Raw genomic sequence first — 143,743 nt, forward strand, 5'->3', positions numbered from 1 at the left:
AGGTTAAAGGACTGTAACTAAGACGTGTTGCACTGAACTGCAAAGTGCGATTCAGTGTGAAATATTCATATACACCTGAGACTCACAGGCACGTGCTTTGCATTTGTTTAATTTATGCTGCTAAGGTAAATAAGAAATTGGTGGATAACACTTTTTTCATCACGTCAGCCTTCTGGTTAAATCTAAGCTTATATAGTGTTAGATCAGTGTGACGAAAAGAGTGTGTGATCTGTGGCTTTACACTGTTGCTTCTGACGACCCTGAATGACTCGTTATTTAGAAGTGTTGACCACAAACTGCGTGCATGTACATGTTGCACAGGAAATGGGCAAATGTCGAGAAAGAACTCAACCACCTCTGTCCTATCTGAGAGGTTGTTGTTGTATGATCATTTTTGCACTGTTGGACAATGATATCAAAGCAATTATGTATTTATTTAGTATGTTATAGTTTGAGAGGTGAACACTCCCGATGCTCTCTCTCTCTCTCTCTGTTGGAGGAAATTGATCTCTTGAGTCTGTCAGGCAGCTATGAGAGGCTCTGGTTACCATTCACAGGTGCGACACGCTGACAAGCCCACGATGACAGCCGAGCCGAGGTGTGTGTATATGTCTGTGCGTCCAAAATGTGCACATGAGAGCGCGTATGTGTGTGTTTCCCCGGCCTGAAGACAGAAATGTGTCAATGGCTGCAGAGATTGTCAGCATGCCTCAGATTCCTCTACGTTTCAAACCACCAGGGACAAGACAGAGAGGCTTTCTGCCAGGGCTATCCACTCTGTAACGGCACAGGTGCAATATTCCACAAGATAAAGGCTCCTCTGTTTGGAAAACACGCTGCTTTACATCAATGGAGACGGTGGGGTGCCTAAACATAAAATGGGATGCAAAGCTATTACGTTTTTGATGAAATCTGGTCACATTGCCTTAAATAATGTCAAGATTTAAAGAAATTCCTTTGGTAAAGGGTAATTTATGCGGATTTAGTATCTAAAGAAATGTGGAGAATGGACATGTGAAATTGTTTAATACCCCATCCAATAATTTGTGAATCTGTACATTACACTGACTTTATAAATTACACTTTTTACCTTACTCAGTGACCCCATTTCTCCAAAAGAAATTCTCCAAGTAATTATTTTGCGTTACTTCATGTACGATAAACTCAGAATCTGTATGTTTCTCAAAAGATTGAGTTCATTTATCCATCTGAAAGAAGGATCTGCACTATCATTATAGTTGATATTTCCTAGCGAAAGTGAGAATTCAAAGTTCAGTTTGCCTTCAAGCCACTTCAAAAAGTGAACAAAATGTCTCATAATGAAGCTCAAGTGCATTTTGTTCTGATAAAGTGTGTGTTTACAGAACTCACCGTACGTTCCATCTCTGATTCGCTGTAGGCCACTAGACAGAGATTGCCTCATTGCAGGGACCCCAAAGTTAGAGAAAACATGCCGCACACTTAACATGTCATCTCACTGCGAGGCGTCTTATGAAGTAGCGCTGCAGCTGGCCCAGAGCCAAAAACAACAGAATTCCTTCAGCCTGGAATGCCTGCTTGATTAATATAGAAAACAGAGTCTTACTTGAGCTCATTTGGTGTAGAGTGTGGCACTTTCCTGCTAGTTAAGTTGCCTATCAAAATAACTATGCATGTCTGCCGTGACGGGGCACAGAGCACTCTTATACCTACTTACTATAATCAGCTTTTAGCTCAAATGTTAAATATTGGATTGTTTCAGGAGCTTTCAAAGAAGGTGGCGTAATTCTTTTGCACTGAAAAACAGGAATCCTCTTCCTGTGATGGCTCAACCACTCACTTTAAATCGACATTGTGTCATACACTATCAAAGCCGAAGTCAAAATCAATGCTGAAGTCTCCAAGGTCTCATGAACACACCGCCGTTAACATTGATTTTCCCCTGCACGCGCCGACACCACCGCCAGATGAAAAACACATGGGAGTGCTTGTCCTGTAGGAATTTTGAGTGTGCAGGTGAGTGTGTGTGCATGTATGTGTGTTTGCCCAAAGAGGAAGTTCCTGTGGTGAGACGGCCCTAAGCTGAACACACACACATGCACACACCACTGGAAAAGCTCTGGAAAACAACTTCCTGTGGTCACCTGCGCTCAATGACCCTGAAGAAAGAGACCCTTACAGACCAAAACTCACTGTCTCCCTCGCCCTCGCACACACACTGTGCTGCCCAGGCCTTGGCTGTGACACACAGGGGAAGGAGGATGAATGGGCCTTCAGAGAAACCTTCACTGTGACGGGCAAGAGAGGGAGGCTGCAAATTGATTCAACCTAGCAATCCTTTAATTAAATCTTGTTGACATCTTCAAATAAGCATTTAGTTTTCACCTTTCTTCTTCCTGAAACGGCCAAACTGAGTTGAGTTATTCCCTATGGATGTGATTCGTGAAACATTACAGTAACTGCGTTCCTTCGACTGAAATCTGCGTGAAATTACTACACACAGCCGAGTCAGATTCCCTCTTTTTGGCACAGACCACAGCCAATGAAATCATCATGCCTACTTGAGTTTTGCTTATTTAACGCTGTTGGGTGGACTATTAGGTGTCCACGCCTGTGGGCAGGTTCAGTGGCTGCATTCAACACAGAAACCGGAGCAGTTGTGTGATGAATTCTGTATTTTATAAGAGCAGGAGTCAGGGCATTTTCACATTCCTATAGAAAATAATACGCCCTTGTAAGCTTAGATATTTAGTTCGCTTTAATTCGTTCTAAATGTAGTTGAGGTAAGAATAAATTGCCTGCACTTGGAATCGGCATAGTCATTAATTTCACCGTGTTTTTTTGTCTTTTACAGGATAAGTTGCCAAAAGGCTTCAAAAGAGTCAGGATTCGCTTATGATGCAAAGAGAGACTGATCACAGGTTAGTAAAAAGAGTGGGAAACCAAGAGTTATACTATCAAGATTGGATCAAGCCTGAGCACTAGCTTATATGTATGTGTCACTGAACTATATGCAGTATTTTAGCCGGGCCGGCTCAGATGATTGGTCGTGCTTTTTACAGCGCCACGGCTTCCACAGATGACATTTGTTTATGTATTTTTGTCAAAGCATTTAATGTATTCATTGCTATCGGGATGTTAAGAGTGGAATATAACAAAAAGTGTTTCTGAAGAGAATGACCTACCCCACCTTTAACTGTTAGTTGGTACAGTCCCCCAACCTCTTCAAGAACAGTTTCTCAATAAGATAGTGGGTATCAGTCCTTTTTTGTCCTTTCTGGCAAGAACATGTTCACTTTGCATATCAAGATGAACATATGCATAACAGGCTTTTTGGAAAACTACAACCAGCATGTTGGCATGATCTTATTTCAATTCTAAAATATAATGTGTATAATGGCCTTCAGCCAAAGAACAATTTCATAGGCTATTCTTTATTGCCAGAGAAATTATGACCATGATCTTATTTCCGTAGGCCTCCGCATAATCCCCTCTGAGCAAAAGAGGAAGTTACTTATCAAGGATCTAGTCTACCTGTGCCAAGCTAAGCTTCATGTTACTGCCTCTTTAACCAACCCAATATCCTGAGTGTGTGTGTGTGTGTGTGTGTGTGTGTGTGTGTGTGTGTGTGTGTGTGTGTGTGTGTGTGTGTGTGTGTGTGTGTGTGTGTGTGTGTGTGTGTGTGTGTGTGTGTGTGTGTGTGTGTGTGTGTGTGTGTGTGTGTGTTTTCCATGAGGCGGACTACAGCTCCTTCATGTTTAGCCTCAAACAGACACACATGCCGCCGTAGACACACTCCGCCACACAACCGTGCACCCACACCCACACACACACACACACACACACACACACACACACACACACACACACATACACACAGACACACACACTCCCAGCACAAACAGACTGCTGCTCTTTGAGGCCGCAGAGCGAAAGCAGCAAATGATCGCCGTAAAGTTTGCTGTTGCTAACGACAAAGCAGCCTCTGTTCCTCATTTTGTGCCCCCCCCACCACAGACGCCTTCCCCCTCCTCCTCCTCCCACACATTTCATGCCTTCTCCCTCCTATATCCCTCTCTCGCCTCTCTTCTCCGTCTCCATGTCAACCCCCCTCCACCATGCTCCATCCTCTCTTTCTCCCTCCGCTCTCTTAATTCAGCGCCCCTCTCCTCCCGCTCCTTGCACTTCGGATGTAGGGCAGGAAAAAGGAAACAGCGCCAAGCTCTGTTTGTCAGGGGGAGAGCAGGGGCTGAGACTGCGGCAAGGGGACCATTTTGATGTGTGTGAGCAAAAGTGTGTGTAGCTGCATGGTGACTCGGGTGAGGTGTCAAGGGGGAGTGTGGGTACAGAGGAGAGGAGGGATAGGAAGGTATAATGTGCAGATCAGTGAGGGTATACGTCTGGAAAACCACCTGATTTGTACTTAATAGTCGAACAAAATGATAATGAACCCTCTGTCTATATTTGCCCCTAAATGACGGAGATAATGTCAGAGCAGCAGAAGTGTAGTACGAAGCAGGATTTATTATTAAGTGTAGCGTGAATAGTAAATGTAAATTTATTGTAGAAGAAAGAGGGATACAAACTCTAAATATCAGTAAAAATACTTCCTTCTGTAGCCACAACAGCCTGTCACCACCTACACTTATTATAAACAATTGAGTGAACCGTTAAACTCTCTGGGAGGATGTATGAGTAAATTCAACCTGTTGAACTAGAGGAGAACACAAGGCATGATGTTGGAAGTTAGGGTTCATCTCTTCAGCAAAAGACCCTCCAATGAACCCACTATACATGACCTGCAAAGTACCAATCATTATTTCAACAAAGTTTAGGATGTAGTGCCTTAAGAGCTATAAATATTTCTGTCAGCCAGGAGACCAATACAAGAGCTTAAAGTCATTGATAGCCTGTCATGACATTTGGCTGCCCGCAGAATTAAACTATAAAGAGTGAAGTGAAGGGGATGGAGACAGGGTGAAGTCATCTGGCCCGATGCATTAATTGATGGATCCGGGGGAAAACAGGGGATGAGCAGGGGGAGATTGTAGGTCAGAATGTAAAGTTGGAATTAATTAGGGCCCATCGCGAGGCAAATGAATGGCTCATTGTTATCAGGGACAGACAGCGAGGAGGAACAATCTGGGCTTTGTGCTCCGAGTTCACCTCTCCGTCCCCCCCCTTCCTCACTGAGTGCAAACATAGATGGTAATGTTTCAACATGCAACACAGAGAGGAAAATATATATATATATACATCATAATGATATTTCAATCAGACAGTAGACTATTGGTAGACTATTCCAATGCTGCGTCATAATAAATAAAAAACAAATAAGGCTTAAGATGGGCCAAAATAGCATTATATACAATAAAAGTAACATTTTCTAATGTGGCAATTATTATTTACACACGGATAATTTGTATACATGCTTTACATGAGTTGGAGTGAGACTGAGGGCTCTGTTTGAACTCAGCAGAGGGGAGAGTGGGACAGGCAGGTGGCTCTTATCTCTGGCAGAACACAGCATGGGGACACTCGCTGCATTGTATTCTCCCTCTCTCTCTCCTTCTCTCTCTCTCACACACACACACACACACACACACACACACACACACACACACACACACACACACACACACACACACACACACACACACACACACACACACACACACACACACACACACACACACACACACACACACACTCGAGTACAGGCCTGCTGGCTCGGTACCAGCATCTGCTGTGCAGGACAGGAGCCCTCCACTCTTCGGTGGTGATGTATGGTGTCTGGCTGCTACTTGCCACCTCACCCAGCAGTCACAAGTTCAACACTTCATCATATAGAGCCAGAAGTGGGTCAAACTCCAGCACTAATTGCTTTGAGTGTATGACTTTGACTGCCTATAAGACCTACTAGAGTTTGCCTTTCATGGTGGAATTTACCTTGGAAGTTAAATTCTGATTCTGAGTCTTATGGTGGTTTGTTAAATGTGTTTCTGATGATGATTGGGTTCTGATACCAGCTGCTATTAATGGAGTGTGTTGGCAATGTATGTCTTTTGGTCCAGCATGTTGGTCTTAACCAAGTCAAATCAGGGTCTGGAAAGGAAGTGAATGAAGCCAGCAGGGGCCAATCTGCTAGTTGGAAAATAAGTCAGATTGTATAGAAATAAGAAAATGATCCTACTTGATTTATGAACCCAGTCACGTTGTTTTGGGGCAGACATTATACCTGCTAAACAAAGCCCATTTATATTATTCCTACAGCTGTCAAGTGAAGAGGAAACCCTAATCTTAGCATTATCATTCATTAGAATTGGAAAGATTTACCACTTCCCTAACTCTAATGCAACCAGGTCCAGAGAATTGGTCCTATTGACTCCCATCCTGCATTCAATCTCAGCTGTCTGCAAGGGGATTGGTGAGCATTTGCCAGTAAGTGTTGTTTATTTCCTTCAACTAATGGGGACCCGAGCTGCGGAGAGACTGTAAGACAACTTCTCTTCCACATTGACATGTTGATAAGTGGAAAATTGGGCCTGGAAATGGAGCTGGAGAAGGTTTACAGAGTCTCTCCACCCTGCATAATTGCAGCCTCGAAGCTTGCCGTAATTAATCTTTGAGAAAACTTGTCAAATTATTAATAGGGCCCTTAAGTGATGGCCCTGAAAGGAGGCCACTGTTCGGAGACGGAGGAGAGGGAGCGAGAGCTTTTGGAGGGGCTGTTTACTGTGAAAATACGAAGAGGTCGCTCTCCAGGAGTTCCGCGACTCCACGTGTCAAGGCTCTCCACACATGAAGAAGTTAAAGGGAGTTGTAGGGCTCTCCGGAAACCAGAGAGCTCAGACCTGAAACTTGAAATGTCATCAGGTATAAAGTGAGCTGCTCTGTAGAGACTAAATGGACGAGTTTTGTCAACGCATCAAGCAGTGTATGGCCTTTTGCGAGAGATGCTCACGTTCAGATATACATCTCTGTTTTGCAGCACATGGGCTACACTCTCTACCCTCTGTGCCTCTCAGCCCCCCCCCCCCCCCCCCCCCCCCTGCTCCTGCTGCACACAACAACCATTGTGTTCACCAACTGGCCACCTCACACCATCCCATTCACACGTTTTCATCCTTACAAGCCTCTCTATGTAGCTACGTGTGAGAGGGGTAACCCTTCACACCTTTTTTATCAGTTGTCACTTGCATGTGCCACGCATACAGTATCATGTAAATGATATCCAGGAAATTACCCATCAACACCTATTTAGTTTTCACATGGAAATGAATCAGAATACAGTTAATATACTACCCTCTCTTTATAAGTAATTGTATTATGTTTGTGTAAAAATGATGAGGTCGCTCATAATTACTCTTTATTTAATAAGGACTGCTCACTGAACAAAAGTTATATGTGATGTAAATGCCATAATCCTTTCTGTCAGTATCTCAGGCATGATGAACTCTGAAGGAAGAAAATGGCATGTATTTTTTAATTTGTAAAGAATTTGTTTGTTTACTTCAACTACTATTATTGCCAAGGTAATCATTTATACATTTAAATGTCTTTCTCTACACTTAACATAGCACTTCTCTTTTTCTATTGAATCCTTTTGTGCCCCTTAGCTTATTATAAATACCTGATGATTTAAACATAATGTCTGAGGAACAACCTGGATCCTGAAACGTGCCTGTGTCACGTGACTTCTTAATGAGCGGTTGCACTGTTGGTATATTATTCCTCAACTGGCAGACCAGGTGGCATCCACAGGAGAATGTCAATATTGGCTGACGTTGAGCTCGTAGCAGTGTGTGCACGTGTGCATATTATAATTGTTGTTCCAGAAACACTCCTGCATGGGATAAATGGTGCAGAAGTCAAACAAAACATAAAAAACGAGGCAGGTTTTTATGTTTGTCGATCAGTCTGGGTCTATCTGCTGTCTTCCAGGTAATAGATCTGATGTTGGGTGTAGAGTTTAACCGGTTTTGTTAGTCAGTATATGCAGCAAAAAAGTTGTTTTAGCACACGTACTTTTACAATCTTTTAGAACATTACCTAATGTGATATTGCTCATCAGGTCAATTTGTTAACTTGAACAAAATGTTGCAAGATAAACCAGAGACATGCGTCGTAAGCTGCTTTTGGTCCCTCTTTGAGTCTATTTCGGTAACCAATGGGGGACATTTTCTTAACCAGCATCATACAAAATGTTAAACAATTCCTGGAAGAAGGGAAAGTAAACCCACCCAACACTTTCATTGTACAATATTTGGTTTAAAGGCTTTGTATCTTCACATCCCATTGATAAATTCCTTTTTCTTTTAGAAAGATAACCCACTGGCCACATTAAAGGTTTCACAGTTGTGGGAAGTGGCCTTAAAACCCCAATATATGTGCATATGTGTGTTTTGGAGGGGTGTGTTGTGTGTGCGTGCAGTCTTGTGAAATGTCACAGTCCCATGCTTGACATTCGACAACAGACAGGTATGTGTCCTGGAAGCCGTTCCAAACCCTTTCTTCCTGTGTGTATGAAAGATGCCCCGAGGCCCGGCTGTTTGTGGTGACTCCTGAATGAAGGAGGCGTGTGTGTACATGCGAAAGCCGAGAAAGCGGAACACACAGCCATTCTGATCTTCCGCAACACCGTGTTTTGTGCCCACTTGAAAGCAGCGCTGAGGCCTTGTGCCAAAGACATTACATACTTCCTCACCTGGTGCCACGGGGGGTTAAGAAGCTCTGCCTGTGTGTGGGTGACTGCTGCTGTTGTGAGTGAATGGAGTGTTTAGTTGTGGGAATTATTAAAGATTTTGAAACATATATTCACAAAAAAACGTAAAGAAATCTGAACCTAGTTTGACATTTTGTGACTGAAGACGCAAGCTGCATAGAGTCTGATACACTTTTGTGTTCGCATCACTTCAGTGGTTGTCTATATATAAATGTGGTTATTTTCCATCGTGGTCTTATCTTATGTGTGATATGTTAGCTCTCAGACCACATTTTCTTTCCAGGAAGTCATTCAATCTGGCTGCAAATCGCAAAGCAATTATTTCATCATGTAATTTCCCCTTAAAACCACAACTTCTCATTTAAACATCTTAATATGTGTACAGATCAAACAAACAAGATATGACATGTTCATGCCAACATTAATTACACTGTAATCTGAGTTTTTTTTATTTGAACTGTATTGTCATACTATATCTTAGATATTTTATTTAAGTGTATTTGAAGTGTACTAAGTATTATGTTCGTAACCTGTATTTAAATCAGGCTTTATAATTATTTGAGTGACCGAGATCATGTAAGTGTATTTCAAGTGTACTATGTATTAATGTATTGAGCTGTACTTAAATCAGGTTTTAAAATTGTTTGACTGATAGAGATCATGCAATGTTATTATTTGTTTATTGATTGTTATGAACCTGCCTGAGGACCACAGATGGAAATTAGAAAAAGATAGTGTTAGCATAGCATTGCCTTGTATGGTTTGACACAATTCACTTTTGGAAACGATCACTGCGTATTTTGTTCATACACTTTCAAATGTAGCACACATGCTTTTTTGGCCTAGGTAATTTGTTGGCAATCAATAGAAACACCCACACACCGGATAAGTTGTTGGGTGAGCACGGTGAGGTAGACACACACTTGACCAGTTGGCTTTGAGCACACACACCCTCACACACACACAGTGGGCAGTAGCCAGGCAGCCGAGGCCCTCAGATATGCTGTTGACAGAGATTATCAGCACCGTTCCCCGGCTGCCTTTCTCTCTCTGCATGTGACATAGTTTACTTTGGGCTCCACCTGGTCAGAACGTGGGCGAGAGACTTTCAGATAGAGAGAGGGAGAGCGAGAAAGGATGAGGAGAATGAGTTCGGAGACAGAGGAGGGCCTCATAAAGGGAAACATTTGCAAACCGGAAGGGAGTTATGTAAATGGGTCAGTCATTAAGGCCTTCTAAAAGAGAGGAGGCCAGATTGGGGCCAGGGGCAGGCGGGTAGGCAAGTAGGGAACATAAACCCATTATGTGAATAGGCTTCTCTGTTCAACGTAAGCTTCTCTTTCTTTTTTATAGTTTTACAATATTTACTTAAAGGCTAATATCAGCAAAAGGAGTACACACCCAGAATATCTTAAGGCAGTCATTACAGTATTTCCCCGACAATGAGGCTTTTACTTCACTCATCCTTCCCCCGTCAGACACTGATTGTTATTCAGTGTGCTCCTGGGTTACTATGGTTTTCGGATACATCAACACAGCAGGACTTCACGGTCAATTCAGAAAACCTACACAGCAGACATTTATGTAGGAGAGACACTACAGATGAACAGAGTAACAGTTTTAACTGCTAGATATCACCATGAAACGTTTCCTGTTGAAAACGTTATAGCAAGTTTAATTAATTCAATTCATTTCAATACGGTTTTTTTGTTTGACATAAAACAAGGTTTATCTTTTGGGTAGTATGAAAAACGTGTCTTTAAAGAATGTTTTCTCAAAATATGTTTAGCAAAACTCTTTACATTTTGAAAGACACTACATTTGAATAGGGTAAACATGACGTTTTCATGTTAGTGTAACATATGCAAATAATGTATTATCTTATGCTAACTTATGGTGAGATTAGGAGAAATCTACATCTACTGATGCAAATAGACGAAGTTAGAAAAGTAAACACATGAGTATATATTTTACATGTTTTATTTCCACTAGTTTGAAAGAAGCAAAGTAGCACAAACTCTCAAAACTGACCACTATATGAAAAAGAAACATCATTTTGCCTGTAGTGGAAAAAAGTAAATACGGGGATATTTTCCTCATATACAATTCAAGTCTCAACAATATACTTTATGTGCTGTTACAAGCTGCTGTCGTAGAGCCAGTTCTGACAGATCACATAGCTGTTGTCATTTACATGAAAAAGAAAAGAGGAAGGGAGAGAAAGACAGGGGGGGGGGGGGGGGGGGGGGGGGGGGGGGGGGGGGGGGGGGCAGCATCCTGTGTCTGGTGTGACACCTTTCAAAACCTGCCTTATAATTTACACAGGAAGAGAAGAGCAACACCTGAGCCGTGTCTGTCAGGAGTCCGGAGACAGCATGTAGCTTCAAGGGTTTCACAGTGAACACACACACATGGTCTGGCACATAGTGGCTCTCATCACAGTACGGGAAGCGCTCACATGTGGCCTTTAGTGAGGTGCAGATTGCATACTTTTTTCTGTTCACTGCTGAAAACATGATAAAATGTTATTGTCCTCCACTTTAATGCCAGATGATGTCATTGTCGTCCATTGGTGCAGAGGATCTGGATTCAAAATGTGTTCTATGAAGAATAGGAGCATGGATACCAGAGCAACCTCCTGCCACTCTTAATGCAAGGTACTTGACCTGTAACATCTCCACTGGAGCCAAACCTCAACATAAAGTCTGTGGTTTTCCTCAGCGGCCCACAGCAGAGTCTAACTGGTGCCCCCCTGTGGCAAAATAACATTATCCCCAGCCTGCAGGATTTGAACATTGTTATGTTCAAAATTATAATTGAAGGTAGGCACGCTGTGCCAGCTGTGCTTACGTTTTAGATAAGTCTGCCTGAGCAAAACACAAACTAAAAATATAAAGAAGAACTAAGTCCCTTCCATTATTTTCCGATTAGTTGTGCTTCTGCTGGGACAACATTTTAAGTGACAGGTTATTGAAATATTAATTTCAGTAGTTTATTTATTGAAATAATAGGATATGGTCAGTAACAGACTTCTGATTTAATACTCGCTGAGAATATCATTGCCTCTGGTGAGCATCTTTTCAGAATACTGTAGAATAGTTGCACTATGCTGCCATCTTGTGGGCGCGTTGGGTATTACATCTACCCTGCATCCTCAGCGTTTATGGTTAAAGTTCACTAGTTTGGCATTAAATGTCTAAAACACAGACAGATGTATCTATACTGATACAACATTTATGTGCCTTCCCACTGCAGTGCATTTTTTTTTTTTTTCTTCACAACAATATAATAACTTGGTGAAAAAATGTGATTTAAAAAAATGGTTTCAGAAATATGCCGTCATTAGTAATTCAAATATTGTCCTTGTCCTGGGAAAGCACCTATTTCCAAAGCTCCAACTTTTCAAGAAATACAGCCCAGTTTTCAGCTGACCCTGTTTATCTGTTTGTGTACAAAAATGCAAGATTTCCAAATGGATGTTTATTTACTGCGCATCAATATGAACATCATATATGAGGCTTTTTGAGAGGTGATTGACATTGACATCCTTTTCCATTTCTCCAGGTGTTTACCATGACCATGTGCAGGCGCTGTGCAGGAAATCCCTCCTGCTCACAGGATACCTGGAACATCTGAGCCAGCATTATTTCTCTGATGACACCAGCCAGCCTCACAAAGCTTCAACACAATTAAACATGTACAGTAGAATAGAATGTGGGTTTCACGCCACATTTTAACTCTATGTTTTGGTACAAAAACAGCTGACATGACTATAAAGGGATTTTTGGATGTTCATTTAAAAAAGCCCAACTATGGTATGCACGATTCCCTCTGTAAACCAATCAAACGTGATGATTGGACCCCAGGCATGACCCCCCAGGTTGGAACAGGGTTGGAAGGGACCCGGGCCCTTTCTCATTTCACTAATTTCCCGTCCTCGACTCCTCCGCTCGCATCTCCTGTGGGCGGGACTAAGACACGAGGATAGGAGTCGAGGAGGGGAGTCGAGGAGGGGAATTAGAGAAATGAGAAAGGGCCCCGGAGACGCTTTATCAATCAGGTCAGCTGACTGGTCCGTAACGCATGCGCGACAGGTAAACAACTTCGCCAGCTGACGAGGTGAACACAGAAGAGGGACACACGAGGTAATACATGGCAAGAACTGGGGTTTCCTGTGATTTAAACGGTCAGTCAGAGGCCGAACAGCCACACAAACAACAGAGGAAAACAAACAAAAAAGCACAAACAAACTCATAAGCAAACAAACAAACAAACACGATCACTGTGTCCCTGGCCTGTAGGCAACAGATGGCTTCCGGCTAAAATAAACAAACGACCCCATGGTGAAATGTACCCGAATAATGTGAGCCAATTCAAACGTAGAGATTGCTATTAGAATAACCATGGCGTCCGATTACTTTTATACTGATTGTGTAATATTTTTCCTTATGATAATTTCAGAGGTAATCAACGAGCACTTCCGGTGTACAGGCTCTGCTAATACACACACCTCATACATGATTCTCTTAATACATTTGCTGTAGCTTAAACTTTGTTTGTCATGGTATTTAATCCATGACAAACTAAGTAGCAGCAGTTAGACTATTTCTGCAGTGGTGTTTGTGTGCAGGTGCAGTTTTAATTCATAATGCGCCTATTTCCTGTTAACATTACATTAAAAGATGCTTACATATTGCCACGCTGCTCTTGTTAGGTGGGGGTAAAATGATTTGTTCATGTATTGATTGACCAACAACATGTTGGTGGACATACATAATAAATGAAGGTGCCCATGATGTGCCAGCTTTGCGCAATTACGCATGTTGAAGTGATTTGACTTGAGTGTGTGCCAATGGCAAATAATTAAATAAAACATATTATTCCAAAGTCATACACTCTTTTCTACTTCTGACACAGTTAAATGTGAAGACTTGAAATAATAGGGTCACATTGTCCCTTCTTTCTGCAACAATCTTTAAGTGGTGCATCTTATCTACTTCCACTGTGAGCCAATGCACAGATGCATTTTGCCAGGGGCTCCAGAGTGAGGAGCCCTACCCCTGAGTGAGTCTCTTAAAAAATGGTCCAGTCTGATATTATTCACTCCCCATACAACTCGTGGCACGATGCATGCCGCATACATGCCTTGCATCCACTCCTCAGCTGCTGACAGCCATATTGAACATCTCCCCGACTAGCTGCGTCAAGTATGCGCAGAACCTGAAAACAAGACCGGAAGTTATGGAGTTTTTGCCTTCAAAGTAAACTAAAACATGAGTGTAGGTTAAGAGAAACTCGGTTGTACAGAAAAATAATTATTGCATATTAGCTTGAAGCTCTTCATTGGATGGTTGATGTACAATATAAAACTATTGCTCCAAGGTTTATTTAGTAAATTATGAATTGTAATGTCTTTTAACATTGACAGCAATGCAATATGAATAAACTTTGATTTGAAACTTCAAAATAAACATCTTCAGAAATTATTTATTCTTCTCTTGCTTCTATGATGCTTTTATTTTGAAAGAGGAGACCGGATGTTGTGTTAGTTTGTTTCAGCTAGCTCGACACTAGCACCCCAAATCGCCTTATGGTTGTTAAGACTTCAACGGTTTTTCCATGTCTGCAGGAATTTGTTTCTCAAAGCAGCAGTAGTAGATAAGAACCGCGGACCAGACACGGGATATCATCGTGGATATTTTTGTACCATTTGAAGATACAAGGCTTTCCTGTTCATTTAAAGATATACTTCGTCCCCCCGGTGAGTTGCCTCTCCCTAAAAAGATGAGCCTCAAGTTTGATGCGAATATCCTCGTGTTCGAGCAAATCATATTTTAAAACGACACATTAATAAATGACGACTTTTTAATCGGCCCGTTAACGCACCGTAGCTTGCTGTACGTAGTCACAATTTTACACGTGTTTCTTTTAATTTCTTAGGAAAATGTGGTGAATTAATGATGGCCAAACATTTGTATGGCTTTAAAAACTTCACGTGTATGAGCGAGGATAACCGTGTGCACCGTTATCTACTTACACCCACTATCAAGCCTCCAAATGACGGCCACATTTTCACTTTATGAGGAGTATTTCTGTCGGCTAACGGAGCGAAACTCGGTAAAAGGGCTTATTTATAACTCATTTAATGCATTTTATTTTGTATCTTCGTGGCATGCCTTTGCATCTAACATAAGTTACAGTTGTTGTCCACCATTTGTGTAAATTTGGTCAAATTACAGTGTAACGGAAGCTAACTCGGCGGGTAAATACGCATGCTAATTGCTCGCAAGCTACAAGTGGGCATGTCTTCATGTGTAGTACATACACTAGCTAAAGCTTAAATACTCAGGGGGGCTTCCCTACACATTTCTTTTAACATAACCATTGTTTTTATCACACTGTTGTTGTGTAAGGCCTCTAATTATTCTTTGCTGAGGGAATTATACTGACTAGTACTGTGTGTGATAGTAATTATTGGTCTTTCTTTAGTTGGTCATGTTTATGGCTTTATTCTGGTTTCTTTATTAACCTTTGCATCCATTTTTTAATAATTTGGTTTGGTGAAGGTAATATTTGTCAACCTGCCTTTTTATATGGTAAAGGGCAAATGCTGCATGCAACTTTGAATACCTCAGGAATGCCTTGTGTTGTATTGAAACGTTTTCCCTAATTACAGGATATCAATCAGCTGTGTTGCATTAAAAGACAGCTTAGGGCGAAACTGCCATTCACACTGGTTTTAAGTCCCAGTGATTGAAAGCATCCCTTTGCAAGAATGTGCAAAAGTATCCTGTACAACACTTTGTAAGCTTTGAGATTGTGATGTTATCTGTGACTCAGCACAATACCTTTTAGAACATAAACTAGAGCATCCCAATTTAAATGATGTGACAAGCTCACATAAAAAAAACCTCTTGTTTTCCTGGATCATTTCAGTATCATATGGCAGTTCAACCTAGGTCATTATCTAACTTGCAGGCTTGTGTTTCAACTAGAGTGAACCTAGACTACGCATGTATACCGTGGGATGCAGGGTGACAAATTGCTGCAAATGTCCAGCAATTATGTGTCAGAAATATAGTTTATTTTGTTGAGATTGAATGCAAAACTATTGCATTGCTTCTGTCCATTTTGAAGTAAAATGTCTGCTAAATGTAAGGATTTATCCTGCAATATATTGTATTTTTTGTACAGAGAGAACAAGAGTAGTACAAGGAAATATTGCTGTACATATTGTTTCATCAATGTAGGAAAACATGTCTCTTTTTTTGTTTTGCTTTCAGGTCCTGTGATTAAGGAGTTGTTGCCGTCCTTTCAGCTGTCGGGTGTAAGAAGGAGGGGAAGCAAAGATGCCGAAACCGGTAAGATCCTAAAACATGAGAGTTGGCATAGAAATAAGAGCTGCAGCCCTAAGGGAAAAAGCAACCAAAAATAACCTTGAGTTAGGCATCTTCCTGCACATTTTAATTGTGTAATGTTAGAACTTAATAGGCAGTAGCTCAGGATATTTAATATGAATCTGAAACATGAGCGTTGCTTGTTGGTTCCTCTCTCGTCTGCTTGTATGAAGTAAATCTCCAGTTGTCATAAAAGTTGGCATGCGCTGCGGCAGAAAGCTGCATTTGTGCATTCTGGGAAGTAGCGGTTTCATTCCCAAAGCTGCTCCCACTCCCAATACTCCTCTTCCAAGTAAACAACAGCCAGAGTGTGAAATGAACTGCCCGGCCCACGAGCCTCGTAACTGTAACACTGCTGCCATTGTTGCTTAAAGGGTGGAGAGAATGCCCGGGACGTGATCAACACCAAAACACAACCAATTTGATGCAGTCCCTTTGCGGCTGTCCCGCTGTTCTCAGGCTGATTGTTCCTCATAAACACACCTGGGTAGACTAACTCTACAGTAGGAGATTCTCAAAGTATTAGGTTGTCTTGGTCTTTTGTTTCTGAGCAACTCTTACTGAGTATTGGACCTTTTTTCTAAAATCTTGAGGCATTTTAAGACAAAACCTACATTGGTTAGCCACTCCCCCCAATCAGGAAAGATGGCTGACACCTGATTTTGGTTGACTGCTCAGCTACAAGTATGGGTGTCTGAGCAGTCAGTCTCTGGCCGTTTCTCAATGTCCAGTATACCTGCTGCAGAGCCACTATTTCAAGTATACTATATATATATATATATATACTACTATGCTGGGCATTTAACATGCATTTAAACAGTCCTTCGGCGCCACTCGATGATAGTATACTTGAAATAGTGGCTCTGCAGCAGGTATACTCGACATTGAGAAACGGCCTCTCTCTCCTCTTGGGTTGCTTGGCTCTACTGGATCTTGATTTGTTTGTCTTTGCTTAATATACTGATGCATGTTCACAAACTACACGCATTCATTATGAACTGACGTCACAATTTACTTAGTTTCTTTAAATAAATGTACTTTAATTGGAAATGAATCATTTGTGGTGTTCTTCTTTTGTCCGTCCTTGAGCCAGGGCGTGACGTGTTTTGATTTAGAATGTTTTTAGTTGCTAAAAACGACATCAGTAGCTTTCCTAGGACAACAGGCTTCATGCTTTGCCACATTTCCAGCTAGCTCTTGATGTGGTGTTTGTTTGTGGATGTGTGTTTGAGAAGTTACAGAGAAAGGGACAGCCAGCCAGGCACTGATGTCATCCTCCACTTCCCTTTCTTGTCCCCTTAGTCACCAGGGCTCCGTCCCAAAACAGCTCCTCAGGGGGCTGAGTTCATAGCCACATCTCTGTCACAGACGATAACAAACTGACAGAGAAAGCACAGCTTGTCGCAGGGAGGCACCGACACAGTAAACAGAGGAAGTGAGAGCAGGGTCCAGCAGGCATGACCTTCTCTGGGATTGGAGCCACAGCCAGACATCAACACTTCTAGAAAGGGCCTCTTGTATCTCAGTGTCAGCATTCATCTGTGAGCAAAGAATACAAACAATTGTGAGGCTGAGCAACAGAAGGGTTTGTTGAGCTAGCAGGAATTGTTTTTCAGTTTTGCATCAAGAGTCACGTAGTAGAGGTTACTCTAAAAACACAAACATATGGTGCTTGCTCATGTCAGTCTTTAGCAGTGATTATCTTGTCCAGTTTGGAGGTAAAGTTGACACATTTGTACCCCTGCGTGGGTGTTTTCATACCTCTTGAAATCATATCACACCCCTTCTGCTCGCATTATGAAGTGATGGCACCCCACAGGAAGACAGACGGCCCTCGCTGGTTTCCTAGCTTGTGGCTGTTTTTCCATTTGCTGAAGAAGGGGCCCGCTGTGTACATCGGGGGCCCAGCCTATGTCAACATCCTGTCTCTGTGGGAGTACAGGAGTAATGGGAAGAGAGGGGATTATCACCAGACAGCTGAGGGACTGTCCGTGCAGCCACGAACGAGTCAGACAGTCTGACCATGAAATCTGTTGTAGTGCTCAGGAGATATAGGGATTTTTAGGAGGTAAAAAATGGTAAAGGTTATTGGAAGTTTGAACATCACAAGTGTGTGCAAACGTAGGTCTGTGTCAAGAAGTGTAAGGAAGACCCTCCTAGAAAAATCCCTGTAAGCTTTTCAGATTCTTTCTACAGCAGATGACTGGAGGAGGAGAAGTAAATGTTTTGTCCTCTTGTGAAAGGACACAGGATGAATGTTTGTGTTTGTAGGTAGCAGTGATTCCTCCTTCCTTTCCTGCTCCCTTCCAAATGCTTCCTCTCCTTGCAGGGGGGTTAATCAGACGGACAGACGGCTGCTCCGAGCCTCAAAGGCCAGATTAGCAACTCCGCTGATTGTAGTCTGTGTGTGTCTCTTTAGGCAAAGCTCCTCTAAACAGCTTACAGTAACTTAACAGCTGCACATTTAACAAGGGGTCGTCTGAGTGAGAAGTCGTCTTGGCAGTTGTAATGGAGAGGGGGATTTGGGAACATGCTTAAAAGACACATGGGGGGGAACAAATGTGAATTATACAGCAACTAGTTTGAGACTTGTGGCCTTATTTGTCCCATACTTGTCAAGTCCTTGTTCTTTGTGATCTTGAACTTTTCTCAAAACACCTTGAGGCCTGTTTAGTGATTCTGCACAAGGAGGAGTTAGAGCCAGTGTTTCCGCCAGACCAGGGCTGAGAGGGCGTCCACCCAGAGAGCCGGGGGGGTGGGTGTGACGTCACGTGACTTGAATTTTGAATTGAGCCGTCCCTTATAGATACTATCTCTTTACGTATTAGTGATGGGAATTACGGCTCTTTTTAGTGAGCCAGATCATTTGGCTTTGGATTCTCCGGTGCTCGCAGTTCACGCGCGTGCTCCTCTAGCACCCCCCGTCAAGGCTCGCCGGCAGTACACTTTCCGTCACAGGAACACGCTTTGCTGGCGGCTAAAAGAATCCCACCAGACTCCGTTGCCCCTCCAACAGAGGGATGTCCTTGTCCTTTTTCCTTTTCGTCATTTCAAGCGATAAAAACTCTCAATCTTCTCTCGAATTATTAATTTTTTTGGACGCACTCTGCTCGAGGTCAGGGCGTTCCGAGCTGAATAAGGGGGTCAAATGACGGCAAGACTTAGGCAACGGAAACGCTGGTTAGAGGGTGGCTGTGGCTCAGTGGGTAGTGCGCTGAACTTCGAATCAGGGGATAGCAAGTTCGAGTCCCACTGCAGTCAGCATGTCGTTGTATCCCTGGGCAAGACACTTCACCCCACATTGCTCCTGTGGGGATTGTCCACAGTACTGAATGTATGCAAGTCGCCTTGGATAAAAGCGTCTAACAAGTGAATCGGAGACCATTAGACAGAATGTGGTGTAAGGACAGTCTCGGAGACTCCTCAGTTGTCGCAGTGTGTGATTAGCTGTGTCACTGCCTCGGCCTGTCGTCCCTCTCCTCCTCCCCCCTTTCTGCAGGAGAGACGGGATTAGCTGACCGTCTGCTCCGTACAGGATTCCTCCTCCTCTCCCTGTCTGTGTTTTGGCAGTGACACACATGCAGCACAAAGGTTGCACAGCTGATTGCTGATGACACACACACACACACACACACACACACTCATGCATGCAGGGGAGAAGGGACATTCAAGGCCAGTCACTTGGAAACGCCAGCTCTGCACAACATTGTCTATGACTACTCCTCTCAGAAAGTCAATGAGGCGCATAGTATTGAAAGCAACTTGGTTTTTACACACCAGTCAGTCAACCATGAACTTGCAAGAATGGATTTACATTTTGCTCTAGTAGTATGTAGTACAACAGTTTTGTCTCGGTTAATTTCTTGTACTTTGATGGAATGTGTTCCCTAAAATGTACACTAAAGAGCAAAGCCCCTGAAGAGTCAATTTCCTAAAGTTAAATTAGGTCAGTTTAGACAAAAATGTATGAATTCCCATTCACATCTCAAATGCTTCTGGATGCAAATCTGAGAGAAATGACATTCATTACAGCCCTGTGAAGAGTTGTTAAATGCTGTTATCGCTCCATGAGGTGATCACTGTAACTCTTGTCCATAGCAATACTTTAAGCCTGTGATTTTCTTGTAGCAGCTGTAACTATCAATGACTCATCAGAGGTTAAAGAGAACACAGTCTGTTTACTCCCTGCCATAGATACACCCGCATGTAGTAAACAATATCTCAAGGGAAGACCCATTTTTGCAATCGCAGTGTGAAAAGAGGAGGGCGGAGGTGTCAACACTTACTAACCTGGCTTGCTGCTTTTCCAAGTAATAATTCCTCTTGGTTGAAAGACTCGTATTAAGTATTGTTCAGGTCATGTATGAAACTGGCAGCAGTGATCTTGTTACTTTATTGAACTTTGCAAAATGTAATTGTGTAGAATATTCCTTCACATGTACCGGTTTATAATGAATAATGATCCACAATCTGTGTTGATTTTTAGTGAAACTCACTATTGAGCTGATAGCAGTAGCTCATGTTCTATCATGTAACCATATCCTCAGCAACCTCATTGAAATGATGGTGACAGGGCTGTGTTGTAATAAGCAGCTTATGTTATTGGATGTCAGTGTCATTGGTGTAGAGTGCCTTTTCCTTCATAAACATCTCATAATCACGCCAAAAAAATGACATTTATACTCCAATCTCAGTGTGAGACTTGATTTAATTATGAAGGTTATCAAACACTTGACAGTATTTAGAAGTTTTCACATTGAAAAGCCATCATGTTTGTTTTTTATCACATAGATTTGGCATTTATCTTGATGTGGGCTAAAACTCCTAAGTGGAATCTTAAAAGCTAAAATAACAGCACTTCATTAATACAGAATTGAACCCGACTGAAGGCAGACTACAATGATTCAGTCAGTTACATCTCTTTTCCCGGGCAGCTGCCTATGAGCGTGTGGGATACAGTTTTAAAACAATGTTGTAAAATGTACGTTACAGTAATAGTTTAAGGCCAAACTCATGTTCATGTGAGATGTATATAGTGTAGAGAAAGTGCTGCAACTTTTTCATGGGTAATTAATGAGGGGGAGACAGAGGCAGATGCATTGTGGTCTGAGCTCCATGTGGCGCGGGGGAGTCCAGCTATGTGCGGTATAGACACAAGTTACATGGATTATTCATCGCAGGGATATTGAGAGAAAGAGAGGGATGACGGCGGGAGAGAAAGTAAATAAATACTTAGAGAAGGGGGGGAATAAAAAGCTTCCTGGGGTTTTGTGTATATTTATAAAAAAAAAAAAAAAAAAGGAAAGATTATTATCCTCAGTTTCTTATTTCTGTATGGTTGGCTCATCTGCAGAAACCTCACTGTAACTCAATCTCAAAGTGAGCGCACCCTAGATCATCTCTCTTGCTTCCTGTTGCAATCTGCCTGCTTTTTCTCTGCTAAAGGTGAAGCTCTAGCACTCTCATTTCTGCCACTTGCAGTTCCCTCTGTCTATCCTATTGAGTTGTTACCCATAGCTGAGGCAACACACAGCTCAGTGTACGTGTGGGAGGAAGGATGTGAGATACCTCGGAGATCAGCCTCGCTCTGTTCTGTGCCATCAGCTGCTGCTGGCCTACTGCCTCCGCTGTTCAGCCAATGACTGAGTTGTATCCCCTGCTCCACCCCAACAGAGTAGTGGGCTGCCATCAAAGGTGGGGCTTACTTCCACTGGCAGTGTAGGATGGAAAGTGATGCAATTTGACGGTCCCTTTGCTAAGTCTGTCTTTATATTGAGCACAAAACGCAAACTGTTCACTACCAGTCATCTGATTGATGAAGGAGATTAGTGGATGCTTAGTCGAGATTAGAAAAAAAGCACTAATAGTGATGAGCTCAAAGCTGAGGTGGGAATTATAATATTTGAGTATGGCAGTGATTATCCCTGGCGTATTCGGCTATTCGATTTACTAGTTTAAACAAAACGCTATAAAGCTTCTTCATCCCCACTTTAAACTAAACACTATCGTTCAAGAAAACTAATGATGACAACGCCAAGACTGCAGTGCTGTCACCCTCTTCAAAACCATTGCCTGTGCTATATCTCAACCAACATGGTAAACTATGTAGTTGTTGTTGGTTTTCCAGATCAATGTCCGTGTGACCACCATGGATGCAGAGCTGGAGTTTGCCATCCAACCAAATACTACAGGGAAACAGCTCTTTGACCAGGTGAGCATGACTGAAAAATGTCCACAGGTGACTGCTTTCCAAAATTCTTAAATTATGTACGTCTTGTCCTGATGGTTAACCGTGTCACCGTAATATCTCTTGTCAACCATTTCCTTTTATGAAAGTACCTGTTAGAATTCAGATTGAAATGTGTGTGTGATTGTCAGGTGGTGAAGACGGTGGGACTACGGGAGGTCTGGTTCTTCGGCCTGCAGTATGTGGACAGTAAAGGCTACAGCACTTGGCTCAAACTCAACAAGAAGGTCAGTCTTCCTCCGTTTTCATTTTACATTTGATTTGCTCTTTTAATGTCTTCTCTATCTGTCTGTCTCCCTTTTCAGGATGTTTTTCCTCACGTCATCTGTTTGTCTATCATCCAGTCATTGTCTGTTATTTATCTGGGATTTGCCCGGAAGCTGTTGTGGTCTGGAGCCTCAGGTGTGCTCTTTTAACAGGCTCTCTCACTCATCACCCTACACACCTCTCGCCTTAACACCCATGCTATTGCAGTGTGTTTCCGGGTATGCCTGACAGAAAATATGTGTGTGAGAGAGAGCAGCAGGTACAGACAGATGTAGTGAAAACGATTCTATAGAAGTGTGGGCAAAAACTGTCCACATACAGCCCCCAAAAAACACAATATTTTACCCATGTTACCAATGTTTTATGTGACAGATAACCAAATTCTGCACTCTAATAAAAGTCACAAGCATCATTTGAGATGAAGTATGATGTAGGGTTTATGTTAGAGATGGGCGAGTCCTGATTCATCCGGATCATTAACCCGGATCCTAGAAATGAGCTGGTCGTGACGAGTCTCCCCTCTCCATTAACCCGAGTCCTTGAGTCCCACACTTGGTGTGACGTACAAATTAAAACTATAAATTGCGTCACTCGCTACTCTCTTTATAACATGTAAAATCACATTACAACGTACCCCAGTCCATCTGCCTACCCTTTAGCAAGTAGGATAGCTGCCTGAAGTGATCGTTTGGCTCAGGGGAGGGGACGCGGATCAGTGAAACTTCCTGCAGACTCGTCGGGACTCAGAGGAGCCGACGGCTCCTAACCGTAATAGCATAGCAGATCCAGAGATCCATACTCGTCATGTGCACGAGCATAGCCCCTCCTCCAGCACCCGGCTCCCGCGGCTATATTATGCACGAGTCAACAGCAGACTCGCAGATTCGCAAATCCTGACTCACTGTGCAAAACAGAGCAGACTCGTGCGGACTCAGAGCCGTAACCATATAGCAGCAGATCCAGAGATCCAGCAGACTCGTCCTCATGCACGAGTCAACAGCAGACTCAGATTCGCTAAATCGCAAAATAACCCTTTTTTTTTTTGTGATCAACAATTTTTTATTAAAGCAAAATACACTGTGTAGCGGAGGTTAATATAACGTCAGTTTAATATGCTCGTGAAATGCAACAACTTTTCGGTTTCACCGATAGGATTTCTACGGTCTTAGTGATGCTGACTCATATGACTCATATGACTCATATGACTCAAATGACTCGTATGATCCGGATCTCTTCAATGACTGACTGAGTCTGACCCTGAGTCCGTAAAAGGATCCGGATTTGCCATCTCTAGTTTATGTTCCTGTGGTTAATAGGTGGTTTGATGACGACGCTGATGCTGTTTTTCTCCTGTAGGTGACTCAGCAGGATGTGAAGAAGGAGAACCCTCTGCAGTTTAAGTTCAGAGCCAAGTTTTTCCCTGAGGATGTCTCGGAGGAGCTAATCCAGGAGATCACACAGAGGTTATTCTTCCTGCAGGTACTGAGCCAATCCTTAGTCAGGTTTCCATCAAATTGATTGTTTTAAGTAAGTAAATTAACTGAACTTCTCCTCTTGTTCTGCCAGGTGAAGGAGGCTATTCTGAACGATGAGAACTACTGTCCTCCAGAGACTGCCGTGCTTCTGGCGTCGTACTCTGTCCAGGCCAAGTATGGAGACTACAACAAAGATGTCCACAAGGCTGGGTACCTAACCCACGACAGACTGTTGCCTCAGAGGTACTAACACACACAATATGTAACATCTTATACGCTTTAGCCAAAGATTTCCATGGAGCAGATTTGTTGAAACCTGGAATTTGTCTCGTTCCCTGTTGGAATTTTGAAATGGTTTCCTCGCAGGAAACAATTGTGTGCTGCTCAACATCCCCTCAGGTGAAGTCTTTGTGTTTGTGTTCAGAGTCCTGGAGCAGCACAAGCTTACCAAAGAGCAGTGGGAGGACAGAATACAGACCTGGCATGAAGAACACAGAGGAATGCTCAGGTGTGTGTCTCATCGTTTGGGAAGCAAACTATTCCCTATCTGAATGTACATGTTTAGGCTTGTTGTGTCATGTTAGGCCAAGGTATTGAATTCGGTGCTTTATTAACCAAAAATCGTTATGGATTAGATTGTTTCACTGATGTTAATATGGAAGTTTTCTTATAAAACATACCCTGTATTTCTTTCTCTCTAGAGAGGACTCTATGATGGAATATCTTAAAATCGCCCAGGACTTGGAGATGTACGGAGTCAACTACTTTGAGATCAAAAACAAAAAGGGCACACAGCTGTGGCTGGGCGTAGATGCCCTTGGCCTCAATATCTACGAACACGAAGACAAGTAAGGGACACACACACAGATTTCTCTAGTTTATTTACAAAATAAATGATGCTTTCTGGGGGAAATGCAGTCTTATCCTGAGCCTGACCTTTTGCGGTACCCCCCCACACCCACACTTTTTTTGCAAGTGAAACAAAGTGTTATAGATTTCTTAAGAACTAAAGTCACCTCCTGCAGACTCCTTCTTCGTGTTTGGCAGAACTTTTGGAAACAATTAGAATCAGGACAATCAATGGCCCTAAATCATGATAAGACCCAATTGCCAATGAATACCATGATGTCAACATGAGATGCATAATGTCCAACAAGAGGAAACAGAGATATTTTTAGCGTTAATAACGAGGAGAGGAAGCCTGTCTCTGTCCATTGTAGGAGAGTCTTTCCTGTCCTTTCTAAATGTTTTGTAGAGGAAAAGGCAGATTCGATCACAACTCCTGCAGCATTTCCTCTCACTGCCTTTCCCTTCCTGTTCGTTATCTGAGGTCCTCACAACTGCCTTCTTCTTGTCTTCTCCAGGTTACAAAGAAAGGAAGTAAAGGATAGTTTCTAACTGTCTCTTTAGACCGCAACATCCTCATCACTTAATGCATCTGTTTTCCTTTCTTTGTTTCGTTTCGATTTGAGACCCACAGTCCTTTAAATTCCTGGCAGGAAAAGATAACTTTTATCCACCTACTTCTCTTTCCTGTCACTATCCACGTGACTGAGAACATCTAACTGAAATTTGAAACGATTTCCTGTCTGTTCATATCAGGCCCCATCTGCTGGCTGGATATTATAATGGATGTAATACAGCCTATTATCCGTCACCCTGAACTGTATATCATTAGTTGAGATGTTAATGTGTACATTTGGACATTTATTTTTCAGGTTGACGCCAAAGATCGGCTTCCCTTGGAGTGAAATTCGAAACATCTCTTTCAATGACAAGAAGTTTGTCATCAAACCCATTGACAAGAAAGCTCCTGTGAGTGTCGTCCATTAAAAGTGTAACAATTGGACCTCCAGGGATTTAAAAAAAAAAAAGTCCTGCCTCCCATTAAAGGATATATTTTCTCTCCGCTCTCTTTCTTAAAACATGCAGGACTTTGTGTTTTATGCCCCACGACTGCGCATCAACAAGCGCATCTTGGCGTTGTGTATGGGTAACCACGAGCTGTACATGAGGAGGAGGAAGCCCGACACCATCGAGGTGCAGCAGATGAAGGCTCAGGCCCGGGAGGAGAAGCACCACAAACAGATGGAGAGGTACTGCTCAGGAATACTGTGTATACAACTCATTTGTTCCCAAGATCATATAGAGCACATGTGTCAAACTCAAGGCCCGGGGGCCAAATCAGGCCCTTGGTGGATTTAATTTCGGCCCGCAGGATCATTTGTAATTACTATTAGATCTGGGCCGCCGGTATATTGCACCTTCACTCAATCCTGAGGGTTTCCTCAGCTCAGAGCCTGAGCCCAAACATTGATGAACTTGCACCCAAGATGAGATGACAAGTATCTGGCTTGAACTAGCATCACAGAGCAGCAAGCTGAGTTTCCTTTTGTACTTTCTTTCTTGAGACAACAGGGCATGTTTCTTTCTTTGAGGGAAATAGTTTTTTTGAAGCTGGCCTGTGGAAAAATTTAATCATAAGAAATGACTCCGAAAAGCTGCAGATCGAGCCATAAGACATGAATGCAACTGATTATTTAATGTTTATGTTGTTTTTATAGGCAATCATTTAAGCTTTGTTAGTTCCAGGTTTAATATGTGCAATAAGTTCATTTCAATAAGTTTTGCAATAAACATTGAACGAGTCCGGCCCTCGACTAGCACCCATTTTTAAATTTTGGCCCCACTGTGTATTTGAGTTTGACACCCCTGATAGAAATGTAAAATAGTATGTGTTTTTTGCAGACCATAATACATTTTTATAGATGTTTTTTATGTATTGAAGTTTATTGTTTTTAGGCATGCTCAAATAAGTTTGAAATAATAAGTGCACTGGGCTTTCTTGCCTCCATCACGTCCATCATCTGCACCAGAAGAGCTCTCATTCAGGGCAGGAGAAGCGCGGTTGATTTGCTGTGTTTCTCTGTATTTTATTCGATGTTATAGTACAAATATATTGGTTTTCTCCCTTTTTTTTATATACTCAACAAATCTGAAACATGTGATTTCAAAACTTCTCAGGGCCCAGCTGGAGAATGAGAAGAAGAAGCGAGAGTACGCGGAGAAAGAGAAGGAGAGGATCGAGCATGAGAAAGAGGAACTGATGGACAGGCTGAGGCAGATTGAAGAGCAGACGATGAGAGCTCAGAAAGGTAACGTCCTCTTTGCTGCTACCTTACTTTCCCCTCCTTATGTCTTCCAAATTAGAGAGCCTATCAAGTCCATCCTCCAAGAGAATTCACTTTCATTTCTCTGGTTGTTTTTACTGTTTAACCTTGATCACCGCTACATTTAAATAAATTAAAAAAGAATCAAACCTTTTTTGTAAATGCCCCCTCACTTCAGATTGATGTACCCGACTCAACCTGTAACCTTTGAATTTTGAATTGTAGGAGATTAAAGTTAACTAGAAAAGATGTGACGTGTGTTTTTCCCTTTCTGCCCCGCCACAGAGCTCCAGGAGCAGACTCGCCGCGCCATGGAGCTGGAACAGGAGAGAATAAGGGCGAGGGAGGAGGCCGAGAGGCTGGAGAGAGACAGACATGCAGCGGAGGAGGCCAAAGCAGAGCTGGCCAAGCAGGCTGCAGACCAGCAGAAGACCCAGGAACAACTGGTGTGTGTTGGTTTTATTCACCCAGGGTGTCGATAACATCCTGGCTTATGTGGACATAGAGAATTGTGCAAGCAGAAATGTAACTGTTTCATTTCATTTCATTGTTTATTTGAATGGGGACAGTACACATTGATGAACACTTTAAAACTAAATAATGCTTACAAGTGTAAATGAGCCGGATTTCAGCTTTGAGCTAATTTCCATCCGTACATACATAATACATGATATGCCAAAAGAGCATGAGCAGCATATCAAGCATTTACCACATGGCAGTACAATGTAGCAGCTACGACGTATGAAGTCGTTGAAGTGTTTAAATGTACAGTTTGTTTAACATTGAGGGTCTTTTTTTATTGATCCCAGGCTGCTGAACTGGCTGAATTCACAGCCAAGATCGCTCTCCTGGAAGAAGCCAAGAAGAAGAAAGATGAAGAGGCCGTAGAGTGGCAGCACAAGGTACAAGACTTCCTCAATGCTACAAACATTAGCTTCCTTAAATGTCCCCAGACATTCAACCATGTCCTTTTGTTTCTGTGTCTTCCCCCTCAGGCTCTGTCCGCCCAGGAGGACCTGGACAAAACCAAGGAGGAGCTGAAGACAGCGATGACTGTAGTGCCGGCTCCTCTGGACAACAACGCCGAGAGCGACCAGGACGAGCACGATGAGATCAACGAGGAAGCCAGCGCCGACTTATTCACTGAGGGCGTCAGCCAGCTCGACCTCCGCAGTGAAGAGGCTCGCGTCACCGAAGCCCAGAAGAACGAGAGGGTCAAGAAACAGCTGCAGGTGAGAAGGGGGTGTAAATCCTTTAGGGGCATCCTGTGGGGGCTCAATCATTGCTTTTCAAAGGCTGCACACTTTTGTCATATTGCAAAATCCCTTCAAAAATATAAGATTCTAGATGCTACTGTTCCAAAGATTAACTTTCACTCTCAAAATTAAATCCGTAAAAATCACTAATACAATCTAGGAAATGTCATCCCCGTGTAGTGAGCAACATTTAATTAAACTATGTATAACTTCAAACAAACTCAAATGAAATTCATCCGGTTTATGACATCTGCGACACACATAACAACCAGATGATATTATTTTCTAACAGCAGTTTTGTTGCAAGGAAGAGACACCAGCCAAGCGATGGCAGATCAGGGTAAGACGAGGCATCCTTCTCTGTCCATCCTTTTAAACTCCTGCTTTAACAGGAGTCAACGTGCTGGCTTACACTGTAGCCTGGCTTTAAAGAAGATCTACTGACTGAGATCAACATGTTCTCAAACCTTTCTGAACTTGAAGTAACAGTCCCTGTAGATCTGAGCTAGGCTACAGCATAACCCAGGACTTGTACTGAAGCTATGGCAAGAAGAATTCAAACTACAACATTTGACCTATTTGTCTTAAAACGACCTCTTCTTCAGGGTTTAAAATATGTTCAAATAACTGCTGCACCTCATTCGAAGGATTTATTTATTCTTGTTAAACCCGTTTTGCCACACAACCAGAGGCTGTATATAAGTGGCTTTGCGTCAATCAGATGTTTTTTTACTTTTTAATAATTTAGACGTATTTTGCTCTTCTGCACCCGTTTCTTCGCTTTTCTCTTCTGCAACCTCCATGTCTCTACCTTGCCCTCTTTTGGTTTTTCTATTCTTTTGTTTCCTCATCCTCATTGCGCTGTCATCCTCCCCCCTCTTCTACTTCCAGACATTAAGCACAGAGCTGGCCGATGCCAGAGATGAAACCAAGAAGACGCCGAACGACGTGCTTCACGCCGAGAACGTGAAAGCAGGCCGAGACAAATACAAAACGCTCCGGCAGATCCGGTCGGGCAACACGAAGCAGCGCATCGATGAGTTTGAGTCCATGTGAGCACCGCACCTCTTGTCCCCTAAAGGGTTCATGCTCCCGAACTTTCCCCTTAGCAGCTACCCAGTTTTCATGGACAACAGATGCTGCCGTCCCACCAAGTCCACCTCAACACCCCTGGCAATCTTGAGAAATCATCTTGTCAAACTTTGCCAAAGTCCTGCCGCACACCTCCTCTCTGAATGTTCCGGATCTCCCTCTTGTACGGAGCTGACTGCAGATATCTGTAGTCCTTAAACACAGGAGAAAAGAGAAACTGTAAAACCAAAATGGAAGCAATTGGATTTTATTTTGAGCAAACATGGCCATAGAAAGCTGCTTTTGTTGTTGTTTTTGTTTTGACTCTTATGCAAAGGTTTCGTATGATTTCATGTCTTCAGTTTAATATTCCTCTTGTTTTTAAGTTGTTTTCCTCTGCTTTAGTTGGACTCGTTTTATTGATGATGCCCTCCTTTTTTTAGTTGCCTTCAGCTACAAGCTTTGAATAAGATAAAAAACTAGGTCAATATTTTCATTCAGCGTCCAAAGCACTTATGTTACATCATTTTGAAAACATATTACTGTGTATAACATGTTATGATAGAGACATGTTATCACCGTATTATAGAGTTACCTGCCCATCTGCTTGTAGGCCTCCTCAGCCACAGCGAAGATGTGGGGGTCCATGTCCCCCATGTTCTGGCCACTGTAGGCCCGGATCACTTCCTCTCCGTAGATATGGAGCTGGTCATACGGGTTGATGGCCACCAGCACTATGCCTGCAGACACACAGGGATATACATTCATATATAACCTATGATTCATTATTATAACATGTACATGTGTGTAGATGTGGTTGGGCTCTAGGAAGCGGACCCTCAGGTTGTGCAGCACTGCAGGTTCATGAAGGTAGCTCAGCACCGTCAGGTCGTTCTCCCCCACCAGGATGTCCGGGTTACGCAGGAAGGGGAGGGGCTTCCCCTTCTGACCCACCGGGTAGGCCAGCGTCTGAGCACACACACACACACACACTTCATACATCTGTACGAACACACATTCCATATATCTGTACAAACACACACATACACTCACTTAACATATCAGTACATACACACTCATTCACTATGATGTCATCAGTGGGTACAGCTAGCCGTGCTAATTCTCTTAGCACCTGTGAGTCGTTAGAGAGCTGAGCTAAGGTCGTTTGAATCAAACTCAATGTTACATTTATATGTTGATACGAAAAATCACACCGCAGTATTTTAATCGTTGTTTTTTTTTCCGGCAATAGAGCAGTAAGTTATTGACCCTCGTGGAGAAAAGGAGACGGGTTTCGGTGAAGAAATGTAGCAAAGGTAACAAAGGGAAAGTGTTTTTCACACGCAGAGGTGATAGGATAACATGTAATGAGCCTGTTTCGCCTTCAAGCTTTAAAAGTATGATAATGGCTAATGGTTGTACAAAACTTCCAGTTGCGTCTGAGTGTTTTATTCCCAGTCACCATAGATGGTTTTCTCGGCCCACCAGCTCACAAAGAAACCCAGGGTGTTAGACGGACAGACGGAGGATGCTGTTTGTCCGTCCGTCTGACTCTTTGAGTATCTGTTTGTCAATGTGTTCACAAGCTGAGACCTGGCTCATTTCTGACTGGAGAGCTTATGAAAACATCTGTTCTTCACCCAGGACACATCTCTACCTCAGAGAGCAGTGGGGGACTGACAGTCAAACACTCAATGCCTTAACTAAAACTAAAAGTATAGTCATGATTTCACTTGGTTGCTGAGTGGTGCTCCTGTGAAGGCTTGCTTTGTGGCTGTGCATTGGGGAAAGGATGTAACGCGTCTAAGAAAAAACACTTTCTGACCTAGAACTCAGCTAGGAAGTTTCATAATCTAGTGGTTCACTTGGTCTGGAATGAAAATCCCAAACAATGAGGAAATGAGTTAGAGATCAGACTTGAGATGTACTGAACAGAAGGTCTTTTTCCTGTGAAGCATTTGGTTCCTATTGTTGGTGGTGGTTCTCCTGTATAATAGTTTATAGTATATTACTTTAAGAAAGCAGTTTGCAGACCAATGGATTTATCGGAATGAATTGGTTATTATTAGTTCTTAATGTGATGGGACAAATCTCTGCAAAGTCAAATGGAGAGTAGGCTAATATATTCCCCTTGCATAGTCGATTCTCATCCTGACATTATTTGTGCTCGGACAACAAACTGACTCCATCTTTTGTGGGGTGGGAAATATTCTCCAGGGAGCGTTTTTGAAATGATTTTTATTTTATTAACGAAAAAAATGTTTAATTTGTTACGCTATACTTGACAGCTGGTTTAGGTTGTTCTTTTTTTTGTTGTATTGTCCGAGTTTTTAAGTTAAAGCACTTAGACACTGAAGCCTGCCTCTTGTGTTCCCATCACAGTGTCCTTTGCCATAGCAGGTGAACACAAATGATCCTGTGCTTCCAACTCATATTTTTGTATTGTGTTCAAAGACCCTAAACCAGCAGCGTCACTATTACAGACGGCTTCATTGGATGGAACATCTCTTGTTGACAGGTCTACATTGTCTTCACAGCAAAGTGTATTAACTCCAATGAAGCCAGTGTCTGTGATAATGCCTGCTCTGGCACCAGCTGTCATGTTCTGCCGTTTGTTTTTCTCTATGTTCATGTTAGTATTCTCTAAGATCGAAGGCAATGATGGATTGCAGTCCACTTCATTGGTTTGCGAATAAAAAGTTTTAAATGTTAATGTCTGTCGACTTGTTTGTATGGATCATCATTTTTAGTTTTATACACTGAATATAACATCCAGCTCCTCTGAGTGTGTCACCATTAATGTATTCATACATCTGATCCCTCGCCGATTCTGTAAGTTCACCCACTTACAAAGAAATTAACAGTCTTATCATTTGTATGGTTTATTTTAACAGTGAGTAAGAATATCAAAATGAAAATCCAGAAATTATATAAAAGATAAAAATGTATTGGCATTTAACTATAAGTATTTGACATTGTATCTCAAAACAATGTGATCCTTCCCCAGAGGATAATATCACAGCCTAAATGTCTTAAGATATATGTATAGATTTCACGGGAACGCCACACTTTATATCAAGCAAAGATCTCCTTTGCTGTTTGGTAAGTAGTTAAGCCTTAAAGAATGCATGTGGGTTTACTTTCATTTTTTATTTATACATCTGATCTTTGAATATGTCAGAGTGGGTGGAGTTTTATCAGCCATTTAAGGGAAAGGCTGTTCATTTGTTCTTGACTGAGATTTGCCTGCTATTCCCAAACAGTCCTGGGGGTGCCAGCAGAGGTTTGTAATAGTTTGAGCATTGGGTAAAGAATTGCTTTTTTGACACGTTTTTTTCCCTGACATTTTTCCACATACTAATATTTCAACATTACTATATTAGTTTTTTGGTCATACAATGTTATTAATTTCATCAATATATTTGAAATATAGAAAGGAAAAATAATGTTTTTGACATACTATTATATAAAAATAGTTTTTTTTTTAAAGATAATGGTTATATTAACACAATAGCTCAGAGAGATACAACACTGCTCAGTGTTATAATATAAAACAATACAAATAGAATGTCTCTTTTCTCATTTATATTTTTGAAAAAGTTAGATCTGTCCTGAACAAATGTCTTTACATAAGGGTACCCCCTTTATATGAAAAGAGGATTTTACTACTTAGCACTATGAAAAACCTTTCCATACCCCGTCAGGTCAGATGGCTCAGAGAGATGAGACACAGGTCTGAAGACTTCAGGTTGTGAGTTCAAGTCTTCTGAGGAGCAGTGACTTTTAAAGTCCAACAACCTAAAATGAAGAAGACAAATACACCAAGTTCACAGCTCCTCTTGTACTTGTGTGGTTGGCGCAAGGGTTCGTTCCTCGGCACTCAGGCGCCCGTGTCGGGGTTCGATTCCCACTGCCAAGCACTTGTACAGTGTGTGTGTGCAAAATAGGAAAATAAAATAGAGTTACAAAATAGGTCCAAAATAGAGAAATGAAATAAGTGCATATGCATGTAATTATTACAAAACTGGAACTGTAAGCTTAGTTATAGCCAGGGGATGATAGTTTAAACATATATCTTTTTGGATAAGGGTCCTCCCCCTCATATAAAAATGAGTTTCTTTAGAAAGAAAATATTTTACATGAAGGTGTTCGTGGCGCAATTGTAGGACATACTCTGAGCTATTGTTGGTGTTTGCACTATCACTTGTTTTTTTCACATTTTCTTTTTGTGACAAAATCTAGCAAACAGTCAGAGTGATACGACACTGCTCAGGTAAGCTGAAGTCTTGGGTTCGATCCTCATGAGGCGCAGGAGTTTTCAAAATCTCCAACCCAAAGTTGAGAATGAGTTTACCAAATGAAAGGTTTACCTCTCAGGTCAGATGGCTCAGAGGGATAGAAGACTGACTGTGAGACTGCAGGTTGTGGGTTGAAGGCTTTTCAGGTGCAGTCATCTTTAAGGTCCAAAAAAGCCAAATGAGCAGGTCATAAGCTCTACGAAACAATGATGACTCAGGACAGATGGCGCAGAGGGATATGTGACGGGTCAGAAGACCTGAGGTTGTGTGTTCGAATCCTCGTGATGCTCAGTGATTTTTAAAGAGCTTTACTCAAAATGAAGAGGATAAATGCGCCCAGAGAACAGGTCTTCATGTACATGAGTTGGTGGCTATTTGGGTTTGTTCTCGGCACTTAGGTGACTTAGTGCGCAATGAGGCGCCTAAGTGCTGGGAACAGATCCGCTGCAGCATGTGCGGGGTTCGAGTCTACTAGAGGCAAGGTAGCTAATAAAATAGGTCCAAAATAGAGAAATAAAATAGGCCAACAAAATAGGTGAAAAGTAGAATAAATAGAGTTCCAAGATAGGATAGGTGACCAACTAGAAAAGCATAGAGGAATATGGGTAATGTAAACATTGAGCTCAATTAGGGGATAAAATAAATTAGTCTTTTCTTTTCTAGATACTTAACTCTGACCGTTTGCACTATGACTATGTAATGAATTTACCAAATGAAAGGTTTACCTCTCAGGTCAGATGGCTCAGAGGGATAGAAGACTGACCGTGAGACTGCAGGTTGTGGGTGCAGTTGTCTTGGATGAGACTACAACTCATGATATCTGCCCATTATTTGTATCTGTCTACGAAAATACTCGCATCTCATACTTAAGTAAAAGTAATAATACAGCAGCGTATGGAAATAAGTCAGTTTAGTAAGGCACAAAATGTTTATTTAAAAAAGTCACACTTAACTATGTAATTATTAAAAAGTAATTAAATAGTCACACGTTTTTTTAAAGTTACAGTTGAAAAAAGTCAGTATAGTTTGTCTTGAAAATAAGTAAAGTATATAAAATACATTTCATAAAGAAGTACGTCAGATCAAATGTAATAAAGGTCGTATGTCATCTTTTTGAAATGTTATACTATGACTTTTTTATATTGCTCTACATGCTGTACTATGACTATTTACATCATATTTTAAACAAACTATACTACAGCTTTATTTCTAACAACTATACCATTACTTTTTATTCCAGAAATTCCATACTATGACTTTTAAAAGTTTTTCACAACATATTAGATAGTGTTTATGTATTATTTAATAATAAATAAACACAGGAATAAATAATGATATATAATAAATGTAATAATTGTATTGTAATTGTATGTATTTAATATGTTTATTACAGTGTTTATTTATTATTTGTATGTATTCCTGCATTTATTTATTCCTATATTATTTTGTCAATTTATTCCTATATTATTTTATTCCTGTATTATTTTGTTAATTTATTCCTATATTATTTTGTTAATTTATTCCTGTATTATTTTGTTAATTTATTCCTATATTATTTTGTTAATTTATTCCTGCATCTATTTGATCATGCCTGTGTGAGATTTGAACCCTATTTTGTTTGTTTAGTGGACCTACAGTCCTTGACTCTAACCTCTAAGCTATTTTGTCTCACAAACTTTCTCGGTGAATCCCAGACTGAAGTATGTATCATTCACTAGAAAGTGCTAGGGCTGTGTGTTTTGAGGCTCAAACATGAGATGGAGATGTCAAATATGCAAAGGAACATCCAACTCTCTCAGGTCAAATGGCTCAGGGTGATAAGAATGACGGTTGGTAGACCAGAGGTTGTTGGTTCCAGTCTTGTGCGTTCCAGATCGATTTTAAGGTGTCTTCACCTTAAGGAAGAAGTCAAATACAAGTAAAAGCCTGGACTTCTCATCTGCTCCAATGGCTCATAGAGATAGAACAATGGTTGGTAGACCAGAGGTTGTTGGTTCCAGTCTTCTGCGTACCAATAGGATACTAACTATTGGACAGTATCCAATAGGATACCAATAGGATACCAATAGGAAACTTCCTTAATTTCCAGATAGATTTTGTGCGTGTGCGTGTTTAAGACAGTTGATACCAATAGGATACTAACTATTGGACAGTATCCAATAGGAAACTTGGTTTAAGAAAGTTGGTATCCTATCCTATCCTATCCTATCCTATTCTATTCTATTCTATTCTATTCTATTCTAGTTAGTATCCTATTCACTCCCCCCCGAAGGGGGGGAGTGAATAGGATACTAACTAGAATAGGATACCAACTGATACTGATACTGATACTGTCCAATAGTTAGTATCCTATTTGTATCCAACTTTCTTAATTGGTATCTTATTCACTCCCCCCCGAAGGGGGGGAGTGAATAAGATACCAATTAATTAAGAACAGTAACTAATTAAGAATTAACTTTCTCAATTGGTATCCTATTCACTCCCCCCCGAAGGGGGGGAGTGAATAGGATACTAATTGTCTTAAACACGCACACGCACAAAATCTATCTGGAAATTATGGAAGTTTCCTATTGGTATCCTATCCAACAGTTAGTATCCTATTGGTACGCACAAGACTGGAACCAACAACCTCTGGTCTACCAACCATTGTTCTATCTCTGTGAGCCATTGGAGCAGATGAGAAGTCCCGGCTTTTACTTGTATTTGACTTCTTCGTTAAGGTGAAGACACCTTAAAATCTATCTGGAACGAACAACCTCTGGTCTACCAACCATTGTTCTATCTCTGTGAGCCATTGGAGCAGATGAGAAGTTCCGGCTTTTACTTGTATTTGACTTCTTCCTTAAGGTGAAGACACCTTAAAATCTATCTGGAAGGCACAAGACTGGAACCAACAACCTCTGGTCTACCAACCGTCATTCTTATCACCCTGAGCCATTTGACCTGAGAGAGTTGGATGTTCCTTTGCATATTTGACATCTCCATCTCATGTTTGAGCCTCAAAACACACAGCCCTAGCACTTTCTAGTGAATGATACATACTTCAGTCTGGGATTCACCGAGAAAGTTTGTGAGACAAAATAGCTTAGAGGTTAGAGTCAAGGACTGTAGGTCCACTAAACAAACAAAATAGGGTTCAAATCTCACATAGGCATGATCAAATAGATGCAGGAATAAATTAACAAAATAATACAGGAACAAAATAATATAGGAATAAATAAATGCAGGAATACATACAAATAATAAATAAACACTGTAATAAATATATTAAATACATTTTATTATAATTATTACATTTATTATTATTATATATATATATATCATTATTTATTCCTGTGTTTATTTATTATTCAATTATAAATAAACACTATCTAATATGTTGTGAAAAAATGTAAAAGTCATAGTATGGAATTTCTGTAATAAAAAGTAATGGTATAGTTGTTAGAAATAAAGCTGTAGTATAGTTTGTTTAAAATATGATGTAAATAGTCATAGTACAGCATGTAGAGCAATATAAAAAAGTCATAGTATAACATTTCAAAAAGATGACATACGACCTTTATTACATTTGATCTGACGTACTTCTTTATGAAATGTGTTTTATATACTTTACTTATTTTCAAGACAAACTATACTGACTTTTTTCAACTGTAACTTTAAAAAAAATGTGTGACTACTATTTAATTACTTTTTAATAATTACATAGTTAAGTGTGACTTTTTTAAATAAACATTTTGTGCCTTACTAAACTGACTTATTTCCATACGCTGCTGTATTATTACTTTTACTTAAGTATGAGATGCGAGTATTTTCGTAGACAGATACAAATAATGGGCAGATATCATGAGTTGTAGTCTCATCCAAGACAACTGCACCCACAACCTGCAGTCTCACGGTCAGTCTTCTATCCCTCTGAGCCATCTGACCTGAGAGGTAAACCTTTCATTTGGTAAACTCATTACATAGTCATAGTGCAAACGGTCAGAGTTAAGTATCTAGAAAAGAAAAGACTAATTTATTTTATCCCCTAATTGAGCTCAATGTTTACATTACCCATATTTCTCTATGCTTTTCTAGTTGGTCACCTATCCTATCTTGGATCTCTATTTATTCTACTTTTGACCTAATTTGTTGGCCTATTTTATTTCTCTATTTTGGACCTATTTTATTAGCTACCTTGCCTCTAGTAGACTCGAACCCCGCACATGCTGCAGCGGATCTGTTCCCAGCACTTCGGCGCCTCATTGCGCACTAAGTCACCTAAGTGCCGCGAACAAACCCAAATAGCCACCAACTCATGTACATGAAGACCTGTTCTCTGGGCGCATTTATCCTCTTCACTTTGAGTAAAGCTCTTTAAAAATCACTGAGCATCACGAGGATTCGAACACACAACCTCAGGTCTTCTGACCCGTCACATATCCCTCTGAGCCATCTGACCTGACAGGTAAACCTTTCATTTGGTAAACTCATTCTCAACTTTGGGTTGGAGATTTTGAAAACTCCTGCGCCTCATGAGGATCGAACCCAAGACTTCAGCTTACCTGAGCAGTGTTGTGTCCAGTGGCGTTTTTATATGTACAAAAGTGGTGGGGCACAAAAAACTTAGATGTCTATATATAAGCTTCTGCAGTGACGTGCAGTGAGGTTCATGGCTGGTGAGGCACTGGCACTGACTCTTCAGGTTTACAAATATTATATTTTGACCTAAACCAAAATATAATATTATTTTCAAAAGCTTTTTTTGTCTGATGCTTCGATTAATTTTAAACAGACAGTTCAACAAAAGGATACCCAAAAAATGTAATTTTATCATTTAAATATTGAATTGTTCTCTCTTAGTAAGATCCCATTTTCAATAAAATTGCGGTCTTACCTTGACTTGAAGATGAAGTCCATTTGCCTATCCTTCTGGACAAACATTTCTATTACTTTTTTGTAAAAGTCCTCTTTATCTTCTTGTAGTTTAAAAAGTCTATCATAAATCTAATCGATAGATTTATGATAAAAAAATTATAAAAGTAGGGTAGACATGTGGATGTTATCCGGCTGAACAAAACGTGCATTTATCTAACAGGTACGTTTCCCACAGATCTTATTTCGAGCTATTTTCTAAAATCCTCTGGAGAAATCTCATTGCTTTTTTGTGCTTACTTCCTGGTTTTAGGACGCGTCACTGCAGCTCTCTCGTCTCCTCTTCAAGCACCACACTTTTCGCGGCACACGTACTTACAGCCAATCAGCTCTGAATGATGTGAGATGACGTATGGTGGGGATGGCAGCTCCGTGCCCCTCTGGTCATTATTTTTTTGCCACACACATTAAATAGGAAAATACTCTGAGCATGCGCAGTGTAGTTTTTACAGTCACCGTTCACTTCACAGCGAGAGGAAGGGGCATGATCAGGTTTTGTCCCACATGGCTCTAAACAGCTCAATAGGCACACACTGTGACTGTAGACACACGAATTAGAAGAACACAGACTAAAACAGCAATGTACAGACGAATCAGATGATTAAACATGATCTTAAAATATATTTTATATATTTTTTTATTTTTCTTGTTGCATTTTTTGTAATCATTATTTGTAATACTTTCTGCTGACACTAGGTGGGGCTGTGCCCCACCTGCCCCTAATGACCATCACTCTGACTGTTTGCACTATCGCTTTTTTTTTTCACATTTTCTTTTTGTGACAAAATCTAGCAAACACCAACAATAGCTCAGAGTATGTCCTACAATTGCGCCACGAACACCTTCATGTAAAATCTTTTCTTTCTAAAAAAACTCATTTTTATATGAGGGGGAGGATCCTTATCCAAAAAGATATATGTTTAAACTATCCTCCCCTGGCTATAACTAAGCTTACAGTTCCAGTTTTGTAATAATTACATGCATATGCACTTATTTCATTTCTCTATTTTGTAACTCTATTTTGACCTATTTTATTTTCCTATTTTGCACACACACTGTACAAGTGCTTGGCAGTGGGAATCGAACCCCAACACGGGCGCCTGAGTGCCGAGGAACGAACCCTTTAGGTTGTTGGACTTTAAAAGTCACTGCTCCTCAGAAGACTTAAACTCACAACCTGAAGTCTTCAGACCTGTGTCTCATCTCTCTGAGCCATCTGACCTGACGGTGTATGGAAAGGTTTTTCATAGTGCTAAGTAGTAAAATCCTCTTTTCATATAAAGGGGGGACCCTTATGTAAAGACATTTGTTCAGGACATATCTAACAAGTCAACTTTTTCAAAATGCTATACATTTTTTAAATAGAGGTTGTGTACTCGAGTCTTGGCGTAGTTTTAATTTATTTCAAACAAGCTTTTCTTAACTATAACAAAACCAGTGGTTATCAAATGTTTTATAGCAGTATTCCGTTTATTATACAACCACAGTTACAGTTGAGAATGTTACAATAATCAATCAGTTACACTTACTACTAGCAAAATGCAAATATAAATGAGAAAAGAGACATTGTATTTGTATTGTTGGGTTATATTATTGGGGCCTGTATTGTAATATTTGCAACACTCATCACAATGTTTCCAATGATCACTATCTATTACAGTGTGCACCTCCAGAGAAAATGATGTTGGGGAAAAGTCGGATGTATTTAAAACATGCTTCCTAATTCTTTGGAGTAATGTCAAGCCTTATAACCAATAATATTTAAATTATTATTTACTATTTTTTATTTATACTATATGTCAAAGGGGTTGTTGTTCTGAATACTAACTAATATATGAGATAAAACATTTAAAAAGCAGAAAAAACAAGCCAGATTTTGAGTATAAGTTCATCTCAACAGCTACAATCACGTCACAATAACGGCAAGACAAAGCTTCCGGGACAGAAACACGACTATGTATATACACAAATTAAAAACACAAGAAAACATGCAGAAAAAAAGAAACCATGCATAACAGTTAGCTGAACATAGTTCAGAGAATTGGATGTGTCATTAGCACAATGCCACGAAGAGGCATTACTTTGGGCCCACTCTCAGGGGCCACACTGACACACAGTGCCAGGAGGCCAGAGAGAAGGCGCTTCTTCAATACACACAAAAGTTCTCTCAACAGCACATGTCGTTGTACAATTATTCATCATTTGCACAATCTGACACGTAAGACAGGAAAGAAACCAGTGGGCTTCATGTAGCTGGCTTTTGGTGAACTGTATGAGGAGCTCACTCGGTAGACTTCAATACCTTGGCGGCCATTATGAACTTGCGTCAAGTACAACTAAACTTGATAGGCTTATGCTTCATTCAGAATATAACGGCCGACTAGCAGGAGTGCAACCAACGTACATCCAAATGTGCCTTTTAGGACCTTTCAAGTCAGGTGTGTATTAAGTACATGTTAGCATCAGTTTAGTGCTCAGGTAACCTCCTGTGTGTGGAGAAGTTTTAGCATTTTTTTTTTTTTAATACTGCCATACTGTCAATATTTCTTTACTGACTTTTTTTTTAAGGAAGACCTCGTCCTTTTTGTCAAAGTAAAATTGGCTTTATAAATGTGCAAATACTCAAAGTAGAAGCAGAGTGTTACAGACTTTCAGAATGGCCGCCATGGGATCTGGGACTGACTACAATATAAAAAACGTTACTAATTAAACACGGTTGGGGTCTGTCCACTTAATGTTTGATTTAATAGATAAGTTACTGATAAAACATCAATGTTCTCCATTATTTCAAGCATACCATTTTACAGTTATTTAAAAGGATATCCACGTCCTGGCTTAATTAAGAGGCAAAAAAAAAAGCTTAAAATGAACTGACCCCAACCTCACTGTGACTAGTTGACTTGTTTTTTTTTTATTGGGCCAGTTAACCAAAGCATAATTCTCACATGTGATTTCATTGGAGCTCCTGTAGAAAATAAGCCAGCTTCAAACCCAAAAACTCGGATGAAGAAGAAGTTGTGAAACCTAAACATAGTAGGCAGACAACCCCTTTTGTTTCAAAACATAATTGAAATAATTGTCTCAAGGCAATTTCCACAAGATTATAAGTTGGATCTCGATTGGAACTGTTGTCAATGCATTTTATAATATAGCAATACATCAAGAGTGTTTGATAGATACAGATCAACAATTCCATGTACTGTATATATCAGCGACTTAGGTAATGATACAATTTGTATCAAACAAGGTTTTCTCCGTCTAGCATGGATTCAGCTGGGATCTGCTACAGACAACAGTAGACGCTCTTAGCCAAAAACACAGCAAGGGTAGTCTGTTAAATATATTTACATGTTGGATTTACTGATGTCCGGATGTTTTCGGTCTGTAGCAGATACCAGAGTTGACCCAAATGACAGGGCCAGAGAGACAGATAGAGAGAAAGAGAGATGTCCCTTACTAAAACTAAGGTACACACGACAGGGTCACCCATCTCTACAGCTACAACTCTGACCAAATACTGACGTTATCTCAAATAAGACAACCAGCATTCACCCATTTTTACCAACATGAAAAAAGCCCCTCAAGTGGCCGCACAACACACACACACACACACAAAGATATTGATATTATACACAAACCTTGGTCAGGTAGTTGTTTGAAACTCATGTGACCGTGGCGTACCAGATGTGGATTTGCCACATAACAAATCACATTAAAATAGTTATTTGTGACTTAACTCTTGAGGGTCTACAATGCACATTATGAAAATGTGTAGTCCATCTCAAAGAAAACCTGGTCGTAAAGGTGGTGGAAATGTTTAAATAATCCTTCATATTACTCAGATTTGATGTATGGGATGCCAACTAACAGAGTGCCTGTTGAATGTAATGCATAATAAGTTGTGCATGTGAAAGACTCATGATAAGCTAGTAAATAAATAAAATGTCTTACTGGGTCGGACAAAACTCTCCACGTCACACACTAATAGAATTCTCCCCACATTTGTGAAAGTTGAGTTAAATGATCAGAGCTTAATAGATTTAATCTCCACTTGCAGACAATTAAAAAACATATCAAATTCCACCATGCAAACCCAACGTGCTTTCAAGTGTTGCAAAGAAATACCACAGATTGCTCTGCTGATGCAAACCACCCACATAACTGCTATTTTATGTTAAAGAAAAAACACATTTTCCCTTGTTTTTCAGTAGCCAGTTTGGGCTTTCTCTGCAAGTATAGCGGCTGCCAGCTGCTGGGGGTCTGTGATGTGGGGGCTCCTGGCCATCACCCGGCTCACCAGCTCCGAGGGGAAGATGTTGCACAGGTTGACGTACACCTTCTCCCTCATGTCCCCGTAGCGGCTGTGTGCAGGGGATTCTGGGTGCTGCGGCATGTAGGAGGAAGTGGCGTGGGAGGGCATTGTTAGGTGAGGCGGGTACGGTGGGAGAGGAGCGCTGGATGGATGAGGAGGGTGAGGAGAGTGGGCTGGAGGCGGGGGGTGGTTCAAGTAATGTGTGGAGGATGGGTGGAGCGCTGGGTGGGAGGAGTGGTGCTGGGTGTAGCCTTCCTGGGCCCAGGGACGGGCGTGCCAGGATGATTGGCGGGTGTCCGGCAGGCTCTGATAGGCCGACGGCTCGTACCTGGACGGCGGCAATGGAGGCTGTCTGTAGTACGAGTCCCAGCCGGGCAGCGCTTTTGTCCGGGGGTGATGGTGTGATGTCGAGTGGTGTTCGTAAAGATGAGAGTCTGACACGCTTTCCCCTCGCGTCGGAGCCAGGCAGCGTCCGAGAGGAGAGCCGGGGGGGTGAGGGCTGGACTGGGGCAGAGAGTGGTAGTCGCCCGGGCAGCTGGAGCGAGCGGTCAGCTGCTGGTGCTGGAGGTGAGGAGGCAGCGGGTAGAGGGGGCGCTTTGGGGGAGCCTCGGGGGGGGGCTGGTCGTGAGCACAGCTCTGCCCGCGGGTCAGGTGGTAGCCGTGCTGGATGTTGGCGTAATCTGCAGGATGAAGGCCGCACAGCTCGTGGTTTGACGCGGCATGATGGGGATACAATCTGCTGTGAGGGTTAGCAAAATGGACGTTGTCTTCCATTAATGTGTCTGCGGGGCAGGCAGGACACGGCCTCTCGCTGTACGAGTCGCAGCTGCTGCCGCAACTCACGCTACTTTCACTGCCGCATTCAGAGCCAGCGGAGCCCATGGAGCCCAGACGCAGGTCTGAGTCGGCGGGGAAGCGACAGTCAGGGCTGCGTCTGGAGGAGAGGCTCAGGCCGGAGTAAGCGCGAGTCACAGAGTAGTAGCTCAAGTCTGGAGACTCACAGTGAGGGTAAAGGTCGTGGCTCGGGGCTGGGAGACTATGAGGAGTCACAGATCTGGACTGCTGCTCCTGGGGAAGGCTAAAACAGGACGGAGGGCCCCCGGGAGCCGTAGACATGGTTACACTCCCACTGCTACTGCCACACATACTGCTCTTCTGGCTTTCCGCCCTCCCTCTGGCCAACTTCTCCTCCGCGTCGCTGTACGACAGGGCTCGGATGCTAGGGTCTGACTGCCTTTTCTGGGCGCCTTTTTTAGCATCAAGGCTGCCAGCTGGCACACTGTGGCTCTTAACCAACCCAGTGTCCCCCTGGTTTTTTGTGGTGACACAAGATTTGGCAATGGCACGCAGCTCATCAGCTACGGCACGCTGAGGCTGAGCACCTCTCTCTGGGTGGTAGTACTTACATTTGTGGCCGTAAGTGCACTTCTTTCCTGGGGACAAAAGGAAAGATTATTTAAAAGGAAATATATACAAAATCACAATGAACATTACGCAAGATAAGTCTATATATGTGTTCTGAGTTAAGGTCACTCTTATGCTCTGTGTTCTCACCGTAGGGGCAAGGCTGTTTCTTCTGCTCAGGCATGACAGGTCTTTTTCGCAGGAAGTTGTCTAAACTGGGGCCGTGACGACCAAGAGGGTCATCTGGGGGCATGAATCTGAGAGGAGGGAGGGCAGGATTAGATACACTGGGTGCATCTCTCAGTGAAATAAGCAGTTAGCGCGCATCAAATAAGCTGTGATTCTCCTTTGAAAACGTCAGCTGTCTTGTCAAACTAAATGTCAAATGTGATCGAGTGATGAAAGGGAATGAGATATGAAAGTTTAAAAACTATAAATGCCTCAATTCTTATGACACCAATTAATTCATTTCTATCACAATCAGCCCCTCACTAATCCACCTCCACTTACTTGTCATTGACAAAGGAGTACATGAGCAGCCGCTCATCGATGAACTTCTTCCACTCCGGCTTCTCATTAGCCAGGTCTCGGTAGTTGTCATTGGAGACGATGATGCCGTCTGACTCATAGGCCAGCTTGACGATGAAGCGGTCGTCATAGCAAACCACGCGCCGACCTTGGACGCGCCGAGAAGGAGTGAAGACCAGGATCTTCTCCTTTTCCAGGCGACGCAGGGTCTCCTGATCTGTGGATGGAGGGAGTTATGAGACAAATACTCACACCGTATCGACTGCAGTGTGTGTGTGTGTGTCTATCGATCAGCCTCTTGCACCGACCTGTTATTGGGGCGTCGGGGCGGGACTGCTCTTTCCTCCACGCTGGCACAAACACTGTGATGTCATGATGGCCACGTTCGAGGAACCAATCAACCGCCAGCTGGATGCCTTGGCAGGAAAACACTTCCTTGTTGCCATGGCTGTAGGACATAATAAAGAGTGAGAATGCAGATGAATGCAATGGAGACGTAGGTAATGCTGTGATGTTGAAGTCGGCTGTGTTGGATCACTAAAGGATATTTTACAACGCTTGAATTAGGGGTCTAAGGAAGGTCCTTTTTTAATTAAATTACTTGAATGAATTTAAACCCAGTGAAGATGATGTTTTGAAAACCTGAACACCAACAAATATGGATTAAACCGGAATATTTTGTTAGATGTCTTTCAAATGTACGTTTAACATTTTTCAATAGATGTTTGGATCACATGACTCAGGAACAATACTATGCAACTGGAATCTAATTATACAAATATTTTAATTCTAATAGTTTTGTTGCAGTTATCTGTAACTGTGCAGGATTTAAACACACTGAACAGACATGCATTACAATGTTTCCATTGCCTGCTCACCTCATGGCTACATTACTGCCGTCCAGCACAACGGGCCGCAGGTTGTCCTGGTCGCCCAGAGAATCTGACGGACAGGGCGAGTCCGACCTCTGGCTCTCCAGCAGATCAGAACAGCCACAAGAGGAAGAGGAGGATGAGGAGGAGGTAGAGGCTAATGATCCGACCGGCTGCTCTGCCTCTGACTTGGTGCCCAGTTTGACCAGCTCTCCCAGGATGTCGTTGATGAGGGTGTCGGGGCCGAGCTTGGACAGCACCAGGCGCACCGTCTCCTCCGAGTATCCCAGCTTCAGGGCGAACTCCAGCTTGGCCTGGTACTCCTTTCCTCCGCCCTCGAGGGCCGGCTCTGATGAGGAGGCGGTGCACGGAGGCTCAGGTGGGGGGAGCGTACAGGGGGAGCTGGGTGAAGGCTGGGCTGGGGTGTCATCTTCAACTTCTGATGGGAGCTCAGGAGGGCCGTCGGTGCCCAAGTCCACACACTGGGTCCGACAGAGCGGCTGGTGCGTGTTCTTACCGAGAGTCAAGCCTCCGTCTGGGTCGCTGGGAGAAGGCGCCGGCTCGCACTCGGCATCCGACCCTCCATTTTCCTCCGGGTCGTTGGTGGGGCCACAGCTGCCGGGGCTCTCCCCCTGCTCCTCCATGGCAGGGGGCCCGTCAGAGCAGCCAGCCTGCCGCTCGGCCCCTGCTACGTGGAGGTACTCCAGATCCAGCCCCAGGTCCAGGATGAGTCCCGCTCCTGCCTCCTCATGGTCCTTCTGGCCCATGGAACCGTCACAGACATCCAGCACCGCGGGCCCACTGCTGCCCTCTCACAAAGATCGAGTCATTGGTGCCTGCAGAAAACACAGACAGGATGAGTGAGATATATTTAGGAAATGTTCTCCTAAATAACATGTTGTATTACTTTAGAATTACTTAGTGTTACATTATCTACACTGTTCTTAGCCCTAAAGTGATGCACAAACTGAGAGAGGTGGAAACCCACTACTGATAAACCTCAACTTAAAAAAGGAGAATCAAATACATATTTCTAAAAAGAAGAAGTCCCACCAGTGGACAAAATATATTTTCATAATGATAAAACCATGAAAGGCAGAGTCTGGATATTTGCTTTTTTAATTAAATGCACTGGAATTATAATGAGAATCAACACTGATGCTATTTTTTTAGCAAAATCTGACTTTTCATGTTTATTTCTCTGAAACATTTTGCCTAAACACCGTCTCTGAGCAGTTGGGGACTCAGCTGGCTGACACAATGGGGGGGCCCCCGCACCCTAAGGGACTCCCGCATTTGTAAAGTCTGGCCCCAGCGTGCTACAACAGAGCCACGCCACAGCACATTAATCGGGGGGGGGGGGGAACAGAGGGTGAACTGTTGCAAAAAAAGACGTTAGCGCTAGGGACGACAGACCCTCCCCTCCCCTCCCCCCACATTCTACCTGGTAATTAAGGTCCATATGCTTCTTCCCACTGGGGTGGTGGAGTCACTCATTAAAACACCGAGGGGCTCCGAGGCCACCGAGCCAATCAACACGCAGCATTCTAGCACCGCGGACATTACATGTGGTTAGGGTAATCTGATTGGTGTCACAGGTTTATCTGCAGACGAATTACAGGGAGCACTTTGGAAAGTTAATCTGAGATCAGGACACTGATATGTTACCTCCAGTATAGGAAAGTAACTATACATACTTTGAGGTATTTGTTATTTATTTGTACTTTAAGAGTATTTTCTATTTCTTGCTGCTGTATACTTCTGTTCCATTATCTCTCAGATAAATATAGTGGACTAGGAAGTACAGTACAGTCTTCCGACAGCTTTAGTTTCTTTAAAGATTCGGATTAATTATACAAAATACAATGAACACATACTCATGTATTACTTAAGGCTAAGGCACATTTTTTTAATCCCTTGGTGAAATTCAAAAAATATCTGCCAGTGTTTGTAGTAAAACATAAGCTTTATTTACCAGCTGAGACGTTTAAGAGATGAACACATTAATAACTGCAAATATTACTCTGAAGTGTGCAGTTGTATACTTGTTGTAAGCCTACTTTAAATACATCTTGAGGCTATTAAATACTTTTACTTATTGTACAGGGACGTGTTTTAACCCTACATCCACTCACAGTGTGATCACAGTGGATCAGGTAAGGGCCAATCACAAGAAAGGATGGTAATAACAAGTCCTATTTGCTTAATTGAATACAGGACTTTTGCTAGTAACAGTTTATTACAACAGTGTGGTTTTATTATGTTTACTTAAGTAGAGGAAATCTAGTTGAAGTATCTGCAGTATTTCCCCCGAAAATTAGCTTTTGGGATGTAAATGTTGACTGATAATGCAAATGGTCAGTTAGAAATTGCATAAATGATATATCCTGTTGGGATTCAACCCAATGAAACCCAGGACAAAACAGATGATGGAAGGGGAAGTGACTTGGAGACGGTGGTTGGGGGGTAGGGGGGGGGGGGGCTGGGTGGAGTGAGTTTGCATTTTATGAAAAAGCGCTGCCTAGCAACTCGTCTCAGCTACTGTTGCTAAGCTACAGCTGTTGAAAGCATTCTCCCCCTTTCCAAATGCCAAGACAGAGGCTGCGGCGTTCAGTCGGTGACCCGCCTACTACCACACACACAAACAAAAAGATCCAGTGTGGGGGAGGGAGGGGCTTAAGTGTGCCTCACTGGCAACCCCAAACCGGGACAACAATAGACCTGCAGGAGTGATTAGGACGGGGACCTTGGCATCAGCTAATGTTGATGGTGCCTGTGCACACACACAAACACACACCTCACAATGTGACTCATAATGCGAGAGTGGGGCTATTGGGTGCGTTCATGCACACTGTACTCTGTTAATGGACTAAAGCTGATGCATCCAAACTATTCCAATGCATCCATTTACATTTTTCTAAAGCTCATCATCATCAAGCAAGAGCAGCACGTCAAAACTACGTCAATAATACACCAATGACCAACAGGAGCAATGATATGGCTATTGAAAGTCTATCCAAGGAGCTGTTTGTGACAGAAAACTACTCGTAAATGACATTTTGTGTAGGAAGCAAATGACATGAAAACATCGTTAAACTGGGATCTGTTCACAACTATGCAAATACTTTTGGTTTTCAAAGTGTTAGATTTAAGCAACACAGATTATCACGCATTTTATCTATGTCTTCATTTAATTTGCTGTCCGATTAATGAATACTGTGTAAAACAAGGGTGTAAATATGCCCATTACAAGTGGACAGATTATCTGATATTCACCTAAACAGCCTGATCTGTGAAACATATGGCAGGTTATCTGCTGCATCACATTAACCTCATTTGATTTTGTTTTCACAAATCTGATCATAATCCTGTTGTTTTCGCCTCTTAACGGCAAAATATGAACCGTGTGCTCGTCACTAAATGTGTCATCTAATTAAATGTCTTTGGATTGGAGACTTTGGAGACTTTGGATTTAAAAAGTCTTCTGGTGTGGTCCGAGCTCTGCAGAATAATGCATGTAGTGAATTGAGGAATTCCCAAATGAGGCTTAGAGTTAGCGGACCAACGGCAGAGCCACCTCTCCATCTCAGGGGGAGCATCTTTCAAACATCCCACACACAGCAGCACCGAGGCTTTGATGGAGGCAGTAATGAATATGTAACACAGTCCTTACAGCGCTTTGTATGTGGGAGCTTTGTGTCAAAAAAAGAAGTGTGTGTGTGCAGGGGGTGAGAGAGGGGGCAAAGGGTTTGGGGTTTAAAGGGCGGAGGGGGGAGTTCGGGGGTTGTCTGGCAATATACCGCTGCATGTCTGATACTGTGAAAAAGTTATTGTAACAAAGGGGGCGGTCCTAGGATAATCAGCCGAGTGTGTGTGTGTGTGTGTGTGTGTGTGTGTGTGTGTGTGTGTGTGTGTGTGCATCTAGATGGCGCGCTAGGCTATCCTCGCCTGCAGCAGGGTAACAGATGTCTGCCGAGCGCAACTGGTGTCTCCCCTTGACACACACACACCCCCCTGTCTCCACACAGCCAATAGAGCGAGGATAAAGACTCAGCAGGACAGACTGTCTTTGACACACACACACACACATACACACATCAAATCTGAAAGTAGCACACACACACATTTCCGAGGATAACATCTCTAGCTACCGCACTATTTGCTTCCTCCAGCCACATGTGACCCACATAAGAGCTTTTTAAACCAAAAAAACCAGCCCCCTTCCCGTCAATGTCTCATATCAACAAAGATCCCACTGTTGGAAATTCAAGCGACTGCAGATAGAAGTTAGGCAGGTGTTATCCTGTGCTAAAACTCCTATGACTTTGGGCTGCACATTAAACATTTATAATGCTTTCAAACTTGTTTTATCTGAAATACTTCACATCCAACACCATCAACACAGACAAGCTGGACTGCACCTTTTCTTAATTCGGAACTCAACAACGTGCAATTAACGCGACTGGCATATTTTAAATTCCCTAAAATCTGGTATTTTAGGTAACCTGTAATGCAGGCATTGCATTTCATCACCTCGATAGCCCCAGTGAGGTGACAGGGAGGGTAAGAGTCTCATTTCTTTTATAAAACAGATCAGAACAGCCAAAATGTAAATATAAAAAAGGTACAATTTCAGAATGAGAGTGAGGTTAAAAGCAAAACACTTACCAGAGCTTCAAAGATTAACAAACACAGAAGAAAGGGACGTTTTTCAGCTCATTTCCACACATTTAAGTCCTTGGAGAACCAGATTTTGGTAAACACTGCAGGTGAAAGTCCTAAAGTTCCTGCAGAAGCTACATCCAGAGCACCTCTGTCCTCCTGTCTGAGCCTCCCAGCGCTGCCTTGTTTTTTTCCTTTCACAGAAGCAGGCAAGTTGGACAATGAGTGGCAGAACAGATGGAGCAACAATGTCTGCCATTCCCTCATTTAGAGTGGCTGATTTTCCACCAATCAGAGCGCAGCGGCCTTACAATGAGGTGCAGAGGCGGGGGGGGAGGAAGAGGGGAGTGGCTTTGGGCAAATGCCTACAACACACAGTTTCCCCAAGGCACGCGTAGTCAACGTTCACCGGCACACACACTCCCCTCCTCGGCCTGAAAAGGGCTTCCCCTGTGTGGCCGAGGAATCAACGAGGGCAGGGCGGAGGAACAATAGAGCCACACAATGGGAGGCTGGGGAGGGCAGCTGCAGGGTGAAGGCCGGGGCTATTAGGGCCCGGGGGCAGCACTGGAGAACACCTGGCTACAGAGCAGTCACTCTCCACTCTTTGTCCCGGGATGGGGGGTTCAAAAGGGGGAGAAAAGACCAAGGCTGGCTGACAGACTAAGAGAGTGCAGGAGGAAAGAGGAGAGTGTGGCCGGTCTGAAAGGGAAAAGGGACAAGTGTTGGGGGGGGGCGAGGGACATCAAAAAGTGTTATGTCCCAATGAGTATGAGGAGGGGACCTGGTCCTCTTTGTTGCAGCACACTTAGGGCAGATGACTCGGAAACACAAATCTCTGCCTCTGTCTTTCATGGGATTATGGGCCCATGTGCCAAGTACTGTCATCATCAATCCTTCTGCCGATTAGTCAATAAGTCCATACAATGTCACACATAAATGAAATTGTCCATCCTGTTTTCTGAAAGTTCAAAGTGCTGGCTTTAAATGGCTTGTATTGTCAGTCTAAACCTAAATATATTTATGTGATATAAAACAGAGAAAGAGGCATCTGTCCCTAACATTATTGAGACAGACATTTATTTGCAGGAGTGTCCTTACAAAAAAAAACTGGATGGGAAAATATAAAAACATTGTTATACTGAACTACTTTTGTGGGACACTTTGCAACACTCTACTAAATTGTACTAACCAGAGCGTGCACCCAATATGCAGCAATGTGGCACTCAAGATACGACGGATAGGGACGAAAAGGAGGAAGTTAAATAAAATGCACCCAGCACGGCAAAGAAGAATATGTAGAAGCCTACATGCTGAGCTGCTTACAGGTGAAGTCTGAGCAAATGGACGTGGAGAGTTTGGGTCGTATTAATTCATAAATGCAAACAAATGTTTCTCTATCGGTGCAATCAGCGAAAGGGATCATAGGGTCTGAACAAACCTGTAAATAAATGCTGATCTTTGTTCCACCCACAGCCAATTTCACAAGCTTAATTATACCACCGACAAGGAGGTTATGATTTCTGTGTGATTATGTAAAAAGTACTGGCCAGATTTTCTGGGGGGGAGGGCGGAGCATGGATGATTAAAGAACCCATTTAATTTTTGGAGTGTATCTGAATCACATTGCAGATAAACACTGGTATTTTCAGCCTTGGGCGAGGCCTGCGCTCTCAAGAGCCCTTCTGGAATATTTCCATTTGTTATTTTGGATGAACAAATGTCCCACAGCCCAAGGAGATGCAGTTTTCTATCATATAAGGCAGAAAAAAGTGAAAAGTCATTATCAAAATAGTTGCAGTATGATCCAGCTCCTTAGTTTTTACACGAGAGCAGATATTACTTCAGCAAGATAAGGCACACATTATTTATCTTGGCATCTAAATAGTTATTCATCTAAAGCAAAAAAGCAGTCTGTGGTGTCAGTGTGTTCTCTGTCGACGTGGCAAATAAAATGCAGCTTAGTGGCTCAACAGGAAAGCAACTGCCTGATTAAATAAGAGTGTGTTCTGGGTCGGCTTGTCCAGTGAGATAAGGGCGATGAGAGGAAACAGCAGCTGACCCGCTGCACAGTATCCGCACACACACACACACACACACACACACACACACACACAGACAGAGGAGCGCTCTGTGCACCATCTGTCCAAACAAACAGGTGTGTGAGCTGCTCCAACAACTGCAGCAGCAGCAGCGTGATCGTTTTTCAGACAGATGACACTGAGTGCACACAAAACTAATGTAAGCTGCACAGTTCAACAGCAGAGCAATGAGAGGAGAGAACATGTTTGCACCGTCTGCTCTCGGTTTGTTATTCTGATCCTTAACACACTGGAAAACTGAAATATGATCAGTAATAAGTTCTTAAAACTGACTATTGTAATTGTCTAACACAAACATGGTAAGTTTACCCTCTCTTTAATTCACCAACAAACATTACAACACTTGGCTGGACCAGGGAATGTTGGTCTATTTTACCTTACAAATGATAACAGCAAAGGAGTTGCAGATGAATACGTGTAGGTTTGTAAGTATTGAAACCATGTGGCAGGTTTAAACAAATACCATAAATGAGTTGCATGCATAATCTGACCCTGCATGGTTCTAACAGCAGCAGGAGACCCCCCTGTCCCCTCTGACCTGTCCTCTGACCCCCTTTACAAACCACTGAATACACATCAAATCAGTATGGATTAAGTTAGGATATCATGGCAAAGATCACCATGTCTGTGTTTCGGGGAAAGCAAGAGAGGCAAAGGGCCTGATCAAATTAAGAGTGTGAACTTAGAAAACCATTTATTTAATAATGTGATTAATGATTTTAAAGTAAGTAAATTCACAAGCTACCCTACAGTATACAAATTCATTAAAACTAGCTGCACCTTTACCAGCTTTGAGAACACTTTACTGATCAACAATTATAATAAAAACTACTTTTAATGTTGGTACTTTAAGTATATTTTGATGCCAATACTTTTGTAACATTTTGATCGCAGGACTTTTACTTGTAACATAGTATTCCTACAATGGTACTGCTACTTTAAAGTACAATATTTGAGTACTTGCAATCAGTGGGGGATGTACTGAAGTTAAAGGGTACATGTAGTAAAATAAAACAGCTGCTGGGGCTTGTGCATGCTCACATCACCTCCTCCTGCCAATCACTGTTGATTGCAACAAAGACACAGACACATACAGATGAACACTAGGTGGGGAGGTGACAGATTCATGCATCAGAACTAGTGGAAGCTTGTGTTGGCTCATTACTCTCTTTTAAACCCTGCATTAGGAGTCAACCAGGTGATAAACAACAGCATGCATCCGCCTGTTGAAGGGCTTTACAAGCAACAGAAACTACATGGTGGGTGTTTGGGAGCGCGCAAGTAGCGTGCACGGTCACTGCAAACCACACCGTCACGACCTCTCTGCAGCTTTCACCCACACCTTCCCACAGGTCCTGGAGCAAACCAGGCATATAAACCAACACTGTGGTCGGCTACTCACCTGACCAGAGCCGCCCTGGAGCCGCAGGATTATCTTCTTCGGTGAAATGAGCAAATGTTCCCGTCACATACTGGCGACGCAAAACATCCGGCTGGCTGCAGCGTGACCCAGCCAACCCGCGTCAAGCTGCTGGGAGACAGGCCACTTCCGCTCTGAGGGATTCTCAGAATAAAAGCCAATGCATGCTTAGTTTTTGGAGCATGGAAATGGAGATATAACTTGTCTTGTAATGTTTATTAAATTCCCAATACATCTTACCTATGATTCATTAGATAGGAAGTTCATCTATAAGGAAACAAAAAGGTCACAACAATGAATCTTGGGATTAAAAAAGATCATTATATTATACTATTTCATTATAATAACGATATACTTCGCAATCATTGAGTTATTTTAACAAAAGTAACCATTATTACAAACACAATAATTTACATTTCTATGTAAATGCATCAAGGTAAATACAAATACTCTTACCTGCTTCCGGTTGCTATATTCACTGTAATCTTAAATCCTCCTGCAAATAATTTCTTATTTGTAAATGGATCATGTCTCTTAAAGACTTTAGGATAATAGTTTGGCAAAAAGAGGAAACTATATAGTGGAGTATGAAGGCTAACTTTACTGATGTGGCAAGAAATTAGGAAGCAATATTAATGGGCTGCACAATGGCGCCCTCTGCTGGTCAAATACGGTACTTACATTTAAATAGACAGTTTTTCCTTGCATTAAGTCGCTTTTAAATATTTAATTCAAAATATTTTCAGGACCAATTTTGATAATGCAGTGTTAATAGGAGCTTTCATATGTTTTAACTCTACCTTTACACTCGAAGTTGTTTTATAGAAGGATAATATTGACATGCTAAGAAATAGGTTAAATCGACTTTGAACCACTTTACACTACACTAGAAAAAGAATCAAATAAGGTTTTTACTTTTGTGCATGACTGAAAGCTTTAGTTAAGTAGTTCACACATTCTAACTTCAAATGCAGAACAAACGATTTACTTATTTAACCCCAAAGTCAAAAGGAATAATAATACAAAAAACACAGGCATACATTAGAGTTAAAGGGATCAAGGTAAGGGTGAATATAAGGTGTGTGTGCTTGTGTGTAGCAGCAAGTGACGAACCGAGCTGCTCCTGGAACAGAACAGAGACGTTGAGGCCTGTATTGTAACCTCTGTGGAGACTCTCACAGGTGTCCCCACTTTGACTAACGACCCTCCCTGACTGACACACAGAGCAGAGGGAGGGGTCGCAACACTACTAGTTACATCTTTCATTTTAACACAGGACTTTTACTTGTAATTGTGTTTTTTTTATTTAAAGAACGACACCACACTGTAAATTACTTCTGATTTTATTCAATGGAAAAAAAAGACCTTCAGGAAAATACAGTAATTCCCATAGTACACACAGAGAGGACATAAATTAGAGAGGCATGGCAGAGACGTTTGAAGGGGGGGACACACACATGTCACCTGGCACCTGGGTGGTAGAAAACATTTGATCCACGCTGCCACACAGCCAGGGGCCCACTGTGCACGGTGTAAAATAATCAGTGAAATCCCACTTCAGATTTGTGTAATCCAGAAGGTGAGCGAGTAGTTGATCATTCCTGTACACAAACGTCTAAATGATAGTACAAAAAGGGAATAATACAAAATACAAAACAGGGAGAAACGGCCCTCAAAATAAACCATAAATATTCATATCGATGCACATTGGTTTAACAAAACAATTGCTTCTGTAAACATTTTCAACATAAGGTGTGCATTACAATTTAAAAACCACTGCAGTCGCATACTTATCTGAAGGGTTACATAATAAAAATTGCAGAAACAAGACTAAAAACTAAGTCAGAGTTAAAAATATGCCGCTTAGTTCACGCCGCCTGAAGTGGTTTTGTAACACTGCTATTAGAACGTGACTTTCGTTTGCTTTTTCACAAGAGGATGGGGACAGTGAAAGCATCTCATGTTCTGCAGCTCTCAGCACGTCCCACCTTGGACAGTGAAGGCACCACCTTTACTGAGAGCGGGGTCAAAAAGTGGGTGAAGAAAGGGGGTCCATGAGTCTCGTTATATAGTTTTCTCATTCATACATACACACAGCTTGCAGGATGGATTCTATATTTGAACAGGAAGTGACACACAAGTCGTTCCTTGTTTTTAAGAGGATGAGAAGGTCAAATGAAGGTTATTCAATTCTGGGAAACAGTAATGATCCAGTTAAAGTGTTGGACTCTCCTGTCTGAAGCCTAAAATGGCAAAAAGAGGTCCAATATTTAATCACATGAAAGTGTTTCTACAGTACATAAAATCCAAACCTCTTTATTTAACTTGTCAAAAGCGGCGGAGGAGTTTTACTCAGCTGGAGATCCTGAACATTAAGCCAAAGTCTCCTTTAAAATACAGTTTTGTGAAATTCAAACGTCGTGCAGATGGAGGACAATCAGCTGATCCTGATTTCCTCCCTCTATTTTTTGTAGAGTGTGATATTCAAAATCTTCTTCTCAGCCCTCGAGGTCGAATGCCTTCATTCCCTTAGCGTCACTTCTGCCCACTGGCCGCCCACTGGCCTCCATGCTACCTTAATGGCCACTTGCTTAATCTGCATGTCTAATTCACAGTTTATCCTAGCCCTACTTATGACTGATGTTAAAGGGAAAATCCACCTCATATTTCTGGGTCCATTTGTGGTTTTTGGTTGCGTTTTCTTCCAGTTGAGCTGGTGGGTTTCTCCTTTAAAACTCACCTATGGGTGTGTCTTGATTCTCACGCTTTATTTATGTGCAGCGAGCCACATACAAAATATACAGTGTATGAAAAACTGGAGCTAATTTAACACCAACGCAACATGCCGTCATAAACAGGGCTACTTCTGTTTTTCTGTCCAACATAACCTACTGAGGCAATGTGGTAAAAGTCGAGATAGTGTCTGTAAAACCTGGGAGAGTCTGAAGACTACAAGGTGGATGTAGTTAGTATGTACACGCTGATATCCAGTACCCTGTATTTAATGGATATATCAAGAAGGTCCCTTAAAAAAATCTTCACTTTAAGGAAGAGAAGGCAAAAAAAGTGAAGATCCAGAGGCAGATTTACAGGTCAAGCGTTATTAATGTGGCTGTGAAGTGAAATGACATGCTTGACGTGGAAATCTACCGTGGTGGTGGGAGTAGTTTCACCTGAACAGAACCAGGACTAAACACAGCTACTAACGGCGCAGAAAGAATCTTCGATACAGTAACGGCCGCGCTCATCGTCCCTTCAGTCATTCTCATGCTCAGTGTTTCCTCCATTCACACACGTACACGATGCAAAGTTTTACTATGACACATAAAGATTTACCATCAACAGGCAACAGATCCCACGCCCTGCAGGGGGACGAGGGGGAGGGGATCGGCTCAAAGGGAGGGCGAGGGGTAACCTGGTGGCTCGTGGGGGTTTCTGTAGGTGTCATATAGTTAAACTAACAGAAAACGCCCTCAAAACACACACACCCGTCCCTAGCGTCTTGTCATGATTACAGTCCAATCCGTTGGTTTGTTTGCCCGAGCGAGCGAGAGGAAGCTGTTCCCTCCGTCGAGGCGGTTCTCTTCTTCTTCGTCGTCGTTGGTCATGGTCACAATCGTCATCTGTTTGTCACTGCCTAGCTGTGGTCGTCATGCTGGAAATATCGACTACCAGCTCATGAGGGAGGAGCGACCCAGGGTCATGAAATACACCTGGCTGGCACCTCCAGTGCGCACGGAGGCAAAGAAGACCTGCGACAAAGAGAACATCTGTTAAGATAGTCTGAACCTTTAGAGCAGGGGTGTCAAACTCAATTTCATCGCGGGCCACATCAGCATTATGGTTGCACTCAAAGGGCCGGCTGTAACTTTAAGACTATATAAAAATACATATATAAATATTTAATATAAAATGATGTATTATATGACATTATTGCCTCTGCATTGGATTATTATCTGATAGGGTAATAACTTCACTACGTCTGAAAGCAGAAGTCTATAGGGCAAATAATTGCAAGTCTCTTCAGTGAGCATTTGACAAAATGATTTAAAAAGAAAAGCCAAATTCTAAAAAAAATAAAAAAAAATAAGTGACATTTTGAAATAAAAAGTCAAATTTTGAAGTAAAAAAATCAAATTCTGAGAAAAAGTGCATATTTTGAAGAAATGTCAAATTCTGAGAAAAAAAGTCAAATTTGAGATGCATTGTGGGACATGTAGTTTATGGGCAACGTGCTTCTGTAAAGTAGCATGTAACCGTATAATAAACATATTATATTCTTTGCAAGCTCTTGTGGGGCCACATAAAATGAAGTCGCGGGCCGGATTTGGCCCCCGGGCCTTGAGTTTGACACCCCTGCTTTAGAGAAACAGCGGGCAGTGAGGATGGGATAGCTGTGTGTCCTCACCTTGTCGTTCCTCTCACACAGGAACTTGAGTCTCTGGGCTCTCTTGTGCATGAAGACGCCGTCCAGGTGACCCGTCTCCACGGAGCGGATCTCTATGGCCTTCTCACCCCAGCCCATGATCTGGTTTGACCTAATGTAGGCTGTGAGAGAACACAGGGAAGTGGAGTTGGAAATACATGTGCTTGAACAAGGACATCAAACTAGAAATGAAGAATAATGTATTTAAGATCCCTTTTTTTTGGCCCCACTCACCCACTGAAGTTGGCATTTCTCCCCACTGCAGCACCACGTCCTTGGTGATGCGGCCGTAGGTGTTGACGTAGACGCCCTCGTCCTCGTAGCACACCAGCAGCTCGATGCCGTCCGTGTTGGGCAGGATGATGATGGCATGGCACTGAATGCTGGTCTGGATCTGGAGGGGGAAAAGGAGGAAAGGGTTAGGTATGTAGAGAGCGATTTAAAAACACGCGATGGTCAGACTGTGCTCGGAGCCTACGTGTGTGGGCAGGTAGATGTCGTAGACGGCACCAGAGTCCACATCCACAGCATGGAAGCCTGAACAGGAGCCGTAGATGACCTTTAACCTCTGACCTTCCTCCACAGTCAGGTCCACCAGCAGAGGCTTGTGCACCAGATCACCAAAAGACTAAAGAAAATAAGGTTAGTCAGGTCAACTTCTTTGGCTGAATGATGCCTGCAGAAGAGCAATGCTTACCTTAAACGCCATGAACTTGTGGTAGGGTTTGGGGGCCCAGGCGTACACCTCCACAGCGTTCTTCAGAGCCAGCACCAAGAACTTAATCCTCTCATACTTCACTGCAGACAAAAAGAAGTCATTTGTGAGTTATAGTTTTTTTTTTGGTGCAAATCCTGGTCAACTTTACCCCCTTCAGGAACAGACTTACCGACTTTGTAGTGGACGCAGCCCTCCAGCTCGCCCACATTCACCCAGCCCTGCTTCTTCTCCACCTCGGGGTCGTTGTGCAAAATCTTGTTCCTCAGCCACGACAGGTAGTACACTCTCAGCTTGTTCTTTTTACCTGCAGGAAGTGGAGTTTGATTGAGAGAAAGACATATTGTTTCCACTGCAATGTAGGCAAAGAAATATGGATTAGTGTTCAGACAGCACCTGCACTGTACCTGATATAGTGACCAGGACATTGAGTCCCTCCAGGACGTCCATCTGCTGGATGCGTCTCCTGTTGATCAGAGGGTAGACCTTCCCCTGTCCGCTCCGGTCCAGCAGCATCAAACCGCTCTCTGTCCCCACCAGCAGGTTCACTCCTGGAACACGGACAGACAAGCGTATAATAGTGAGATTTAAAATGCCATGGCCCTACGGAGGCGTTTCCGATTCCCTGACAGTGGCTGTATGCATGTTTATAAACCCTGCACTCACCCCAGAGAGCAGCACACAGGATCTCAGAGTTGAACCTCTTCTTGTACTTGCGGATCTCCGGCGTGTCGCTGGGCGGGCGCGTGTTGACCGGGTTGACGTTGACAACGGAGCCTTTACGGGACGGGTCGGCCTTCAGCGGGTCTGCCAGGCGTCCATCGGGCCCAAATGCTGCTGGAGGGGGCACACGGAGGTCAGGCTGGATGCCGTTGTGTATTCAAATATTAATGAACAACCTGGTGCTTGGTTTAAACGCATGCCGCTGTTATCTGTTGGTTTCACTTCACTCAGTTGATTTACCTTACTCCCTGAATGGAAACTGATTCAACACATTTTCATGTATTTAACAGATTCTCTTATTGTTGACGTACCAATGTTGTTGAGGGAGCTGCCGCTGGATGGAGAGATCTGGAGAAGACGAGGGTCGATGAACGGAGTGAAGGAAGAGGAAGACTTGTGTTTGGACATGGAGTTGCTTTCTGACTGGGACTGAGAGAGATTTATGGACAGTTAGAAACGGTTTGGCAATTCATGATTGTAGAGAAACTGGAATAATTTACAACCAGGCAGGAAACAGCTGGTTAGAGATCAGACATTTGATCCAAAAAATGATTGTTACATTGATTTGTTAATTATAAAACTGTAGAATTTAACTACAATAACAAGAGCCTTTTCAGTTTTACACACATGAGTTACAGTTCCACCTCTAGGGGCTCGTAAAACAGCCTAACCGTGTTCAATCAGACACAAACAACTGGGACTACATAGCCAACACTGCAATTCAAGTTAACAACAAATCAAGTGAAAAAGATGGCGTGCAGTTATTTGTTATGAAGCCAACGAGGACAGAAATGTCAGAGAGGGGGAAAACAACAACATGTGCGACAAGAAGAAACGTGTTGTGAGGGAAATGAGAAAATGTTCGGGCTGCTGTGAAGTGTTAAGAGGAGAGAGCTGCTCTACTGAAGCACAGAGAGTGTTGTTGTCACACCACAGAAGAGGCGCTAATCTAAAATAAAGCGTTAACAGTAAATGCTCTGCAAGTAGGTCGCGTGTGCTTGCCGTTTGTTCAAGTCAAATATAAAGCCCCATCTCACCACTACCATCACACCAGGCATGCCATCACTGCTAAGAAAATGGTTAATGTACTGTTAGTGGTTCACAGTTTAGTGCAGTAACCATGCTCTACCACCAGGGGAGTCAGCAGCACAGACAGAGCCATGCAGAGCGCTGCAGGAGGGAAGAAGGATGTAGCCAGAAGGGGGCAGATTAGAGCCAGAGTGAAGGGAACAGGAGGGGGGGGGAGGCTGGAGAGGCTCCCAACAACAACCAAGGACTGGCCGGCAGGTGTGTGCAGGCTTGGAGATGGAGGTGTTTGAGGTGAAAACATGTCAATATGACCCAGTCCTCCTGAACATATCAAAGCCTGCACCACGAGCGCCCACTCCTCGGCCGTTTGCTCCGCTGATGCGAGGGCGACATACCTCTGTGGCAGTGAGCGTGTCCAGGGGGGTCTGTGGGGACATGGCAGGACTGGCATAGCTCGATGATGAGGGGAAGGAGGGAGAGGAGGAGGAGGAGGGGGAGGAAGGGATGGTTGTGGTGGAGGAAGGGGAGTGATGGCTCTGCTGGATAAGGTCTGGTAGGTGGTGAATGCGGCCGGCAAAGCCGTTTTTCTCTGCGAGGCCGGGGGTCTGGGGCTGGCCGTGGACGTGACCGGGGCCAGCCGAGGGTGAGGAAGATGAGGAAGAGGAGAGATTGACCAACCGCTTAATGTCAGCAGTGCTCTGGAAGCAAGAACAGGCACACTTTGGGCTCGAGCAAGCAGGTGGAGATGCTAATTCCTGTCATGATTTACTCCCGTTCACAATAGTTACATCTTTGCTGTGTATGTCACCTAAAATGTCATCTATATCAAGGTATTAGAATGCTCTTAATGTATGATGAATACAAACATGAAAAGGTTATATAAAAGAACACGGAGGTAATGGTGGAGAATGAGCGGATAAACAACACTGAAACTGGACAAAGAAAAAGGACATTTCTATCAACCATCTATCCTGATGTTCAATCTATTTCCTGCTCCTCCTACCTGTCTGATGACCAGCGTGCCGTCCTTGGAGGACGTCAAGCCTTTCTCGTTCTCCGAGTCCTCCACCAGCATCGTCTTAGCCGACTCCGTCTCCCCGTTGCTCATCCTCCTGCGGAAGCCATGGGAAAATCTGACGTCCGTAACCAGACCAGCGTTAACACAGCCATGCAACACTCATGGGTTCTGACAATGCATACGGTCTATGAGCAATACGTTTAATATGATCTGGACTATCTCATTGTTGTGACACGAAATCAATGAAAGACGAAAGCAGCAGACAGTAGTAATAACGTCGACACACAAACACAGCTCCACCCACCCAGCCCTGGAGTCCTCGGGTCCTGAGGTGGACTCCTCTCCCGCCTCCTGGTCCACCTCCTCGTCGTCTTCTTCGTCGGTGGTGCCCGAGTCCTCGCTGGAGGAGGAATAGTCGGTGACCTTGTGGGGAGGCCTCGGGTCGTCCACTGCTCGAAGCTCCTTGGCAAGAGCTGTCAGATCCTGAGAGGAACAGTGAGGACGTCTTAGGAGAGACTCTGGATTGTCTAGAAGCAAAGCCTGCTATTTCAAAATGTGTGCAGAGACAAATCAAAAAGCTAGACAATCTGACGTTTTAAAGTCATCCCTCGTTACTTATATCCAACTTTTTTCTATTAAACTTAAATATACCTACAGTCTCAGGTCTCTGGGTACTTATAGAAGAACATTTTGCAGTCTTAGGTGATTTTGCAAACCTATTTTGGTCAGGCAGTACATTTCTCTCCAACTAAACACCTGTCCTCGAGTCAGCATGTTTCATAAATAGGCCAACATCCCATCTTAAAACCTTGTTCCTCCCCGTTAGTCGAGAATTAAGTCCTATTATGTTTTGGAAATCATGTCATCAGATCATAATTTAATTGTTTCTTATTCATTCATTAGTTTTCTACCCTCTAAAGTCAATGGTTTGTTGCCCTCTGCTTATTCCTTGCAGATTTGTAATAATGGAATCTTGTAAGGTCAGGGGCGAGAGAGAAAAGGGAGGAGGGACACTTCCCAGGCATGCTCAACAAAGAGTGTGACACAGTTTATCGCACAACAAACCAGGTGAGATTAGGAGCAATTCTGGCAGGAGCAAGGACACAGGAGGAGTGGGTTTGCATTCAAATGTGGCCGCATTCAAATCAGGAAGCTGCGGCAGAGGGTTAACTCGTTTACTGCCGTGTGTGGACAAGCAATAAAGTGATAAGGAACTGTGCAGGCAAGAGGGAAGACGCCAGCAGGAGGCAATACATCACAGGCAGGGAAGATCGTAACCATCCATCCTCACAAAGGACAAAAGGCTCTTTTATCACAGGCCATTATCATATAATGCAATGAGAGGGGCGATGGTGCAAGCATAGCAAAGGTGTGGTTATGTAATCTCATTTAACTGGCTTACCGCATCACCCTAAGAGGTTCCCCAACAACCATTGGATTCACCAGGTGGTTGAATAATTAGAGGAGTGGAAAATAAGAGAAAAACACAAAACCGTTTTCACCTATTCAGCATCAAACAAGTTTAACCGGCACTTTAGAAACAGGACTTACAGCTGGTCGAGTCGGCCTGGCCGGGTTCTTTTCATCTTGTTTTTTTGGAACATTTTCAGGCCGCTGGAGAGGCGATCCTTCAGATTTGGAGGAAGCTTTGAGAGAACAAAAGGAGGTCGAGTTAGTGAGGGGAAACAGAGTTTGGCAGGGAGAGCTGGCTCTGAAGCCATCTTTAAATCGGCTGAATAGAAAAAGCGTACCGGAGCGGGGAGCACAGAATGGTAATGGTGTTATTATAGTAATAATGATAATGTGCTAATAGGCAGTTAGTAGAGGGAGTGAAAGTACAGTACCAGGGGACTCACAGCGTGGCCTGAAGCGGTCCCCAGGGCTGGCCTGAGAGCTGGAGTTGGAGGATCCGGAGGAGCTGCCGCTGCCGGGTCGCGGCTGCAGCTTCTCCACCCGGTCCCACAGAGGCCGCTGCTCCACACTGCTGACACGGAACGACACCACATTAACACTAACCCAAATGAGACAATGCTATCAAAATCCAGAGGTCTCTCAGCTCACCCTGCAGCGACCCTCGGTCCGGCCGCGTTCCCGGGCTGCAGGGGCAGAGGGGACTCTCGGCGCGACAACACTGGAGACCTGGAGGTGGTCCTTACTGGTACCTGGACCAAACACATTCAAACATCCTCATGAAGTGGCATATGAGAAAACAAGTGAGAGACAAGAGACATCAAATCAACCACAACTGAGCATTTAGAGAAATCTGAACCTCTCGAATCCCCATCAAAACTTCAACTTCAATTAACACCGGATTTTGAATATGCTTTATACGCCCAAATATGGAAAATGTCTAGCTGATGTTTGAGATGAGGCAGAAACATCAAGGCAAACACACAAGACATCATGAGAGGAGGTGAATGGAGGTGGAAGGCAGGAAAGGGACGGGGGGGGGGTAAGGGGTCCCTCATCAGCTCCTTACCTTGGGAGGAACTTCCTCTCCGCTGACCTGGGGTTCGGCCTTACTAAGACCCTGAGGGTGGTGGAGGGGAGGTTGGGGCTGGGGGTCAGTGCGTGCGGGCGATGGTTGCTGCTGGGGGTCCTGGGAGCGCAGCTGGAGTTGTGCAAAGCTAGAGTTCACGCCGGCGGGCTCGCTGAAGGACTGCGAGCGAGAGACCACGGGCGGAGGAGGAGGAGGTAGAGGAGGAGAGGGGGCGGCGCTGACGCTGCTTTTTAACGCAGCCAGGTGGGACCACTGGACCTTTGATGGAGGGAGGAGGAGGGAGGAGGAAGGGAGGAGGAAGGGGAGGTGGAACAAGCAGACAACACAGTGAGACATGAAGGGAGATGTGTGGATTTTCACCAACATGCTTATATGTAAATACACATGCATACAGCACAACACGACATGATGATGGGATTCATAGTTTGGGATTTAAAGGGGACCTATCATGCAAAATGCACTTTTGCATGATAGGTCCCCTTTAAATTGATGCAAATGCTTAAAGGATAGTTCGATATAAGTGTAGGTGCAGATTCTTTTCTACTGTTTCAGCACAGAAGGAAGATATAAGGGTCTCCATATTCACTTTAAAACCCTTCTTGTCCTTGCTGCTTCGCTGCTTGACCAAAAAACCTAGTACAGAAACCCAGGAGTGAGGGAGGAGGCGAGGAGAGGAGGAGTTACCTGAGGCTCCATGGGTCGTTGCATGGCCACGGCCTCGGAGGAGGAGGGGCCGCCGTTGGAGAAAGGTTCAGAGGATCGGGGAGGCAGAGGGGGCTGCTTGGGAGGGGGGGCGACCTGAGGGGAGCCCTGAATGTTCTTACGGTACCTCTCGTCTGCCTGAGGGAATCCAACAGGACAGGGTAAGGAACCGGGGAAATATTTCATCAAATGTTTATCATTACTGTCCCTTCATAGTCTTTCTCATACTCAGAAACGTTCTTATTTCACAGACAAACGGCAACATTGTGTGGATATTACGTTAAACATGCTTGAAGCCCAATCAAGGCAGCCGGACAGACACAGGTAGAGGTGGAGACAGGACGCTTTCAAACAAATACATCCTTGTGTTGGGTAAAAAGGAGGGAAAGATGGTTGTTAATGACACAGAACAGCTCTGGTGATGGGGTCCTGCATGTTAGTCTGGGCCTCAGCCACCATCATGCAACGGCCCACACACTGAGTCAGAAGAGATTCACAGGTCGGCCAAGAGAACTCCTGAAACCTCCTTATTCTGAGGAGGAGGAAACCCACCCAGGGGAAAGGACGTCTGATGAAAAGTGGATCATTATGGGAGCTCAAATCAATGAAAGGCCTGAAAGTAAGCAGGACATTCTACATCTGTAATCATGTGGGAAGTAATAATAATATTGGAGGGGTATCCTGCTTAGATTTCCACTTAACAATTCAGACGTATAAATTCAGACGTCCAGACGGTTTTAGTAGTGAAGGAGACTAGCAACAGTGCGAGTGCCAAGAGAGGGTGGAGGATAGCAGCTCCGTTTTATTCAGGACACAAAAAGCCTGGTTGCTGTGGGTTTCTATTCTCCATCCCCCCCCCCCCCCGATTGTTTCATTCAAAGGGCCTGGCTGAGAGGACCCATGTTGTAACAAATTGCTCTGGACTATCGCCACAGCATTAAAAAAAGACAATTAAATGCAACTATTTGTGCAAAAAGAAACCAGTATTTGCTGCTGCTTGTATCGTGGTCAGTGAGGCTGTGTGAAGACAAGCAAGAAGAAGCTGGAAAGAGCAGGCAGAGCCGAGGAGGAGGTTCACCTCTCTGATTGGCTGAGGAGGAGGACTGACCGGCCTATCGGGCTCCAGACTTTCTGCCTGGGGAGGTTCAGAGTCAGGGAGTTCAGTCTGATAGGGGGTGGGGGGGTTTGAGAGCTGGTTTGGACAAGTCTCATCTGAGTCGGTGCTCTGGGATTTGTCTGAGGGGATTGTGTCAAGTTCTCTGGAGGACTCATAGGAGCCTTTTGCTACGGAAACAGCAGCGTCGAGGACCTGAGCGTGAGGGGGTGAGGGGAGGGCTCTGTCAGGGGGCAGGGTGGAGGTCTGTGGAGGCTTGGTCTTGTCGCCGGGCGGCTGTTTGGGTTGGTGCTGCAGCGACAGCAGGTAGGCCTGCTCCTGCTGCAGCCGCTGGTGGAGACGCTCGGCCTTGCGCTGCTCCTCCAGCTCCCGCCACTTGAACTCCTGTTGCAGAGCGTGGGGTCGATGCAAGGGGGTGAGAAGAGAGCTGCGGTCGGCCGGACAAACCTGTGCCAACTGTTAAATGCTTTCCTTAAAACACGTTTATACAGTCAGGCTTTGGCAGCCTGTTTTATTGCAGATGTCTGTTTTAAACACCGGGAACTCACTTTTAACGCTAGACTGTAACTGAATACATTATATAAAATAGAGAGGACGAGTTCGGAGTTCCAATCATTTGGCAAATAATTGATTCGGACAACTTGCAAAATACAAAAAAACACAACATTTCGTATTCAAATAAATGATTTACCAATTTCACGATCACAAGATGACTCAACAAAGCCAAAGATATTAAAATAACTACACCAGGCTGTGTGTGTGTGTGTGTGTGTGTGTGTGTGTGTGTGTGTGTGACTGACCAGCAGCATGGCCTGTTCCCGCAGCAGCTGCTCCTGCAGCATCTCCAGGTGTCTCTGCTCCTCCTCCAGCTGACGCCTGATGTAATCCTGTCAGAGCAAAGATGGAGAGAGAGAGTACTTCAATGTAGCAACAATATATCCTCTCAATCAGCTTCCCGAATACACAAGAACTTTGATGAACATTCTCACTTTCACCAGGACTAGTTCATTCTACCCCCTACATTACATTACATTACATTTCATTTAGCTGACGCTTTTATCCAAAGCGACTTACAATGACCGATTACAGGGACATCCTCCCTGGAGTAACTAAGTGCCTTACTCGAGGGCACACTAGTGGTGGTGTTCCTGGCGGGATTTGAACTCACAACCTTCCGATCTTCAGCCCACCTCACTATCCATTAGACCACCACTATCCCTATTAAATAGGACAATACAAGTACAAATATGATAAGACTGACCTGTTCCCGATCATTCCTCCTCTTCTCGTCGTCAGCCCTCCGGCGCTCTTCCTCTTCTTTACGTCTACGATCCATCTCCTCGACACGCCTCTTGTCCTCCTGCTCGCGGCGGCGCTGCTCTCGCTCCTGCTGCCTCCTCATCTCGCGCTCGCGGCGCTGTTGCTGTGGAGCCACAAGACAATAATGTCAACAAATGTTTTAGCAAGGTAGTGGTGGTCTAATGGATGGTGAGGTGGGCTGAAGATCGGAAGGTTGTGAGTTCAAATCCCGCCAGGAACACCACCACTAGTGCGCCCTTGAGTAAGGCACTTAGTTACTCCAGGGAGAATGTCCCTGTAATTGGTCATTTAGTCGCTTTGGATAAAAGTAATGTAATGTAATGTAGATCAGTCTCTTATCTTAGAGCTGCATAACAGAAAAAAAAATGTCATCATATCCTCCAACCTCTTCCAGCCGCCTCCTCTGCTCCTTCTGCTGCTCGATGCGTTTCTGCCTCTCGGCCAGCAGTTGGCGCTTGTACTCCTCCTGCTCTCTGAGCTGCTGCTCCTGGAGGTGCTGCTGGCGGCGCAGCGCCTCTGAACGCTCCTTGTTCTCCTGCTGCAGTCGGATGAAGTCGCGGCGCAGCGTGGATTCCCCTGGCTGATTGACAATGGAGCTAGACGATAGGAGGAAAGATGGCAGCGATTAAAAACAGTGGGGTTAGATTGTAATGACTTCTAATAAGTAGGTAAACCTGTTTTGTTTTCACCTGGGCTCTCCCTCCTGCTCTGGGGGATCCTCTTCCTCTTCCTCACTGCCACTGTACTCGTACTCTGTCTCATCTGTACAAGAAAAAATGGAACAAGTTAGAACCAGAAACTTTTTTTAAGAGATAACTAAAAGGCAGACAAGCCAGACGCACCTTTCTCCCCCCTCTTCTTCTTGGTGCGGTCAATGTGGTCTTTGAGCTGGATGCGGACTTGCCTCTCGTTGGGCTGGTCTCGGATGAAGGGGTGCTTCAGAAGCTGCTCTGTGGGGGGCCGCTGCGTGTAGTTCTTCACCAGAGAGCCCTCGATGAAGCTGATGAACTTTTTGGACCTGTAGTGGGCGGAGGAGAGTCAGCAGGGAGGAACGATGCAGGACCGAGAGGGTGACAGATACAAGGAGACAGCGGCTGCCAGACAGATGCTTCAGCCATGAAAGCATGGAGCACATCCAGGGATGCTAAGTCAAACGGACACTCCTGCAAACAAGCTTGAGATTACAGATTACCCATCAGCCCTAGCAACACATCTTCCCTCCATGTCTCTGAAACATTGAGGTTTATACATGTGGACAGGTAGCATCCGTCACATATATACCATGAAAACACTGAAATATGGGGTGCACTGCAATTCAATTCTCATCACAATTGCACCTGCTGCCATTAAAGTGAGGGTTTGATTCACTTTTAATGAAACAATTTAAGAAATCAAATAATCTTAAAGCTAAATAAAGTATTTTTAATGCAACACAGGATAGGGCTGTGCGATTATGGCAAAAATCATAATCACGATTATTTGGGTCAATAATTGATATCACGATTATTAAATACGATTATTCATTGACTTTGAAAACATAAATGTATTGAACTTTAAAACAAATACAAATAATAATTTGAACAGTATCTTTTTAACTGTTGATTACCCTGAACGTATAATTCAACTGAAAAACCAATACAAAAATTAATTAAATAAATGATACATTTATATTTACATTTAAATAAATAATATCAAAATAATAAATACCAATAAACAAGATCAACAAATATTTTGGAGCGCACTTCCACAAGCTACTAAACATATATAAATATGATAAATACAAATAAATGAGACCAAAATTAATTAGATCAACCTAGCAAAGCTAAATAATTGTTTTTTTCGATTATGTTGTTTTCGTAATTGTGGCAGGCCAAAATCGTAATTGCGATTAAAATACGATTAATTGCACAGCCCTAACACAGGATTATATTAATGTAAAAGCAAAGCCAGGCTAAATGTGTCTGTTAAAACAGGAAGTAGTTCATCTTAGATCTAGTGCTAGCTAAAGAAACCTTGTCTGCAGTGCGTCCAGAGCAGCGCTGCAGTGCGTGCCAGGAGAGGCTGAGCCTCAGAGCAGGTGTACCACAGATGTTCAACTCAGCAGCAGAACACAAGCTCTGGATTCAAGCCTCTGTAGCTGCCTGGGCTGAGGTCAGAGATAAAATCTAAATGCACAAGAGTACAAATGGAGAGGCCAAGTAGGAAATCTATACATAAAATCTGATTCAAACCTTTTGTGTGAGGATTTTTATGGGTGTAATGAGGATTGGAAAGGATGTAAATGCATAACAAACCACATCTTCTGGGTGTTTACAGTACCTACCATTTTTTAGACTTGAGTCTGGGAGGAGGGTTTCTTGGAATGAGGAAGAGCGCACGCATTGGGTGCATGTCACAAAGTGCTGGAAGAAGACGAACAAACACAGAAGATCAATTACAAATTCATGTGACTGAACCGACACAAAAATAAACTAATATTAGGTAATAAACAGGTACTCACGTGGCGCTCCTTCAGCCATTTCAATAGCTGTGATACCAGTAGACCACAGATCACTCTGCGAGACAAGGAGGCGCAAATTAAGCAAAACTGCAGCAAGCACACGTACAAATCAAGTGTTCAATGTCAAGTAAAGCTGCACATTTTTATTTTCAATATAGTTTAAAATGCACATCATTTTTAAAGCTGATGTTTTCAAATGTCTGTTTTGTAAGTCTAAAACAGTATATCTAGTAAATAAAGTTACATATGATATAAGAAAAGCAGCAAAAGTCCATATTTGGGAAGCTGGAAACAGCATTTCCTATGAAAATGTACTCGTTGCAGCTCTTATGTCGAGTTTTGGGTGTTGAGGCTCTTACTCTGTAGTCGTATGTAGCGTCTGGGTTCTCGTCACAAGCGATGACCTCAGGGGCCATCCAGTAAGGCGTCCCGATGAAGGTGTTCCTCCTCCCCACGGTCCGATCCAGCTGAGCACTGACACCAAAGTCCACTACGGAAAGACATGACCGTCAACAAGGTGCTGTGCACAGACGTGAGGAAAGGGAGGGACACATTTAGAGGTAACACCTGCCACTTACCCAGTTTCACTTCTGCATTCTCAGTCAACAGGACGTTTTGACCCTTGATGTCACGGTGGATGACGTGGTGGGCGTGAAGGTGGGCCAGACCCTGAGGTGGAGAAAGGGGAGGACATGAGTGAGGAAGAGGAAAGAGGAGAGGAGGAGAGGAGAGGAGGATGCACTCACCCTAAGGATCTCTCTGGAGATGTATGCGATCCAGTCTTCTTTCAGCTGGTTCCCCTTCGTGTTCTTCACCAGGTCTGTGATGGAACCAGCTCCACAGAACTCCATCACCAACTACAATCAAAAACAAGCATCAGAAGATACGTCTAGAAAATCCAAAAGAATAATGACTTGACCCTTGTAATAATATCCACATTTAAAGGAGACCACAGTAGATAAGTTATGGATCATGGAGATTAAGATACCTAGGTTTGTAAAGGAACTGATCATGGCCGCTACATATTTCCCATACTGCGTCCTGAGCCTTAATATCTGGAGTGGATTTGAGGACTTACCCAGAGCTGGTCATCGTGTCCCGGGGGGCTCTTCTTAATGAAAGCACCGTAGTAGGTGGCTATGTTTCGGTGGTGGGAATACTTCTTCAGCATATTGATCTCCAGTTTAATTTCCTCCTCTTCATCCTAGACACACAATGACACGTTACAGAGGGGGGGGGACACAGACAAGAGGGGGGTTGTCCTTCCACTGGAAAATCTACATTTATAAATAATCACTGTGCAGGAAGGGCTGAACGATTAATTGATTAATTGCGATTTGAAATTATGCTATTATGAAATCGCAAAAAAAAGGTGGGCTCCACATGTACCAGCCATTGTTAACCAATCAGAAGTGGCCCATGATAGAAGGGGATAGACAGATTGATCCAATCACCTGCCAAGTGTTTTTGAAAGTGCCTGCCCTTTTCCAAATGGCTTCCAATGGAGCTTTCCTAGATGGTTTGGTGAAACAAACCATCTGAGTCAGGTTAGTAATGCTCCATCACATGTTCTACATCTATTACAGGGTGAGTCTGAAACTGAAGCTTGACTTTAAAGCAACCCAACGGAAGTTTCATGTAAGTTTAGTTCTTTCACTCGTAGCTCGGGCTGCGGGGGTGCTAGAGACGGGAGCACGTTGATACGACCTTCCCAGCCGGAGATATGGCCGCATTTTACAATAAACTTCCGTTGGGTCTCTTAAAAACAAATATCGCAAGTCGAATCGCAATATCTGTCGCAATTAGATTATTTCCACAAATCGTGCAGCCCTACTGAGTGGGACCTTAATCATCATTTGGACATTTAATTTCGGATCCAAATCAATTCACTTTTATACTGAGGGTCGTAGCACAGTGTCAAGATATGTGACAACGCCCCGGTGGTTTCACTTCAGCCAGGCCTCGTCCATCGAATATCTGGGACTCTGCTTTATAACAATGCAGCAGGAGTCGTCCGTCTACTGGCAAATTATTCCTTTGTTTAGGGATTAATGATGCATGAGCGAGTCTCAAAGTGAGTTGATAGTGTACAGTAGCCATTATCAGTAATCCCTTGTTAAGAGAACTACTAAATATACATTAGATCGATGGCAGATCCATTAGCATCAGGCACACATCCTGAGTACACTTGCTTATAGCTGGGTAGAGAGCTAGGAATCATGCCTCCTATTTATCTGCAAAAAAAATAGTTGCAAAAAAAAGGGTTTGATCACAATACACTAAAACATGATAAATGAAACTTGTGAAATACTTGAAAAATAAGCCAACAATAAAAGCCAAAAACACAATAACTATTATGCAAAGTGGTTTTAGGATCGCTGAATAAATGATTATTAATCAACCAAAAATGGACACCTTTTAAAAATCACATCCTTTAAAAGCTGTAGACACCATAGGGACATCTATACGTTTAAGAAAACTCCCAGATGTTTTAATTCTGCTGTAAAGTGACTTTAAATATTATTAGCGAACCTGCTCTTGAATGAAAGGTCAGAGCTAGCTGCAGTGTGAACTCTCCCTGCTTGCACCCAATAGCAACGTGATTGATTAACAGTGACGCACTAATTGAACACATGCAGGGGTCAGCCCGCTCTGCTTTACGGTCGCATCGCCGCTCCTATAGAGAGTACAGTGGGAGGAGGAGGGGGGGGGGGGGGGTGGTTGGACAGCATCATCCCTGCAGACAAGGTGTGCCTCTTTATATTAGCAGTGATGTTATTGAATAGAAAAGAAGGTGATGCTAAGTGTGTTATTGCTAAACTGTGCATCACCTATAGCAAAATGGCAGTTGGCTGTCTGTGCAGGCGGCCATGCTGCTGCTGCATGACTCGTTTTGAGTTGACGTAAGCCTTTCTGTTGTGCGCACCCCCTCCCCTCTCCCATCTACCCCCTCTCTGCCGTGCAGCTGTTGGATTATCACACTGCCGACTGTGAAAGCTTCGCTGCCACAAGTCACACGGTGAGACCGAGACTGACTCAATCATATGGGGATGTGAGAGAGACAGAGGAGTGGAGGATATGACGGTTAACTATATCTGAATATACATTACACACACAAAAGGAATTATTCATCTGGGTCACACTAATATCCATACATTAACATGAAGGGGATATAATAAAAAGGTTTAATACTAAGTGCAGTCCAGATAAGTAGCCATGTTCTTAATACATTCTGAGATATGAGAAAAGCAGAATATACAAAACAAGGATGTTTAAGATTTGTTTAAAGGCAGGGTCCCAATCTGTCCAGTCAACTTTCTACCAGAAGATTTGAAATGTTATTAGTATTAAATTAGACAAATCTAAAGTAGAAAGACATTGGTTTTGAGCTGTGAGGGTATTTGGCAGCTCAGAAGAGGAGTGGAGGAGTGTTTGGGATTTGATCATGTGGGTCAGACTGACTCAGGATGAGCTCGACAGCCAGGAAAGAAGACTAACACACACTGCGCCAATCAGGTGATGAAGAAATATTTCTTCTTGTGAAAGAGCGTGATTCAAATAAAGATGTGGTTTGGATATGACTTACTGCATTATCTGTAAGAATATATTCTATCCAGCTACTTGCTTTTATTTAGTGAGCATGGATGTAGGGATAAAATAAGGAAGTATTTTCATTATAGGAGAAATGAATATATTTTCAATTTATTCATAGCTAAAATTGTCTAAAACTACATTTTCGCAATGAATTATTGGGCAACAAAAGTGTCAGGTAGGTGAAGTCAAGCTGACCTACAAATAGGTACATCTGCTTTATTAGTTTAATGATGCAGACAATACACATGAATCATTCAATCATGTGCAGGTAATAACATATGGCTCTGATACCCGTCTAGAAAATATCATGCACAACGTTCATTATTTCAAGACAACATATAGTGAAACAGGTTCAGCCTCAGTGGGCTTTACGAGAAAATCATTCCATAAGTTACTACATGTCTAGAAGACACACCTGAGCAGTGTCAGAGCAATATACCGGGAACACATGATAACTAATCAGTGTGTCACTCATGACTCAGCGTGACGTCAGCTCAGGTGAGGAGTGGCCGCCGGCGAGTCGGGGCACAGCTTCTATCTGTGGCTCTGAATATCAGTAAATGTGTCTTTTAGTCGTCTCCTTTGAATGATTATTTACTGTCAACATCTGTATATGTATTAATTTTGCTATAGTAACTTGTTGAATGTATTTATTGTGTGCCCTTTGGAGGGTTATATATTTGTATAATGTCTTTTGCTAAAAGATGGCAATAATATATGTCAAGAAAAAAAGTGTCTTTTCTAAAAGGAAGTGATGCATGAGGGCGATTAAGATGATGACTTAAGACTTTGCTCCCCAGGGAGGATGATGAACAACTCATCCACCACACCAGCTTGTTATTTGTGAATGCGCGTCTATGATTACAAATCATTATTATGTACGTGTGTGTGTGGGTTGTTGGCCTCCGCTGCGACTCTGAAACCTCCTGCTTTGTGTTTCTGCATGTGTGGTTGTGTGCGTTCTCTCATCTGCAGACGGGACCTCCCACAGCTGAGGGCAGCATAATGACGTACTTCACTCAATAAGCATCCTGTTGCCCCTACCCCGCCCCTGCTGTTTATTATGGGGGGGGGGAAGACTCATTACAGAGCATAGCATTTCTCCTCTGTAAGCTCAAAAGCATGTCGACGTCAGATCCAATGGAATGTCTCCTGATTTAAATAATAACCAGACTATAGTATGCACAAGAACTGTGTTATACAAGAACCTTGTTTTGAGTTCGTTTGCTATCAACACTACTCCTGCACATGGGTATGTTCAAATCAGAGCAATATGTTGTTCAGCCTTACCTCCGTGACGTCCATGACTTTGATGGCAGCCAGCTGTCCAGTCTTGACATGTCGTCCCTGTGGAGAGATTAAACGAGGTGAACAAAAGGAAGTGGGTGGACACGTGACGGACAGAAACACAGAATGTAAAGTACAATACAAATTGACACATTAAAGGTCCCCTATTATACTGTTTTTCATCAATATATTACAGGTCTCAGATATATACAGAACATGTCTCTGATTGGCTGAAACACCAAACAGATCATTGCAGCATTACCCATAATCCCCTCTGTTTCAGCCCTGTTTCCAAAGTGCTGATTCTCTGTCTGTTACTTTAGATGAAAATAAGGAGCCCCTCCCCACGCCCCTCTGAGAGATATTTGGTTAAAAAGAACACAATGGTGCTCTAGGAGGAGATTCAGGTGATAAGGGGGGGGGGGGTACCTTGGTTGGTGATTGGCTAATGGTTACTCAAGCCAAAAAATCGTTATGACATCATAAAGTGGCCAAAATCTGATCAGCTCATTTTCAGACAGGTTTTTATAGAAATGGATCAGGACAAAAAGAGAGCGAATCTTTTCTCCTGAAACTTTCAGAGTCTCTTTACACAGAGAGGACACATGTTGATGTAGAAGAGACATGAAGAAGAGGGGACACATGTTGATGTAGAAGAGACATGAAGAAGAGGGGACACATGTTGATGTAGAAGAGACATGAAGAAGAGGGGACACATGTTGATGTAGAAGAGACATGAAGAAGAGGGGACACATGTTGATGTAGAAGAGACATGAAGAAGAGGGGACACATGTTGATGTAGAAGAGACATGAAGAAGAGGGGACACATGTTGATGTAGAAGAGACATGAAGAAGAGGGGACACATGTTGATGAAGAAGAGACATGAAGAAGAGGGGACACATGTTGATGTAGAAGAGACATGAACAAGTGGATTTTGCATAATAGGTCCCCTTTAAGGGCTGGGTTTGGTGCTCAAAACTTTTAAAGCATATATCGACAACATTTCCCTCGTCCAAAGAATATCAGATTTCTATGCTTTTGTACCCAGATCTTGAAATAAAATATGTGGTACCATTATAATGGTTTTAACCTTACATAACCCTCAGCCATTTGGTGCTTCCAGCTTCTGAAATGTGTTCTGTCTTATGTCATTGTTTATTAAATAATATATGTGTTATGGTCTGCTATCAATCAATTGAAACGTTTTTCCCATTAAAGATTACAATCTCTTATCCCACGCTATATATACAGTGCATACCACAGATGAGAATATTATTCCCAAGCTATATATCCCCAACATTCCCAGACTCCTCTGCTCTCCTAACACCATACTGCCACTCCTTACATAAACAAAGGACAGAAATAGAGGCCTCTCCTCGACCCCCCCCCCGTCCCTCCCGCCCCAACAGGAGATAAAGCATGGGACATTTTTGGGAGCTGTCCAGATCGAGTATGGGTATTCCCCTCTCTGACTCTTAAGGACACTGCAGTGATCGTGCTGCTGTGTCTCTGCAGCAACTCAGCCAGGCACACACACTCTGCATAAAGCAAGTGGACAGTAAATGCAGATTCAAACACACATATGGACGCCCGGACCTCCACCACCATCATCATCTTAGCCAGTGCATTCCATAGTCAATTGAAACTGTATGGATTATGACAATAAAAGCCATGCAAGCTTAGGGGCCCGCTCTTTCACTGGGCGGATGAGAGGGACACTTTACAATGCCTTTAATCCTCTCCACTTTGATCCCAGGGGTCGCCACTAAAAAAAAAACAACAGTGAAGCCGACTTTATGGCCTCCTGAGCTGCATGCTGTGCTGGGTTCACTGGACACAGGTGGACCAGGAGGAACTCAACTCATCACTGGGATTTAAGTGCAAAAAAAGTCATAGGATTTTTGTATTAAACTATTAATAAAGAACATGTTTCTCCACCAAGGTTCAAGGTTCTTTATTTGTCATACGAACATAGCTACAGAGTAGTTATGTCGATGAAAATTTTAGGTCACAGGCTTCTCCAACAGCGCAACACAATAATACAGATAAACAGACAAATAGTGCAAGTAAATACAAAAAGAAAAATAGTTTTAAAAAAGTGAAATAAGAGTCTATTATGCAAGCTATTGGAATGATATATTAGATAAATAGATAAATAATTACTAAGTAGCAGATGGATATTATGAAATTGTTTCAGCAGTTCAGGTGTTTATCAGTCTTATTGCCTGTGGGATGAAACTGTCTCTGAATCTGGAGGTTTTTGTCCGGATGCTGTGGTGACGCCTGCCAGGCTGAACAGTTTGTGGCTGGGGTGATGGGGGTCTTTTATAATTCATTCATAGATATCTCTTAAAGGCTGGTGCTTAAAACTGTTTATTTATTTATATTATGTGTAATGCCTTGTTAACATGCTATGAATACGATCTCATGTGCAAAGAAACTCTCCTTTGCTAGTTTCTCACTTACTGTATGTTATGTCAAAAGAAGGATTGCTATTATGAAAGACGACTGCATATTTGATGAATACTGTCACTGCACGATAACATTTTGGTGGCAACTACAAACCCCAAAAATAGAGTCAACAATGACTCACTCACTGCCACCACTTGTTTTGTTAAATGCCCTCCAGCCCATACCAGGTGTAAACACTGCACCTGCACAGGTTAAATGGTGTCAATGGTTTCTCTTCCTTAACGATCGGTAGAATAAAAAAGGAGGTAGGGACTTTGAAAATCAAGAAGCCAATTGTGTCTATGCACTCAATCAACCCTCCGAGTGTTGTTACCAAACCAACACTGTTTAGGTTTACTCGTTAAGGTTCATAGTGCCTAGTTAAATGTATACAAACCTAAGAAAACTAGCTGTTTACAGGTGGTTTATTGATGATTTAAAGTGATGTGGTTTGGAAGAGATACTAGGATGTGAGCAGTAAAACTTTCTCTGCGAGTCGTCACACAACTTCCTTCATCTTGTGGGTGGAGGTAGGGTTATCTAGGCCACAAGGTTATTGCATCTCGATACCACAAAACAACTGGGTTACACAACATAAGCATACGAGTAATGAGATGGATGGCCGGATTTCACAGGAGTTTCTTGGCACACTTAATCCCCTGATTTCATCAATGCATTGTCCTGAACAACACAAGTTAGAACAAACCATGTGAATCAGGTACTGTTGACAGTTGTCAATGGTTTCAGCTCTAGTCCTGTGTTTGGCCCCTGTGTTCGGCCCCTGTGTTCGGCCCTGCAGCAGCCAGCGGGGGCGTGGCTGTGGAGGTTATCTGAGGCACCGAGCTATCACTCAGCTCCTGGCCTCCATCGCTGCTGCTCTTAACCACGGCCAGATGTGCTGCTGGCCTCTCTCCAGCGCAGCACTAAACCTCCGACTGACTTACTGACTGCCTTTAGAGCCAGAGGGTTCAAATCTACACTAAAACCAAATACATCAAAACAACTGTGGTGGTGAGGAAATCTCCGGAAACTCCATAATTGAGGCTGCTCTAGAATTTGAACTTTACCGTTTAATGAGCTTTTTGTTCATGATGTCCACTGTGAAGAAAATACACACCAGGTGTTGTCACAATGTCTTCTTAAAACCAAAAGAAGTGCAAAATCACTGTTGTTATTTGTGTTTTTGGGGTGATTTCCAGGTAACAAGTGAGCACTGTTTCAACATGTACACTTCTCCACAAGGCTCGTATCCTCTGCATCCTGATGGACTAGAACACAAACAACCTACATTGTGTACATTAATGTAAGATCAATCACACTTCAGAATGCTTGCTGGCTTCGACCTACTTGTTTCCACACCGGTAACACTTGGCTCACGTTCCCATTGCACAACACAGTGCTGGAATTGAGCGACATGCTTTTAACCGGCCGTGTAGCTGCAAAACAAACTGGGCTTCATGTTATGAGTTCACACAGAGAGGGGAGGGAGAGAACCACTGGGGGCGTTAGTTTGGTTCTTTAAAAGGTCACTAGTGAAAGTGTGTGTGTGTGTCTGTGAGTGTGTGTTGGTAAAGCTGTGGTAATGAGGGATGGATGACCCCCTCATGTATGGTTGTGTGAAGATCTAAGGTGACATTTGAACTGGTAGAGTGGGTGGACAGAAGGTGATACACAGGCAGGTCACCGTCACACACTCTTGAGCACACACTTCTGCTGCAACACACATCAGATGCATGCTAATGACAATTGCATTGTTTGTGGAGCCTAGGATTTCCATTGCCATACTTACACTGTAGTAAGCCTCTGAACTTTGCTGGGGGAAGACATGATCAATCAGCAGTGAGCACATGACATCCAGGACTGTGCCTTGCCCCCTGCCTCTCTGGGCTCTTTAACTTCAACTGCATACCAGCACACTGACCCAATTCTCACACACACAGTCTCCAATCCAGCGCTCTCTAGAGAAGCAAGGATGGAAGAAGTGGCGGAGACAAAGACAGAAATGAGAGCGGACAGAGAATAAAGGAAGTGAACAGGGAGATGAGGAGAGAGTCTCCAACAGGAGGCCAGCTGATGTGACTATTGATCCCAGTGCAGTGCTCGGCTGCTGTAAGCGATCAAAGACGCCTGCAGGAGACGTTCATCAGGTCTAAACAGGAATTTGAATATTACACCTGAAAGCGTGTCGGAGTGAAAATCAGCCGGCAACGACATGCAGTGAATTATATCCGTAATTGATAGGTATGTCTACTTCACTAACAGGTTTTTAAAGCAGGGGAAAGATCCAACTGTGAGGACACATCCCAGGCCCTGGTATGTGGTCATTACATTAACATCAAAACTAGAGGAAGAGCTGTTGTTTAGGAAATAGTTTTGAGCTGCATGTGGTACGAATGGAAGCAAGGTGTGTGGGTCTTAATTAACGAGAAAAGGAGTTTAGTCTTGAATAAATAAAAAAACCCAATTTAGAGTGTGAAGAACTATTTGTCCGGGTGAATTAAAACGAGAAGAGTGTTGCTGTCGAGCGAAGGCGCTGAAGAAAGACAGGCAGGAGTCTGTCTGCTCCGCCAGCGCCTTTGTGTCTCATCTCAACACCACTCAGTAATGAGGTTTCTCAATGAGCTTCACACAGACAGTGGCATGAACACACTCTCTCACACACACGGACAGACAGACACTGGGAGTTCTGTTCAGGCAGCGTGTCAGTCAGGGGACGTTGTGGGTCTTGTGACACCCATTAGGGAGAGGGTCAGTGTGGGGGGGAGATGGGGACAAAAGAGATGCATACTGTGTCAGTTAGAGAGGATTCAGTCTGCTTCAACTTGAACAAGCCTTTTCAGCCATCTAGAAAGATCACAAATTAATGTTCTTGCTAGCATGTGTGCTAATGCAGTGTATTGGTCATACAAAAGGGAGGGAGTGTGTCCCAATATGGGCCCCTGATGCAGCATGGGGGACACTTTAATTGTTTAACCATTCAGATCCAATGGATATACCAATGAGCTTAACACAAGAGACATTTTCAAGGGGTCTTAAACCTATATGTGCAAGTAACAAGTCATTATTGGTGTCATAATTATTAAAGTTAATTTAATCTGCCAAACAGCTACACATTCCTAAATATCAAGTAATAATAATCACACGGCTTCTATTCTATTCAGCTAGATCCTCAGTTTTCCAAACCCCATGCCTGTCGACGTGTTGACAAATCAAGCTAACGGCGTGTTGGCAGCGCCACGATTCACTGTCAACTTTGATAATCAAGTGTATTGTTCGAGTGTAACACATGTGCAAAACAAAAACCACATTTATGGGATCCTTGCCAACGATTGTTTGTTATATGCCTTCTTCAAATATTGGTAGTGATTGCCCAATAATGCATTATTAACACTGATGTCTACATTAATCCAGTATTAGTCAATAGCCTTTGCTGTGTCACATGACTGAGGCCTGAGACACTTCCCCCTCCCCTCTCCATGGCACTGGTAGGTGTTTGACAGATTGTATGAGAGGTTTAGTTCCTACCCCATGTGCCCGTCCTGAGGGCAGGGGGCGAGGCTGCCCCTTAAGGTGGGGGGAGTAAACAAAAGGGAGATGGTGCTGGGAGAGGAGGAACTACTGAAAATATGACATACGCTGCTTCTGAATGAGCAAATGATACCACTGGATGTCAAGAATGCCTCCTTAAAAAGCCTGTTATGAGTTGTAAATGTGCACATGAATAATTAAATCATCTTTCCATTTGAGGCCATGGGGAGTATACAGCCACGTGACCTTGCTGGTGATAACGAGTGAACCAAATAGCCTCCTCAAAGTCAATTCACCAGCCAAACACACGCATGCACATTACTGTATGGTATGGAAATAGTGTTGGCACAGCCTTGGCACGTCCCATGGATGCACAGCACGCGGGGGGGGCAGGTCAGCGGGGGGCTCTGTAAAGCCTCAGGCCTGGCTATATATGGCTGTTCTGTAGAGCAGGGGGAGTCTTCCCTGCATGCCACGCTCAATTTGAGGAATTATGTCTTTTCTATGTTATCATTACTCTCTTTTTTCTTTTTATTCCTATATCCCGCAGAGTGGGGCACCTGAGATAATCTGCTGAGGCAGCTGGTTCAGAGCCAACTGATAAAGAGCGGAGGGGGGAGAGGATCTCTTGTGCAGGAGCTTTTAAAGAGTGTGGAGGTATATGCATTACTTTAAAATGACGAGATACCAAGCATGTGAGGCAAATGTCATTTGCAAAAAACATGGAGGGATCGACTAGTTTAAACTTTACAGCAGTTTTAGTTAAAAGCACCAGAAGTATAGAAAGCATGCATTTTGAGAACTACACTACTTTTTGTATTTGATGCATGCTCATAATACTGCACATCTATCTATAGATCTCATCACAACGAGTTGAGTGATTTGGAAAAGGGCTTTTTAGCCATAACGTAATTCTCATCGTGGCCGTCAGTCAGATTCTGCAGTGCTGTGTTTTCAGAGGTTGACTGTACTCTGGCTCCTCTCCAGGGGCAACGGCTGCCCTCCTGGCAGAGAGAGCATCTCCAGAGCCGGCAGCACAGCATGGCCGCACAAAGCTTGACATGGCATTTCGGGTCTTACAGAACAGCTTGCTTCTTTATTTTCCTTTGGGTAAAGTAGTGCAACACAGCAGGGGTATAGAGATAGACTGTGGTGGTATAGGACCCGAGGCCTTTTAATCGGGTGCATTATAGAGAAACCTCTTTTTCTAAAATGATCAGAATTAAGATTTATGATCAAATAATAAATGGACAAGACTACAAATCTGACACTACAGGTTCAAGAGGCAGGGAAATGTTTCCTTACTATAGACAGCAATGCACCAAAAACTACTCCGACTACAAGTCAGCAAAAAGCTTGCAGAAACAAATATTCCCCCTATGGAATAAATGCAGTTATAATGGACATTAGTTCTGAAATCCAACTTCAAATGCAACATCCAATCAAGATCACACATTCCACTCCCTATTGCCTGCCTTGAAAAACAAAAGCAGCCAAAGGAAAGACGACTGAAAGGAATCAAAAGTCACCACAAATCAAGAAGCTTGGTCACATTGTGCGAGCTAAAAGGGCCTTGCAATCTGTGACCAAGTGCTTGACAAAGCAGAAAAGGTCTCAGAGGGAGAAGAAACTCCACCCCTGTTTCAGTTGGGGGGCTGTTGTGATTATTCAGTCGGTTGGTGTTTGAAACCCTGCGGACAAACTCCTCCTTTCTGTGGATCTTAACGGACAGCCAGAGAGACCCAGAGAGCCGGGACACAAACTCAGCTTTGTGAGAGCGTTGGGCAGCTTCTGCCTGGATCTGGACAGCTGCTCCTCTACCAGTTGCAGCCCCCCTCACCCCCCTCCACCACCACATGCTCATTCAACTGGTTAACATGACAGTCAATGCAGTGACTGACAGCTGATCGAAAAGCAGGCTACTGCTGCATGAGGCTACAGTTAGCTATGACTGTGCTATAGACACTTTCCCATGCAGGCTGTTAGGACCATGTCTTTGTGTAAACTGCAGGCTAATCTGACAGCCCCCTCTCGCACAGAATCCATTCCCAAACAGCAGCACTCGCAAATAGAATTAGCAGTGGACAGTGAATGGAGCGAGAGATTAAAGGGGACAAAAAGAGGCAGCAGCAGTAATTCTCTGTCCCATACGCCCCGCTTTAAAACACATCTGGTGGCGAGATAGCATGCGAGCATCACACTTCCTCATGACAAGCATGAGGCCCTGATTTCAGGTGTGGCGATCATATGAGTACAGATGTGTGTGTGTGGAGGGTCCCGGAAGTTGCCAGCACTAAGGGATTGAATGCAGGTCACTGGAGCACTGAGGGCTGTCAGAATCAAATACTCGGCTAAGCTTGCTGCTTAGTGCACAAGCAAATTGATGTTTTTTTCCCGGGCTAGCCTATTAACAGACTAGGCCGTGCTTAGCAAACTAGATGTCTGCTTTGCATGTAGGCATGTGGTTAAATGTCATCCAACAGTGGGGAACAAAATGGAGCCTCCTGGCTTGCTAGCTGCAGCAATAACAACACAAGGAGGCCCGATGCAACACTAGGACGGATGAGTCTCCAATCCAAGGCCATCCCTCCATCAAACCCCACATCCTTCACTTCTACTCGAGCTGTCTCTCTCTCTCCCTCCTTGGCAATGTCTTTCAACAGCCGCAATGTTAATTTCCAACAGAGAAATGTGACACCAAGAGCAGATGGCCCGGAGAGTGGGATTCCCATCCAGTGAAGGGGAAAAGTCCTGATTTAAAACAGGATATGAAATTTGGTTTTGTGTAAAAAAAGATAACAAATGAATAAGCTGCAGACAGAGATGTGAGGCCAACAGGATTAGTGTTATGACAGATACTGTTTCTCCATCCTTGCCTCCTCACCTAGTTTTCAGTAAGACAGGTGATGTAAGATGTGTGATGCATCAGACTGTCTGATTCACTCTTTACACACACGTCCCTGCTGAACAATTACCTACGATCAGACTGATAGCAAAACACACAATCTTAACTGGAAAATCTAACAGCCTCCTCCAGTATGTTTCAGCTCAACCATCCATGATGTGGTCTGATTGCAACATCTGAAAATGTGATTTTTTAAAATGAATTTCCTGTTGTTCCCAGGCTTCATAAGAAGAATAAAGAACATGTATTCTAAGCATTGACAGTGAAAACAGGACAGGCCATGCACTGCGCCTCACCAACCTTGTATACTTGTCCATAGGTGCCATTTCCAACCACCTCCACCAATTCAAATATCCCAGCTGGATCCTGAAAAGAAAAGACACAAAGACGATTCAATGTAAATAAATAGCAATGTTGATATTTTTGTCATTTATGCACAACATGGTCCAGTGTGAGCCAGCTGTTGCGCACTGGTCTCCCCTACATGCCAAATGCATCTCGAACAAAGGAAAACCAGACACTGGCAACACCTCGCTTTGGCTCAGCGGTCATTTTTAATGCTCCAGCTCCAACACAAAGCACATTTCAGCACATGCTAACACTTGGTAATATTAGGCAGACTTGGGGAGGTGTGTTTTATCGAGCCCAGTGAAATAAAAGGCAGCGAAACAACCAAAAAAACATAGGCTCGGTTTTGCAGCACTCACCCGCAATGAAGCCAAGTCTATGTCTACTAGACTTTTAGCCGGAGAGTCGTTCGCCATCTTTCAAATAAAAGCCGAGCTTCCCTGTGCGTTTAAAAGAAATAATGGCCGCTGTATCATTTGCGGGGACTTCTGCAGGATGTATTAGACAGAAGCCGGGGTGTATTCCTCTCTGTGGGATCCGCTTTTTAGCACTAAAAGCTGGGTATCGCTACTCCATGTTGAGGTGGCAGCAGCGGCTCCCTGTGCGCTCTCTCCCTGCCGGAGCACTGGAGACAAGCCAGGCGGAAAACACACACTTCCGCTTAGGGGGTTTCAAAATAAAAGCTTCACTGGAACATCATGTTCATTACATTACATTACATGTTCACTGTTTATGATTAAAGACACTGAAATACACAGGCATTTAAATGACATAACATCTTATATTCAGATTTACTGTATTATTTTATTGCAGTTTATTCCCCTTGAACATTTGTTCATTAATTTTCAGATATGTTGTAAATATGTATTGTATTTTCTTCTATTCTGTTATTGTCTTTTGTACTTGTTTTAAATAGTTATTTGTGTAAACATGAGAATAAATAACTCCAAAGGTCAATGCAGGGCCATGTTTGTTTTTATCAGTAAAGACAATAACCAGTGTAGGTAGTTTGTATTATTGGATGACAGTTAAGGCTGCATTAATATGTAAACATAGCTTTTATTATATCAAACATTTACCCCGTTTTGTTTTATAGAATTTCTTATTTTGATTGCCTGAATGTCAAATTGTTCTTCTCAATATATTTTATTTTGAAAGCAACATCACTTCATTTCCGCTTGTACTCGTCCTGCTTCTGTGTGACTTGACGCAGCTTTGATGGAGAACCGCACCAACACAGGAAGCCGGTCGGCTCCACACAGACAGAAAAGGGCTGGGCCTCGATATATTAAAGCATGGATACCGAGATATAACCTCACCTTAGCACGTTTATACCTGCATGCTAGGACACAAACAATTGATATTAGCGACAGTGCTTGTGAGAAACATGGAGGCAGACAGAGGCGGACCCCCCACCGCACAGCATCCTTATGTACATGCGCGTTTCCCACTGTCAATATTGGTAATCATGGGTGTGGCAAGTGAGCAATCTCAGGAGTGATGCTGAGTATTATAGTGCAGTGGTTGCTCAAGCAGCAATGAGAACCAATAACATTATATTTCATCATTACTCAAGCAAGCCAAATGTATGATGATGAATTTTTCCATGAAAGGGTCAGGGGTGTCAAACTCAAGGCCCGGGGACCAAATCCGGCCCGCGACTTCATTTCATGTGGCCCCACAAGAGCTTGCAAAGAATATAATATGTTTATTATACAGTTACATGCCGCTTTACAGAAGCACATTGCCCATAAACTACATTTCCCACAATGCATCTCAAATTAGACTTTTTTTCTCTGAATTTGACTTTTTTTTCTCAAAATGTTACTTTTTTTTCAAATTGTCAGTTATTTTTTTCTGTTTTTCCAGAATTTGGCTTTTCTTTTTAAATCATTTTGTGACATGCGCACTGAAGAAACTTGCAATTGTTTGCCCTAGACTTCTGCTTTCAGACGTAGTTAATTATGAAGTTACAGGCCAATGTGCAGGTATTAGAGTCTAATACTTTTCCATAATAGTGACTTATTGTATGAGCAATTACTAGTATTGTATCACATCATGTTTCCCAATTGACAGTTTGTTAGTGGGGTGTTTCTGATAATAACCTCATTAATTATAGGAACTTTGAGCCCAAAAAGGCACTCTGCCTGCTTCAGCTCCCCATCATGGGGGGTTAATGTGTGGGATGTTGAATTCCTAAAGGCCACCCAAAGGTGCTACCTCTTAAAAACAGCAGTCACCTCATTGATAAGTTAAATTCTGCTGAAAGGGTTGTGTAACTTCAGAGAGGAATAATGTTCAGCTGCAGAAATCCACTTATTTATCATTATATACACAATGACATTTTCAAACAGACAGCGCTAAGCTTTTGGTTACACAAACACATTCAACTAAACAATCAAACGACAGGGCTGGGAAAACCAGTCTGACGGGATGAGAGGTAACCTGCCACGGGGGTAACACACACACACACACACACACACACACACACACACACACACATACTACATACACGCACACACGCACACACAATCACAAAGCCTTAACGTATGGCACTCACTTAAGACACTTAACTAACGCTTAAGAGGAGTAAATCAACTTAAATCCATCTGTGGTAAGGTAAGCTTGTGCAGATGACACTGATAATGATAATTCTGTTCCGCCCGCACTGCCTGGAAGTGTTTGTTGCTGACACATGGCTCTGAAGTCATTGTTTTGTCTATCAACAGCGTGCGTGTGTTGACATTTGGTTCAAGGGTTCAACAGAGTTGGTTGCTTTCTAACTAATAACTACAAATTATAATAGTTTACTGCCATCTTGTGGATGTTTTATACTACTGAAGCAACATACAGTACAGGTTTAAGGAAGCACACACACAAATCATGTATTTTCTCAAAAAACAAAACAAGGAACTGATAATTTTTTTAAATACAACCTTTATTACTAACTAGTGCTGTCCTTGTATTATGACCGCCTGTCCAAAAAGTCACCAGGTGGATGCAGGGAGACAGCGCTGTCTTACAATTTAGACACTGTTGGTGTCAGGTTAATAATATTATAAATAGCAACATGTAATACAAATGTTGAGTTGCAAGTCATGTTAAGAACATTTACACGGTACAATTCTGATAGAAAACTGATCCTTTTGAATCCAGTGCAGTAAACAGCTGAGTAAATGGAGTCAGAAGCATGTCGTAACTTTTGTCAGTTTCAGTAAAGGCAGAACGATGGCTACAGTATGGATAAGGGCGGGACCAAGGTCTTCCTGTGACTGATCAACTGAATCACAAAGCAATAATAGGCCTTGCATAAAGCAAAAAACAATGGTTACAAAAATAAAGTTAATGGCAATTCGTAACTCCTAAAAACATAAATGAAAGATGTCTAATAACTTCCCATTGTATTTTTGCAGTTTACTCTCCTTTTCCAAACATGCTAGCGTCCCTGAAATAGACCGTCTCCTATGTCCAGCAAGAAGTACAGAAAAGACACCGCATGTCAAACGCACACCATTGTAACTGGTGATCCAAACAATGCAGTATATAGTAGCTACATTACAGGGTAACGGGCCTGTATCCCCAGCATTACAGAGTACCTCTCTTTGACATATGAGGACAAATCATTCATGAGTATTAAATATAAGATAACATGTGTTCTGTACCTGTGTATGTTCTTTGTATCTACTTCTTACCTCCCGCACAAAACGATAAATCCTGCAGCTTCCTTTGCCGGTCATTGCAAATACAGCCAAAACCTGTCAGTCATTCCTAAAATAAAAACATTACAGTGTGCCATCTGCCAGCCTTTGTGGTCTGCCAGTGACACATAATCCGCTACAATACACCTCTGTCTCAGTAAACCAAAGATGTTGGGAGGATATATGCAAACATGTCTTTGAGTCAGTGTTAATCATTTCAGTTCAGTAGAAAGTCAGGGCCCGGGTAACCAAACAGGCCGAAGTCCCCCTGGTAACGTGCGTACAGACGCCTGATGTCGCGCTGACTGATGCCTGAGAAGTAGCGCTCCACCTTGGTCCTGTTGTAGCGTGTGATGCCTGGAGGGATGGCGGGGTAGGACACCAGCTGGTCGATGCCCGCTGCTTTGAGGATGTGAGGGGCGTCTTGCTCCAGTGTCTCATGGTGGCCCACCACGTTGTAGTGTATTTCGCACGGCGCGCACAACTCTGCGTAAGTCACCCAGTGAATAATGTGCTCACCAAACTGACGGTCCATGCGGTGGCGGCCGTCTGCGTCGCCCAGGTAACGGACAAAGTCCTCAAAGTGCAGGCCGGAGGCGGAGAGCTCGTTGTCACGGTGGCTCTTGCGGTACTTACGGATGATGGCCGGGGCGATGTCATGCTTGTACCAAGGCTCGAAGCGTGGGTTCTTCACAAACTTGTCTTTGAACGCAGAGATCAGCCGCTCAAAGGGGTCTCTCACGATGAAAAACTTGAAGTAAGTACTTAATCTGTTGAGGCAAATACAGGTTTATGAGAAAACAGCTGTAAATAATGATATTATTATTTATTTGGACTGTCCCAGAAGGCAATTCTGCAATACTGTTGACTATCATAAACACTTGCATATACACTTGCTGGTCTTTTTGCACGATTTGTGCATTTGTTTGTGGATGCAAGGTGCAAGACTTGCATTTTTATCTTCCAGCCAAAAGGCTAGTGATGGTCAATATTTTACTAGCAAGCAATCTTTTTTTTTTTGGCAAGTTTGTAAAGCATTCCTAAAGGATCATATATAAGAATGAACTCAGCAAGTAAGCGTTGGCCCACCCTGGTGGCTGCTACATTATTAACATTAAGTCTTAACAAACCTGTGAGTAATTTCCTGTGGCTTGAGTGATGATAGGCGTGGCAGGCCGTTCTTCTCATGGTCATGGACAAGGTTTTCTGGAATCTCCTCCACGGTGGGGAATGCTCCTGTCAATATTCATAACATAAGTCATCATGTGAAAGACTGCTAGACATTGTTATTACATTCTTCTAACCTGTACTTACCATTGAGCACAATGAGGACCTTCTTCCACTGTGTGTTGCCCACTTTAGGCGTCTGGCAGAACAGGATCTTGCGCTTGTCGCAGACAAAGATGCGGTCCAGGACGAATTTGCTGATGGAGACGTGAGTCAGATTCCTGAGACTGCTGTTCTTACACACAGAGGAGAGCAGCTCGCTCCGCCTCTCAACCTCCGACTGCCAACCTGTCACTGGGGGCACCGCTGAGGACTGAGACACAACAGTAATGTCACGGATTGCCTTTTAATATGTTGGTGTTGCAGAGAAGTGAATGGCTTTGTTTTAATGGGGTCAGTGATGGAGTAAAGTTAATAGTCACCTGATCAGATGGCTTTGGAGCTGTTTTCTGTAGACTGGAAACAGGAACTGGTCTTATCATCTTGGTGCCTGGCACGGTCCAGCTCTGACCACCAACCCTCTCTCCATAGTCTGACAACACACAATAGAGTGGGCTGATCACATTTAGCCCTTTAGCTAACACTAATAAGTCAGCGTTAGACCCAGCAGCTTACCATCCACAGCTCTGAAGGTGATGAACTTGCTGACAAACATCAGGATGAGCAGCACCCAGCCGCAGGCCCCGAGGAGCAGCCAGTGGTGCCGCATCGCTCCCCCCATCAGCCGCCGGCCATGGAAACACAGCGCTGGGCTCCCTGCACACAGACAGCACATCTGTTTTATTTAATCTGAATGATGGCATGCTTGAGTATAAGAAAGATCCAGTTCAGGACATTCGCATTGCACAATTATTATATGTTCTGGCAGTCCTGCACAACCCTCAGAATTGTGCACATTGTACACAAATCTTCCTCTTATATCTGCACGGCTTACCACTTGTCATATCAATACTGCACATATTTTACTTTTACAGGTATATCTATATTTCATGTAAAAAGCTATATTTTAATGCTATAAGTTTCCTTTTCTTGGTCCTTTTCTTGCAATGTATCTTCTTTAACTGTGTTTATATATGCACACCAAGGAAAATTCCTCGCATGTGTATACCTACTTGTTTCTGATTCTAACAGATGAAATGTTCCTTGCTTAACCTCTCAAACAGATTTCAACAAAGCATTACAAAAATAAGCATTATTTAAAAAATACTAATTGCACAATGTCATTTTAACTCATTTGTTTTTAGAATAAAATGCAAATCTCAATGGATGACAGACAGCTAGCTGAAGACTGTACTACACATGCTAGCTGTTAGCTGTGATACATGTTCGCAAGACTGTTTAATACTAACATTTTGATGTAAACGAACCATATAAGCTAGACTAAAAGTGACAATTCATAAGAAGTAATTTGTATTAGCTATTCAAATTGTATAGTATTGTATAGTTAGCTATAAATACATTATCTAGCTGGTCAGTTAGTTAGCCAACCAGTTAGCCACACCTGTCCCTCCCAGACAACTTGATTTACCCCGCTATTTCCCACTGAGGTTAGTTAAATGTTAAAATAACACAGAGCAGCAGGGCAGCTTTGTGTCTTACCTTCTTGAGTTACAACAACTTCACGGCTGCACACTCTGCAGGATGTGTTGATGGAGCCATAGCTGTAGCTTTCTGCGTCTGTTCTTCACAACATCCGAGTGCTAACAAGCAAGCATCGCCCTCTGGTGGCAACATGGCGGCAGTGCATGTTCACTACAATCTTCATTTCTTTCCCCGGCATTTAAATAAATATCAAAGTCAAAGTCAGCTTTATTGTCAATAATTCTACATGTTGTACATCCAGAAATATCGTTTCCCGCAGTCCTACAGTGTGACATATATACATAAAACAAATATCCAGTGTTTAATTAAGCCATCTAAAGTCTATCAATAAATCTGCTACAGGGGGACAGGATACAGAAGACATGATTTGATATGAGCATACTAACAAATGCATTACCTACAAATAAAATGCACTAGATGCAGCAATGCATGTTTACTGCTGACATGCAACACCCCCTTCAGCAGTTTATTACATTTCCTACGTTTTGAATGTGTGTAATTGGTTATGAAATTACTTTGAATACTTACTTTTGTGTAATTGGTTATGAAATTACTTTGAATAAGGTAGATGGCATCTAAAGTCAACCAATAAAGCTTCTTCATGCAGAGAGGATCAGGATACTGAATACATCATACTTACTAATGCATGGTTTGACTAAGACAAAAGTATTACGAGCAGAGCAGTTTAACACCATCAAAATGTGTAAAAAAAAAGCCCCATTATGCCATCAACAATACCATACTATCAATTCTTAAGTTATCCCTGTTAAAACATAACCTACATTTTAATTACTCCTATATTCTAGAAAGGGACAAGGCCTGTATTTATTTTCACAATGAAAAGCAAGAAGCAATGTTCTGCTCGAATGAAATAGGGCAAGTTATCATTTTCATAAATAAGCAATTAGTAAGGGTTAAAGACAGCATCTCTATACACAATTTCTATACAGCTTAATCCAATAATTCCCCAAATATAATTCAATTTAGTGCAAAAATAGAAATGAAAGACACGACACAAGAGAGGTTCTTTGATTTTATTTATTCGACTCGCAGTTTAGTTTTCATCAACATTGACCGTCTGCAGACCTGTTGGGGAAAAAGAGGGAAAGATTAATAAAATGTCTTTGTTGCTGAAGTATAGGAACAACAGTCAGTTGGTGAAATATTTACCTTTTGTTGTTGTGACGGGAACGTATGTAACCAGGGTGTAGAGTTTGTTGGGAGAATCCTCATCCTCATTACGCTTCCTGGAAAGTCGTACGCGCATCCTGTACGGCACGTTCCTGCACAACAAACCACATTAGGATGGTTACTATCTTTGATAAAAAAAACAGTACAAGTACATTGCCAGCAGATGTGTAGGTCTCCAATTTAGACAGCATTAGTGCAATGTAAGTGCAACTGCCTCATAAGCGTAAACAAGATGTGAAACAAAGTCCACATCAATTTTAGACTGGTATATTGAGCACTGCTTTAAATGGAACATTTTTGTGGCATGCCCAAATTGTTTGGTTTTATCAGTTCCTTCTTAGTCATGTGCAGACAGAAGACACTTCATGTGAGCTGACAGACTCATGTTGTAAAAATATGACTCACTAAATTCAAGCTGGCAGCAGTAACTACTTTGATATTTTTCAAGATTGAGTGATGACCGTAAGAAAAGAAAGAAAAAAAAGCATCCATTTGCTATGCTTAGCCATCTCTCCAAATTGCTTCACAAACCATGCCATCTCTCTACAGCACACAGTAACACAAGCAGAACATTGAGAGTATATACTTGTGGTCATTACTTTGGTATGATTAAAAAACAAACATGTCTTGTCATGTCACAGATTTGAAAGAGTATAACAGCATTCAGAGAAAGCCGTGTATTTAACTGAAACATGGACAAGCAGTGCATTTAGCTCAAACATGAGTATAACGGCGTGTAATCTCACCTGACACCCTTGCTCCACACTGCCTTGTTGAGGCGAGTGTCAATGCGGACATCGGGAGTTCCCATCTCCTTCATGGCGAACTTGCGGATCTCCTTGATGGCGCGGGGAGCCCTCCTCTTGAAGCCCCTGCAAGGAGAAGACATAATTTAATCAAAAATAACTCAAACTATCGAGTGTTATTGGTATTGGATTTGTGGTTTTACTATATACATTTGACAACTTGTATGCATCTCTCAGTACTTTTAGACATAGCAGACATTAGCACAGCAATGCATCCAAGCTGTTGCACAAGCAGACCATATGGCTTAATGAAACAAGATAAAGGAATGTACAGTACTCACACTCCATGGATGCGCTTGTGGACATTGATGGTGTACTCTCTGGTCACCACCTCGTTGATGGCTGAACGCCCCTTCTTTTTCTCTCCTTTCTTAGTTGGGGCCATCTAGAAAACAATATACATAAAAGTTAGATTCAATCACTCAAAGGCTTTCAGAATCAGAGTTACTTTACCCGTCCAACACAAGGGACGTTTACATTGTTAAAGCAGTATAGATAGACGAAAAATAGAAAACACACTACTAGATAAAAAAGGCATGCACATAGTATTTAAAATACATTCATTAGATTCATAGGCTTTACTGTCAGATGCGCAGTAGCTACAGTTGTCATAACTTCATTACTGCTTATGCATAAAAACAGAGGTTGAATCTACAAACATTTAAATAATCAGCCCAATTAGTTTTCCTTTTGTCAAGCGTTTTGCAGACTTAAACGTGGCACCTGCAGTTAAAAGATAACTTAGCGTTAGCATAAGGTTAGCTTGCTCCAGTGTTGTTACCAACCGCAAGACAATAATGGTAAGATACAAAGCACGTAAGTAAATATAGAATCATAAACTATTACCAGGGATTTAAATCACACTAGAATATGATATTAACACGTTTTCTGACTCAAAGAAAATGGACACTTTGATCCGGGAAAATGAAGCCACTCTGGCGGAATCAATGCCGTACCGATGGACGTTAATAAAAGCTATATAAATGCGTTAGACTACATCCAAAACCACATAAAACGCACAGCCAAACATTAATATACATATTGAGAAGACATTCACGGCCGATCATGTCTTTAATATAGCAGGATGGTCATAGATTGTAGAATTATAATCTGCGTTAAAATTACTCACCGCAGCTCGTAGATGAGGCGGAAGTCGGAAGGACGGACTTGAAGCAGAGGATTGTGGGTAAAGGAAACCGGTCCGTTTTATATGATGTTCGTCAACGACATGCACGAACTAAGGTTCCGACGATAAACGTTGTCAGGAAATGGGTATATTATACATTTTAAATATTATTAGACCTCTGAGAATCTTGTAAGGGAATTCATTTAAGGAAATGTACATGTTTGGATTACCAGGCTATTCAAATAACTATGAAAAGTATTAATATTCGATCTCTCTCTGCTATTTTGTTTGGTGAAATGTATAGTAACTATGTATAGTATACTAGAGTGATTATGTGTTAGAATATCAGCTGCCCTATGTGTGGAAATGGGCTGTGTGAAATGGGCCAGTGCAATTGTATGACACACAAGAATAATCATTTATTTTCCAAGGCTTGGATCCTCTTTAAGATTGAGAAAAATAAGCTGCATTTCAACCTTTGGCAATATAATAGGTCTTTGTATTGACTATTTTCTATTCTATCTTCTTGTATTCAGCGTATGAGGTCTTCAACACGCTATAAGATGCCTGCCATATTCTTTTCTTCATCAATTGCTAGTATCAAACTTAAAAAATGCATGGAAATTATCATTTTAATACGACTTACTGCCAAAGTTTAGGAACAAATAATAATCATGTGGTTCTAATTATATGTCAAAGCACTTTCCTCAAGATGCATCATTTCGCCTCTAGTGGCTGTCATCATAGCTCATTTTACACTTCCTGGGTGTTCCTGGTCCTACCACTGACTGCCACAGGAGTGCAGCAAAGTAAAGAGAAACACTCCTATCCCTCAGCATCATTGTAGAAAATCCTATTAACTGACACATTTATGTGGTAAACAATTGGATGGGTTTTTTATTTCTTGATATCTAAAATGATAAATGCATTAGATGTGCATGGACAGTGACAGTGGGAAAAAAAGATAATTTATTTGAACATACTTCTTGCATGAGGCCTTTCTTTGTATCATGCTTGGAGGTTAAAATATGCTGGGGAAAATAAATATCTTCCAAAAGAATAAACATTAAAGAATAGATATTTATTTTCTGTTTGCATTTAAGCAAGGATGATTTTCCATTTGAGCTTCAGATGCTATTATAATTTATCTTATTTAACCCTCCTGTTGTCTTCGGGTCAATTCTGACCGATTTACTACTTTCATCCATCATAACTTTTTTGTTTTACATTCGATTGCATTAAGGCTTTATGATATCCTTCACAGTAGACATTTGAACATATACAATAGCTGATCACCACTTTCATTGAATTTTGGATGATTTAGTCAACTTTGTAACACCCATGGTGTTCCCGGTCAAAACTGACCGCCATAAAGAAAAGGAATTAGTAACCATCCGGATCAGATCAAACACACACACACACACACACACACACACACACACACACACACACACACACACACACACACACACACACACACACACACACACACACACACACACACACACACACACACACACACACACACACACACAGACAGAACAATTTGACACATTTCCCGCTCTTATGTGCCCACCCCCCCACATGGATCACACCTGGCACACGCAATACATGTTCAGTGTCTATTCTTTGTATATTTACTGCAGTTTTTCATGTATACCAGTAGTCTGATACAATATGTACAGTTTGAAAGGGTGTTAAATGAAATTTGGTGATGATTAATGGTTTTTGTGTTAATGTAATAGCAGTTAAAACAGGACCGGTCAAATTTGACCGCGAACACCAAAGTAAGGGGGGGGGGGGGGACGAAGACAATAGGGGGGTTAAACAAAGTGGTAGAATAAATAAAGATATTTTAGAAGTAGAAGTAGCAACACTTAAATATCAAAATACTTTGTACAAGTAAAAGTCTTTCTACTACTGCTTGTGAGAGCAAATTCATTCTGAGCAAGGTTTCAGAAATCTCTGCATACCCATAATCCATGTGTCTGTCCCTTTGATGACTTCTGCTGGCTGCAGGTGGCAATGTTGCTCTGCTAGAAACATACTGTTCTGCCTCCCTTTTTATGAGCTTTTCTGGTTTCTTTTGTTCTTTTGATAAATAGAAAAACCTGTAGATTAGAGACTTTCTGAGGCGCACCATCAAAGACTAACAGTGATTATTTCTGACAAATTTGGTCTAGAAATCATGTCAGTTGAATAGCAGTCATTAACCAACAAAGGTAGGACATTAGAAATGTGGCATGGGCTGCATAAATGTATTATTTTTCATTATTTATAATAATAACCATAATCCTGTTACTGTATTTATATATGAAACATCCAATTCTTGATACCGGGCCAGAGATAAAACCAGTACCCCGTGTTCAGAGCAGCTACAGGTGTCAAAACAGATACATGGGTGTGATATAGCAAGGCAATAGTGTGGAAACGAGTAATGGCAAATATATCTAGCAAACAGGTTTAAAGGGGAAAAAAATCCAGTTTTCTTTCCTCCTAACCTGCATTTTCTGCGGATTTATCGGCTGCTGAGAGATATAGGCCCTGCTCCGAAAGATAAGCAGGAAAGAGGGATCATGTATGGACTGTGTGGCGGGAGCATATAGGTCTCACGCACATGGAGGGAAACGGCTCTCCGGGGATTGAAAACCAGGAGGATGGATTTGAGAGAAAAACAGGATTCTCTCTCTGTCTGAGGCTCAAGCAAACCAAAATAGAGGTGCTGACAGCTTCCTCCATGCAGACCTGGTGGGAGCGCTTATCCAGTTTTGCTTTGCGAGATAAGGGGGGGATTTATTTATTCAGGTTGATGCACTTTGAATGATAAAGGAGTGTGTGTGTGCCGTGTGTTCATCCCCTTTCAGCGTGCCAATCAGGATTAAAGGTCGTGGTATGTAGGACAAACATGTGTATATTAGAAACCATAAATGAGAGGTCTTCTTATCCCTTTATTGTCTGCGGCCTCTACCTGAGAGCTAGGATCAAACATCAGCACATTCCCATTAAAGGACATGAAAAACACCCAAAGATAGAAATATTTTCATCCATTGTGTCAAAAAAACAAACACATCTGAAGCGGGAATAAACGGAAGGAGGCCTTTTGTTGTGATTATCCTCCTGGTGGTTAAAAGGAAGGTGTAGGGTTCACTATGGGATGGATCTCATGTTATTTCAGTAAGAAAATACATCTGTTCTGCAGTAAATCACATCCGTGTTAACTTCCCTGGTGCAGATGGTGATTTATTTCCCGTACGCCGGGCCGAGGTTCTGCGGTGTGCTGTTGGCACAGCTGATGAGGAGCCATGGGAACACAGGCCTCCGAGAAACACTTTGTTTTCATTTTGGGAGCTGTTGCCTTTGGCTCACAGGGAACATCTACATATGGTTAAGAGGAATGCTGTTTTGGAACAACATAACTTAGATAAAAGGGAACTGCAACTTTAGGGGAAAAGTGATGAATTCATTCTTCCTGAGCTTTCTCTGTTTTGTTACTCTTAGAGGTCGTCCAGAGGTAGATGGTTGGCATGAGATCTGCAGGCAGGCCGCACGAAGGGCTGAGGATAATCTTCAATTAGTATCACAATAATGAAGGAGGCGTTTACTGATAAAGGTCACTCCACTTGTAACAGTTGAATAACGTCTCTTTGTCTTGTTGAAGAAGTTTGTAAAAAAGACCGTCAGTCGATATTGGTTGTCAAGCGACTATTTGGTGGGCAGTAGTGTAATACTGGAGTGTTCCTCTAATAAGGGTTTTCTCTCCCACCAATATGTCTGTCACAATAATGCATATGTGTGCAAGAAACAATGAGAAAATAATTGAATCGTAACTCAAGATAGAAATACTGCTGATGAAAACTGTAAAATGCAGTTGAAAGCTCAAGAAAAAGCTACGTGGACATTGAGCCTAATACAAATGTACGTTTTAATGCGCTTTATAACTGCATAAACTTTCTAAATGATAAAAATGCATTATTGGTCAACCCTTCCAACATGATTGGTGACACAGCATGCACGTTATCTACAATCTGTTATGATTTGGAAAACTCTTGTATTTGAGAATTTAAAAAAGGATGCTGGGAACCGAACAAAGCCTTGACTGTCGGCTCTATAGGGGGCCACATGGGACCCTTAGAACTTACATGAAAAACAAATCGCACAATAGCATAGACTGGAAAACAGTGGAGATCAGAGGGAGCATGGCAGCCCCCATCAGGGATGTGGTGGGGGGGGGTTAAGGTGCGGCACTGCAGGTCAAGCCACCCCGCTTTCCTCTGTTCTCCTCTGGGGGACCCCGAGTCTGTTACAACAGGAAGAGACTGAAGGTCAAAGCACAGATCTATTGTCTTCCTGCCTGTGTGACAGAAGCCTGTCTGTCTCTCTGAACTATCTCTGTTTAAAACATGACAGGGGGGGGGAAGGGAAAGAGGAAAAAGGAGTGGAATATATGTGCTGAAGGTGATTACAAATGTATACAGACAGATGACGGATCAGAAGTTCAAGAGGCAGGAACTTATTTGATAAAAAGCCAGCAGATGTACGACTACAGTACTCACCAACTCTTCAGTCTATTATGTGGCCCCCATGAAGCCCTCAGACACTTCACAGGCACTTCCCCCTGTGAAAGACACGCGTGCCCTCCTCGATAAGATAAAAGTCAGAAAATAAAGACACGGCGAAGCCTCTTTTAGCTTCTGCTGCCAAACAATTCAAACGTCTATTTTAGCAGATAAGGCGCGCAGACAGACCGCCCCCCCCCCCTGGAACCTCAGGGACACACACTCGTCCCTTTGTGCCCCGATAAAGGAGAGCGGTGGATGCATGTAATCAGCATATTATTGATAGTCTTAATGAGAAAGGCTCTGAGTCACTGAAGCCATTAGCCGGGATAAAAGAGGCTTAATTGTTTTGTGTGTGCGCGTTTATACGACGTGCACATGTGCCTGTGCTAAGACCGAGCTAATTAAATCCATTTCCTTCGTTAGCAACTTTTTTCCCTCTTAATTAAGAGGGTTAATTATGGGCCTGGACAGAGGTCGCGTGCACGTATGTGTGCACGTGTGTTCCCTAGACCCAGATGTAATATTATCAGAGGAGTAAAACATCACAATGAGCACTCATGGCTAGTATTAAACAGCCTTTGATATGCATTTAAATTCAAAGAAGGAGTGAATAATTAAAGCCAGTTACTATCTAGTAAATTATAGAGTTATTTGTCTTAATTTTCAAAGGTTTAGAGTAATAACACAGCAGCATCTCTTTGATAATGGTAGCCATCTTTTGTGAAAAGAATAGGCAGATAAACCGCCTCTCCAGATGCAGTTTCCCTGTCTCGTGGAGAGATCTACATGTTGTGGCTTCTTCTCAAAATCATCAACTAAGAAGTCTGGTGTTAACACCGTCTGCTGTCATCACCAGCGCTGTGCGGTACGTGGACGTCTGCAGAATACCAATGGCGTGGAACAGTATTCCTCAGCACGCTCCATCTACAGCAATAATATCGTTATGGCTGCCAGACATGAGAGGACTCTCCCTGCCTGCCACTGGACACACACCATTACTTTTGATGCCGTGTGTGTGTGTGTGCGTGTGCCCTCAGGGTCACACATCCTGCCGGGGTAAAATGGCTGATTCAGGACTCTGCCATTTTGCTTTTCAGCATGAGCCCATGCCGCCATAACCGTTAGACATCTGTGGGTGGGCTGTGATGATGATGATGGTGATGATTCTCTGCGGTCATAACAAGACATTAACACCTTTTACACTCTGTTGACTCCTCTCAGAGCTGCAGGCAAGTTTTGCATGGAAAGATAACACACATTTGTCACACCAAAGTCGGCATGTAAGGGAGATAAGCTTTGCCCCGTCAAAATACAACATTGTGATTAAAGTGGACATATTATGCTCATTTTCAGCCTTAAGAAATAGTACCCTGACAAAAAAAAGGTGAACTGTGGGTCAACTAGCACTTCTTAGATGCTTTTTCCATGTGCTGATGGAGACCATGAGACGTAGTGAAGAGCTCTGGGAGAAGGGGACAATGAGCTAAATTATCTTTTATATATGTAGTCTTTATAGCTTGTTCGGCTGCCCTCAGGTGATTTAAGTCATCGATGAATGCAGTTTTAACCCATTAAACGTGTTCACCAGTGAGAAGAACCATCAGAGTGTTGGACTCTAATGGAAAAGAGTTATCATCTCTTTGTTGTTCTGTATTCTTTCCCAAAATCCTAATAAAACCCCGTCCCCACATCCTGAATGACTCGTTTTAAGGGAGCGCTGTGTGGGTGTATTTCGATTATGCGCATGCTTTTCGCTGTCATGCCTACTGCTGGTGCATCGTTAGGTATGGCTTTTTATTAGCCTCTGGTGTGTTGGAGATGGGAGGGGGTCAGCGTGGCTCCAGCAGTAAAGTAGCGCAGCCGTCAGCCCTGCACACGGGAACAAACACCCCATTAAACCAAGGCCTTCACATATTACTGTAATAAAAGCCCTGCTCTCGCCTTTATGGGCTTTTTAATTATGTCTATTCGTCTTCCCGGGCTTGTGAGCAACAGTTCATGATGAGCCCCATTTCACGAATACTCCACCACTGGCATGAAGCTGGAGGGGGGGGGGTGAATTAAAGGGGGGGGAATAACAAAAAAGGCCCAAAGCTAAAATATGACTATTGTTACCGGAATGGTATTTTATGTTTTACCGCGCAGCACGAATCCAAAAGGCACTCTATTTCATTTTTTCATCCAGGGGTTTTCTTTGTTTTAGATGTGGATTAGTATGGAGATGGAGAAATCTCACGCAGCTCGAGTGAGTAACACGGCAGCTCGGTAGTAATGGTGTGTATTAAATTAGCTCCATGAGATAAGGGCAATGGCTGGACTTGCTGCAGGCTGCCGAAAAATTAACCGTACAAATCATCCGTGCATGAATTAAGCATGCAGGCTGGCACTTTGGGCCACTTCAGGGCTCGTACATTTGCCTCTTGTCTTTACTCTATTTCCACTTTAATATGTGTGTATAAAAGGTCAGTCACAGGCCACCAGTGCTGCTCGATTTAAGCAAAAATCATAAATAAACTTGAAATGCAATTGTTATTTTGCAGAAAAAGCCATCTCAATCCGTAACACATGGCTGCATAGATATGACATGGCAAAACACCCACAATGCACCATGAAAGAAACACACACCCCCATTTAAAACATCCCAGATACGCCCCTGCACATTATGAGAACCTGAATGATATTAAGTAAAGTATTCATTTATTGCATGTCTCCAAACCGTGTAAAACCCTGCTTGGTATAAAAGCCTGCTGATTGATAGAGCAATATACACAGCAGTGTGTACACAGCATACATTTTATGAGCGGGTCATTTCTGCAGGGCTGGACTCTACAGCTTAACCCCTTTTAACCCCGGCAAGCTCATAACACTTAACCTAGAGTGTAGCATGGAACACACTGTACAGATGCAACCAAATACAGCCAAGCCCTGCAGAGAAATATGCAAAATAACTAAAAAAGTATTCTCAAAGCCGGAAAAGTGTTGACTCCAAGATGGATTATTAAATCAGTAGCTAGGGGAAAACAGTTTTTCTCCTGAGCAAAGAATAAAGGAAGCGTAGAGCTTTGTTATACATTTTTTATGTCTTAATCAGGTACTAACAAAGTGTCCAGAGGGTTTGTTTTGTCTGCTGCAGATGATAGCACCCATGAGGAGCAGCAGCACCACAGCCAGCGCGGCCCCCACCCCACACAGCAGGGCCAGGGACGTATAGGAGGCTTAAAATGAGAGTAGAAGACAAATAATATCAGTTTCTAGAAAGAAAATAAGTAAGTAAATGCATTTTCTTGTTGTCGTTTTACCTGCTCCAGTCACTTCCTGTACTTGGAGCGCTGTCAGCTTCTGGGTTAGGATGTTCTCCTGCAGCAGGACGGGGCCCAGAGCCGCCCCCTCCTCCCACTGCACCAGGCCTGCACAGGGGAATGAAAAATCAACATACTTTATGGCGCATTTAGCCAGCTGATTCAACCATTCATGATACGACTGAACAATTTAAAACGGATCAGCTCAAAACCAATCCCCCAAAGATGCCTGGTGCCAAATGAGGGTAAGTTAGCTTGTCTAAATATGGGTGCAACCTCTGCTGGTCTGTAGCTGATTATATTTCAGTCCCTGTCGCTAGAAAATAAATGTTCCTATACTTTAAAACTATTCAGATGGACACACAAATAGCTTTTCGGTGATATCTTTTTGATAAATGTACGGAAAAATATTTTGACAGCAGTGGCGATGGTATCAAAACGTCTCAGTATGAGATGTTCAAGATTCATCCCAGAGTGTTCTGTAGTGATTCTGTAAAGCGTACCTGCATCTGCTGCAAGGCTTCGTTTCCACCTCGGCTCGCTGCAGCTGCTCCTCTCACAGCAGCCACACACCTTATTGTCTCCACCCGATGCCACCCATCTGTCCAGGGACAGGAAAAGAGGCCGTTACAGAGGCATGGTAAGTTGGAAAAATAAAGTCACACATCTTTGCATTTTCTTTGTGTGAACAAACCTGTTCGCTTCAGTCAGGTAGGAACACGCTTTGTGCTGCGAGTCGATGGGAACGGAGGCTTTTGTTGCCTTCATGTGACATGTGATGTAGAGCTAAGGACATTTAAAAACACATTTATATTCATACATTATATTCAGACTGCATCTCCACTTTAAATCAAATCTTTCAGGATGCAGAAATGGATGCAACTGCAAACACAAACCTGATGCATGCATAAGGTGGCCAAATAAAACTGTCGTTGCCTTGATTAAAAATTACACATTTCTCTAGGTTTTAATTATTTTAAAAATATTTTCTGATCATAGAAGTACACAACCTAAAATATATAAATATTCCACTAATCTTTAGACATTTTAAAGCATAAAAGATTACGTTAAACCAAAGCTCTGATTGTACAGCAATACACTTTTCTGATTTGATACTGGCTCAGCTCCATCCATGCTTCATCAACTTACAGTATATTAAGGCACTTGGTTTAACACTACCTGTAAGAGCTCCCATTTCCTCAGTAGGAAAGAATTTGAACTAAGCACAGACAGCAACGGAGGGTATTATAGCTGTCAAACAACACTTACTAATGTGTACATTATGTGCCAACTTAGCACGCAAGAGACAACCGAGGAATGTGAATGAAACACTTTGCATGGTCAAATCAAGATCAGATTGCTCGAATTGTAAATGCATGGAAGGAAAAATTGTTAAATAAATGACTCAAGAATCCTAAAAATCATATTATAAACACGTCTCGTACTTACCGAATTCCTGTGATCTTGCTGGAAGGCTTTCAGCTGGAAATGAAGTTTATCCTCCTGGCTCCTCTGCATGAAGTAAGACTTGGCTCCTGCCGGCCCAATATCGCTCAAACACCTTATATGGAAAAATACAGGCGCATGATTCATATTCATAAACACCGGCAGGCCGTAAACGCTCCTAATGGGTACCGCATGACGTGCAAATAAACCTCAATTTGGATTATTATGACTAGCTGGCTCTTTTAGGCAAATACTGCTTCATGAATGTTTACCCATGGTTGCTGATGAAGGGGTATCTGGGCTGAGAGTTGGGGTCGGGGGTCGCGGTGGCCACGCAGCTGTCCACGTAGACCCTCAGAGGGACGTGGTGACCCTGGAGGACCGCCGCCTCGATGTGCATCATGTCACTCAGGAAGTGAACGCTGGAAGGCCTCTGCGACTGCCAGTCCTCTAATCCAATACAGAGGAAGGAATAACTATAAGTGGACGAGTAATGTTCGGCCATCAATTTGGATTATATGAAACCTAAATGATGCCCATGGGGAAGAGTGGGTCAGTGCAACAGCAGGGAATCAGATACAGGCACCGTAATAATAGGAGAAAAGTACTTTAAAATAGCAATACATTAATTACAGATGGAGCGTCCTTAACCTGGAAGAAACACAGATGCAAACTTGTTTGAAAGTGGCCTGATTTTTGGGGACTTCATACCTTTTTGAACATTAAATCATGGAAGCATGTCAGAGTAGAGGCACACAATTCAAATATGAACCTGAAAATTAGCACAATAGGGCCCCTATAAAACTTTCAAGTTTATTATACAATGAGCAAATGACATAGGCTAACTTTTCACAACAGACAATGTGTTGCAGTCTGCTGTGTTTGCATTAATTAGAAAGCATAATCAGCTGTTTTATTGATCACTTTATTGTGCGAGTGACCCCTTGAGGTCAACTGTGCCTACAAGGCTTTAATTTCAGCTCATCACCATGCATCAAAGTTCTGTTTATCAAGGCACTGCTGCTTAGCATCTTAAACAACGTCTGCGAGGCCTTAAAGTGATTGCAATTACACCCGTCGCTGGGGAAATTAACCAAAGCGCCTGGTAGAGAATCTGAGTTTTAACTCGCAGAGCATCAGCTCAAGGTTTGTTGTTTTTTTTTCTCGAGCGTGTTGCCCACCTGTCATGAGACGCAGGGAGAGGTGCAGCTGCTGTTCTGTCAACATGGCGCCGGAGAACAGCGTCCAGGTAGGCCTCACGGCAGCACTGCTCACGTAATGTCTCCTGTGAGGACAATTACAGGAAGGACGGGCATTTCACTGGAGGGAGGCAGAAGGATGTGGGCCACAGACAGGAGGAGAACATATAGGCACGAAGATATGACCATAACATGGTTTCTGAAGGGCTAAGCTACATTCAAACCATTACAAACGTGGTTTTAAAACATTACAAAATGCTATTTGAAACCTGTTTTCTGGCCAAAGTTACAAGGAAAAAACAGTAGTGATGATAAGGCCTTGATTTATTACTATGACTTTTAATATAAGTGCTTTCAAAGAGGGGAAATAATGAGACTTTACCTCTGATAGTGGCATTCAATTACCACCTCAGCAGGGTTGGTTTTCAATATAAAGGTGTTGCCAATAGGTGTTGGAGAGTACAGCAGATAAAAGGAGTAGATGAGGGCTTCTTCGGTAATCTGAGGAAAAAAAAATCCACTGTTACTTCAGATACCCATGAGAAGATGGACACTATCAGAGAGACACACACCGTCACTGTGCTGCCACACCCCTGTAACTCCGTCTGGAAGTGCAGGATGTGGTTGGCGGCGTCTACTGCGGCGCAGCCCCCTAAGGTCAGATCACTCGGTCGGATCAACTGACCGTTTCCTAGGAACAAAGAAGGGAAAGGTGCAGCTTAAAATCGGGGACCCATTACCTGAGGCCATTTTCTTTTCCTCATCCAGTCAATAACACTCCCAGCCAGGGGAGGTTCAGCCACAGGACAAATACAAAGGTTTCTTAATGTATCACTGAGAGTCAGCATTCAGAATGCTTCTTCTCGGAGTGAAGAAATAAAAGGAAACATAATATTGATCCACAGTCTATAGTCTGTGCCATTTGCAGTAATCAGCACAGTGTCCCATCTTCACCGTTCCATTAAAGTTTCCAATTTGGGTTTCTAACCCTTTCTTTTTTTAGACATAGAGCAGAAGGCATTTTGAATGGCTGTGCCACTGTGGATTAAAAACAACATTACCTAGGAAGTTCTGTTTGACCTCTACGGTGACCTCTCCTTCCCCACAGCGCGCTGCGATGCTGTCGGCCGGCACAGGCACCCTCTGCTTTATCACAAGCGCCCGCACCTGGAACATCAGTCACATTTGAATTACACTGAACTTAAAATGGTGCGAAACATCAACATGGCTGCATGGAAGTCATACCTTTGATTGTGGCTTGAAAGCTGGGTTCAGATCGGGGCCTTTAAACAGCAGCTTCACAAACTCCTCAGCTTGCACAGTCACCTCTAGCTCCAGCTGCTCCGAGGTCAGCTCTGTGGCTCCAGAGCTCTGCTGGTTTTGAGAACGAGGCCGAGGCGGTTTGCTGGCAGAAGAGTTCCTGAGCTGGTAGACCTTGAGCCGGTATGTGACAGGAGAACGTTCTGGATCTACATGCTCCGTCAGGTCTGACTGATGATCTGCTGTCTGCGGTTCTTGCGACGTTTGGTTCACCGTCTCATTGGTGTGTGAACATTTCCGTGTTGCAACACAAACATTTCCACCAGAGAGGAGAAGCACAAACCCTGATAAAACCACCTCTCTGAACCCCATTACAGCTTATCACACAAAAACCTGGATTTTTGGTGTTTATTCAGAGAGCAGTGCTGCCTATTGTCTGATCAGCAAACATAAAGGTGTGGGAACCTGGCTCTGGCTCCTCCTACTCCTAATGACTTGATTTGACTCCAGCTTGGAGGATTCAATCTTTCCTCTCTTCCTTTTCACTCCCAAGGGTGCACCCTGTCTTCATGTGAATTCAATTAAGAAACATCAAGATAATCATGTATGCATTTGTATAGTGTGGAAAATAACAAAACATTTAGTCTTTTTTTAATGCTTTTTAAAGGTAAACACCGCCTGCCAAATCTCCACTTGTCATGATGGTAATGAACAAAGACATTTATAAACAGAAACAAGCCTGACCCTAACAGTGAGAGGCTTTCACTGCCCCCCCGAGACAAATCAATCACTGAGCTCGGGGAGTTGCAGCCCGGGTTTGTTTCGCGCCGCACAGTCTTGAATGTCAAGGCTGCGCGGTCAACAGTCTGCAGAGTTCAGCGGGCGCTCATAAAATCCAGATTTATGATCACGCTCTGAGACTTCACAAATGTCACCACCACCTCATGCATGTCTGTGTGACAGGAAGCAGGGGGCGGGGCTTGAACCTGTGCCGGCAGGCCTGTCAATCACACATACCTGTTATGAATCCTGCACTCCTGACACTGGTAGTGTTTCATTATTTGAATAGTATATATTAGTATCCAAACAGTAGTATTAGTGTCTGAATATAAGTATTCAACGTAACCAAAAAATAGTATTAATATCTGAATACTTTAATTAGTAACCGAATTGAAGAATTTGTTTCCGTATTTAATTAATTATCCAAATAGAGTTAGTATCAAAATCTAAGTATTCAATTATTAGAATAGTAATATTGGCATCCAAAAAGTAGTATTAGTATCGGAATGGTAGTATTTAAGGTTTCCAAATAGTAGTATACGTGTCCGATACAGCAGCCCTTTTCATACAAATATGGTTTATTAAAAAAATCAAATAAAGCTACAATTATGAAAATACTATGTGCATAATATCAACTATCTTAGAAAACATGGTGACTTTTCAGAAACATAACCATTCTTTAAAATCAACATTTCAAATCATCCACGGCTGTTCACATGGAACTACTTCCATTAAGTGCATATAGATAAAACCATAATACAATTACATTTAAAGAAACTCCTTTTTCTAAAGGCTAATTTAGTTGAAATCACTTCGTCTCGATGCAGACACACTAATCCAGGCTGGAATACATTACAGCTCTTCCTCTCTGTCAGGATCTCCCTGCAGACTCCCCAACAGAAAGGCTGCCATTGTCAGGAACCGGCTTTTATCTTTTGCTGATCAGCGGCAAAACAAAGAGAGGAGGTGAGTGTGTGTGTGTGTCTGTGTGTGTGTGCGATGTGTGTGTGCTGCTGTGTCTGATGTGTGTATGTTAGTTCAGAAGACTGGAGTGAAATCAGTCCATCCCTGCCAGTCAGGCCCCCTCTGCTGCCGATCTCTAACGTGGTTAGCTGCCTCTAATTTGGCCCCGGGAGGGCCCTAATGTGGCCCCTGTGGGGGTTACTGAAAGGGGCCTGGCAGCTAAATCCACACACACATACACACACATACACACACATACACAAGCACACTGCCACTCCCATCAGCTTCTGTTTCCAATAATCCTGCTGCATTTTCAGACAGGGACAGAGTGATGCAGGTAGGCCTCTGTTTAGACAACACACACATCTACCAGATGGAACATCGTCAACCAGGATGGCACAACGACGACGCAGATGCTCAGTGACAGTAACACACAAGACTCTACACACACACACACACGTCCCTCGTCACATTTTGCTGACAGCACAAAGTCATGGAAACAGCTCGATTTGGCCGCGCTGCGCTGCACCATAAGGATAACGGTGATGGAGGCTCATTAAAAGCATGTAGTGGGAGATGGATTAATTATGGCCTGCTGTTGTGGTGGGCGAGCAGCGCTCAAGATCGCCTGATTTCTTTGCGTTTCTGTGACTATTCTGCGTGGGACAGGGCGTTATTTCTGAGTGAAATGTTTTTCTTAACATGTCCTGGCATGTGTTTTTTAAGACGCTGGCTTCATGGAGCCAAACTTTACTTGGTTTGTTGGCAATTTTTAAGATGGAGCGAAGATGTTGAAAAAGTTGCAGCATGAGGGGGGAAGGGAAGAGAAAACAAAGAAGAAGAAGAAGAAATGTGCTTAGGGTCAGTGAACCTCGGGGTGAGGGATAACAGCCAGCAGCCCTGTAGGGAGCAACATGAAATAATAACAGCACGCTGGGCTCTGATTCACGGCCCATCAGCATCCATTTCCAACACGTCTCCACACAAGGACACACTCTGTGTTTTTCCACACACTCACAAGATACCAGCTCATACACAAAGGGGACACACACGCAGAGAGCTAATGGACTTTTATTAAGGACATGCATCACACCACGGCACCTACCGACCACACACAAGGCCACACACACATCTGCACGTCGCCTCCACACACTCAAATACGATAATGATAATGATGTATCATTCAGCCAAAAGCCACTCGAGTTTTGACATCCTCGAACTCCGCACATGGCTGACCTCATTTTTTATCACAACATCCATGACATTTCTCATGAAAGAATCGGTGTCCCGCTCAATAGCCAGGGAAAGGCTTTTGTCACGGTATAAAGGTCTTCAGCACGGCTTGATTGACAGGTGTCATCGCCCTGTGAAGAGGCACAATGCAAAGGTTGGAGAGCCAGCAGCTGACCTTTAACCTCACAGGCTCCAAAGTTTCTCTCAGGGGAGAAACTTCTCATTTTCTGTCTGTTATCTGATTTGTGGAAAATATTTAGCTGACTGTTATTGCGATCTTCAAACCCCAAAGTACACATATATCCATTTCATACTTATTGGTTTTAAAATCAAACTCAATTGTGCTAACATGTCTTAATAAACCTGCAAAAATATGTAACATAATATTATATAATTGATATACAGTCACTTGTTGGCCCATGTTAGCATTATACATCATATGATAACAACTAAGCCATCGTATGACAACAAAAAATACCTTTTCTCGATCATTTTTTGTAAAAACGTCATAAATCTAATCTATTATTCTTGTCAGAAGTAATTATTACTTTAAAGGAGCAGTCTCAAGCTGCGAGACAATTTCCCATTTCCTCAACTGCTTCTCTTTTGAGACACTAAACTTGCTAGTTACCCCGAGGCAGTTTCACTTTTAGCTCCCTTCTGTTCAAGTCAAAATCTATCTTTTTTGTAACAAAGGTTTTAAAAGGTGGTCTTTCATCACTTCAAATTCAAAATAGTTGTGAACTCAATGGAGAATAAAGGTCACAACATATCAAAATGTCAATTGAAACCTCCTCTCCTACCGTGAATAAATCACTTCTTCAGGGTGGAGCGGATTTACTGCCACTGCTCATTACAGCCGGAGATCCATTTCACTGTAAAGCCTTTTCAGAGGGGAATCTATGAAATGATAAATGTCGCATAATGGCCACATGCATCTTAGTACACATCTGAGACACTTAAAACTTCAAAACGCCTGCTATACAATCAGCTGTATGAAGTATGCCTCTATGACCTGCCTGTAGGTTCCTCACTGTTAAATAAAAGAGATGACAGGAAGCAAATGATCCCAGCACATTCTAACGTATGACGCTTTCAACCAAAGTGCTTCACTGTGCCATTTGAACGTGGGTGGCCCCGTTGGGAGTCAAACACTAACAGTGGTAGTGCCATGCTCCACTCATGACCTCATTGACATTGTTTTATCCCGGTGTGTATATCCTCACGGTGCGTTGCTAAATGTAGAAGAAGACATAAATGGTGTGTTCGTGCAACACTGCCTTCCTTACATGGGCACATACAGTCATAAAAGCCCCCGCTCCTCTCTCATCGCTTGAATCTTTCTCAGTTATGCTGCAATTCAAGCCTTTTGTTTAATAAACAATTTGTCAGTGATGTATTGAACGCCAGCTCTAATTTGATTGTCTGTGAAATGTGTATGGAGGTGGCTCTCTCTCTCTCTCTCTCTCTCAACAGTGATACTCGCCCCTTTCTTTCCCCTGCAGGTGTGTTTGTGTGTGCATGGATGATGTTGGTGGAGCAATCCTTAAGGGTTTGCAATTACATCTAAACGGCATAATCGGACATGATGGATGGCGATTGCCTTTCCACAATGTCTAGACCTCAGCTCCACCATGCGCAACGAGGTTATAGGAGAGGGAAATGATAAAAGATGTAATAGTTTTGTTCTGTTTCGCTCACACTCCCTTTTTCTCCTTTCAAGTCCCCCTGTGGTGACCCCTGCAATATCTCCAAAGACAAATCGGTTCGTTTCCTGGGTAAAATGGGAGGAATAACTTAATTCTGCCATATTACAGCAAATCAGGAAATGTTTAGAAGGGAATGTTTTTCATTGTTTTGTGATTTCATCTTCATTTCATGCATTATTTTCTGTCTGAGGGCCAACAAAAGCTCTTAGACAGGACATAATGCATGAAATAACTTTGTGTTGTGTGCATTTAAAACATTACCAGGCTTACAAAAGAGAATTCTGGGCTGAAATGATCCATTGCTTGTCTTACTGTAAGGCCAATAGGTGGCACTGTGGTACCAAAATATCACTGCACAGCAGACGCTTGTCTTAGGGAAGAACAAACCACAAGTGCATCCCAGTAAGTGCAGGGCGGTAGGTGAAACGAGGTGTGTTGTCTTCCTTATCCCTGCTTAGAGGAGACAGCATGACACGCTTTATTCCAACCACAACAGGGATGCAAATGAGGACCTTTGAAGTTGCCAAAAGGATCAATTTAGGATCCAAGGTAAGATGTTAAAAGGACAGAATAATTGAGAGCCTGGCAATTTCTCGCAAGGTTCGTGCAATTATCTTGTGACTCGCTCGGTGCTTTAATTGAAATAAGAGCAATGCATGAGTGTGGGGTGCTAAAAGCAGACAGAACTTGGGTTGGCTGGTGTGAACATTTCACGTTGTCACACATGAAATACCAGTCATCTCTGTGAATGAGGTCAGTCAGGAGATGCTGCAGCTCACACTGTCACCACCAAAAAAAGGTAACATTTATGAGCTTCCTGTCAAATGAACCTTTCATTGTGCTTGTTCATCCTGCCACTGTGACATCACCAAGCTGGGGATGGCGCCCATGCTTTCCCATGAGAGCCTCATTACCCACAATCCCAGAGGTTGACTACCATCACCTGAAACGGCACCATACCTCTCCTTTCCCGTCTTTTTCTTCTCCGTCTTTCTGCTTCGCTGATCAGCCATCGCTGGGGGGAGCGTCACACAGATGTTCAGTACGGAGGAAAAAAAACAACAAACAACTCAAAAATAGACATGATCCCTGGTAGAAATGCACGATTCATGTCCTGGGTGGGGCTGTCACTGCTGATGTGTAAAACAGAGAGGAGGAGAGAGGGAAGCAGGATTCTGCTCTGATCAACAGGCCCTCGTGCAGCTGAGTCCACCTCATGGACTTGAAATGACTCTGAACCTGCTGCGAACGCTTCCCACCAAGGCGCCCATGTTTGTGGCAGTCTCTTTGATCAGATCTATGCTTTCCTTGACACGACTTGTCATGCACTTGATTTACCGGCCGCGGAGATGAGATGTGCGAGGCAGTGCCTCATCTGATTGTCGGTTTATTTTTCCTCCACTGTGGCAGCTGAGCTCAAAAAGGAGGAAGTTGTCCTCGGGCTATTGTAGTGGCTCAGACATTTGACACTCCGCATACCCCACTGTCCAACCACTCTGATATGTTTATCTTAAAGGTTACTTTAGCATTTAAACTAGCTGCCATTAAAATGCAAACACCCACGCCAATATGATCATTGACAACACAGCAGGAACAAACGACTTTGTGGAATAGCCTCTGGCAGAGAAATCATTCTAATGTCTGCAGCTCGCCGCTCTGACAGTGAGAGAAGAAAAGTAGTTTCTCCCCCCTCGACTCTCCCTGTGACATTCGGAGAGATATTTACCTTGTAAAGATCTTGACATTTCACGGCACGCTCTAATAACATCCTGAAATATGAATAAGAGTGCAGAGAGTGGAAAGGAGCCCCGCAGAGCTTTTGTTAACAGGTATTGATTGATACTAAGGGGGTAGGAAGGAAGGAGCGGAGGGAGGGGGCCACGGGGAGCCTCTCTTTACTGATCATCTGTTAACCTTGTCAAAAGATCTCGCCTGCTACCTCCAACTGGCCGGGGGCGTCCTCCACGGTCATCAGAGAGGCTGTTATTTCCTTATCAAAGAAAAAAATCCAGCCGAAAGCGTAATTCACATGTTAGTCAGAGGATGTAAGTCACAGGGATCGATGTTTGGAAGCAACAACTAGCAGCGATGGGGACCGTACTGCTGCAAGACAGGGATGGACATCTTTAGAAATATGGCTGCCACTTTAAAGCTTTGAAAACTAACATTTTAAAGAACAAGGCAAATCATAGGATTTACAATGCTTGTTTTTGCTAAATACAAATACATCTTGATCTTCCCATCCCCCCCCCGCCCTTATGCCTGGCTTTAATAATCTTCTGACACTATAGCATCATGCTCTATTATTAAGTTTCCAATCCTATCCATTACAATGTTTATATAGACTTCCCTGAGGCTGTAGCTTAATGCTAACACCAGTATTGCCAGGTTTCCCATCTCATTTAAGCATGCTAATTAGCACTAAACACAAAGTGTAGCTGAGAATGTATCATTAGATTTGCATGGATTTAGTCGTGTAAAAGCTGATGGATATATAGTTTACCTGCAAGCACAGGTCTGTACTCTTTTAAAACAGAGCTACAAATTAAATGCACAGTCCTACAATGCTAAGATGACAAGTATAAATTATATTTGGAGGTATTTGGGGCTGAGGTTTGAGTTCACGGGTTGAACTACACACTGCAGCCCAAATGTAAAATATGATCTTTACGATTGCTGTGATCAAGAAGAACCCCAGGGAAATGAAAATGAGTGCATACATTACCGCAGTTTTATTCAAAACCTCCAGGAGCTCAAGACGAGTGCATACATTAATATGTTTTATTCTAATGACATGTAAGTTATTGCACACAGTAGCTCCGGCTAATTCTCCTGCCATGGTTCTAAAAAGCAGTTTAAGGTAATTACAAGAGATTGTTTTTAATGGAATATAAATGGCTTACTGCAGGCTGCAGCTGAATCAATACTTTACTACAGTTCGAGACAGTGCTGCATCATTTGCCGAAATTACCACCATTGATTGGTTACCATCAGTCATTATAATTTAATTTTAAATGACTGTAAGGAAGGATGGGAAAACTAACTGGGATATTTTGTTGTTTGCCATAATATATTGCTTTTCTTCCAAAGGATATTGCAGGGGAGTTGCAGGAAAACAAAGTTCATTTCCTGCCTCGAGCGATACTGAGTAAACCCGAGTAATGAGTGAGCTTCAATTTTGCCCGATTCACTGTAATGGCATAACAGTTTTGTTGCTATGCTGCAGACGAATGTGTCAAAAACAACTTTAATTAACAGATGATTTCGCTCAACTGAACAACTTCTGCATAGCTCATTATCTGACGAAAGTTCAAGCATCCAGGCTATAAACTGAGAAAAAGTGGGATAGCCGGGTAAAAGGTCAAACATTGGAGTCAAGCGCTGTGCTAATGAGCTTGAATCATGCCATTGACCACCCACGCGCTGTTGACTCTCAAGCACTTATAGATTTTTCGCCTCAGTTCCTTCTGCTACCACTCGACTCCACGACCTTTCACACTCATCTTTTCTCTCCATCCATCTCTTATCGTTTCCTCCGAACCTTTTTTTTTTATCTCTTAAACTTTCTCAAACATGACAGGTCTTTGATTTCCTTGAGTTGTGCTCTCTCTCAGGGCGTGACTGTGGGAATTAGAGAGGATATCAGATAACAGAAAAGCTGCTGATTCGGCCCTTTGCACCAACAGTCTAGGATCACCTGGAGGGCAGCTGGTCTTATAACCGAACTTGCTAAAGTAATCATGAAGGACACTGGCTGTCTCTGAACTCTGACCTCTGATAAAAAACATATTTGTGGAGGGACCTTACTGTTGGTACACTATCACCTGTTATCATCATGCTTAAGTGTCTAAAAACGTACTGATTTGTTACAGATTTGTTTGCTTACATTTAAAGCTGCATTTACCAACATTTTATATGAACAATGGATCTTATAATGATGTGTAACCAAAGCAAAGCAAAAAAGGAGAGTGAATATTGGATTAACATATCTCAGGAAGCCACAAACAAGACTACAAGTAAATGCTAACTGGAGTCTTACTACCCACTTGACTTTTTAACTAACGTATCATTTGACAAAAGACCATCAACAATATTACTTCTACAACAATGTATGGTAAATACTATCGTAAACTTGCTAGCATAAAACTTAATCATATAACTTTGTCATCTCACTAATATATTGGTGTCACCTGTCACAGTGCCTTGTGGACGTGTGTGTGTGTGTGTGTGTGTGTGTGTGTGTGTGTGTGTGTGTGTGTGTGTGTGTGTGTGTGTGTGTGTGTGTGTGTGTGTGTGTGTGTGTGTGTGTGTGTTTGTGGTTGTTGTGTTTAGGATGAGTGTTTCTGTGACAGGCTGATTTACAGGCCATTGGTGTGTTTAATGGAGCCGATGAAGCAATGATCGCTCATCCAATCCTCTCTCGCCTACTACCCTTTCTGCTTGGGCCTGATACTACCAGCCATTTTTAACACACACACATCTATGTGATGCAACAAAGTGGTCACACATATACCCCAAAGTCTACCCACGCGCGCGCACAAATCCTGCTTTATAGGGGATAATCCAATGACAGCCAATTTGCTGGAGGGATATACTTTTTTTCTTATTCCATTCTTTATTTATCCATCGCTTTTGCTTTTACAAGGCAATTTGTTAGGTGGCCAGCTAGAGGAGGGAAGTATTAACTTAGACTTCCATTACCATGCTCACCCCGATCCCCTGCTTCTCCCCCTCGCCATCCTTTTAAGATTAAGCCGGGCGGCCACCCAAAAAAAGGAGGTCCAGTGTAATCATGAAAGTGTCACATTTCAGCTAAGACTTCTCTCAGCTGAAATGTGAAGGCGGTGGCTTCAGGGTCAAAATCCCCTCTCTCTAAATGTTACCTCGTCCATCCCTCCATCACTTATTTATTTTAATCTGTATCCCTTCTTTTTGCTCTCAGCTTCTTTCTCTTGATTTTGTCCTCTCCGTGTTTATACCTTCATCCCTCTCCAGTCTTGTTATGCCTCCTCTCCCTGACAGTGGTTCAATAAGCAGTGCCTCCAGAGTGGTCTTACTCAGTCAGTGGCCAATTACCCAGTCACACTGCATGTCCTCTGGGACGGACAGGATTAGCAGGATCTGTCGTCTGACCGGACACACACACGCGCACACACACACTCAGCCCTGGACACCTGTCACTTAGACATGGACAGACAACCTGTGGGTTGTTTTTTGGTTCTTGGTTCCTCCAACAGGCAATTTGACAGGCCAGTGAAGAGAGGCACAGAGAGGCTGTGGAGAGGAGGACATGTATGCTGCATCAAATGAATAAAAGCTCAGTACATGCTCCAGCGGTGCAGGTGGTCAGTGTGCGATGGGTAACCAGCAGAGCAACTCTCAGGGATCAGACCTCAGCTGGAGCAGCTTTTTGCTGAAGGGCAGCTTGCTCAGGGCGAGCTGAATATGCAACGTGATGCGAACAGCAGCCAGTGAAAGCAGCATCAGAAACTTTAGGTCACAACTCCCCCCAAGGCTCAGCTTCTGCCCTGTTTAAGCATTTCACTCCAGTGTCTGCTATTTATTATAGACTGTGAAAATGTAACTTTATCGTCTCATTTACTCTAAATGGGACATCATGCTTTGTTGAAGAAGACTTGAAACCAACAATTGAGTCTAAAAACCTGAAATAAAAAAATCGTATTCTGGTAATAAACCAAGTGAGGAGTTGAGTATTTCCCTTATGGGCTGCATCATAAAAGGACACTGCTTCTTAAAAAAAATAGTCACATTTTTTGTGGTTGAGACAATACCGGAGCACAAGCCCGTTCTTCATCACATATACAATCACTGTCTTCAGCATGAACTGCAGCTTTAGCCAGGACTTATTCATACACATGTTATAATTGTAAGGCTTTGTTTCCAGCAGAGAAGAACTGCCAAGCTCGCCTGCGGCCTAAACTCTTCAACCCAAACAGATCGACACGTGGGGCTGTCGTTCAAGCTAGCGGCACGAGGCCAAGCTTCAAACCTGCTCTACGTTATGCTGAGCTCTAGTCGAGATCCTGACGTCTCCAAAGATACCAAACATGTCAGGCTAAATTACAGTGAAACGTGTGCGCAGTGATATAAAGACATGCACTGCAGAATTTTCCATCATAGCCTCTACGAGCACGTCTCTTGGGTTTTGATATTTCACTAACCTTTTAGTGAAATGCAGCACACACTGGATATGTTTTTCTAACTTTGAAGGGAAACTGGAGACTATTTTCGGTCCACAGTCAAAAGCCTGTTAAGCTTGTCCAGACCTTGGCAGGACTTTTTGGCGCTGGCTGGTTACTCCTCGTCTCCCTGAGGTCAGTGGCACATCGTCCTCTTACGGCCCGGCCGTCCTGTGATTACTCTGCTTTGGTTCCGGCGGTTCTGTCAGCATTTCCTGCAATGATAGACGGAGGTGAAATGATGAGAGCAGCATGATGTGGCTTACAGAAAGCCCAGGGGCATTTCAGGATGGTGGGGAAAGAAGGAAAGCCTTCAGGAGAAAGCCATTTTTTTGTTCGCAATGCTAGCAATCCTTACACCACTTTGGTTCTGTTTAAAATATATAGCTTGTCATTATGGGAATTTTAACATGTGTGTAGACTTGTTTGTATTCATATTTCTTTATTCACCTATTAAATGCAGGGATACATGGATGGAGGCTCTGCTCCTCATGCATGTAAAGCTGACTGAATGTTGAGGTAAAACATCATGAACCTAAACTCCAGCTGCTCACTAATTATAGGTTTCTGAATCAAAGACAAAAGATGTCAAAATTAGAACAACTGTTTTCTGTCTGCCCTTTCCTCAAACCAAAATGTCTGAGTCACTCAGTCGTCCAGGATTTTTTTTCTCATTTCTTTCTGCACCTGTTTTCTGACACGGTGGGAAATGAGGGTGGAAATGATCTGAGGAAGAGCTGGATTCCTTCCTCTGTTTCAAAATCCCTCTGTGGGCTCTTTTGAACTCGTCCCTGCGTCCAAGGCCGGATTATGAAGCCACTTCAAAGTAGCTGGAGACCGAGTGTTACATCATGGCTGTGGTGACCACTGACGGGCTCCCTACATGAGTGGGAACAGAGAGGAACCTCCTGTAATCTCAGCCCTGCAGAGAGAGTGGCTTTCAAGTGAGGCCTGGCCCTCTCTGGTAAGGGGGAAAAAAATCCTTGCAGGGTTTCAGCAGGTAAGTGGCACCCCGCTTTTGTAGCCTCAAGGATGATACATAGGTCCTACAAATCCCTGAGGTTCACTTAACTCCAGCGGAGCTGTGTTTTGAGTGTGGGGACCAAGTTTGGGTGAAATCCACCTTCCCCTCAAGCCTGTTTTCTTTAAAATTCAAAACTCGTATTTTCTGTTATCATACTCTTTGCTGGCAGACTTTTATTTCCAATCCATCCTTAGAATTTAAATGTCATCTCAGCATCTCAGGTCTGCACAATGGCTGAGGGACATCAAGCGGACAGAAAGATGGGATCAATATTAGCTCTTTCTACTATTATGGGATTTAAACTGTACTTTTACTGAAGTCCTCACTTTTAAATGACTCAGTCACAGAGTGAAAAAGGCACAACAGATGTATCTGACAACCTCTAATCTATAATCAATTCATTGCTCACCAGAAGACGAAGAAAAGCTGTGCTCCTTACTGCAGTGAATGGGAGCCAAACAGCCTCAAAATGACTGTCATTCCCTACCTCTTCTCCTGAAAAGCTCTTTTTGATATAGACTGAATCAAAGAGGTAATTAAGTAAATTATGGCTTCGCAGAATTGTAGACTTGGTTGAGAAACTACGTTGTATGGATTCCTCCCTAATTACAAAGGGGAGCTGGACAGAAATAGCTTTCCTTTTCATCCTCAGCCTCGGTGTAGTCTACATGAAGCAGCGGTAAGCCTGGACTTAGCCCCCGCCATCGACCTGTGGACCGGGAGCCAGAGAGTTTATTTACATGCTTTACCCCGTATATATTTATACTCTTCCTTGGGAAAGGGTAGTTTGGATTTAGCGAGATGAGAAAAGAAGATACAAGGTGGTGTATTGTTGTATGGGATTAGAGGAAATTAATAGTCTCAAGGTATCATGCAGCCTTGACTTTAGGAAAAGAGGCCGGATTGAACCAAGGACTTTAGGAAGTCCATCACAAGCAGACTTCATCCGGCCCTCATGGGAGGAGGCCCGCTAACTAAAAAGAAATCCTTTGGGATGTTAGCCTTTGCAGACCATTTACATGCACAAAAACACTACAGGAAAGGGACAACCCCAAAAAGCACAATATGGCCTCTTTAAGGACTTTGGTCTTGATCCCACCTCTGGTAGATTGGGCTCTTAAAAAGAAAAGTTCATGATGAGATTATTTGCAAGACTAATCAAGAAATGTCTCAAGAACAAACAAACCCACTGATTAATTTATTCGGCACTAATTCACGTTAATAATCAAATCAATACGTCCATTTGGAGTCACATGTGCGTGTTAAATAAAACTCACATAGCCTCTTTTAACAACACTCCCAAAAAATCAGGGAAAGGCTGTATGTAAAACGCCCCCCCCCTACCCCACCCAAAAAAAAAGCAGGGCGCCAATCAACTGGTGCTGTCTCCATAGCAACGGCTCTCCCAAATCAAATGGTGGAGCAGCTAGTGTTGTAGCTGCTGCTGGGTGGTGTCTGTCAAACACACAGTCATTACCTGCACCCTCGCCCCTTTGTGTCGCAGCAATCACAGCCTATTCACCGTCTGCAGAAAGCACGCCGCCTTTTTCTCCCCCAGAAAGTGATCGAGGCTGGATTTTTTTTGAAAGAAACGCAGCGTGAAGCTTTCCCCGTGAAAAGTTCAGACTACTCTCCCCTTCCTCCACCTCTTCCTCGTCATTGATCGGGACTCCTTTCACCGTACAGAGCGCCTAGAATCGGGTCCAGGCCGGTCAAGTGAATAACAACCTCTGTCTCGCAATCACGCACCGCAAGGGAGTCTGCTCCGTAATGATGCAAGAGACATCTTCATGACCAATATCTTCACTTATAGGAAGATTTAAATTGGGGGCATTTGGGTTAGAAGGGGCTTCATCACTCCTTACTGTGCTGGCTGAAGGGACATAGAAGTAATTCATCCACTTCCTGATCCTTCATCTTTCACCAAAAGTACGAGGCAGTGCAAAAGTTCCAATAACGCGTGTACGAGCTAGATTTTTCATCTGAGATTTTTCTTGTTTCTGCTGTTTTCTGTTAGAGCCGGAGCTTCAGGAGGTATGATGGGAACATGTTTTGCGCGCTCAAAGCCAGGCTTCCCTCCGACCCCATTCCTCATGCAAATCAAAGTTGGATCAATCTGGGATTGTCTGATGAACTAATTATGCGGTAATTGTTCGGGTCTAGACCACTGATCCATTGTATGAGAGCGGCTCTTTGTGTCTTTCCAGCGCTGATTGAGAACGATAATTGGGTTTTTTGATTGGCAGAGGGGCAATTTTGATCTCTCTTTTCTTCTTTGCCCCTGTACATTCACACCCTCCTCCCTCTCTGTCCAACCCACCCTCTATTCATCCGCCACTGAATGCTAAAGACAAATCCATCCTGCTTGGTAAACGGTAAGCTGGTATGGAAACCTTTAAACAGGTTACAGAGGGTCAAGTGGTGAGGAGGGGCTGCTATGCATTTGCAATTAAAGCATTTGCATAACGTAATTGATCGGTCTATGGATTGTCATTCATTCTCCCATCTCTGCAGATGCATGATGGGAAGAGTTGGGATGAAACAAACCTATAGTATAGTCAGCGTTGGAAAGTAACGCAATAGAAATACTGTATACTGCAGGATTGTTACTTTAAAGAGAGTATTTTAACACTGCAATAGTGCTACTTTTACTTAAGTAAAACATGTGAGTACTTCTTCCATCCTTTACTTTAGTACACCAACCAAAGGGCCAGCTGACATGCATGCAGAGACACAGCTCAGTGTTTGTTATTCATCTTTGTCTATGCTCTCCTCAGTCATAATTACCCAGAATCCCCACAATTTGACCAGGGTCGCGCAACAGCAACAGAACCTGAGCAGATCCCCTTTGAAGCAAGGCGAGCCAAAGCAAATGTCTGACCCTGTTGGAAAGGTAATGATAGCCCATAATGAGGTGGTGTTATTACAGTAAAGCCTGCCCCTACTTTTTCACTCTTTGACCTTTGACCTCTGAGGCCACAACCCATCGGACGACCCCTCCCACTTGTAATAAAATCCAGGGTTGTGGTCGAATAGTCCGTTTTGCTTAGGAACCTTCCTAACGGAGTGAAATGACCCGGAAGTCCCTCAGTGGCAGCCATGATAAGTGCCATCACACAACATTCGGCCGTTCACGGAAACAGCCGATTATGACCGAGAAATTATATCATGAAAGTTACAGTGCTTATTAAGCATTTTAAAACGTATGTGGTAAGTTGCCAAAGTGCTTTGTTTTGAATGTTCATCAGTATTATAATCAAAAAGAGAAATATGAACGTTAGTTTTCACTGAAATGATCAAATAAAGTCAACATTTCACAGTCTTTACTGAGCTGTGTGGGGTTTGTTCAACTTTTAAAAGATGTTTGAATGGTGATATACACAGTGATAGATGTTAAGGACTAACGTTTATAATAAATACATTTGTATTGATTTTAAGATCTTTTCATACAATCATACGTATTGGGATCATTTGTATTAATGTGGACCGGAGGGAGAGGGTGACGAGCATAAGTTTCACTTTCCCTTTTTATTTCAATCCCAACTTTGGTCATGAAGAATATGTTTCTCTGTTGTCCCCGTTCATAAAGCATAACAGCATCAGAGCACGGTGCAGAGTCTCTAGATGACAGTACAGTAGTCCCTCGTTCTTATTAAACATCCATGTTGTAGTCCGCTGTATAGAAAACTGTAGTTTCCATAGTTTCCCCACAGCAGCAGACGCACATTCATGACGTCCTCTGGCGCATCATAAACACGTCGGATAGTGAAAGTGCAGTCGGATTCTCAAAGCACCGCAGTCTCTTCTCCTAAGTCCTTTTGAATTCTCCTATCCACTATCCCTTAACCCCGTGACGTTTCACACAGAGGTCAAGGGATAGACGATAGGGATAGACGATAGGAGCTCATTTCTGGACTATTCGACCGCAACCCAGGTTTCTTCTTGCAGTAGTGTTACCTAGCATAGCCTATAGGGGCTTGTTATGCATCACAACAGAGCCGGCCAGCTAACCAATCAGAGCAGACTGAACTCTGGTTTCAGACAGAGGGTGAAAAGAGGTGCTGCAGCACAGGCAGTATGAGAAAAATAAAGCTCTTTTTGAACATTAAAGCATGTAAACATGTCACAGTAGAGACACACAATACAAGTATGGACCTGGAAATGAGACAGTAGGGCCCCTTTAAAGTCTTTGTTGTGGGAAAACAAGCAGGTTTGAAGAGCCAGATTTGCAGATTTGCCACTGAACAGTTTAATTAAAACGATTATTATTCATTATCAGTAGGTGGAATTGAGTCGTACCCTAAACCATTTATATATATATATATATATATATATAACATCCGCAGATGAAACATCTACACAGCTATACCTCACCTGGTAACTATTTGATTGAACTGTCCCTTTAAAAGCAGAAACACATAAACTACAGTATGTAATTGAGGTTATACAGAACTGCTGTAAATAGAAATGTTCTCTTGGTGAAATTACCGGGTTGAATAAGCACAGAAGAAAAGTTCACGGATGAGCCCCAGGATGTCCGTCAGACTGAAAAGAATGACATCAGCGGGACATTTATGAGCTGCAGTCAGAGTAAAAGGTGCAATTTTAGAGCCATTAAACTATCCAGACATATGCCACGCTGCCCCCTCTCCTCTGCTCTCTCTTTCATTTCCCCTGTAAGCACTTAAGTCGCACTCACCCCCCTCCACACGTCACCTTTCCCAACCATTGCCAATGCCTTGTTTGCTTTTGTTGCAAATGTATCCCCATAATTGTCCAAATCAATGTTTAGCAGTCCCTCTCGCTGTGATTAGTTGGGAAAATTAGGTTGTGCAGCAGTTTCCATGGTTTCAAGGCAGCGGATTGCTAAAAAGAAAATCTCCTGTGAAGCCAGACACAGGCACGGTATAATGAACTTAAATTAAAGCAACTTTTGTCTCAATGTAGATTTTAATTACCCGGCGACTGTCTCTGACAGGAGGAATGAGGTGGAGAAAAGAGACAGAGAACAAGCGAGGTGCTGAAAGAACGGGAAAACAGGGTTTATGTGCCACAGCGCTAATTTGATCCATTAGGGGATGTGTGTGTGTAAGAGTGTGTGATGTGCTACCTGCCTAGAGAATATAAACTCTCATTCTCACCCGTCAAGGAGCATAGTGCAAAGAATCGTGTCTTGTTAAACTCCCGGTTTCAGCTGAGAAAAATCTAATTAGTCTAATTAGGCGTGTGCAACAGTCAGAGATGGAAAGGCTTCTCCTATGTGAAAAGAAAAGTGAGACATTTTCTTCTTCCTTGACGAGAGTGTGAAAATATGCGTTGATGTAATCGACAAATCCACATCCTAACCCCTGAGCCCGATTCCTTCCTTTTGAACCTGCCTTTCTAAGTGTTTAATGCTGCTCCTGCTGATTTAATAAATCTGGTTATGTGCCAAAGGAGCTGCTCCCAAAGAAGATGATTAACAAAGAGCTTTACTCATCCGCTTGTGTAACAAGATACATTCAGGCGGCTCCTGGCACTTCAACAACAGCTGAGCGCTCGATCAAAGAGCAGAATACGTGTCTTCAAATAAATGCATGACGTTTAACAAGCTAGGGTTTTGTATCCAAAAATATCACACACACACACACACACACACACACACACACACTCACACACACACACCACACACACACACACACACACACACACACACACACACCACACACACACACACACACACACACACACACACACACACACACACACCACACACACACACACACACACACACACACACAGCATAAAAGGTGGAAATCCTTCTCTACGTGGAAAGGTTTTATAAGAAATCCAGTGGGATGTTTTCAGCTCATGCATATAGTCTTATTCTAAAGGCCCGCAGCAGAATGGAGGTCATGCAAATCAAATAGAATATATGCAATACCTAGTCAGCACAAAGGCCATCTTCTGTGTTGTTTTTGGTTGTGTTCAGTGTGCAGCAGGGCGCTCCAGACAGGTTAAACACTCCACTGAACTCAGCTTGAACTGCTGCTGAGCCCTGGTTTTGTCCACGCTGGGGTTAACACTGAAAGCTGGGTATTTCCTGGGTCACTTGTCCAATATGTAAGAGATCACTTCCAGCAGACTCTAGACAAATTCCCCTGAGTGAGAGTAGACGTGCTCACACTGTATCTACTCTAACTGCCGTCTTTCAATACTGTATATTCATGTTGGATTATACGATTAAAGAACAGGGAATAGTCCAACTTCCTCTCATATTTACAATTCTGCACACTTCTCTTTTTACTGTACATTGAAAGGAAGTGGACTGCCGGCAGTGTTTGGCAAATATCCCCTTTAGTTGTAGAAATGCTATAAGCTCCAAGGTACAATGCGCATCTCCATAGATCATGGCTGCTTTGAATAACTGTGTTTATTCCAGACAACAATTTGGGCAACTTTGGCAACACTTGTGATTCACAGGCGAGCGTTTCACACAAAAGAAATGCAATTTTGCAGCAGGAATATTACACCTGGAATGAAATCCTCCAGCTGAAATATTTTGTGATTGCAAACACTATCTCTCCTGCCCTACTTGCACACACAGTAGCAGAGAGTGAGAGCAGCTTTTTGTGAGTAATCCTCGCTACTGATTCCGGGCCTGTAATTGTAAGCAGCGCAGCAGGAAGTGAAGCAAGTCCCTGCTATTGACCAGCCTCAGTATCACACAGAGCTAAAACACAGGGGTGGTGGCACTGCCGCTGGGAACATGTCAATTTTGCTCTTTAGAAAAGGGGCACTGCTTGAAGACTGAAAGCAAATCAACACGGCTATCGACCCAGACAACCCATCCCTGTAAATTGCACTCAGAGTGCTGAACAAAACAACAAAAAGCATCACTGGGATTTTATTGACGGCCAACACTTTAGCGCGCCTTACTTCCAGACGAGGGTAAGATTGAAAAGAATCAAAAGAAAGGCTTGAAAGAGCGCTCAAACGCCTACAATAATGCAACTTTATAACAGCCTTTTATCTCAAAGTGTGACTCTTGGAAAGTCCTGCCCCATGTTGCTCAACACCACTACAGGTGAAGGCGTGGTAGTATACTGCTCTGTAGATAGAGGAAGTGACATCATGTTGTGAAAACAAGGCAGCGAGGCCTTGTTGTCAAACTCGTCTGCTCTCAGGTCACACAAGCTCCGTTTTCCCTGGGAACAGATCAAATCACATACTCAACGTGCAGCATTCTGACATCTTGTTCTTTCACGTGTTACAACGTGAAGACACATTGAGGCCTCCGTCATGAAGAGCACAACACACTGTATTGTTTTTCTCAGGCATGAATGGGAGCTGTGCAGATAGGCAGGAGCCACCTTGAGCAAACAGAGAAGTTTCTCTGTAAGGCAAACCACTGTGTGGTCATTGGAGAAAAGTACAGTATGTTGGTTTGGCACAAAATACAAATATGAACCTGAAAATGAGCATCATAGCATGACATTTTATAGAACTGCAATAAATTCTGGTTATGGACCTGTGTTGTCCTACCTGTCTGTAACTCTGCAAAATGCCCCAAATATAAGGAGTGTTTTATGGAGAGTGTTTGTTCTTCCAAAGACTGCGAAAGTACATACACAATCAGGCCTCTCCGACACTATCCAAAATATTGTTTCCAGCCTCTACCCCTGCTGTTCCAGAGAATACATTTAGGTGCAGCTTACTGGTGCCACTTGACATGATTTCAGGGTTAGAGAAGTCCTCCAAACTTTCAACATTTCAATCAGCAATCTCTCATCGGCACTCATAGCGGCTGAAGTGCAAAGTCGCCAAGTGTAGCTTCAAGGAAGGGACTTAAATATGTAATTTTATAACCTGCGGGTGAGCATGGAAAGTTTATGAGAGACCAACTTTTTACCGACAACAATTGAAGCTGTCGGAGAGCGTTTTATTAACCAACAGTTTGGACTATGGATAATGATGTTTTGTAAAGGACAGGAAACAGAGAGCTTAAAACAATAGTTCATAGAGGGATTTATTAATGTTGTATGGAAACACACATGTTCCACTGAGTGCAGCCAAGTGCTGAGCAACAACAGCGACTGATGAGTCAGCCGCTGCCATTATCACGCTGCGGGGGGAAACAACAAGCATCATATACTCTCAATGGCTCTGCAAATACACTGTTAAACCAGGTATGAAATTATGTTCTCTCTTAAAAACCAGAGCCCTGGGATTATGGACAAAGTCGCTGGAGGATTTGCTAATTATGGATCATCTTCTCTGTTTGCTTTCTATCCTCATACCTTGCTCTCTCACACACTCACCTTGTTTGTGAGAGGAGTGAGATGAAACAGGGGTCTAAAGAGGCTGTCACTGTCACGTTCCGTACATTTCGGGTGAATTACAGTCGCAGTGGAAATAATTGCCTGTCCCAATTATGAATCCATCTGCCGCGGTGGCTTTCTAGTTTGATGGGGAGGAAATTCCCGAGAGCAAAAACCAAACAATGTGCGAGAATAAGGCAAGGGAGCGTGTCAGTGGCCATTAATATCCATACAGGCAATTTCACAAAACACCTAATGACATAAAATGACAGACAATAATGGTAAGGTAATTAGTGTGTGTGATGTGTTAGCAGAGGTGTCAGTGAGCACAGGGGCATTAGAGTAGAAAAAGATTTGGGATAATATAAACCTCTGCAAGCACATGTGGACAGATGTACTCCAACGTTTTTTTTTTTTTTTTTTAAATAATATGATTTTAGGCAAGGCAAGGCAAGGCAAGTTTATTTATACAGCACCTTTCAACACAAGGCAATTCAAAGTGCTTTACAAAAATGGAAGACATTAAGAAAATGGCATTTAAAATCAGTCATTAAAAATAAAAGATAATAAAATAAACATTAAAAGAAAAAATACATGGATAAAAGTTACAGTGCAGTTTAAGATATGAATAGTTCAATTAAAAGCAGCGGCAAAAAGAAAAGTCTTCAGCCTGGATTTAAAAGTAGTAAGAGTTGCAGCGGACCTGCAGGTTTCTGGGAGTTTGTTCCAGATATTTGGAGCATAATAACTGAATGCTGCTTTACCATGTTTAGTTCTGACTCTGGGGACAGAAAGCTGACCAGTCCCTGAAGACCTGAGGGTTCTGGATGGTTCATAATTTAGCAGTAGGTCAGACATGTATTTTGGGCCTAAACCATTCAAAGCTTTATAAACCAGCAACAATATTTTGAAATCTATTCTTTGACACACAGGAAGCCAGTGTAAGGACTTCAGAACAGAAGTGATGTGATCCACTTTCTTAGTGTTAGTGAGGACTCGAGCAGCGGCGTTCTGAATTAGCTGCAGCTTTCTAATAGATTTTTTAGTGAGGCCTGTAAAGACACCATTACATTAGTCCAGTCTACTGAAGATAAAAGCATGGACAAGTTTTTCCAAATCCTGCTGTGACATTAGTCTTTTAATCCTAGATATGTTCTTTAGGTAATAGTAGGCTGATTTAGTAACTGTTTTAATGTGACTGTTGAAACTCAGGTCAGAGTCCATGACTACACCTAGATTTCTGGCTTTATCTGTTGTTTTGAACATTGCAGACTGAAGCTCAGCGCTAACTTTTATACGTTCTGCCTTGGCTCCAAAAACCATTACCTCAGTTTTATCTTTGTTTAATTGGAGAAAGTTCTGACACATCCAGTCATTGATTTGTTCAATGCACTTACTTATTTTACAGGATTATGTAGATGAAAATATGGCATCAAGGAAAGTATTATAAGTTAATCATGTAAAATGCCCTTTTTTAAATTAGTTTAAAGTCAGTGATTTTAATATGGCATTCCACAATACTTGTAATTCCTTAACACATCATTTTTTGTACTGATTTCATGTATTATTACATAAGTAAAACATGTAATTTAGTTTCATTTAATTCAAAATGTGTTTTTGGATGATAGTTGTCATACATTATTTTGTATTAAAACTACATTAAATATATAGAGTTGTTTTAATGTATGATAAAACTGAACTATAATACAATAACGGTATTATCTTCAAGAGAAAAGTTCAGTTGCTTTAATTACAAGGGTGGTGGAGTGTCACTGGGGAATGTAGTTTCCTGGATTTCTAGTGGCTGTGATTTCTTCCGGGTTCCTCGCTCAGTTTGTTTTGCTCGCAGCGCACGGCTCAACATGACAGTAAGTCACACTCGAGTTTTATCCCAAATACAAGGAGTAAAATAAGATGTAAACTTAGACTTTAAACACGTTTAGCTCGGATAAAGGCGGACTCGAGACACCGGGATATCATCCTGACCCGAGACACCTGTTGCTCCAGTTTCTACTGACAGGTGTCACTTTCCTCGAGCAAGGAGCAGCTTGAGAGACTACCGAAACTTGGATTAATTTCTTAATATATTTTCTAAAACACATTTGCAGGCATTATGAAGGTGACGGTAACTTTTGGGGACACCTCGGTGGTGGTTCCCTGTAAAGCTGGGTGGAACGTGCGGGATTTAACCGAGCAAGCAACGAGGAGATACCGCAGGGTTTTGGAGCAGGTAAACACACCTTTACACTCACTTAACATGTCCTCACGGCTTTCTCTTCACTCCATGTTGCTTTTGTTCCGACATAAAATACACTTTCAATACACTCTTTCTTAGCTAACATTAGCTCCCATAACCCTGCTCAGGTGTGTGTCACGTGATCAGTGTGGTTATTTTAATAATATTGGCGCTAGCTACTAGCTTAAATTAGCACCCAATATTCTTTGCTTTAAGATTGAGATAATTACTTACTTTGGTCCTAAACTTAAACTTGTCATCATAAGTTATAAACTTATCATTTAATATGAGTTTATATAAGTATCATTTTGCATGTTTTAAACAACCACACATTAGAAAACTATAACAGAAGATGCCTCAATTGACCAGAATGCAATGCAGCTGCAGTCAATTGTCACATCTGGTAGAAAAAAGCATGAATGCAACCAAGCGTAACACACATGGATGCACTGGGTTCATATACCTGTTCTGATGGGAGTTGAAAGGTGTTCTGGGAAATGTAGGATAATGCACTGATCACCTAATGTTAATAACTGCTGGTGTAATAAGACTTTTGTTTTGCGTTGTTTTGAATGTCCCACACATACACAAAGATGTGCACCTCCAGCTCCCTGATGCTGCAATCACTACAACATTAATCATCCTGCCGAACTGACCTTTTATTAATCAGCCGCCTTGTATGTGCATGCTGTCCCAGCGTGATAGGGTGCTGATGTGTCTCTGTGAGGATGTGCTGTCCACCTGTACAATAGCTCGCTGTTTAAGCCCCAGTATCTCGGCGGGCAGGTGGAAGTTTACTGTTTGATGTCCTCAATGTGGGCCCAGTTGAGGATGTGCGCTGCGGACAGGAGGCTTTGTCCTGTGAGTGATTGGGAATTAGGATTGGTGACAGGTCCGGGTCTTATCGGTTGGCTGGTCCCCATCTCAGCCCGCCCACGTCCCCTCCCTCTCCGCCAAGGAATGGAAGGCCCGATTGGGTGGCTGTATGGCTGGATGGATTGCCTCCTCACACACCTAGAAAACCACACACACATGGAGGAGCTCATGGTGCTCGCTGTCCCCTGAGCTGTCACGTCTCTGCTTCACTGACAGCCATGCCCACTCGTTGATCCTCAGCCAGACACGCTGCGATGCACAAGCCGAAGTAGGCCAAATGTGGGAGCCTGATTAAAATGCACCGGGGCCCTTGATTGCTTTTCACGGAGCATGTTAATTAGGAGCCCCTGACTCAGCAGTTTGCCTTCTCTTAATAGAGGATCATGAGGACAGTCCAGCTGTGGAGCTGCCAGAAAGAACCAAATAGATTCGACCTGCCAGCAGAATCCACTTAGCGCCCACATTAGCCACATATTTCTCCACTCTCTGCTCACCGCTGACAGCAGGGACAGTGTCAAAAACCTGGGTGTAATCACCGGGAATGTGTGTTTGTGAGTGTTGGTTTATAACCGTGTGCATAGGGAACAGGATCGTACATTTCAGTGCTGGAATGAACACCTTCGTAATTAGCAGGTTTTTGAATTTGATCTCAGCTATGTGACTACATGTTCACATGCTATTGTTAAAAAATCAAAGCCTCTGCATACAGCAAATTAGGCTATGGCTCGTTATACAGAGGGATTTGTAAAATATGAGCGTACATGATATAATGATGGTAATGAAAGATGTCAAAAATAGTTTAATTATTTGTTCACTGCTGATTGTGGAAGTTGTGTAAAGATTTGCAACAGAGGTGCTAAGTTATAGTTTGATTTTAAACTATTACCTGTAATCCATATAATTGCTCAATATAGTTCATCTGTTTCCCATTAGATGTTTAGTTTATAAATTGCCAGAATATAACAAACTTCAGTCAGACGTAATACAAAACCCAAAAGATATTTGATTTACAAATATTGTAAACTGAAAATGTTCCCATTTGTGACACAGAATCCAGCAAATGTGAATGCCTTTCTGCTTGATAAATGATACACTTCCAAGTTGTTGTGGATATATTCTGACACATCATTTCAGCCATCTTCCTCTAAAGTTAATGGTGAACAGTTGCAGGAGTGGAGAAGCGGAACAACAGCTGACTGGACCCCTTTATTAGGACAGGTTTGTAGCCTGGGGGACCAGCATGCACTGTGAGAGTTGTGCATTCTCAGGGGAAACAGCAGCTACTGTATCTGTCTCTGTCTCATGGTCACTCTGTGCAGGTTCAGTGCAGATTAAGCCCCTATACCAACTCTGTGCTGACACCTGAAAGCACATTATACTATTTGACAGCACTTTCTGTGTTTGTGTGAGTGCGAGGAGTGGTCCGGTGTGCATGCAACTCAGAACTCGTCTAGTAAAAAGCAATTGTAACTGTTCGAACGTGCTGTTTCTCGTCCTGATGTTGTTTCATTCTGTTTTAGACTTGGCTGTTAAATGATATTGTGTCAACTGTATACCCTGAAGGAAAATTCCGAAATCTGCATGGCGACATAGCAGCATCCTCAGGCCAGACGGCGTTCACTGCTTTAGCTAAAGGGCAGCTGGACAGATTCCTGCTGGTCTGTGACTTTAAACTTGGCAGACATCATGGCAGTGAAAAGCAGATGTTATTGTGTGCAGTTCTCCTTTACAGAGGACAAACATTTTGAGTTAATGCCATCCATGCGGACAGCTCGTTAACAAAACAGTAGAACATTCAGCATTTGAAAGAAGTATCTTAACATACTATTTCCCAGATTAATCGATTACCTTATTGTCAATAAACAGTCAGAAATGTGTGAAGAAATTGGGACCAGTGTTTTTAAAAGCCTTAGATTACATCCCTGAGTGTCTTGATTTGTCTATTCATCAACTATATTCATTTTGACATGATAAAGGAGTGAAGAAACCAGAACATATTCACATTTAAGAAGCTGGCATCAGATTTCTTTAAATGTTCTTTTTAAGAAATGACTCAAGCAGCTGTTCTAATACATGGTTTATTAACAGTAAAATAGCCATTTTATTTAATAAGATATCATACTGTACATCCGATTGGTCCTTAAATCAATTGCTATATACAATTTATGTGAAGTTATTGTTGGCACTTGATGATGAGTAGAACGTGAGTACGGTCGATGTCTTTCTTTCCTTTCACTCAGACCAACTATTACACGTTTATTAAAGACATTACATCTTCGTCGCGGCTGAATCCCCTCCGTCCTCCTGCAGCTGTTTTAATTACACATTCTTCTAAGGATCAAAGTGTGAAACACCAGCACCACAGACCCTCTGCATTTAGCTCCACTAATCGCTCCACTGTTCTCGAGTGGTGTCATGTTTGTTCACCAGAGAGGGGGAAGAAGAAGAGATATGTCTTTGAATGGTGGGGGGGCTTAATGGTGTAATTTACTCCTCTAACTGTCACGGTAATTCTCCTCAGAGTTGACGGACGGACCCCTTTTTGTTTTTGATGTCATGGGAAGACACAATGAGGGACGTTATATATAGATGACTTCATACATTCATCGCTTTTCATCAGCAGGTAGAAAGAGAGTGTGTATGCCAGAGGTGATGCTAATTAACACTTCAGCATTGTTTTTGTTTTAATACGAAATATATGAAAATACCTCTTATTTCATTAAGGTGTGTGTGTTTGTGTCAGTGCTGCCACAAAAGAGCCAATTACCGCGCTTTCACACACTCTCACATACTGTTACAGTGACAGTGAGAAAGAGGAATGCAGGCAGTCGTTCAGGTCGGACCAGTTTTTCTGGCGACGTGTAAATACTTTGTTACCAGGTGTAGCTACATGTGTGCTCCACCGGTTTCAACGTCTCCATCCGCCCTTAAGTCAAAAGATCACAGTTTTGAATTGAGTTCTTTTCAGTGGTGTCACAATCCTGAATCTAATAATAGCATCTTTTAACTCGGGTTTGTCTGTTCAAGTCAGATCAGTTTGAAGCTTATTGTTTTATTTTCAAAGGTTGTGTTAGCTACCTATCTGCCTGCTTTCTGAATCTGCATTTCAAGACGCTTCAGGTGACTCCTTGCTTGGAAAATGTAAAATAAGTAAAACTTATAAAACAGCCTCTTTTTAGGGAGAATCAAAGCGATAAAAAAAAGCCATTGAGACTATTATTTTCTGCCTTCCTTACCTGAGATTCCCCGTTTTTGTTGACATGTCTACCTATCAAATGTTCCCTCTGAGATCTACAGTATAACTGGAATGTGTATTAACACCTCGTGTGAAGCCTGTGATCACATGGTATTATCCACATCATGTTTTCAGAAATTGCGCTATGAGCTAATTTACTGTAGCTAACTTGTATCTGAAGAAAGCCATCATGGAGCTGTGTCTCTTTTTATAATCCTTCTTCGTCAGGCCCTTACTAATTTCCCCTTGACAGTTTTTCCAGGGAGAGGATGCCCTTGGCTCCAGATCTTTGTAGTAATCTTCAAATCAACCTTTCTGTAGCATTGTGTGAAATCTGCTGTTTGTAGTTTCTCTCCCAGCTCTGGCGCTGGCATCATGACCTCTTCTGAAAGAAAGGGAGGCTCTGGCTTTTATTCCTGTGATTGAAATCCCAGACTCTCCAAACCATTTGTTTTTAGAGAATGGCCCATTGTGAAAGGCAAACACCCTTTTTTTATTTCGTGTGCCCCATAATTCACATTGGGAAGCAGCGAAGCAAGATGGAGCCCATTGACAGCGTCTCTTCTCAGTGATACAGCAGGCGCTTCTCTCTGGGTCTCAGCCAAACTCATTCCTCTCCTCCGAGGCTTACACCCTCTATAGCTGTTAGCTGCTAATGCAGTCTTGTGTTGCTCCGGACAGATTGCTTATTGGTATTGGCAGATCCTAATGGGCCATTCTCTCCTGCACACATTGTCAAAGATTTATTTTCTTAATCTAGAAATAGCTTTAATAGAAATTGTGCGGCCGATCCAGGAGGTTGGAATATCATTCAGTTTCATATTTGACCACGCTAAAGTGTAATATCTCTTGGAGATCTGCATAGCAATTGAAACAATGGACTCCAGCAAGAAAGGGGAAGATGCTATTGTTCATGTACTTCTCTGTCGGTTTTGCACACAGATTTCAGATTGCAGCTCAGTCAAAAGTCCTCTGACAATGTGTGGAGAGTGAGGCCGGGGTACTTCCTGTTCTGTGGGGTGTGTTCACTGACCTCTGTCTGCACGGTGACAGTGAAACTGGCCAGGAATGTGCCCACCACCGCTCCCCACGGAGCAGCAGAACTGGAAACGTTCCTCTCCTCCCACTCCTCCCTCTCACACTCCTGTAAACGCCGTGTTGTGCATGTGCAGTGTAATGTAGGTCATCTGTTGCTCTACCTGCCAAGCAAACAGGGGAACCTGGACCTATGTGTGGTTATTACGTTGACTGACTGTCAGCATGGTGTCACAATTGTTGTAAACATGGAATCACATCGACCAAGTTATTTTTACTGTGCGCTGTGTTGAAAACAAACTTTAACAACATAGGTGTGAATCACATGGATCAGACATTTCTTAGTATTGTTTACGTGAAGTAAATGTACTTAGTTACTGTGATATAGCAATAATATATACCTTTTTAGAGTAGATAACATACAGCATGTTGCCAAGGCATTGCACATGAGTAAAAATATAATTAAATACAAATAAAGTAAATGTATTCATATCAATACTAGAAGGATATATGTCTATAGTGTATCTCTAGAAAATATAATATAAAATATATTAATGTCCTTTTGTTATTTGTGGTCTGTATGAATGTTTTTTTGCCACATTTGGACTCCAACTCATATCATTGATTCTTGTAGTTAATTTCATAATTAAATCCATTATGTTGGCAATTCAACATGTTCTGTTTTTTTGTCGAGCCTAACGGTGAATTTCTAATCCTTGCTACGCTTGTGTGCAGCATGGGGAGAGCGAAGTGAGGACGCACCACCTGGAGTACATGGAGGGAGGAATCCTGGACATGGACGACCTGCTGATGGATCTGGTGGACGACAGAGACAAGGTGAGGAGGACTCCATGTTGCATGTGCTAGCAGGAAGCACTATACTTGTATTATGAATGAAGTATTGTGAAGCAGTTGAGATATCCCCGCCTAGAAATGTTTTTCACAGACTCACCAAAACATATTTGTTTAGTACAGATCCTCTTAAAACTCAAACCATAATAATGTACTATATTTTTTAATCATGAGACTTGTGATTAGAACATTTCAAATCCCTTCCAATCTTGTGAATGTTATTGCAATTGCAATCTCAGTCAAAATGATATTTATTTTCTAAATTGTGTTGCCATAATGTTAGCATCATTGTGTCCAAACACTGCAAAGTTGACTTTTGTATCCGGTTCATCTACGCTCTCTCAGACGTGTTGACATCTGACAGACAGCAGCTTCTCATGGTTGGACAGCTTAGCATAACAACGTGCGCTGCGATGCGGATGGCAAGCTGTTTCTTGATTGCTCTTACCTGCTATGAGGCACGCTAAATTACAGCACAGAATCTGTCATTCTTAGCCTGAGTCTGCTCGCGAAATTATTTTGACTCCAGCCTGGCAGCATGACAGGATGTCCAATAAACACGTTTTTAGCAAATCCAAACCTTGTTTAGCTTGTCACTGGCTGTTTGGACTCAGCTAAACACCAAATGGAACAAAGTAGCTTTTGGTAACTGGAAAAAAAAAAAGATTGGGTTTGATTGCAGCTTGCTTTGCGTGCACGGCATGCCTGGTAAGAAAATGAACTTGTGTTTTCTCCACTGCTTCCCTCTGGCTCTTCAGAAAGCAAGAGTGTGAGTGGTGACGGCGCTGTGTGATTTAGCTGTCATGTTCATTTTTTACCGAGACACTTGAAAGAACACCATTTCAGATTGAAAACAAATCAAGAGAAGGGGAAGTTCTGCGAAAAAGCACTGATGTTTCTTTACAAAACTAGGTTGGGAGTTGAAGTTCATCACACACACACACGCACACACAGAGAGAGACTGTGGCCCAATTTCTATAAAGAGCAAATTTCATTCCTCTTGCTAATTTCCCATAATGCATTCATAAGATGTGCTAATAAACTGCCCAAAATCCATATTCATAAGCCCCGGGCCCAGGCGAATGATGAATTATCAACACTTAGTCAGCAAGCAGGCCAAATGAAATGGAAATGGAATATTCAGCCGCCTCTGTAGCACGCAATAACAATTGGTGTTTTAAGCCGCATGAACAATAGTATGTGTTGTGTGTGTTTATGAGTGTGCATGTAAGACTCTTTCTGAAAAAAGGGGACATGACTAAATAATAGATGTGTAAAATCTTCAACGGTGGAGAAAAAAACCGTTTTTTTTGCAATCACACAGAACAGAAGCTCTATTTTCTGGGATGATGGAAATATAATCATGAGATCTGCGTCCTATTTGTGCATAGGAGGGGATTTTAATGACTCATTTCTCCCCGACCCAGGCCTGCTTTCTCTCAGCAGTGATGATGAAGTGTCACACATCAAATCCCGCTCCGGCATTTGATCAAATTCCGTAGCGGTGTTTTTTTTCTTCTTTAACCAAGCAGTCTCATTTACCTTTTTTGTTTCTTTACTCACTCCGCTTCTTCACCCAATTCTCCAAACGCCCTCCCCGCCCGCTTTCATCTCATTTTATCCTTTTGTTTTTCCTACGCTGATGAAAAGATAGCAGACGGAATAGGACGAGCGCACGTGATCCCCGATTTATCTCCAGTGTCGGGCTCTCGGAGATTAATGAGCTGTGCCTGGCATTCATGATTAGTCCAACTTCCCTTTGTTTGTCTACGTTTTTATTTCCCCCGCAGCACCGATTCTATCTGCAGTGTGTTTTTTTCCCTTTTTTGTTCTGTTATTGTGGCCGACGCTGTTCCACCATCAATCATACAGGAGTGGTCCCATTGTGAGGGCCCTCCACCGCACAGCATGGGCCCTGTGTTAGCCGCGGATGCTAATGAGAGATAATGGTGAGCTATTTGTACGCCTAGTGGCCAGCCCACGACCGTTATTCAACACACACACACACACACACACACACACACACACACACACACACACACACACACACACACACACACACACACACACACACACACACACACACACACACACACACACACACACACACACACACACACACACACACACACACACACACACACACACACACACACACACACACACACACACACACGCACGCACCTCTGTCCTCGAAACCACAGGCAGACGTGTAGCGTAGCATGTTAGCTTCAACGGAAGGAGCGCCACTGGTGGTTGATGAGGGCAGAGATGGAGGGGCGGCTCTGATTTGATTACAGTTCTGCCCCCTGCATCTACACACTCACACACACACACACACCAACGTGCACACACACACTGCGTTCATTAGCACCCCGTCTCGAGACACCGGCCACCAGCCTCCTCATGAATATTAATGTCAATCTGATGAATGTGAAGAAGGCCATGGGGTGTTGGCTAAGGTGTGACCACATGCACACAACACACACACAGTATAAAGAGAGCAGGGCACGCTTCAGTCAATTATACTCTCCTCTACTTTGACCCTTTACTCAGGGTGTGTTAGAGATACATGTTAGTGTGTGTGTGTGTGTGTGTGTGTGTGGCCTGCAGCTCTCAGAAGGCAGTTGGAGTCATTGACCTGTCAGAAACCCCACTACTTTAATGGTGAGGAGAAGTGGGCAGACAGCTAATAGATCTCATCCCCTTTTTGTCACGCTGTTTCGGTCAAATCGCTGTAGTCTCGAGACGAGTTAACCTACTGTATCCTCCGTCAGTACATCTCTGTGTTTTCCCACACACCGCCATCATGGACTAGAATGTAGGGATAGGGAATAAAGGATCAGCGATGAATGAAAACACTCACATTAAGATGATCGTAGGGAACTTCCATTTTTGGGATATCTGTGAAAATCAGAATTCTGAGAAAGAAAAAAAACTGGCTCTTATCCTCTTCTGTATGTATCTATGATGCAATTTAAATATTTGTTTCTTGACAAAACATAGGGTTAAACGAGTCCAGTGAGATTCAGATTGCATTAGATTGAGTGCCATTTTTAAGACTTTTTAATAATATTTTCATAATAATGAGATAATAACATCAATCCCAATTATTTTCATTATTTCATGTCCCATGCCTTTTTGTATGTAATAGTAGTGTGAGCGATATGTCCTTGGTGATATTAAATATACAGGATTTTTGCATGAGTTCGACGAATTATGTAGATTTCTCAGGTATTATTTCTGCTAAAATCCCACATTTCCATCTGTTGTTTTTACCTATTCTTCTCTTGTCTCGCCCTCGCCCCCCCGTCTCTTTCGCTCTCCCGCTTTTCAAAAGGAGTTATTAACAGATGTAGTGCTTTACCTTTTCACATCGGCCCATTTACCGCGACCGGAGCTGTCACTCTCTCCCATTCACAGTCCTTTGGGATCCTGCATTAGCCGTGGCCATTACTCCCAAATCTCTCCAGCGCACACAGGAGCTGTCAGGTGGGCTGTCTCATGCAAGCATGCCATTAACATCAACTTAAAACCAGCTTTCAAATGCCGAGCCCTCCCTTATATGTACCTTATACATGGCTGCTGTGCTCTTTGGAGAGTTTTTGCACTGAAACTCCACTTAGATGGTGTTTGATAAGAAGGCCATCTCCCATCATGCCTCTCCTTTCACCCTCATGCAGCTGAAATTTGAATATTTAACACGTGTGAGAGTCCTCTCTCGTCACGCCGGTCTTTTCCAGACTGGGAATTAAAGTCGGGGGGCATAACATCTCCTCATAAGTGGACTGTCACTCCTGATTCCACACACACACACGCACACACACACACACGGACCTTGTTTTCCAAAGGGGGGAAAATAACACTTAGAAAAAGTCAACCTTCCATCCCATGCAGCCAAACGAGAAATCTAATTTCATGGGAAATGTAATGGATAGAATAACTGGAATGATTTCCTCCAGCTCTCTTTAATTAGCCCCTTTTTAATCACTGAGCCTACGTGAATATCCCGTGCAGTCTCTGGCAGCTGGAACAGCTACTTTGTTATAATCATTTTTCTTTCTTATGAAATAGTTTTGATTAGTGGCGATTCGCTATGAATGTACATTTAACGCCCAGCAGCCTGCAAAACAATGTGAGCATGATGATCGAGAAACTCTCCCTTCTGTCTGTATTTGTCCCAGTAACAAACAATATTGTGTCTTGATAAACATTAAAAAAAGTGCCAATAAATGAATATGATTAAAATGGTTCTTAATTACAAAAGATGTCAGGACTCAAGAATAGATATTAATTTAAAAATAATCAGTTTTTAAAGGAAAAAGCCATTCTCTTCTTTACAATAATTAACTTAATATGTACAATCAGATGTATGATGGAGTATTTGCATTAGTATGTGCTACAGATATCTATATTTATATAAGGACAGAGGGTGCTGTAAAGTGTCCTTACTGTAAGGTAATTATTATATGTACAGCACTTTGGCTCGACCAAAAATCGTTTTAAAAATGTGCTATATAAATAAAACTTGATTTGATTTGATTTGATATTTGGGATATACGGACAACATTTTACTCCAGGATGCTGATCTGGCTTTGAAATGTCAACGCTTGATTGCGAAGACATCTCCCATCATCCATCTCTCGTGCGTGCTTACATGTCAGAGTGGAGTACGCAGAGCCGAAAAAGAAAGATGAATCCGTCTCATGGAAAGATGTTATGATATTTAAAGTAGGTTTGCGCTCCTGACCATCTTTCACATCCTTTGAAGAGGAAATGACACCTCTTTGAATAATGACCCTATTTCTACCCTATTTAGTTGATATTACTCAAACTAAGGCATGTGAAATTGGCACTAGTAATGAAACACTTTTCAAACTTCTGTATGTAGTCTTTGATATCTTAAGTTTTTCACTTATACAATGGCTTTTTTCTTTACACAAAGTAACACCATGCATATTGGTAGGGAACAATGTATCCTAACATAACTGTAAGTCTTTCAAAAACACCAAATCTGGCCTTGGGAAGTCCAGTGAAATAAAGCTGCAGTAGTTTTTATTCCCAGCAGCTCCAGAGACTCGCTGTTGTAAGCGACGTGGATTTGCCTGAAGTCATTTATTACATGTCAGATGTCAGACCCTCTGACAGGCGGCAATAAGGCATTACTTAAAACGTGTGAACGCGCTGCAGAAAAAGTTTAGTGAATGGCTGGTGATTGCGAGGCGCCGACGTGCTGATTAGCCTTTGGCGCTCGGTGACATCTCGCTCCCTCACCTCCGTTCCCCTCGCTCACCGCCGCGGCGAGGACCGTTTGATTGGCATCTGAATGTTCTCATAACCCGTGAATGGCCGGTGATGAGCGGGAGCACCGGGTTCAAGTGCGCTGATTAGAAAATGTCACGGCAAGTTTATTTCAATCGCTCATTTCATGCACAATGGCTATTCAAAGTGCTTTTAAGCATATCAGAGAAGGGGAAGAAACCGTCAAATGTGAATTAAAAGAAAAGAAACCTATATTTAGAGGGAATTTTCAAGACGTATAAAATGGGAATGTTGAGTGACTAAGTCAGTGCATGAAATTTGAAGTTGCTAATATCCTCGATAGTGCACAATAACAACTGTAAAAGCATCTTATCCCTGGGAGCACTTAGCAGACAAATAGATGTATTTTGGTTTAAAAGCCATTTACCAATTTCTTTCAGATATCCAAATATCCCGCCCTGGTCATAATCCATACCCTCTTCACGTCCCTATCATGACCCACACGTCTTTACCTGTGTCTCTGTCTGAATATGAATTATAATCTTACATGGGTTCTGAACATGCCAGCAGTACAGAATAAATCAGCTGTAGTTCACCTGGAACAAGTCATTATGTTCCTTCTGTTGTCTGCTTAATTGATTTTAGTCCTGCCTCTTATTTTTAAAAGAACATTTATTTCTTGAGGTTGCCATCCCTGCTGAAAGCCTCGGGGCTGCAGACATGCGGAGCAACGTGCATTTGATTGTCTGAAACTAAACTGCATAATGGAAAATGTTTTTTTCCCCCTGTCTTCTCATTACGGGAAATCATATTTCTAAATAGTGTTTGCAAGACCTATGTCTCATATTGACAAATAATTTATATTAAAAGTGTGTTCCAGTCCCATGGGTCTGTTTTGCTGAAGGTTGTGAGAACAAAAAGTCTCTGACACGATGACTTGTTTATGACTTTAACATGAAGTTTGTTGTGTATATTGCTCATAAATAGTATAACCTTCTTAAAAACGAGATGTATTACAGCGCTATTGAATTAAACGGAAGTGAAGCGAGTTCCTGTTGCTTCGTCCTCACCTTGTGTTTTGATATATTCTGTTGAATGTCAGTGATGCATTAACATATTCTCCAGTATATTGAATAAAGTTAGATTATCTCTGTCGCCGGCACATCAGATCAGATGCGACCGCAGCGGCTCGCCCGGCGGGATTCGGTCACTTGAGCTGATTTCATCATATCTCAACAGCCTCGACCTTGATTTAACCCCCCCCCCATCTGAGCGCCACAACAGCTCTTCATCTGATTATATTCAATTAACAACACCCGTCTCTCACATCGAACACCGTTTGATTGTAATTACGACTCATGGTAAGGAGGCTTAAGGAGAAGGAATCCTCGCCGTCTGCTTTTCATTAAAGTTTCTCATAAAGCTGCACTTTGGAATTTAAATTCCTCTTAGATGATCCATTGCCATACCTTTCGACTTTGAATGATGGCGCCTCTCCAAAGTCATTTGTCAGTTCGCTGAAGCAAAAGCAGGGGATTCTGCTGGGGATAAGGCTGTTTTCTTAGGTGTGTGACTTCCAGGGTTTACAGGAGGTCATCGCCGCCTCGGATCTCGTCCTCCTGGTGTTGATCACAGACTCCACGCTGCCCTCCGTGTCACCATCACACCACCCATTAGCTCCTAATGGAGTGAGACGGTCGGACTGTAACCTGACCTGTCTGTGGTCTGCCACGAGGAACATGTGTGTGTGTGTGTCCTGAGGCCAGAGGTGCACCTTTCCTAATAACTTGTGCAAATAATGAGAGCGGCAGGAGAAGATGACGCATGGGGAGAGGCGACCTGTGTCATAGTCCCTGTTTCAAATTAGATGGTGATCCCTTTACGCCAAAAGATTTCACATGAACGAGCTTGGGGAGTAACAAAATACAATACCTAATGTTATTAGTTATAAAACACACATAATGCTAATTTTCAGGTTTATACATGTATTTGTATTTTCTGCCTTGACTGTGACGTGTATCCATGCTTTAATGTTCCTAAAGATTAGGGAAGGAAAGGGAAAACCAAAAAAGCACAACAGGGACTCTTTAAAGCAGCGGTTCTCAAACTTTTTCTGTCATTCCCCAATTTGAACAGGTGGGCCTTTTCAAGCCCCACCTGTTCCTCATCGCTCCAATCAAATGGTAGGCCAAGCTTCAAATTGTCAAATGTATCGTTCTATAGCAGGGGTCTCCAACCTTTTTTAGGATGAGAGCTACTTTCAAAAAATAAAACAAGTCGTGAGCTACTTTTACTATTTAGCACATTTTAACATTATTATATTCTTACCTTTAACCTTTGTGTGCTGTTTGGGTCTGTGGGACCCGTTTTCAGTGTTTACTAAAATAAAATGTATTCAATTTAATTATTTTAACCTGCTTTATTTGGGGGTGGACCTCACCTCCTCTAGGGGGGTCCGGGGGCATCCACAAACGGGATTTCGAAAAGTGTCACAGTTAAACTCCTTATGAAGTGGTGAGGTGCCGCTCCACATTGCTTTTCTTCCCGACTGCAATGCTGTTGTGTGTGTGTGTGTGTGTGTGTGAGCGTTTCACATGTGTGTATGAGAGATATTTGCATATGTCTGTAAATTATTTTGGTTTCAGTTGTGTGTGTGCGAGCAGGCTCGGATTGGCCATCGGGAGATTCGGGACTTTTCCCGGTGGGCCCGCTGTGAAAGTCCACCGCCGTTGCGAGTCTCCGGCTGTAGTCCACTACCGCCCACGAGGACCCAGGTTCGATTCCGGCCTGAGGTCCAAAAAATGTATTTAAAAAATAAAATAAAAATAAATCTCCCGTTCATCGCGTCCATTCACGACCCACCTATCACATCTCTGCGCCGCCCATACTTTGAGAAACGCTGCTTTAAAGTAACCTAGACATGAAATGTGAATTATAAACAGTCTGCAGCATTATGATGTGTTGTCAGTATTAGCTTTATCAGTAGATTTTGGCAGCGCAGTGTGCAGAGAAGCTAATCACATCGAGCGAATGAATGTATTATGGATCAACGTGTTTACAGCAAATCCACTCTCTGACCTGACCGTTCTCACACCATCTGTTTCCCTATATGACATTGCCCCCAGTGCATTTATAAGTGTGTGTTTTGTGTGAAAGTGTGGTGTGTTGTCCCTCTGCTCGCAGAGTCCCCGCTCACTCCAACTGCTAATAACTCAAATCAGCAGAAAGTCACACTCCGGTGTGTGTGTGTGTGGGGGAGTAAGTGTGTGTGTGTGTGTGTGTGGGAGTAAGTGTGTGTGTGTACAATTTCCCTGCAACTAGTGGATAAATGCTCATAACACTGAATACAACTCATTTAGGTTAAGTATTTAATGATTTCGGGTGCAATTACACAGCTGAAACCGCATCTGCGTCCACTGTGGTGCACGCACACTTCCATGCACTCACTATTGTTGTTATTCGGCCTCTCAGCCTCATCACAGAACTGATTGGACTAATGAATGGAGCTCGCTGGACGATAATGTGTCTGAATAGGCCACTTGAATGATTAGCCATCTGACAGGGGAGGGATGTATGGATAGGAGGAGTGGCAGTTTTATTAGCGTTCATATCACAGATGATGATCCTGTTGGAAGCAATTAAAGTCAGTCAAATTTGAGTCTTGCTGATGAATATATTTCAATCTGGAAAGTCCGGATTAAATGCACCGCTAGAAAGTTGTAAAAAAATGTCCTTTTACATTTATTTTTTTGTCAGTTATGCAGTCTATTTTGCATTGAGTGTTAATTAGAAGAGTCTCCATCATTATTCTATCAGATTTCACTGTCAGTATACTCACACCTCTCACACTTACACGTCTGTTTCCTGTGTGACGTTTCAGCCCTGTAGCTCACCTTTCTATAATCTGATGGATGGTGCTGTCAGCTGGTGTTTTGTTCTTGTTCGGCTTGCAGACATGTATCGCAGCACAAATCCTACTTCTCCACTCCGGGCTCTGATGTCGAGTCAATAACTATCTAATACGGCGTGTTGCAAGGAACACATATGTTGATGGGTGCAGGAAAAATCCGCTTTTCTTCCTCCCCCAAAACACCTTTTTAGGCTGTGAGTGATGTCAGATCGCCATGGCAACGGCCGGTACTGAATGTCAGTAATGTATATATCAGCAAGCTGGATGAAAAACACTTTTAGGTCACCACAGAAAGCTGGTAAATAAATGAGTATTTGAGTGAATAATTAGAATGGAAAACACAGTTTTTCTTTTCCATTTTTCCAATTCTTGTCCACAGCAAAAAGCAGGGCGACAGGCGGCGAGAAAGAGGTGACGTACGATATGAAAGTCTAATGTCGAGGGAGGGCAGATGG

General features: G+C 42.8%; 7 protein-coding genes across 32 annotated transcripts in view; 2 read left to right on the forward strand and 5 right to left on the reverse strand.

The window, feature by feature from the left end:
- Positions 1-14,262: 14,262 nt before the first annotated feature.
- Positions 14,263-32,300, forward strand: LOC117499077 (radixin-like). 3 transcript variants are annotated; one of them, XM_034151358.1, is made up of 15 exons: positions 14,263-14,465; positions 15,988-16,065; positions 22,229-22,312; positions 22,480-22,575; positions 23,972-24,094; positions 24,182-24,333; positions 24,515-24,598; positions 24,792-24,938; positions 25,809-25,905; positions 26,023-26,186; positions 27,115-27,245; positions 27,546-27,706; positions 28,070-28,162; positions 28,256-28,492; positions 29,408-32,300. In XM_034151358.1, exons 2-15 carry the CDS (start codon positions 16,054-16,056, stop codon positions 29,570-29,572), a joined length of 1,746 nt encoding a protein of 581 aa, XP_034007249.1. In that variant the 5' UTR covers positions 14,263-14,465; positions 15,988-16,053; the 3' UTR covers positions 29,573-32,300. The 3 variants fall into 3 exon arrangements, with proteins under 3 accessions (XP_034007249.1, XP_034007250.1, XP_034007251.1); XM_034151359.1 differs by lacking the exon at positions 14,263-14,465 and adding an exon at positions 14,642-14,821; XM_034151360.1 differs by lacking the exons at positions 14,263-14,465; positions 15,988-16,065; positions 22,480-22,575; positions 23,972-24,094; positions 24,182-24,333 and having other exon boundaries at positions 22,254-22,312.
- Positions 32,301-40,794: 8,494 nt separating this feature from the next.
- LOC117498862 (probable ribonuclease ZC3H12C) lies at positions 40,795-54,383 on the reverse strand. 2 transcript variants are annotated; one of them, XM_034151017.1, is made up of 7 exons: positions 54,340-54,383; positions 54,082-54,243; positions 45,922-46,751; positions 45,352-45,491; positions 45,026-45,260; positions 44,666-44,772; positions 40,795-44,544 (listed from the first exon to the last, which is right to left on the reverse strand). In XM_034151017.1, the coding sequence occupies exons 3-7, from the start codon at positions 46,680-46,682 to the stop codon at positions 43,004-43,006; spliced, it is 2,784 nt and encodes a 927-aa protein (XP_034006908.1). In that variant the 5' UTR covers positions 46,683-46,751; positions 54,082-54,243; positions 54,340-54,383; the 3' UTR covers positions 40,795-43,003. The 2 variants fall into 2 exon arrangements, with proteins under 2 accessions (XP_034006908.1, XP_034006909.1); XM_034151018.1 differs by lacking the exons at positions 54,082-54,243; positions 54,340-54,383 and adding an exon at positions 50,584-50,778.
- Positions 54,384-55,424: 1,041 nt separating this feature from the next.
- Positions 55,425-84,874, reverse strand: LOC117498859 (mitogen-activated protein kinase kinase kinase kinase 4-like). 20 transcript variants are annotated; one of them, XM_034151008.1, is made up of 33 exons: positions 84,620-84,874; positions 84,213-84,278; positions 75,031-75,087; positions 71,225-71,350; positions 70,893-71,003; positions 70,725-70,815; positions 70,506-70,636; positions 70,147-70,201; positions 69,970-70,048; positions 68,489-68,664; positions 68,336-68,408; positions 68,032-68,242; positions 67,588-67,749; positions 67,127-67,213; positions 66,291-66,710; positions 65,195-65,350; positions 64,490-64,768; positions 64,072-64,172; positions 63,855-63,994; positions 63,562-63,656; positions 63,413-63,421; positions 62,315-62,493; positions 61,996-62,125; positions 61,388-61,690; positions 60,275-60,392; positions 59,907-60,077; positions 59,648-59,791; positions 59,413-59,547; positions 59,223-59,323; positions 59,004-59,153; positions 58,760-58,919; positions 58,508-58,647; positions 55,425-57,851 (listed from the first exon to the last, which is right to left on the reverse strand). In XM_034151008.1, exons 1-33 carry the CDS (start codon positions 84,674-84,676, stop codon positions 57,768-57,770), a joined length of 4,497 nt encoding a protein of 1,498 aa, XP_034006899.1. In that variant the 5' UTR covers positions 84,677-84,874; the 3' UTR covers positions 55,425-57,767. The 20 variants fall into 20 exon arrangements, with proteins under 20 accessions (XP_034006899.1, XP_034006893.1, XP_034006889.1 ...); XM_034151002.1 differs by having other exon boundaries at positions 63,867-63,991; positions 66,291-66,782; XM_034150998.1 differs by having other exon boundaries at positions 63,855-63,991; positions 66,291-66,782.
- A 2,303-nt stretch (positions 84,875-87,177) lies between these two features.
- On the reverse strand, positions 87,178-90,883 carry chst10 (carbohydrate sulfotransferase 10). Its single transcript, XM_034150990.1, has 6 exons — positions 90,785-90,883; positions 89,801-89,941; positions 89,608-89,717; positions 89,273-89,498; positions 89,089-89,194; positions 87,178-88,728 (listed from the first exon to the last, which is right to left on the reverse strand). Exons 2-6 carry the CDS (start codon positions 89,904-89,906, stop codon positions 88,176-88,178), a joined length of 1,101 nt encoding a protein of 366 aa, XP_034006881.1. The 5' UTR covers positions 89,907-89,941; positions 90,785-90,883; the 3' UTR covers positions 87,178-88,175.
- Positions 90,884-91,807: 924 nt separating this feature from the next.
- Positions 91,808-94,020, reverse strand: rpl31 (ribosomal protein L31). Its single transcript, XM_034150991.1, has 5 exons — positions 93,914-94,020; positions 93,066-93,169; positions 92,725-92,850; positions 91,958-92,070; positions 91,808-91,873 (listed from the first exon to the last, which is right to left on the reverse strand). Exons 2-5 carry the CDS (start codon positions 93,167-93,169, stop codon positions 91,842-91,844), a joined length of 375 nt encoding a protein of 124 aa, XP_034006882.1. The 5' UTR covers positions 93,914-94,020; the 3' UTR covers positions 91,808-91,841.
- A 7,129-nt stretch (positions 94,021-101,149) lies between these two features.
- Positions 101,150-106,211, reverse strand: LOC117498869 (zona pellucida sperm-binding protein 3-like). The gene is made up of 11 exons (XM_034151027.1): positions 105,659-106,211; positions 105,475-105,580; positions 104,986-105,104; positions 104,796-104,914; positions 104,396-104,499; positions 103,487-103,664; positions 103,218-103,329; positions 102,463-102,554; positions 102,272-102,369; positions 101,769-101,876; positions 101,150-101,684 (listed from the first exon to the last, which is right to left on the reverse strand). Exons 1-11 carry the CDS (start codon positions 106,043-106,045, stop codon positions 101,557-101,559), a joined length of 1,551 nt encoding a protein of 516 aa, XP_034006918.1. The 5' UTR covers positions 106,046-106,211; the 3' UTR covers positions 101,150-101,556.
- A 21,461-nt stretch (positions 106,212-127,672) lies between these two features.
- pard3ba (par-3 family cell polarity regulator beta a) overlaps positions 127,673-143,743 on the forward strand; it is a 116,128-nt gene continuing 100,057 nt past the window's right edge. For 3 of the 4 annotated variants that reach the window (XM_034151302.1, XM_034151303.1, XM_034151304.1), the window contains exons 1-3: positions 127,673-127,750; positions 127,991-128,112; positions 134,000-134,101. In XM_034151302.1, the coding sequence (XP_034007193.1) occupies positions 127,996-128,112; positions 134,000-134,101 (219 nt within the window). In that variant the 5' untranslated portion in view covers positions 127,673-127,750; positions 127,991-127,995. Of the gene's footprint in view, positions 127,751-127,990; positions 128,113-133,999; positions 134,102-143,708 lie in introns of those variants that run through there. The other variant, XM_034151305.1, reaches the window with a different exon arrangement.

Source organism: Trematomus bernacchii, unplaced genomic scaffold (genome assembly GCF_902827165.1).
Source record: "Trematomus bernacchii unplaced genomic scaffold, fTreBer1.1, whole genome shotgun sequence".
Classification (NCBI taxonomy): Eukaryota; Metazoa; Chordata; class Actinopteri; order Perciformes; family Nototheniidae; genus Trematomus; species Trematomus bernacchii.

Coding starts and splice junctions, on each gene's coding strand:
- LOC117499077 (XM_034151358.1), top strand. Junction 22,313..22,479: donor GGAAACAGCTCTTTGACCAG/GTGAGCATGACT, acceptor TGTGATTGTCAG/GTGGTGAAGACGGTGGGACT. Junction 28,163..28,255: donor CCGTAGAGTGGCAGCACAAG/GTACAAGACTTC, acceptor CTTCCCCCTCAG/GCTCTGTCCGCCCAGGAGGA.
- LOC117498862 (XM_034151017.1), bottom strand. CDS start 46,682: ATGGGCCAGAAGGACCATGAGGAGGCAGGAGCGGGACTCATCCTGGAC. Junction 44,773..45,025: donor TACTCCTTTGTCAATGACAA/GTAAGTGGAGGT, acceptor CCCTCCTCTCAG/ATTCATGCCCCCAGATGACC. Junction 44,545..44,665: donor GAAACAGCCTTGCCCCTACG/GTGAGAACACAG, acceptor TTTTGTCCCCAG/GAAAGAAGTGCACTTACGGC.
- LOC117498859 (XM_034150997.1), bottom strand. CDS start 84,676: ATGGCGAACGACTCTCCGGCTAAAAGTCTAGTAGACATAGACTTGGCT. Junction 75,088..84,212: donor CCTATGGACAAGTATACAAG/GTTGGTGAGGCG, acceptor ATCTCTCCACAG/GGACGACATGTCAAGACTGG. Junction 62,126..62,314: donor CCCGAGGACTCCAGGGCTGG/GTGGGTGGAGCT, acceptor TACGGACGTCAG/ATTTTCCCATGGCTTCCGCA.
- chst10 (XM_034150990.1), bottom strand. CDS start 89,906: ATGGGGGGAGCGATGCGGCACCACTGGCTGCTCCTCGGGGCCTGCGGC. Junction 89,718..89,800: donor CACCTTCAGAGCTGTGGATG/GTAAGCTGCTGG, acceptor GTGTGTTGTCAG/ACTATGGAGAGAGGGTTGGT. Junction 88,729..89,088: donor CCACAGGAAATTACTCACAG/GTTTGTTAAGAC, acceptor TTGCCTCAACAG/ATTAAGTACTTACTTCAAGT.
- rpl31 (XM_034150991.1), bottom strand. CDS start 93,169: ATGGCCCCAACTAAGAAAGGAGAGAAAAAGAAGGGGCGTTCAGCCATC. Junction 92,851..93,065: donor CACAAGCGCATCCATGGAGT/GTGAGTACTGTA, acceptor TTCTCCTTGCAG/GGGCTTCAAGAGGAGGGCTC. Junction 91,874..91,957: donor TCCCGTCACAACAACAAAAG/GTAAATATTTCA, acceptor TTTCCCCAACAG/GTCTGCAGACGGTCAATGTT.
- LOC117498869 (XM_034151027.1), bottom strand. CDS start 106,045: ATGGGGTTCAGAGAGGTGGTTTTATCAGGGTTTGTGCTTCTCCTCTCT. Junction 102,555..103,217: donor AGCAAGATCACAGGAATTCG/GTAAGTACGAGA, acceptor AAATGTCCTTAG/CTCTACATCACATGTCACAT. Junction 102,370..102,462: donor TACCTGACTGAAGCGAACAG/GTTTGTTCACAC, acceptor GTCCCTGGACAG/ATGGGTGGCATCGGGTGGAG.